The sequence below is a fragment of the Colletotrichum siamense genome (genome assembly GCF_013390195.1).
Source record: "Colletotrichum siamense strain Cg363 chromosome Unknown KSG_Cg363_contig03, whole genome shotgun sequence".
Classification (NCBI taxonomy): domain Eukaryota; kingdom Fungi; phylum Ascomycota; class Sordariomycetes; order Glomerellales; family Glomerellaceae; genus Colletotrichum; species Colletotrichum siamense.
The window spans coordinates 5,336,664-5,474,581 of NW_023501016.1; the positions used below are offsets into that span (position 1 = coordinate 5,336,664).

The 137,918-nt window shown below is 53.7% G+C and overlaps 25 protein-coding genes across 25 annotated transcripts; 10 read left to right on the forward strand and 15 right to left on the reverse strand.

Moving 5' to 3' along the window:
• Positions 1–513: 513 nt before the first annotated feature.
• On the reverse strand, positions 514–5,313 carry CGCS363_v005395 (Tuberous sclerosis 2 protein-like protein; the record flags this gene model as incomplete). The annotated part of the gene is made up of 1 exon (XM_036637244.1): positions 514–5,313. The coding sequence occupies one exon, from the start codon at positions 5,311–5,313 to the stop codon at positions 514–516; it is 4,800 nt and encodes a 1,599-aa protein (XP_036497823.1).
• Positions 5,314–7,597: 2,284 nt separating this feature from the next.
• Positions 7,598–10,657, forward strand: CSE1 (Importin alpha re-exporter; the record flags this gene model as incomplete). Its single annotated transcript, XM_036637245.1, has 4 exons — positions 7,598–7,667; positions 7,745–9,622; positions 9,673–9,976; positions 10,030–10,657. The coding sequence occupies 4 exons, from the start codon at positions 7,598–7,600 to the stop codon at positions 10,655–10,657; spliced, it is 2,880 nt and encodes a 959-aa protein (XP_036497826.1).
• Positions 10,658–13,048: 2,391 nt separating this feature from the next.
• CGCS363_v005397 (uncharacterized protein) lies at positions 13,049–15,024 on the reverse strand (the record flags this gene model as incomplete). The annotated part of the gene is made up of 3 exons (XM_036637246.1): positions 13,049–14,659; positions 14,717–14,881; positions 14,953–15,024. 3 exons carry the CDS (start codon positions 15,022–15,024, stop codon positions 13,049–13,051), a joined length of 1,848 nt encoding a protein of 615 aa, XP_036497825.1.
• Positions 15,025–26,152: 11,128 nt separating this feature from the next.
• CGCS363_v005398 (ADIPOR-like receptor) lies at positions 26,153–27,561 on the forward strand (the record flags this gene model as incomplete). Its single annotated transcript, XM_036637247.1, has 8 exons — positions 26,153–26,309; positions 26,364–26,376; positions 26,433–26,465; positions 26,524–26,585; positions 26,644–26,809; positions 26,897–27,293; positions 27,349–27,417; positions 27,481–27,561. The coding sequence occupies 8 exons, from the start codon at positions 26,153–26,155 to the stop codon at positions 27,559–27,561; spliced, it is 978 nt and encodes a 325-aa protein (XP_036497818.1).
• A 956-nt stretch (positions 27,562–28,517) lies between these two features.
• CGCS363_v005399 (Zinc-type alcohol dehydrogenase-like protein) lies at positions 28,518–29,633 on the reverse strand (the record flags this gene model as incomplete). The annotated part of the gene is made up of 1 exon (XM_036637248.1): positions 28,518–29,633. The coding sequence occupies one exon, from the start codon at positions 29,631–29,633 to the stop codon at positions 28,518–28,520; it is 1,116 nt and encodes a 371-aa protein (XP_036497817.1).
• A 706-nt stretch (positions 29,634–30,339) lies between these two features.
• On the reverse strand, positions 30,340–34,576 carry candA-C (Cullin-associated NEDD8-dissociated protein 1, C-terminal part; the record flags this gene model as incomplete). Its single annotated transcript, XM_036637249.1, has 4 exons — positions 30,340–30,804; positions 30,852–31,190; positions 31,239–34,266; positions 34,335–34,576. 4 exons carry the CDS (start codon positions 34,574–34,576, stop codon positions 30,340–30,342), a joined length of 4,074 nt encoding a protein of 1,357 aa, XP_036498813.1.
• A 992-nt stretch (positions 34,577–35,568) lies between these two features.
• Positions 35,569–36,257, forward strand: CGCS363_v005401 (uncharacterized protein; the record flags this gene model as incomplete). Its single annotated transcript, XM_036637250.1, has 2 exons — positions 35,569–35,714; positions 35,828–36,257. The coding sequence occupies 2 exons, from the start codon at positions 35,569–35,571 to the stop codon at positions 36,255–36,257; spliced, it is 576 nt and encodes a 191-aa protein (XP_036498812.1).
• A 484-nt stretch (positions 36,258–36,741) lies between these two features.
• DNF3-1 (putative phospholipid-transporting ATPase DNF3) lies at positions 36,742–41,551 on the reverse strand (the record flags this gene model as incomplete). The annotated part of the gene is made up of 2 exons (XM_036637251.1): positions 36,742–37,402; positions 37,452–41,551. The coding sequence occupies 2 exons, from the start codon at positions 41,549–41,551 to the stop codon at positions 36,742–36,744; spliced, it is 4,761 nt and encodes a 1,586-aa protein (XP_036498236.1).
• Positions 41,552–48,063: 6,512 nt separating this feature from the next.
• On the reverse strand, positions 48,064–50,024 carry HOY1 (Homeobox protein HOY1; the record flags this gene model as incomplete). The annotated part of the gene is made up of 3 exons (XM_036637252.1): positions 48,064–49,349; positions 49,401–49,612; positions 49,672–50,024. The coding sequence occupies 3 exons, from the start codon at positions 50,022–50,024 to the stop codon at positions 48,064–48,066; spliced, it is 1,851 nt and encodes a 616-aa protein (XP_036498815.1).
• A 12,037-nt stretch (positions 50,025–62,061) lies between these two features.
• Positions 62,062–63,369, reverse strand: CGCS363_v005404 (uncharacterized protein; the record flags this gene model as incomplete). Its single annotated transcript, XM_036637253.1, has 3 exons — positions 62,062–62,558; positions 62,632–63,147; positions 63,288–63,369. The coding sequence occupies 3 exons, from the start codon at positions 63,367–63,369 to the stop codon at positions 62,062–62,064; spliced, it is 1,095 nt and encodes a 364-aa protein (XP_036498817.1).
• A 589-nt stretch (positions 63,370–63,958) lies between these two features.
• Positions 63,959–65,233, reverse strand: CGCS363_v005405 (uncharacterized protein; the record flags this gene model as incomplete). The annotated part of the gene is made up of 1 exon (XM_036637254.1): positions 63,959–65,233. One exon carries the CDS (start codon positions 65,231–65,233, stop codon positions 63,959–63,961), a length of 1,275 nt encoding a protein of 424 aa, XP_036498237.1.
• A 6,045-nt stretch (positions 65,234–71,278) lies between these two features.
• Positions 71,279–76,826, reverse strand: YBT1-2 (ATP-dependent bile acid permease; the record flags this gene model as incomplete). Its single annotated transcript, XM_036637255.1, has 2 exons — positions 71,279–76,571; positions 76,756–76,826. 2 exons carry the CDS (start codon positions 76,824–76,826, stop codon positions 71,279–71,281), a joined length of 5,364 nt encoding a protein of 1,787 aa, XP_036498819.1.
• Positions 76,827–88,284: 11,458 nt separating this feature from the next.
• sec-61 (Protein transport protein SEC61 subunit alpha) lies at positions 88,285–89,960 on the reverse strand (the record flags this gene model as incomplete). Its single annotated transcript, XM_036637256.1, has 3 exons — positions 88,285–88,360; positions 88,417–89,761; positions 89,951–89,960. The coding sequence occupies 3 exons, from the start codon at positions 89,958–89,960 to the stop codon at positions 88,285–88,287; spliced, it is 1,431 nt and encodes a 476-aa protein (XP_036498818.1).
• Positions 89,961–90,735: 775 nt separating this feature from the next.
• tit1 (tRNA dimethylallyltransferase) lies at positions 90,736–92,264 on the forward strand (the record flags this gene model as incomplete). Its single annotated transcript, XM_036637257.1, has 2 exons — positions 90,736–90,807; positions 90,900–92,264. 2 exons carry the CDS (start codon positions 90,736–90,738, stop codon positions 92,262–92,264), a joined length of 1,437 nt encoding a protein of 478 aa, XP_036498239.1.
• Positions 92,265–93,895: 1,631 nt separating this feature from the next.
• CGCS363_v005409 (Homoaconitase) lies at positions 93,896–97,206 on the reverse strand (the record flags this gene model as incomplete). The annotated part of the gene is made up of 15 exons (XM_036637258.1): positions 93,896–93,945; positions 94,003–94,435; positions 94,492–94,913; positions 94,964–94,985; positions 95,235–95,613; positions 95,759–95,949; positions 96,005–96,085; positions 96,138–96,170; positions 96,236–96,362; positions 96,413–96,420; positions 96,478–96,522; positions 96,656–96,722; positions 96,775–96,798; positions 96,850–97,127; positions 97,195–97,206. The coding sequence occupies 15 exons, from the start codon at positions 97,204–97,206 to the stop codon at positions 93,896–93,898; spliced, it is 2,172 nt and encodes a 723-aa protein (XP_036498238.1).
• Positions 97,207–101,637: 4,431 nt separating this feature from the next.
• aurR2-1 (Aurofusarin cluster transcription factor aurR2) lies at positions 101,638–104,011 on the forward strand (the record flags this gene model as incomplete). The annotated part of the gene is made up of 4 exons (XM_036637259.1): positions 101,638–101,748; positions 101,803–102,177; positions 102,252–102,719; positions 102,770–104,011. The coding sequence occupies 4 exons, from the start codon at positions 101,638–101,640 to the stop codon at positions 104,009–104,011; spliced, it is 2,196 nt and encodes a 731-aa protein (XP_036497291.1).
• Positions 104,012–106,850: 2,839 nt separating this feature from the next.
• Positions 106,851–108,793, forward strand: aurT-0 (Rubrofusarin-specific efflux pump aurT; the record flags this gene model as incomplete). The annotated part of the gene is made up of 3 exons (XM_036637260.1): positions 106,851–107,087; positions 107,143–107,766; positions 107,822–108,793. The coding sequence occupies 3 exons, from the start codon at positions 106,851–106,853 to the stop codon at positions 108,791–108,793; spliced, it is 1,833 nt and encodes a 610-aa protein (XP_036497292.1).
• A 6,984-nt stretch (positions 108,794–115,777) lies between these two features.
• Positions 115,778–117,841, forward strand: CGCS363_v005412 (uncharacterized protein; the record flags this gene model as incomplete). Its single annotated transcript, XM_036637261.1, has 1 exon — positions 115,778–117,841. One exon carries the CDS (start codon positions 115,778–115,780, stop codon positions 117,839–117,841), a length of 2,064 nt encoding a protein of 687 aa, XP_036497289.1.
• Positions 117,842–117,969: 128 nt separating this feature from the next.
• Positions 117,970–118,930, reverse strand: ustYa-5 (Oxidase ustYa; the record flags this gene model as incomplete). The annotated part of the gene is made up of 4 exons (XM_036637262.1): positions 117,970–118,043; positions 118,097–118,289; positions 118,349–118,467; positions 118,525–118,930. The coding sequence occupies 4 exons, from the start codon at positions 118,928–118,930 to the stop codon at positions 117,970–117,972; spliced, it is 792 nt and encodes a 263-aa protein (XP_036497290.1).
• Positions 118,931–121,481: 2,551 nt separating this feature from the next.
• CGCS363_v005414 (uncharacterized protein) lies at positions 121,482–122,545 on the reverse strand (the record flags this gene model as incomplete). Its single annotated transcript, XM_036637263.1, has 2 exons — positions 121,482–122,033; positions 122,102–122,545. The coding sequence occupies 2 exons, from the start codon at positions 122,543–122,545 to the stop codon at positions 121,482–121,484; spliced, it is 996 nt and encodes a 331-aa protein (XP_036497287.1).
• A 2,561-nt stretch (positions 122,546–125,106) lies between these two features.
• Positions 125,107–126,193, forward strand: PDR16 (Phosphatidylinositol transfer protein PDR16; the record flags this gene model as incomplete). The annotated part of the gene is made up of 2 exons (XM_036637264.1): positions 125,107–125,812; positions 125,865–126,193. 2 exons carry the CDS (start codon positions 125,107–125,109, stop codon positions 126,191–126,193), a joined length of 1,035 nt encoding a protein of 344 aa, XP_036497288.1.
• A 518-nt stretch (positions 126,194–126,711) lies between these two features.
• Positions 126,712–127,449, forward strand: trs31 (Transport protein particle subunit trs31; the record flags this gene model as incomplete). The annotated part of the gene is made up of 2 exons (XM_036637265.1): positions 126,712–126,917; positions 127,005–127,449. 2 exons carry the CDS (start codon positions 126,712–126,714, stop codon positions 127,447–127,449), a joined length of 651 nt encoding a protein of 216 aa, XP_036497285.1.
• A 367-nt stretch (positions 127,450–127,816) lies between these two features.
• On the reverse strand, positions 127,817–129,944 carry apc13 (Anaphase-promoting complex subunit 13; the record flags this gene model as incomplete). Its single annotated transcript, XM_036637266.1, has 2 exons — positions 127,817–128,268; positions 129,119–129,944. The coding sequence occupies 2 exons, from the start codon at positions 129,942–129,944 to the stop codon at positions 127,817–127,819; spliced, it is 1,278 nt and encodes a 425-aa protein (XP_036497286.1).
• A 2,730-nt stretch (positions 129,945–132,674) lies between these two features.
• Positions 132,675–133,852, forward strand: CGCS363_v005418 (uncharacterized protein; the record flags this gene model as incomplete). The annotated part of the gene is made up of 2 exons (XM_036637267.1): positions 132,675–133,544; positions 133,625–133,852. 2 exons carry the CDS (start codon positions 132,675–132,677, stop codon positions 133,850–133,852), a joined length of 1,098 nt encoding a protein of 365 aa, XP_036497283.1.
• A 1,851-nt stretch (positions 133,853–135,703) lies between these two features.
• Positions 135,704–136,225, reverse strand: CGCS363_v005419 (uncharacterized protein; the record flags this gene model as incomplete). The annotated part of the gene is made up of 1 exon (XM_036637268.1): positions 135,704–136,225. The coding sequence occupies one exon, from the start codon at positions 136,223–136,225 to the stop codon at positions 135,704–135,706; it is 522 nt and encodes a 173-aa protein (XP_036497284.1).
• Between the last annotated feature and the right edge of the window lie 1,693 nt (positions 136,226–137,918).

Here is a 137,918-nt window from a genome sequence, read left to right on the forward strand (position 1 = left end):
GGGTGGCCTGTTGACTGTCGATATATACGTTCATTGAAGCATTTCTTGGACTCACAACGATGGAAGGACTTGGTTGAGAGTGCTTGTGATCAAAACTATCCAAATGTCCACCGAATTGACTGTCGAGCTCAGAAGGCGACGGTAACACGATTGCGACGTTGAAACGGTGGATAAAGATTGCAGAGGAGACAAATCAAGAACGTCTTGCGGAAGGGAGTCTTTTCGTCACGACCTATACAATGCAGATTGAGGCATCCATGTAAAAAACAAAGAACAGAAAACTTTTAGTGGTATTCATTCCGAAGAACCCGCCGCCTTCCCCCCATGGTTGCCCCTTTCATTCCCCGTCCAGAGAAAAGTGTCATTAAAAGATGCCATATGACGAGGAACTTAATACATCGTTTTGCGTCTTTTGTTCTTTCATTAGGTACCCAACACGCCCACGCCGAACTTTTGTTGTATGTCGCTTGCTACGTTGTGGAAAAAAGAGTGATGGTGTTTGCGATGTCGTATTTACGCCCATTTAGAAAAGTCTACCGACTCTACGAGAGAGTCCAGTCCGTTGGCTGTTACAATCTCGGTATCGTTGGTTGTGGTGGAGAGCATTGAGCTGCGGTGGCTCGTTTGTTCGCTCGTGCTCGTGAAGAAGGTGGCGACTGAGGATCGGCGGAGGCTGCTGAAGCTGTCGCGCACGCTGGCTGATTTGGCATCCGGTCCCAATGGATTGGGGCCGACGACAGCGCCGCCTAGTGAGGTGGGCGGTGGTGATGGTGTCAAGGCACTGTTGATGTGGTTGAGTGGAGCGTGTGTGTTTGGCGCATTCTTAGGGCCAAATTTCTCACGAAGGCGCTTGATCTCCCTGAGTCGGTTACGCCAAGAACTGATATGCTCGCCGACTTCGCGGTTTGCCCAAACCAGACAGAAAACGGACGCGTTGAGCGCTAGCAAGCGTATGAAACCTGGGAGCGCTCTCAAACTGACCATCTTCGTCTCAGACGCTGGTGAGATTTCAGGAAAACCAGGCTTGCTCATGACCTGCACCTTATAGAAAGGCGGGTGCTTTTCGCTTGGTGGGTTTTCTCGCATGGCGAGGAATCCTGCTCTCGATTCTGGAGTGATGACGATATTGACATAGTTGAATTCGCTAGGAAAAGTATCGAACTTGAAGGGCGTTCCGGAATCGTTGAAAATGATATTGACGAAGTCGTTGCCGATGTGTCGCTTTTTGTTGATACAGATTGGGTCTCGCTCAAGGTTCGTGGGCATTTGCGTAGTGACGTGGAAGACCATTTCTGTAACCTTGTCGCGCCAGCAAAATGTGTACTCGCCGTCAGTGTCGTATTCCCTATCCAGGCCCTGTGAATTGAACTTGGAACCCTTCAGTTTTGTGAGAGTGCCCAAGCCGTTGAGGAACGTCACGTAGTCGCTACTACCTGAGACGTTGGCAAGAATCTCGGCTTCTTGCGTTTGACCTTCGCCAATGTAAACGACTCCGACCTTGTGTCCGTCCACAGTCGAATTGCGGTCAAACACCCTCATGGCTCTCTGCACCGCTTCATCATCGGGAAGGGGAATTGGGCGAGCTCCGTCGGCGGTCTGCGGGGTTGAGGTCATCAACTGCACCATTAAGTGGCTAGGCAGGATGTTGTTGTTGGTCAATTGCCCGTCTCTCGAAACATCGGATATGTACTGTGCTTGGTGTGCCGGACGTGGTCGGAAGTTCTCGTGGACAATGTAAGATGACGTCCCAGAAGGTTGCCGCTTAGTGATCTGGGACCACCCAGTGGTCGTCGACTGTTCAATTGTCACGATGCTATTACCCATGAGCCATCTGCGCTTCAGGATCTCTCCAAATCTTTCTTTCGTAAAGAGTAAATCTTCCGAAGATTCATCGGCGTCGGCGAAAGCGACTCTTTGCATGAAGTCGAGCGTGACCAAAGCTTGTTCCTCAGGATTTTGTCCACCGTCGACATCCGTGAGCAAGTTCTTGGCAATCCATCCAACATGGTTAGCACGATCCGGGAGCTTCAGGGCCAAGAACCAGAAAGTAATGACATGGTATGCCAAAGCATACACATATTGAGGCAGGTCATCTGCCGCGTTTGGATGCAAAATATCTGGCGCTGAGGTCCCGGTTGGCGTTGCTGCTTCGCTGTGGAGGCTGCCTCGTTGGGTTTGTTTCTTGTCTCGTACGTACTGTAGGTATCTGACGCAAATACCAAATACGATGCGATACTCATCTTCCCTGAAGTTGACGTACAAATTTTGCATTCTGCTCAGACATGCAAGAAACTCCAGAATGTGCATAGCGACATGTGGTTGGGTAATGATTTGCGCCATCTTCTGCAACATTTGTACTAGAGTCTTGCTGGTGGACAGAGGTAATTCGTGGCAACAGATTGACAGAGCGTGGATGCAGTATTTGGCGCACCTTTCCCAAGTCGATATGCCCTTGACAAAGGCTTGCACAATCTCGTCCTCTTGGTCCTTGAGGAAGAACTCGTGATAGCTCAATATCATGGTCAGGCTGTGGAAAAGGCAGATGGCGACATCGGCGCGGCGCAGACTGGTACAATTGGGCGGCTCTTGAAAGTTGTTCGTCCGAATCTGTTCACACACCACGCGCCGAAGCTCTTTGATTTGCGGCACAGCTCCCCGGAAGATTGCATGGTTCGTGAGTTGTGAAGGCAAATGCACCAATACCATGCTGTAGACCTCCCAATCGCCTCCGTGCTCGACAATGTGAACAATCGCGTCAAGCCATACTTCCATGTTCAATGCAATTTGTTTCGTCTCCACGACAGTTGTCTCGCCTTCTTCAGTGACCGTCGTATCCAAATCTTCGATATGAGACACCAGTATAGGGCTTGCTATTGCAGATGGAGACTCAGGCAAAGCCTCGGGATCAGGCAGGACCCATAGCTGCTTGTAAGGATGCGTCTGTTTGGCGCCGCTGGCAGAGCGCATGGGAAAGCTCCTGTCTTGCGTTGACGAGCTGCTGAAGGAAATTCCTCTCGTAGTACGGGATACGGCGCCATGGTCTGCTCTCGTGTTTCTAGCAGGTTGAGCATCTTCACTTTTCTTTCGTCCTCGAAGCGAACCTGTGTGTTGCAATGTCGCCGCCAAGCCTTCTGACTCTGTATCCTGGATCAAGAATACCCTGTTGGCCCAATCGGCTCTCAGACGGAACAAAAGCTTCATCGCTACCAGTCGAGCATCCGTTTTGCCAGAGCTTGTTTTCGCGATATTGACAAGTGCGTCGTAAAGTTTGAGACTTTTGGCTCCGTCCAAGTTCATGCATCGCATGAAAAGCTTAACATAACCCCTTGTCACAACACCAGAAGCTGTATGGCTCTTGACAGGACCTGCATCAGCCATGACCGGGGTTGTTGGCCGCGATGTCGTTGACGACGGTATTGGCGACAAGAGCCGCTCGTTCATGACAATTGTTCTCAACGTGTCTGTGATATAGTCGAAAAGTTCACGATCCGAAGACACACAGACAGAAACCATAAATGAGACGACTGCCTCAAGAACCAGCAGGTTGGTCTCATCAGCTATGTCTCTCAGAAGGTCTTTAATCAGATTCGGAACGATGTCATCGCCTAAACCCTCTCCAATGAGGTCCATCATGTCGTAAGACTCGGTGACAGCCTGAAGGGCTAGAAGACGAGTCTGAGAAGTTCGGTTCCGATTGGCATAGAATTCCGACAGGACCAGAGATAAGTTTTCTTCCCACTGCAGATCCGAAGGAGAGCAGCATCGGAATTCCTGGAAGTATGTGAGAACAACCCGTGCCGCAGAATCTGGAAGTCGGGCATGAATGTTGGTGAAGAATCTGATGATTATCTGTCGCTGAACAAAATCGCCGGACTTGTTAGTGGCCAACTCTTCTAGACGCGCGATGAGCTTCAACAGCTCGAGGCCAATAGCTTCGTCTGGTCGGTCAGGTTCTGTCTCCGGGGCTATTAAACCGATACCGGTCACCATGTTTGGTGAGGCCTTTTTTGAACATTCCATGGCCACATCCAGTAATTTCGACCAGTCTTCCTCGATGATCAGATTATGAAGCTTTCCATCACCGTCGCGGAACAGGGAGTTGACGAGCTTCAGAATTGCGCAGTGAACTCGGCCTGAGTCCGTGCTGTGGACCGCAGCAACCAACCCATCGATGAGTAGGGCAAAGGGCACAGGCGGGTATCCCTTTTCAGTGCTTTTTGTGAGCAGTTTCTCCAAGACAGCGAGCACGCCGCGGATGTCCCTGGTGTCCTTTCCTTTGCTGGTGCCGTCCGGCGGGAGATGACGCAACAGGTCGACTAATACTCTCACTGCGGCGGGGCCATTGTGCGATTTCAGCAATATGGATATGGTGTGCCATGCGGTCTTGGATAGGCTTGGTACCAGGCAGAATATCGAGCCCAGCACAAGTACACACTCCTTGAAGCTTTCGACAGGCAAGGTGCCGAACGTCACAATAGTATCAATAACGCTGATTGAAGCCCGTAGGTCGTCTTCGATAGTTGTGCTGAGACAGATGCCGACCAGCGCCTTCATCAAACCGGACATTGCAGCCTCATCGGCTACGTTGGATCCAAACTTGATGACCTCGCTGATGAAAACGAATAGCTGATGCAGGTTCTTTTCCTCTCCAGCCACAGAGACCCTGGATTTGGTGTTTTTCTTCGCATCTCGACTAGCTTGTTTCCTTGCGGCTTTGACGGCCTTGTAGGCGTCGCAAAGCCAACTTCGTAGCAAAGGTATCACATCGTAATCGAAACCATTCAGCTGTCTTCCATGCTTGGTGAGGTCCACGACAGCAGCCAGTTGTAGGTGGAAATCGTCCGGGTTCGCGGGTGCAGTGAGAGTTTGGAAGTACTCTTTGCGATCGAGGTCCGAGGCCTCCTTGTGTTTGACGCATTCTGAAAGAAGCTCCCAACCAGCGAGACGTTCCGCATCTGTCTTTGTCGCATCGATCATGTCCTTCGCAGCGTACCAGATATCCTGGACAGGGTTCATGGGATATTCGGACACGGCATATCGAAGGGAGTTTGCGGCAGAAACGCGATCGGCGGCGGTGCCGTTCCCGCTCTTCAGCAACTCAAAGGACTCCATGTGGTTCGGCGACAGAGTCAGGGTAGTGCGGGTGGCATTCACGGTGTCGGCGATGGGAGAGAGGATCGACGAGGTAGATTTGAGGCTCGGCGGAGGAGATTTGGTCAACTTGGCACCCGTCAAGCCTTTGAAGACGCTCGCCAGGCCGCCAGGGCGACTCGAGTCTGGCGATGAAGGCGCATCTCCTGGCGAAGGGGACATGTGCTCGTCGGACTGGTCGGACTCGCTGGGGATGTTCTTGGAGGATACTATGCGACGGAGCATGTTAGCCGAGTTGTAGCACAGTGTGCTTCATATCGGCGTGGTAGTGGTCAAAGGTAGTTAAGAGAGCGAGGTGATGCTGTCATTCGAATCGCTAATGACGATGATGGCCTCATGGGGGTCCACAACTTTGGAGATGACGATGAAACTTAGTTTGCGGAGCAAGGTAGATGGATAGGTACGCAGGCTAGGACGTGTGGGCTGGAGAAGGGAAAAGGAAGCAAGAAGTAGGTATCTGCAGACGATACTTACGGCAAACTTGCTATCGGCTCAGCTGGGAAGGTCTGGAAAACCCCATCCACGGCGGCGAGGCGAGCTGCAGGCCAGATAGCCCCGAAGTGGGAGTCGGAGTGGGAGAGCAATAAGTTGGACAAAGTGGGAGGGGTGCCGCACGCACACCAAGCAACAAGGCCCCCGGCGCAACTGGAACCACCACCTCAGTCAGGCCAGGGGGGGGACTGAACGACCGTCGATGGGACGTGAGTTGAGAGGCGAGAGAGCCGGTGGTGTGGTGGTTTCAGTCCGGCGATTGTCTGTGGTTTGCGGTGCCAAGGATTCGGGAGGTGCTAATGCGCTCTCACAGCATAGTCTTGCGCATCGGACTGTTGAAGTTCTTTGGTGGTGCAACTAAGAGATCTGGAAGCAGCAGAAAAATGCGTCGAGGAAAATTGGACGCTGATCCCCTCTGTCGGTGCAGGGCGGGGCTGCTGCTGCTGTACCTTCACTGGTCAGGGGCGGTAGGGGTGGAGGTAGTGCAGGTTTTTTAGGGGGCAGGAAAGGCGACAAGTACCTGCAGCAAGAACCAACAGTTCGTGAGCTCCCTGATGCAGTGCGTGCGCAGGGCATCTCTTTTCCCGTTGCAGTTGCAGGTTTCCTGCCAAGTACCTACCTTACCAGCCTTACCTAAGCCAAAGAGTCCTACCGTAGACTCTCGTTCTACTCAGAATCCGCGCCCCCATAAAAGGCCTATTACACTGATATAATTGGCTATAGAGTCTCTGGCAAAGAGCAGCTAAGCTAGAACTAGACGTGTGTAGGGGTCTAAAAGAAGCTAAGCCGGGGCAAAGTACCGTATATACTCAAAAAATCGGTAATCCGCACCCTCCCCTGTCAAGCCAATCCAGTTTTCTGCTGCGGACCCTCTCGCTGTTTTAATGCTGACCTAACCAATTGATCCCCGGTCGACCGGGGGAGTGCGGATTACCGATTTTTTGAGTATATACGGTACACAGTATTCATGCCTGTAGCCAATCACTGACCCCTGCGGCAGCGGATTCTGAGTAGAACGAGAGTCTACGGTAGAGTGGTCAAATGCCCCCACTTGACATGGCCAGCTGATCCAGTCCCAGGTCCTGGCGGGCGCAGAGATTCATGCTCATCCAATGACACTCGTGGAATGGATGCTTCCTTCTTAATGGCCCTGGTCCACGGGGCACAGTGTCTTCGCACCAACATTATTCCGTCATCTGCCCTGTGAGGTGGCCGTGGCGTCATTCTCCGTGGCGGGCATCCACCCTTCCGAGAACGACCCGCTGTCGGCGCCGGCCCGGATCAAAACGTCACGGGGGGCTGATGGCCGGTACTTAGCCAGAGATCAATAGCTCTAGTAGATACATTCAGACGATAGTCATGGCAACATGAGATGACTGCACCAATTGGTTTGATATGCCTTATCTCTGTCTCACAGGATTGCAGTAGTAATTTCTGCAGGAGCATCCGTAATCTGATCTCCCTGTTACCCTAATTCCAAGACAGCCCACGCTCAACAAAGCCGCTCCCGCCTACGGCACCAACCAACCTTCGTGGACGACGTCAGAAGACCCTCCCTCATTCCAGGGAAGTTTCTTCAGCAATTCCTCTCTTTGTCTCTCTTGCAGCAAACCCTGAAAGTGGCTCCTATTCCTGTCTTGCACCAAGCACGGGCCAACCCCGCCCCGTCGCTGGCCGTGGTTTTTCCGACAACACAACCCGGCGTCTTCCCCCGGCCCAAGCGCCTCCTGCTACCTATGTAGCTGTTCTGGGTGCCTACCAGCAGGCTCCAACCAATGACAGTTGCCCCACAGCACCTTCCATCTGTTTTCCAAATGGCAGCCGTTAGCAGCCTCGCCCCCCACAGCAACACATCCCATCCCCAAAAAGTTCAGAACAGGCAGAGTCCACGACAGTCCGAAGTCCCAACACATCGTCATCCACACACCTTTTCGACGTTGCGAACTCTGTCAAGATGGCCTCCCAAATGGGCACCATCGCCCAGCTGCTGGACGCTACTTTAGACCCCAGCACTCATAAGAAAGGTACCTAAATATCCCCGTTGCTTCCTACCCCGCCAACTTTGTTTGCTTTGCATGCTAATAAACAAACGGAACAACAGCCGAGAATGCCCTCAAGGCCGAGCAAAGCAAGCCCCAATACTCGCTACAACTGCTCAACATCGTTGCTTCCGACCCTCTGCCCCTCAAGACTCGTCTGGCTGCTGCTTTGGCTTTCAAGAACTTCATCCGCTCCAACTACGTTGACGCCGACGGAAACTACAAGCTCCCCGCCGATGAGGTGCAAACCATCAAGTCTCAGCTTATTGGGCTGATGATTGCCTGCCCTCCCGCCATCCAAACACAGCTTGGCGATGCCATTAGCATCATCGCCGACTCCGACTTCTGGGAGCGGTGGCAATCTCTGACGCAGGAGCTCGTCGAGAAGTTTTCCCCCGTCGATCCCAAGATCAACATCGGTGTCCTCGAAGTCGCCCACTCTATCTTTGTCCGCTGGCGACCCCTCTTCAGAACCGACGAGCTGTACACGGAAATCAACCATGTCATTAGCACATTTGCCCAGCCCTTCGTGCGTCTCCTGGTTCAAACCGACGAGCAGATCACCAAGAACGCTCAGAACAAGGACGTTCTTAAGAACTGGTTCGATGCTCTGAGTCTCATGATCAAGATCTTCTACGATCTCTCGTCACACGACATGCCTCCCATCTTCGAAGAACATCTGGCGTCCATCTCCGAGCTCCTGCACAAGTACCTCACTTACGCGAACCCAATCCTCGAAACCGATGACGATACCGAGGTTAGTGTCGTCGATACCGTCAAGGCGGACATTTGCGAGGCTTTGGAGCTCTACACCCTCAAGTACGATGAGGACTTCAGCAAGTACACCGAGCCTTTCATCACAAATGCTTGGAACCTGCTTTCCAATGTCGGAGCCGAGACCAAGTACGACTTGCTAGTCAGCAAGGCCCTGCACTTCTTGACCGCTGTTGCAGGCACATCCCAGCATTCTGGTGTCTTTGCCAACGAGGAAGTTCTGGGCCAAGTGGTCGAGAAGGTCATTTTGCCCAACGTCGCCCTGCGCGAATCTGATTTGGAGCTTTTCGAGGATGAGCCCATCGAGTTTATCCGTCGCGATCTGGAGGGCTCCGACACCGATTCCAGACGCCGCTCTGCCACTGATTTCCTCCGGAGGCTTCAAGAGAAGTACGAGCAACTGGTCACTGGTGTTGTCTACAAGTACATCAACCATTACTTGGAGCAGGGCAAGACCGACTGGAAGGCAAAGGACACTGCTGTCTACCTGTTCATCTCGGTCGCCGCCAAGGGTTCCGTCACCTCTGCTCAGGGTGTTAAGACCGTCAACTCTCTGGTCAACGTTGTTGACTTCTTCGAGCAGCACATTGCGTCTGACCTGATGGCCAGCGCAGGCGTTGAGCCCATTTCCAAGGTTGACGCCATCAAATATCTGCATACCTTCCGTAGCCAGTTGACGAAGGAGCAATGGAAGCTGGCGTTCCCTCCTCTCATCCAGAACCTGGCCTCGGACAACTACGTTGTCTACTCTTACGCTGCAATTGCAGTGGAGCGCCTTCTCTTCTTGTCTGATGATTCTGGCAAGGCTATGTTCCCTCGCGAGGATATTCAGCCTTTCGCGAAGGACCTGCTCGACCACCTGTTCAAGTTGATTGAGAAGGAGAGAACCCCTGCGAAGTTGCAGGAGAATGAGTTCCTGATGAGATGCGTCATGAGAATCCTCATCGTCATTAAGGACGGTGCGGCCCCTCTCGTCGAGGGCATCCTCACGCACTTGATTGCTATCACCAACATGATCAAGCAGAACCCTAGCAACCCGCGCTTTTACTACTACCACTTTGAGGCACTGGGCGCGCTTGTCAGATACTGCTCTTCAACGAGCGCAGCACTCTTCAACCAGAAGTTGTGGGAGCCCTTCAACCAGATTCTGGTGGAAGATGTCTCAGGTAGGATATTCCCTATGATGCTTCTTAACGCCTTGCTAATTCTTTCGCAGAATTTCTGCAGTACATTTTCCAGATCCTGGCGCTGCTCCTGGAGTCCAGCCCTCGTGATGCTATTTCCGACAACTACAAGGCTTTCCTGGGCCCGTTGCTCGAGGCAGGCTTGTGGGACACCAAGGGTAACGTGCCTGCTTGCACACGACTTCTGTCAGCCGTCATTCCCGCCACTGCCAGTTACATCGTCTCGGAGAACAAGCTCGAGGCGATCCTTGGTATCTTCCAGCGCCTCCTCAACTTCAAGAAGTACCAGTTGTACGCCTTTGACATTCTGGAGGCTGTTGTGAAGTCATTCGAGCCGTAAGCGTTGGACCCTTCAAATCCATATGAATCACGCTAACTTCAAAATGCAGCGGCGTCCTCGACCAGTACTTTGGCACGATTTTAAATCTCACATTTGCCAAGTTGCAGGGTAACCCACCCGATTCGCTGAAGCTGCGTTTCGCTCGGTTCTTCCACCTCGTCTCGGCCCGCCTTGAGGCCGGGTACGGCGCCGACTACTTCATGCAGCACTCGGAGAAGATCCAAGAGGGCATCTTCACCAAGGTTTACCCGACTTTCGTTCTCGGTGAGACGGAAAAGCTGGCGCGCCCTGTCGACCGCAAACTTGCTGTGATCTCTCTCACCAAGGTTCTTTGCGACTCTCAGGCCTTTGCGCAAAAGTTCGCCAAGGGTTGGGCAAACACCTGCAAGATTCTTCTCGCACTGCTTGTGAACCCACCCGTGATGACTGCGGGTCTTGGCGACGAGATCATTGCTGAGGCCGACGTTGATGACATTGGCTTCGGACTATCGTACACCGCACTCAACACTTGCAAGCCGATTGTGCGTGACGATTATCCCGAGGTCACTGCCGTGGCGCCGTGGGTCAGCGCGTACATCAGCTCTGCCAACCAGCGCCACAACGGAGCCATTGTGAACTTCATAAGTACGCGTCTTACGCCGGAGCAGCAGCAGGCACTGCAGCAGTATCTGCAATAGGTGGCGTTACCCAGCGGTGGAATGGGCCTACCGGACAACGTTGTCTTCTCGATGGGCAGTTGGCATCCAATTCAGTAGGCTTGAGCGAACTTGACGAATACAATGTAGGGCGGGACAAAAGGCGCAGGATAGCGTCGTCGAACAGGAAAAAAGGGAGTTGAGTGGACAGGGAAGCTCGCTTAGGAAAGACGTAATGAGGCGTATGCGTTGGAGGAACATCAGAAGCTCGATCAGATAGATCGTCGGATGCAGGCCTAGAGACGACATATAATCGTCCAAAGCCAAATGCCCGAAAGCATTATCATCACAAGATAGTCTCATAGAGGCACGCACAGCTGACAAGTGTCATATGCTCGCAAGCTGTGAGAAGACAAAAGCAACATTTCATTTTGAGTCAACATGAGCGGCATCCCGATCCTCGATGCCCATGTCCATCATGCCATTGCATCTCTCACCGCTCATATCATACGGCCGGTCCATCATTACCCCAGAAACCCACACAGGCCAGCCAGCCATCCGAGGTCCCAGACAACGACACGAGATCCATGAATCCGTCATGCGCTGAACATGATCTATCCGCATCCCCCGGCCAGTCACGTAAACGCTCGCATCGTGGCATGAAGGGTGACATTCGGCCCCGGCCGCGGCCGTACCCGCTCGGCGCACCTATAGGCCGGGGCCGGGGGTGTTAATTCGCATGTACGGATTACGGTGGTGGTCCGTACGTCGGTCGGGTCTTCCAGAAAAACTCTCCCAACAAGTCTCTTTCTGCCTGGCTGGAGTCCCGTACTTTCTCTACACCGCTTCCGATCCATAAATCCATTAGATCCCGGGATACCCATCGTCCCGGGTGTCCCTTGCTTGCGAACGGGGAACCCGTCGTTCTAGAAGTTTTCTCCCGTGGCCTTGCGTTTATGAGTGTTTAAGGGGGGGGGCGGACCAGAAATGAATTGTGTAAAAATTCAAATTGATTATATTCGTTCCGTTTCACCCGTGTTTCCCGACCAAGGCGTCCGTCGATAAGGTAGTTTCAAACATTTTTTTGCATAAAAATGCTTTGGGGCTCAATTACGGCCCTCCGAGACCGGGTAAGGGAGTGCGAGCAGGTCTGCGGAAGAGGAGGCGCGTGCTTCTCTGCCATCACGCGAGTCGAAAAGCAGGCTGGCTGGCCAAGGGAAGAGTTTTCTTCCCACCGATATTAGACCGCGTGGCGAACGATGAGCGACAACGGTGTAGGGAGGGTGCTCCGTACTTCCGTACAAAGATTTTTTATAGGCTCCGCGTGATTGGATGGAGGGTTGGGGACGTGGACTCTCTCTCTCGCTCACCCTGGGAATGTAGTTGACGATTCGACCAGAACGTCTGGGCCCTCCTCCATCGTGAAAGAAACATGGGATGAACACCTACGTATCCGTACCCGCTGCTCATCACGCCCCTCCACCTCTCCCCTCGTCACCGGTATCTGCACTGGAATGACGAACTCCTGGGGTCTTTCTCGAACGAACAAAACGGACAAGGTCCGATGCCCTCCCTCCCCCGGGTGATGAGCAGGGCCACTGGGCCAGTGGGAACAGGAGCGGTCAAAGAGGGAAGTTGAGGTTGTCGATCTGCGGGAATCGAGACGGGAATTGGGGCTGCCGGTGATCTCAGGGCGCAGAGTGGGCGGCAGGCGAACAGTTTACCGAGAAAGAACTTGGAAGGGTCGAGAGGCGCGGAGGATGCCGTTGACCGCTCTGTAATGCCCGGGAACGCTGGTTGATGACAATTTCAGGGGACTTGAGTCGAGTAAAAGGGTGCGTGAAATGAAGGACACTTTGCTCCCGGTTGCCAAGGGAGATAATGACATGAGTGGGCGAGATCATTGTGTTTTTTGGTAAGAGCCATATTTCATTAGCTTTTCGTTCAAGTGTGTCGTTCACTTTGTACTACAACGTATCTATATGTTCATCCGAACGCGTAAATTACTTCAAGAAATATAAATCAGGCCTTCGTGATATGACGTCTCACAGACTTTTCGCATCATGACGATGCTGCCTCCTCCGCAAATGCCTCCACACCAGAAACAATGTACAAAGGCTGATTGCTCTCGCAATACAACGAATAAGAACGGATATCAAAAAAAAAAAAAAAAAACGCCAGGTCCTAGACTATGGAACCCAGATCATAAGTCGTTATGAGATGCAAATAAATGGTATCGTCTGATCGAAAATCGTACAACATGTACATCAACTATGTTGCGGCGTGAATGAGTCGGGCATAGAATCGATAGTTGGTGAGGGTGGCTTAGAAGAAGTCTGGGTCGAGTCCGATATCGCAGTAGTCGAACGGGAGTCGAAAGTAGTAAAAAAAACAAGATGACTGTGTCGATGGTCGGATTTACAGGGCAGCCGATCAGATCAAGCCACCCTCGGTGAACCCGACGCTGGTGCGCCATCCGCAGCGCCGTTCTTGCTCCTCCCTCTCGATATCACGGGGCCGCGGCGGAACGCCTCTAGCGTTCAAAGTACCTTTGGGTGCCTGTGAGGGACTTGGGTCGAATTCGCTGCTTCCGCAGCTGCTCCCGCCGCTCGTGTTGGTCTGGACGAGAAGTAAGCTGCTGGTGCTGGAGAGACGCTTGGTGAACTCGGTGAAGCTGAGTCGTTTGGCGCTGGAGCCGGACGTCCGCTTCTCCCCGTTGGCTCGGAAGATAGCTTCTTCGGATATCTTACCGGATGATGAGGTTGGAACGTCAAGCCTTTCTGGGCCCGTGGGCTGAGGTTGGCTGTATGCTCTGTGCGTCGTCATCGGCCGCATTCTGGAGTGCGCTGTGTGCGGGCGCGCAGGCGCCTGCAACGGAACGCTGAAGTTGGCTGGCGAGCTCCTCATCACTGGTGAGCGAGGTGACGTGATGTCGTCGGGCTGGGTGGATAGGAATGCAAGGGCGTGCGCCGCATTCGGGGGGATCAAGGTGTGTCGGTTGCCATTTACGTCTCCCTCGTGCGCATACTCGTCCTGAGATCCCTCGAGGTCATCTGAGTCCGAATCTTCCTCTTCTTCAGACGAATCCTCGTCCATATCGAAAGCGCTCTGCATGGCAGCCTTTTCCGCCTCAGCCTTCTTCACCTGCTCCCGTCTCTTCGAGTCCGCCTCCCTCATGAGAGCATCGAAGCGAGCCAAAGACGTGAGCTTCTCTTCACCGGGGATTTCTTGTTCAGATCCAGGGATGCATCTCAACTGGAATGCCCTGTCAAGGATAGTCTCCCGTGGTGCAGGCGGTGAACTAGAGTCAGCTCCAGGAAAGGGCTGTGGCCCGCCAGAGCTCACGCTGCCACGTCCGCGGATGGGAGAGCTAACGGTCGACGACCTTCCCTGGGCAGCTGTCCAACCCTCGATGAAGTCGCTCTGTTGGTAGTCGCTCATTGTGGTGATAGGAGATGGTATATCGGAGGGGAGTACAGTAGTGTACTTGTTAGGATCGGGCAGCGCAAACCCCATGTGAGCCGGGTGATGGGTGCTGGTTGGAGATGAAACGTCGCTGGCCTTTGAGCGAAGACTCGGTGAATCGGAGCTGAAGGTAACGGGACGGTCTCGGCTCGAGTAAGTCTGAGTCGAGGGCTTGTGTTGCAGAGTTGTACGAGGATTTGGGTTTCCGCTTGGTGGACGAGGGAAGTAATCGGAAGCATCTCTGGACCGCTGCTGGGGCGAAAATGGGTTCGTGAAAGAAGGGGATGCCGGGCTCTCCTCGGGGCTCATGGGCAGCTTTCTCGAGATGATGAAGCGGGCCCATTCGTGAAGGCTGATGTGATGGTCATCGGGAGGTGTCCGGAACCATAACGTGGTCGCTGAGGATTCTTTGCTGGACATCAGGCCGGCAGCTCTGCTGGAACGACGTTTCTTCTCCTTATCGTTGATTGTGATGACAAGGGTCGGCAAGACAGGACCCTGTTTGCGGTGGGCGAGCATTTGGACCTGGCAGTCGATGACAGAGCTGACGGGATACTGATAGGAAGGTTCCCAGTCGTCCTGCAAGTTCGGAAGGCTTAGGTTTTGGCCGGAGAACTCTGTCGTGTTGATTCTTACCTTTGACTTGAAGATGGTGATGTAGTAGTCGTCGATCGCGATCGGCCTCGGCGGGATCTTGGTAGGGGCGCCATTCATACGGCCGGTTGAGCCGCTTGGAGGGAACGTCGGGCTGGTTACGCCTTCTCTTGAAACATTGCGGCCCCCGACAACGACATATCGAGGCTGAGACGAGGGTGTTAGGCATGTTCAAATATGGGAAAAGAAAGCAAAGAGGATAGTGTGGGAAGACATACCTTCCAGATGGCGCGACCCAGTATTTGGCCTCGGTCAGGAGGAGTTAGAAGAAACCCCTCGCAGGTATCCATGGTGGAGGAACCTGTCGAGGTGAGGCGGGTGAGATGGTGAAGCGAGGTAGGAAGGGACACTGTCGCCCTGTAGAGAAAGAGAATTGGGTATCAAAATAAGTAGAGGATTAAAGAGGCATCCTGAGAGCAGGCTGTCGTGGTTGAATGGTTCAGAGGCCGACGAGCCTTGTGGGTGTCGAGTGTCTGACGAGAGGGTAGCGATGGCGCATGCAGTGAGGTACCTTGACAGGTGACAGAAGAAAGTGGTACTGCGTGTGTGACGGGGCCGAAGAAGTCGGCATGCAAAAGGGATTGTCGAAGTGTTTGGCTGTTTTTTTCTTCTTCGTCTTTTGTTTTTCGGATTCTGCACAAGGGACCAGTATCCGGATAGAACAGAGAAACGCTCCCAATATCTCCCCAGCGCCCCCGGCTTGCGCGTGGATGAACAACCTTCGCGTTGGAACAGAGAAACGGGTGACTTGGAGGAAGAAGAAACGAGATAGAAGATGGCGTAGGGCAGGTAGGTAAAGGATATGAAGGAGGGGGGCGGCGCCAACAATGGAGGGGTGGGTGGAAGGAATAAGTGAGGGTTACTAAGGCAGGCAAGGCGCGGTGCGGTGCGGTGCGGTGACTTGGTTCCTTTTTGGTGAGGGAGGAAGAGGAGGTGAGGTGAGGACAGGTGAAGCAGAGGCAGGAAGGACGGTCAGTGTGTCTCTGTCAGTCAGGTAACCTAAGTAATAAGGTACCGCTAGGTAGGTAGTGGTGGTATTATTATCGTCGTCACGGACGGCGGCGCCCTTGGGAGGGATTTGGTACGGATACCTTGCCTTGCGGTGGCCCTTTTTGGTTTGGCGGGAGGGTAAGGTGAAAGCGGCTTGTCGGTGAGAGAGCGAGAGCTTGCGCCTGAGCCTGAGCCTGAGCCTAGAGGCAGACAGAGTCTAGCTACGAATAGCACTGCATGGAGAGGCAGAGGCAGGGGAGGGGGGATCTTGTTGTTTGAAATTGACGTTAATAACGGCGAATGAAGTGGGTAGAGATCTGGGGGCGCGGTATGATTACGCTTCCAGGCAAAGGGACTGAAGACGGGAGGAGACAGTCCACACACAATCCGCAATGGCATGGACTCCATGGAGTCGCAGACGGTGGCAGGAGATAGACGTGAGCAGAAAAGAGGTACAAGGCCGTCGTCCTTGGTCCAGGAGCGGCGGTAGTATGCAGTAGGCGAAATTACCTCGAGCCAGACATGCTGCACCCAATGGAAGTAACAAGTCAAGTCCACCTGCGATGAAGTAGGCAAGTCTACGGATACTGCGTACCTACCTTACCTTAAGGTACTGACTCCTCGCATATGCACTGGGCTCGTCTCCTTTCCCTATCGGAGTGCTAAGGTACCTAATTTAGGACTTTACAGAAAACAGAGTAGCACCTGGGGAATTACAGATATGGAGGTCCTTGCACCCATTTGCAAACACAATCAATGGCTGCTGCAGTCCAGGTCCGGTCCTGGTGCAGGAACAGGCGCAGGTGCAGGCCGCAGTTGGGACCCCTGGCCGACCCCCCTCCGAGGTGCATTCGCCGCGCTCGACTCGGGATGCCATGAATGGCAGCAGGGGGCAGGGGGCAGGGGGCCAGGACGGGTCAGCAAGAAAGATGGAAGGGAAGGGGGGAAGGGGACGGGAAGAATTAAGAAAAAAAAAAAAAGGAAAGGAAAGGAAAAAACGTGCAAGGTAGGAAGGAACGAACGGTACCTGCGCCAAAGCTGCTACCATAGTACTTGCGACGGCAAGTGCAGCCCGCAAGTACCGGGTTCCCCCTGCGGCTCCTGCTTCCAGTGCCAGTGCCCGTTTTTTTTTTTTTTTTTTTCCTCCTCTTGTCCTGCATCTTGGGGCAGCCTCGACTGCCATTTCCTCTTGCCCAATGACGATGGATATCGGGGGTCTAGAATGGAGAAGGCCCAAGGAGACATCTCGACCCGTGTCCACTGCCACGGCTCAAACCTGTCTCTTCACTCTCGCTACCCTGTCACGGGCGGGCTTGTCAGTCTCCAGAAGCGAGGGCGAGGGCGACGAGGACGCGGCTTCATCAGTGACAACCTGGCTGCCGCTCCATCGCAAACCCATAATTCCACCTCGGAGGAACCACAAGGGCCGCATCGCGACGCTTCCACTGGAGGGGCGGAAACACTCGAAAACTTCCATCGCTAAAAGAGAAACATGCCAGGTACGCTAGCCTGCCCTTGGTCCTGTCCGCCCCCATGCAACGCCCTGGGCCCTTACCTCACCTTCTTGCGCCGGAGTGACAAGGCCCCCAGGGTCCCTGCCCAGGTACGGAGCCCCCACCCCCTACCCTCTCTCTGCCCTCCATCACCAGACACCGACCGACGACGAACTACTACCTACCTAACGTACGGTACTCATCACTAAACAGTCGCCACTGACCACACAGCAGCTTAGGTCCCGTCAAACTATCCCATCTCTTCTGCAAACAGCGCCAACCGTCCTTCAGACTGTCCGAAAACAGCACACAACCACCATCTTTCCACGATCCACCCGATGCAATGTCTCGCCGACCCGTCGCCGTCTTCTTTGAGCCTGCCAGTGTTCCTTTCATCCAACTGCGAGTCTTTTGTCTCCATTCCCAACGCCAAAGAAACGACGCCTTTTAAAACGTATGCGCCATTCACTTCTCCTTGTTGTCTCGGCAGGCCAAGACGGATACCACTCGTCCCATATGGCATCGTCCCAAACATCCGTCTCATGGCCCAACTGACGTATGTCTCTGCCTTCTTGAATTCCATCTTCCATCCAGGCACCGTCCGTCGTACAGTTTCAGGCTGCTTTCCCACGCCATGCCATGCTATGCAAGACAAGACAAGTGCATCTCGGGAAGCGGGACGCTGCCCGCGTCTTGGTTCTACAACACTGTCCCAGGAACCGCATCTGGAAAAGGAGTCTTGACACCCGCGCTGCCTTTCACTCCCCTCTTCTTCGCCCTCGACACCATCCATCAATCGCCGCCGGGCTGGTACCGAGGCGCCTTTGCACCACCGCGGGAAGGCCTGATACATGTGGAGTCGTACTCACCTTCGCCTCTCTGCTCCACGTTGGACCTCACCTCGACGAGGGCCATGTCCGTCAGTGTCAGGTACAGACACAGATAGACCTGAGATACGAATACTCCCTGCTCTCCAGAGGACGGAATCAACTGCTTCGCCCAACACATCATCCCAGCCCGCCCACCGCCATCCCAAGACCTCATCCCGTCTTTCAGGGCCTCCCGCGTTTCCAAAGAGCGGCACGGGCGACACTCCCACCATCCCGGGTAGCACGAGTCCAAATTCTGTTGTACGAAGTACCGGGTTTTCTTCCCTTCTTCTGTCCTAACCACAAAATGTTCCACTCTGGTTCGCGAATCGCATTGCATCAGCTAAGGGACGGCCAGCGCGGCTGCTGGCTTTTGCTACCTGATCTTACGTCCTCCTCTGCGCTAGTCCTTCGCCTACTGCGCAATACTGTATTAGTCTGCCTCATCCGAGTCCACGAGCCTCTGTCCGTTATGCAACACAATATCACTCGCGGATCGTTGTCCTGCGGACTCATCTGCCGGGAAGAAAGGGGGAAAGACGCAAACAACTGGGGCTCTCGGAGCCTTTTGCCAGTTGACACGATGAAAACCACCCGTCGTCGGAGAGACTGACATGCCTTCATATCGCCTGATGGGAAACCCCATACGTGCTCCCCCCCCCCCCACCGCTACTTGAGAGACATCACTATCGAACCATACTGGATCAGCTTGGCGTCGCCCCCTCGCTCGCACGCTCGCATTCCTTCTTCGTACCGCCGCAGAGAAAACGTCCTCCTAACGAACGTCGCGCTTCGCCTCGGCCGTGCCCAGTCAAGTTGAAATAGGTGCGGATAAGCCCTCCCTGCGGACCTTGCGGATCTCAGGGACCGAACCGTCCCTTCTGAATCCCCACCTGTCGTCCACACATTCCGCCGCTCCCCTCCAACATCAGTTCACCCCAGATGCAAACGCAGACGCAAACGCACTTCTCGCTGCAGGCAATGCGTGCAGCCTGCACTCTGCAGCGTACTGTATTTGGAGCTCCGGCCAAATTCCAACATCAGCTCCGGCCGGCACAATCACATATTCTCGGTTGACGCTGCAGTCGGGCGGGCGCCTCAAATATGCACCTCATGCAGACAATCGCATGGCATGGCATACATACCTAGCATGGCATTGCGTTGCATCGCATTATCCATCGACGCTAACCTCTACCCAAGCTAAAGCCCATGTGGCCTCTCTGACTTTCAGCCTGCACCGCACCGCACCGCGCCCGACCGGACTGACCAATTAGTCACCGTCATAGACTAAGGCCCTACTTTGTCGACGCCTGGTTGAAATTTGTACGTGGCCAGTCCAAACCGTTCCTGACTCCGCCGATTCGCCGGCTCCTTCGCCATGGTTCTGCACCATTGCGGAGATCGCAATGCATGCGGCGCACCAAGACCTCCGAGGCCCCATCAATGTGCCTTGCCCTGAAATCCGCACCTCCTGAGCTAGACCAGTCCACGCCGCTCGTCCCTGGCGTCCCTGGCAAAAGCTGGCCTGTCGGGCAAAAAATATCTGGTCATGTGCGGAACTGAGCAAGGGCTCTCAGCACTCAAACCTCAGAGATGGTGTCGACTTGTTTACTCTGCTGCAGAACTTCCGGCAATCACTTGCGGACCAATTCCTGCTTTGGACAAGCCGTTGCAGCCGACGTCGCCTTCAAATTGGAAATGCCCGCGGAAGACTAACCGAGTCGACTCCCAAAGGGAGCAAGTTTGGTCTTTCTTCCAAGGCACCCCTCTCCTTCGGCAGTAAGCCCGATTCCGATTAAAGTGCCTCCGTGCGAGGGGAGCACCCCGAGAGCCATCAAGCTGGTTGCTCCGGCCGTTTGGTTGCCATGCTCTCGCGTCATCTCGGTTTCCGTATCTGCTGCGATGAATACGTACGCCGCCTTTTGATAACGATTCTCGCCCCTCACCATCTGCCGTTGCCGTTTCTGCCAACGCCCAGAGTGATGGTGGCATTGCTCGCCCAAACATAACCCTCGTTGCGAATCAAAACGCACTATCATTGAATGTAATATTTCTGCTTCATCTAGCGTATGCGCCCCTGACCTATTGTCGCCAATCTTGCAGCGCAAACAACAGCAGCAACAGCTGGGATCAGGGTTGATAAGAGACGGGTTTAAGGAGCGGACAAAGCACCCCAATCCGGGGCCGAATGACGGCCTGGTGTCAACGGTATTCCTTCATGCTGACGCCAGACCAGGCTGCCCATTCCCATCAGTGGCGGTATCGTCATCGCCGATGGGTTTGCGCTGCTCCCAAGCGCAATCGCTTCCAGCTGCCTAAGCCTTTACGCCAGCCTCCCGCCTTTCCCAAAGGCACTTCCAATAATCACGAGAATATCACCCCTCGAATCTGGCATGTACCGCCGAGGTGTCAGCCTTCTCCGAACCCCGATTCAAGATGGAGTATCAGTCCGAACAAGCCTATCCAAACAATCATCTTCAGCCAACATTCACAGGTTTCAAGCCTGGGTGCATGCAGACGAAGCTTTCGACCCATGGTCTTGGGATCTTACCCATTGCACATCTTGTTCGGCGTCGGTGATGTGGCTTGCCAGCCGCCCTGAGACGGTTGAAGAACGGCGAAGGGGAGAGTTGCGGCTACCAGAAGTCTAGTCGTGCCTCGTTCACCCCCTGATCCGTCATACTGCGTGGAATCGGGGTCTCCACACTTTTAAGCTGTTCGCTTTCTTTTTCCTCTCGCGGCTAAGCAAACTGAATCTGCGTAGGAGACTTGTCAATCGCGTGGCGAAGCGTAAAGCACCTACAAGTCTCAATTTCGGACGAGACAAAAATCGACGGCCAGCTTACTACTACACGCTTGGACTGATCCGCGCAACCGCTGCGATGCCGCTTGTCCCGCCAACTTGTACACCAACATGGGCATTCTCGTGTGGCTGGCTTACATACATGCACCAATAGCTTCGGCCCAAGAACTCGACACGTTCCTGCTCCTTCCTGATGCAACACAGGCTTACCAGCCCGAGCACACGCAACCACCATTCTTGCATGAGAAGCCCACGCCGAGGCCGCAAGTCACGATGATCGACCAGCGACAGCACACCCTCTTTGGCCGCAAGCTATGCGTTGCTTTCCAGCATGGGATGATTCCGTCTTCAATCATCCGGATACAGCACCCGCCCAGCCGCGCGCAGTCTTCGTCCACCATTTCGTTAGTCTCGACAATGTCTCAGACACATCTACGAATGCGATTGCAACGCGTTCTAACGGTTCTTCGTCGCCGTCATCGTAGGAGTCACTTTCCCCTGCCGTTGAGCACAAACCTCTTTTCCTTAGCGTCAGACCAAACCACGGTAGCATTGGGGGCATCGTATTCCTTCCAATCGTGGAGAGGCGGGGGGTCTTGACTCGCGGCCCAGTACACCAGAAGATGGGCAAACTGTGGGCGCTCGCCTCTTTCCCATCATACCACCGGTTCATTTCCTACACTTGAGATTTCAGAAGACGGAAATCACCCAAACGGGCATTTCATCCTGGATGATTCCACAGCAGCTGGTCGCACTAGCAGCTGACATGTCTGAGACAGGAGCTGGGGGCGCGTTGCACATCATTGAGGAACCTTCACCAAACGCCATTCCAGGTATTCGGTCTGTGTCGCCCACGACAGCTCTAGAATGTCGGCCAAAGATTTCTCCTTCGACTCAACGGAACACAGCTTCAGCCGCGGAAGAATGGATCGGCAAGGTTCCGTTACGCAAAGTCCACCCCTCGCCTCGTGCCTGAAATTGATCCTCCCGCGAGAGAGGGTCTTGGGGGCATTTTTGCGGGTGGACAGTGACATCTCCAACCCCAACCGAAGGATGATCGCGAGGTTTGAGGTTACAGTCTCGTCTCCTTGGACGAGTTAATTACCTCCCCGCTCCACAGGCAACCTCTGCGCATGGAGCAACAAACCCTGCACGTAAGCAACCCTCTCTCGTCATTAATCAAAATCCCAGAAACCCGGTGTTGGCGTCCCCTCTCTGCTTCCGGCCTCTTGAGTCGCTCGCCAACTGGCCCGGCCCGATGGCGAGTCAGGCGGGCGACTTCGGCAGCGCTCGAATCCACAATACACGGTCTGAGCCCGGCCTGGGTCCCGTCGAGCCGATTCTCAGATGAAGAGGCGGTCGGCGGCCGCCTTGAGATCGGGGAAATGTCTTCAGGGCGTTGCTAGACCCGGGGCATCTTCCGAGTTGTTGATGGTCAGAGCCGGTCAGCGTTGCTCGAGATGATATAAGGATCTGATAAGAGTATTTCTTTGTCTCATCACGCATCCGGGCTGAGATCCCTTCGCGGCGGCCGACCCCTGCTTTGTGTCAGCGGGTGAGGTTTTCCCGCTCACGCTGCTGACCACCTTACAGGGCTGGACGTCGAAGTCGAGCGTTACAATGGCTTATGGTGCTGTTCCAGAAGTCTGGGAGCGTCGTCACTGCTCCGGTAATGCCGTTGGCCATGCGCCTAGGGGCGAGCTCTTCCATATCTGGCAAACGCCTGCGTTCAGAAGTCAAAAGTTGGTCCACGAGGTCGTCTTCTAGACTGTTGGCCAGCGGTCTCTGGCTGTTGGTGGCTTGACATATCTGATCTGCAACCGTTACAAGTTGCGTATCGCAGTCAAGCCTGAGCCTCTTACACGAGAGGCTTGCCAAGCCGAACGGAGGCGTCGATATCAAGATTCTGAACGTCTTTCAGGGCCCTACCGGAAGCAGAAGTGTACCACTGCCATGGAATCTCAACGGCGCGGCGTTCCCCTTGTTTGGATGTTTTCGTTGCCGTGGGCAAGCCCTGGTATTCCCGTTGCTTATGTCCAAGGGGCTGGCCGCTTTTGGTCACCTATCATTGTCTGTTGTCTCCCGCAAATGGGTTTTAGGGGGCACAGAAAAGGGGGCCGTACCCTGGTATTTGAAATGCTCAGCGCCTAGGTTACACAGAGAAGGATGCCTCTGAAACTAGACATCAAAGACCAGGCGAGTCTGGCCGGGACGTGATCGATATCCGCCTTTGGTTCGGAAGTATTGCCTGGTATTGTGGTCTCGTGGCGGACTAGATTATCACTGGAGTAGTGACGATGTCTTGGCATTAACCCAGATAGGTGATTGACACTGCATTCTACGTGCTTCTGATAGCTTGCTACATGACGATTATGACGTGTAAGCGCTGGCTTGGGGTGTGATGGGCATATCGCGCGATTACTGCAAATGCTCTAGGGTAATACTTTCTGGATGGCAGCGTAAGACAATAGAGAGTTGCACGGAGGGTGTCCGTGTGAATTGTGAGTCATATGATGTGAACTGTGAGTAATGTGATGGCAGCCTGAGTTTGCAGCAGAGGTTCGGGCCTCTGGACAACGAAATCTTACTGGGCGTGACTGTCTTTGGGCCTTGTGAATTGTAGTGGTTTTCTTGCTGTCAAGTAGTTCCCCTTTCAATTGCTTTTGTAGTAGTGCATAACTCAATCAGCGAGAAGCTGTTCGCTGTGTATTCATTGAGTATATGTGGTGGATGTAGGCGACTGAGAGGGATGAAGATTTGTTCGCATGAACTTCTTCTGGCCAGCCTTGTAAGGGGACACTTGATCTTGACTCTAAGATTCTTTTTTGAAGCTTAGCCACTAGCGACAGGCTGAAAGGATTGCTTGGGTCTGTTGAGACTGGCATGACACCTACATAGACCGATATACGTAAAACTACGTTGGTATTGTTGCTGTTCTTATTACAAGATGAAGGAGACCTTGGCTTGGCTACGGGTCTTGTATTGTCTAATTCTAAATAGGGCTTGGGATACCATGCGTGCTGGGTGCCTTTCTTTAGGAGCACAGAAAATCCAGCTTGACTTTTGGATATGCTTCTGCAAACACAGCATTTTGACCTTTGAGGCGTTGTTTGTGTCTGAGAAGAGCCCATAGCTACTGTTGTTATCAAGGGGCGTTCTCTCAGCTCTTTAAATATGTTACTGCATGGAATACTATAGAAGAGCGGGCAGCGGGTAAGGACAAGTCTCGCGAAGACCGCATTCTATGCTCTCTAAAGATGGCATGCTGTAGACTGCAATTACTTCTTGCCTGTAAGTCTTGTCAGCCGTCTCTGAGTTGTAATTCCAGGACACAGATCAACTGATCTCTTGCGGTGTCTCATTGCCTAGTATCGTATCCTAAAAGGTGCTTTTGTACAAGGGGTTGGGGGAAGAAGGAAGGGGGTTTGGCTACATCGTCACAACAACCAAGACCAATCTGTCTCGGTCAGCAAGATACTCAGCGCTTCCGCATGTCTCGTTCGGCATTAATGACACATTTACAAGGCTCTCGAAGAACGGTATTTGCCAGAAGAGGTCTTCATGTACCGATCATCAATGCCGGTTAAGTTGAGTCACAGAGGCAGCAGGGAACAGCAAAGGACAGACTCTTGGCCTCATCCTCAGGCGTCCCAAGCTGGTGTTCTATACGTCTTGAGTACTCTTTCATTTCAAAGTATAAGAAGCGACGAGGGATCTTTCAGCTCTTACATGGCTGAAGAAGTGTGCTCCCAAAGGGAATGGGCCTCGTAAGGACATCATGGAATAGTAGTCATTTGCTTTTGGATATTCTGATTAGGTGCGATGCCTTCCTTTCATGGAGTGTACATGGGAGACCAAATCTAGAGATCAACGAATGCGGGGTTTTTTTTTTTTTTTTCGTTATTTTCGCGCTGCTGCTCGTCTGAGGCATCATTCCATGGATGGTGGGAAATTCTACGCTCAGTTTCTTATAAAAGACCCGAGTTCACTTACTTCATCGCACATCGGCAAAGACAATGTGGCTTCAATAATCCTTATTCTCACTTTTTTTATTCTTGGATTTCTGAAATGTCCGTAAGCTCAAGCATTTCTCGTGTTCGAGACGAAGATTATCCTGAAGTAAGCCAGGGACTACCTGTCCGCATCAGTCATTTGTGGGAGTATTTTGAGGGTATTCTCGACTGATTAGACGACCATGTGGGATGACGAGGACAATTGCACCAGGCACCAAACACGAACGCCCTTCTGTCCCATGAGACCATGTCTACTATGCAGACTTGAGTCGTTCTTACGAGAAGAGAAGCATCACTCATTTGCCTCGTCTCATTGTGGTGAGCAGTTCTGCTCATGCTGGCCCAGCTTGGGCAATAACACTAGCCAGGAAGATGAATGCTCTCCAGCATTATTGGCTTCAGTAGCAGTTCCTCAAGGAAGAGCTGATGTGTCAATTGGTTTTCTGCTTTCCAAATGCTCTTCTCAATATTCCATGGTCTATTAGGCGGACCTCAAAAGTCATAACCCGGTAGGCGGATGACACACGCTATCGAGCAAACAACACATTCCCACAACCTGGAGACTTAGCATTACACACCGCAACTTTTCGACATCACCATGAACCTCAGAAACAACGGTCTCTCCAAAAACTCAGGGTCCCTCCCTGCAACGCATCACCCTCCCGTCAAGTGACCACCTGCTGGCCCCAACCCAACTCAACTAGCGCATTTTAGGCTCTGTCCAACCGACTTCTTCTGTTTGGTTTCTTTTCTTTAGCACGCTTGGTTCTGCCATGCGCATTATTCATGGGCCTGCATCAGCGTCGTCGCAATTTTTTAGCGGGTGGTCGGATGCGACGATGCTGCGGGACCACACACACACCGGATCGGCGCGCTTCCGGGGCGGGTTTCGTGTTGGTGGATTTGGTTCGGCGACTGCGGCGGCAGGGGGGACATGGAGGAAACAGCACGGGGATTGTTGGGTTTTGAGGTGAGGAGTAAATGTGACGAACGTCGTTCATGTCTAAGCTTTTCGTTTCTGGTTGCGCAGTATGTTTGTCGACGCGATAGTCATTTACGCTTGATGGATACAAGATATTTGCAAACAATTGAGCGCTTCGGATCCCGTTGATGACTTTTAGGTCGTCTGTCAGTTGCGGATCGATTACTTTGCGCAATTGCTGCGTTGCGTTCTCGTCGACAGGGTAAGGAACGATTGGAGGACGTTGACGTGGGCGACTTTGACGGGCAGAACTCTCTCTCAAACTGAAATGGCGGCCCTTCTTTCGACATCTGCCTTGAGACGGAGGCTGCAGAAGGCTTTTGGCGGAGAGAGCGCCGGCAGGCGGTTGCGGAGTTGGGGCGGCCAGGCTGAGGCACCGGAGAAGCAGACGAAAGTGAGCGCGCTGCTCAGATGGGAAGAGCTTCGTGAGTTTGTCGTTTGACGAAACTTGGGCGTATAGTTGCTGACAAGTTTTCTAGCGGAATGGCAGCAGTGAGTTCATGATGAGTTTGTTTCATTCCTTCAAGCGACAGCTAACGATGTATGAGATGTGGGAGTGAACACATCAAGACGGGTTATCGGTAAGTTGGCGTGTGTATCATGACCGGAACTTCGAGCGATACTAACCATCCACCATAGAACAGCATGCTTCTCAGTCTGGGAGTGCTTTCATAGCTGGACATATGTTCACAATGAAACGAGTGAGAAAACCCAGGGATCAACGACAAGTGACAACTTTGAGACTAAACCAACGGACAGTCAACATCTACTCACACATAATCGGGGCGATCCTCTTCATGTCCCTTCCATTCCTCATCTTCGGCAATCCCATTTCCCCGAGATGGACAACCGCCTCCACCTCAGATATCGTCGTCTGCAGTATCTACGCATCAGGTGTTACAGTCTGTTTCGTTCTCTCAACTGCGTACGTAAAAGCCTTCCAATGACTGACTCACATATCCACCTGACAGTTAAACTCACATCACTAACACGAACACATCTCCCCTTCAAGCTTCCATACCTTCATGTCTCACAGTGAACCCTACTACCTCGCCGGCATAAAAGCGGACTTTCACGGCGTGCTGGCTCTGATGTGGAGCTCGACGGCACCGCTGGCACACTACACCTTCCCCTGCTCGCCGCGCACCCGCGATGCCTACGTCCTGCTGACGGGCACGCTTGCCGCTCTGTGCGCCGCGGCGACGACGAGGCCGAACCTGGGCGCCGTGCATCTGGGTCACCACCGCGCCGCGCTGTTTGCCACGTTTGGCGCTGCGGCGTTTGTGTTGCCGATCGGGCATGGTGCTTTGGTGTTTGGGGCTGGTGAAGAGTGGGCGCGGGTCGGTGGCCCGTGGATACTGGCGACGGCTGGGTGTAATGCGTTGGCGGTCTTTGTATACTGGGCCAAGGTGAGATTTTGTTTCCTGCACCTGATAAAGTGAGCATGGTCGCTAATAAAGGCAGTTTCCCGAGTTGTGGTTCCCGAGGACGTTTGATCTGTTTGGGGCCAGTCATCAGATTATGCATATAATGGTAAGCCTTGGATGCGAAAGGAGTGTGTGCAAGTTGGAGGGGAAAGATGCTAATTACTTTCAGGTTCTTGCCGCAGCGCTCGCGTACGCGAAGGCTGTAGTCGTGGCTTTTGATTATAGACATAACCAGGGGCTGGTGTGTTGATGTCGATGCGGATCAGGACCTCTTTCGTCACCTCCGTGGACAGACGCTGGCAGAGGAAGATACACTCCGTTGCGTTGACAGCGTCCGCCCCCAAGTTTGACCCGGAAGGAAAATTTTCCGCTAGCTTAGAAACCCCTTAAAACCCCCTAAACTTCACGTTTTAATAACTCTATGCGTACGTAATGCGCGTAAATAAAAAATATATCAATCGATAGCCCTCGATTAGGTGATTATAATGATATCTTTTTTATTCTCGCGTATTACGTACGCATAGAGTTATCTAAGTGTGAAGTTTAGGGGGTTTTAAGGGGGTTTCTAGGTTAGCGGACACTTAACGCAACGCTAAAAAGAAAAAACGAAACCCCCGGCGCGTTGCGTTGAACTGTCCGCTTAAAAAACCCCTCAAAATTAGCTTTAACTTCACACTTAGATAACTCTATGCGTACGTAATGCGCGAGAATAAAAAAGATATTATTATAATTACCTAATCGAGGGCTATCGATTGATATATTTTTTATTTACGCGCATTGCGTACGCATAGAGGTATTAGTAGACGAAGTTTAGGGCGATTTGGTGGTTTTTCGGTAAAAAGCCCCTTTTTTTGCCTTTTTCGGGCTAAAAACTGCGGGGTGGACGCTGTCAACGCAACGGAGTGTAAGGTTAGAAACGGGGCCACGCGGGAAGGAAGCTGCTGAAACGGTTTAAACACGTTGGTTCACCAGTTTGAAGAGGACGAGGTAGGAATTTGAATCAGTTGTCGTTGATATTTCGTCATACGGTAGACATTGACAGGCTTCTTCGGAGTATCACCAAAGTTGGAGCGCGCGCAAGGAACAGGGGTAATGAAGTTGGTAGAGTAGTTCTCATTCAAGCTAAGAAGTTAACCAACTAATCAGAAATAAACAATGTGTAATAAGTCTAAACAATCATCGAACACATCCATCTATGACAACAGCTCACTCCTCTCCAACCTTGACAATAACCTTCCCCCTAGCCCTCCCGCTCTCGACAATATCATATCCCTCCACAACATTCTCCATCGCAACCTCCCTATCAAAAACAGCCTTCACCCTCCCATCCGCCAACATACCCACAACATCCTCCATCAACGTCCTCCCAGGGTCCATCATCGTCGTCCCCTTCCAAACCCTCCCCACGCCCCCAAGCCACTCCGCCAAAGGCCACACAGCATTCATCTGCATCGTCCACACAGCCTTGAAAAAGCTCCCCCACGTCTGCGCCGCCGGCTTGATCCCAACCGCCGCATACACGCCCCCGGGCACCACATACGCCGCGCAGGAAGCGTACACATCCTGCACCCCGATACAATCCACAACCCCGTCAAATCTCTTCTCCACGCCGAACCTCTCCCTCAACACATCAGAAACCCTGCCGGTAGCGGTGTAGTCCACAACCTCGTCCGCCCCCAACCCCCTGACCATCTCGGCATTCCTCCCCGAACACACTGCAACCACAACACCCTCCGGCCCGACGGCGTCTCTCGCCATCTGCACCGCCAAACTCCCAACCCCGCCGCTGGCCCCGTTGACCAGCACTCTGCCCCCCTTCTTCAGCCCCGCGGCCCGGACCGTGGTGAGCGCGGTGCACCCCGCCGTCAACACGCTCCCGGCGCCCTTCAGCCCCACCCCCCGCGGCACCGCGACGGCGTACTTGGCGGGCAGGACGACGTGCTCCGCCAGCGCGCCCGTCCCCGTGGCCCAGCCGAACGAGACGGGGATGAACGCAGCGACGCGGTCTCCCTTGCGAAATCTCGCTCCAGTCGCAGACGAAGAAGCAGAAGGGGTCCAGACATCAGCCACGACGCCGCTCAGGTCCATCTCCGGCACGGCGGTCTTCGCCCTCGCGGCCGCGGGGATCATGCTCACGTAAAAGTGCCCGCCTGGGTTGAGAGCCGCGTAGGCAACCTTGATCGAGAGCCACTCGCTGCTGTCTTTGGACTTTGAGACGACGGCGGCTGCGGGCGGAAGCGTGGGAACCGGGCGCGGTGTGAGGGAGAGGACGGAGCGGGGGGCGCCACGGGCTGTGAAAGTCCAGGCGCGGGAGGTTGCCATGGCTGATTTTTTGTTGGTTGTTGTGGTGTTGTGAAGGATGGTGATGGTGTAAGTTGAAGTTGTGTAATAATGATGATTGCCTTGGTGTCGTTCGTTCAGTAGTTCAGATTTGTTGTGTAAGGAGCTGCACTCAATTAAGGTAAAGAAAATACCGAGTTGAAATATCTTATTATTCTAAATCCAAACCATTTGTCTAGAAACATGTAGCTCATCTTATAAGTTTTCCATCCTGTGAGCACCATAACCCTTGCCCGTGAAGATGGACGTAAGCCGGCCCCAGCATAACGCTCAAGCATGACTTTCCGCCAAGCGCGTGGCTTACACCATCACCCAACAGGAATCGCGTACCCACGCCATCATTGAAGACAGTAAATCTGTCCCGATCAGCCTTACTTGTGTAATATGACGGTGCCCTGCGTGGGGCTAATCGGAATGTCGCGGATCACAGCTTGTTACGCTACACAGCATCTCGCCGATTTGTCTCGGTTATTATGTAGTGACTGACTTACGGACAGCGATGCAGCCTTACGTTACGGATGGGTTAGCGCGGATATCTTTTCAGTCGCTCATGGATTTCTCACGAAGCAGCACGAATAGTTCCCAGATAACTCGAGTCCCGATCATAGAGTAATGCTTTGTTCTAGTTCCTGCTACTCCATGTTCACTAACGCCAGAAGGTATTCAGCCCGGCCAAAAGATCCCCTGCTTACAATACGCGGGCTTCCTTGCTTTCCTCGCGCAGACTTCTAAGCGACGCTTGGAACTCCTTGTTCACCCACTCCCAGTAAGCATTCCACACCTGGCTTCCGCCTCCAGCGTTGGCGTTGGCCACAGCATTACCTGAGCCCGCCTTGTTCTTGTGCCTGTCTCCGAGCAGGAGGGTCACACGCAGGACGCTCTTGTTGGCCTCCTCTTGCTTCTCCACGTCCTGCTTGACAGCACCATCCTTCAACTTGGTCGACAGGATCGCTCGGTATGCCTCGGCGATCGTATCGAGGCGACGAGCCGTCTCATCAGGGTCAAGCACGATGAGCTTGGAAACCATCAGGTTGCACAGACTGCGAATGTCATTGTCGTCCTTAAGACCAGCGACAACACGGTCGTAGAAGTCAATGTTGTTGATCCGTGAGAATGCCGTCTCCATGAGGGCGTACAACGTCTCGTAGGCACTCTGCAAAGCGAGTTAGCGTAATCCCATGAGAAGCACGAAATACTTACCTTGCGGACTTCCAGGCCATCATCCACCATATGTTTGAAGGGACCCATCATCACCTCACGAATCAAGTGCGGCTTAATGACCGACTCGGACAACACATACGGCATCAGCTCGCCCAAGTGGGGCAGAATGAGATCGGGCTTGTTGTGGGCTGCCGAGTTCAACGTCGACATGGCCAAGCGACGGTTGTCCATCTCCGTATCTTGAAGCATGACGAGGAGCATGTCAACGAGGACGTTCTTGAGCATAGCATCGAAAGCGTCGTCACTGTCAGGCAGCGTATATCGAACAGCCTGCACGGCCATGCCACGGATGTCGGGGTTCTGATCTCTGAGGAGGGACTACAAGCTGTTAGCAGAATGCTTCAAGAGGTGACCTTGAGCACTTACCTGGAGCTGGGGCATGAATGTCTGGGTATCAATAATGGTCAAGCGACCAACACACTCCGCGCAGACGACGCGGTTGTCGGGGATAGTAGACGCCGAAAGCAGATGCTGCCAAATTGGCGCGGCGAACTTGGAAACCTCGGCGGACAGAACGGTGACTTGCTGCAAGATCTCCTTGATCGATTGAATCAGCAAGTACTGCGTGTTGCCACCCTTCTGCATGGTGTCCAAGATGACCGGGAGGTACTGGGACACATTGCCCGAACCAGCACGGCCAAGAGCTACCGCGGCGGAGATAGAGACCTTGTCGGGCTCTTCATGGAACTGCTTCAGGAACAGATCCGCCTTGAGAGGAGAGTTGGGTCCTAGTCGCAGACCGGCTTCACCAAGCACTGCCAAGGCAAGACTGATTCTAGCGTCATCCCTCTTCTGCGTGCTGCTCTGAAGCTCGGAGATGAAGCTATCAATCGTGACACCAGCCGAGCTTCCGCTGGCTACGAGAAGAGCACCAATGACCTTGCCAACAACGACCGGGTCTCCTTCGATACTAACTTCTTTGAGAATACCCTGCATGAGACCTTGGCCAGAGCCACTCTCACCAACCTTGGTGACGAGAATCAAGATTTGATCCAGAACGATGCTTGCGTAACTCGACTTGAGAAGAGTGCAGATAGTCGCGACCATGGATTGGTTCACAACAAGGCCTGCGTTCTCCTCGACCAGAGTTGCGAGAATAAGCAGTGCGGGGGCCAGTAGGTGGGTGTCGTGATTGCTGATTACAGGAACCAAAGCCGAGACCAGGCCCTGGATGGTGTTTGCATCAAGTTGACCCTTGGACGTGGGAGACACGATCAAGTGCTTCAGAGCCTGGATGCTAGAACCGCGCAAAGATCGGTTCGCCTTACGCAGTTGGCCGGCGAGCTCCAGAGCCACCTCACGAATCCAAGCCGTCTCGAGTTGCCCGCTGCTGGTGCTAAAGGCGGCGACGTTATCGACGGCTCTAACGGCGGCAAGTCGAGTGGTTTCGTTTTTGAGACGATCGAGCAGAGCGGCGAGGGCGGCTTGACGCTTGTCAGCAGCAATCAAGCCAGCACCATCCGCGCCAGACGTTCTCGACAACAGGACGCCCAAAGCGTGAATACCCCGTTGCTTGACCTCGGCATCGGCATCAGTTGCGGTGATGCGATCCATGATCGTGTCGAAAAGCTTTTGCAGCTCGCCCTTGAACTTCTGCGCCGTCATCTTGGAACGAGGAGGCGTAATAGCCTTGACCAGCTCTTCAATCGTGCCAATGGCTTCGCTGGAAATTTTGTAAAAGCGATCATTGGCGGCCGCCACCACACCAGCAACGATCTTGGTCAGGTAAGGCTGGAGTAGACTTGAAGAGTGAGTCTTGGCAATGTCACTGGTAAGCTTCAGGGCCGCAACACGTAGTGTGCTGGGAGTGGCAGACGCGTTACCACCAGAAGCGGCCAAGGAGGAAGCGAGAGCCGAGGCTCCAGTAGGCTTGATCGACTCGATGATGGGGCCAATGGCATCGTTGAAGTAGTCAGACAGACCTCCGCGCTGCACCGTAATTATGTCGTCAAGGAGGTTAATGATGGCCTGCTTAGTGGGAATAACCTTGCCCTTGAGCAACTTTGTGGACGCCTTTACAATCGTAGGGGTGAAGCGAGCCAAGTCGGCGCGAGGGCCGGTCGAAGGAATTCGCTCGAGAGTGGGTGATGTGAGACCAGTCGCAACATGAGCAGCCATGGAACCACCGCCGCTGCTCTGGCGCCTACGCTTCCGGCTGACAGGGATCAGGCTCGGGGCCTCTTGCTCTTGGTCGTCGAGTGACAAATCGGTGGGATAGATGCCCTCGCCGGTCTTGCGAACGAGGAGGGACAGACAGGAGATGACCTCCAGACGAACATTCTCTTCTCTCTCGTCGAATCTCTTGACAAGAGTAGGGCCGGCCTGGCTGTAAAGGACGCCATTTTCAAGCAAATCGCCGCTTCCGCGGGTCGAGATGAGAGTGTACAGAGCCTTCGCGGCGCAGCGACGGACCTTCCAGCTCGCGTCATCATCGTCATCGAAGCCGGCATCGTCATCAAACTCATCGTCGGCATCTTCCTCTTCCTCCTCCTCATCGACCTCCATATCCTCGTCGTCGTCCATCTGAGCGTTGTTGGGGTCGTACTTGAGGTATCGGAGACACGCCTTGATAGTGTCTTCGGTAAAGGGGCGCATTTCTGTTGGGCATGCTGCGAGGAAAGCCTCCAGTGCCACCAAAGCAGACTCGCGAACCTCGTTAAAGTCCAGACCGACGTCGTCTCCGTCGCTAATCTCCTCCAAGTGCTGCTCCAGCTCGCCTTCGCTAAGAGCTTGCATGATGAAAGGCACAAGGGTGCTCAGATATGTGCCGAATCGTGCGGGGATCGATCTCGCCATGGAGCCGGTAATGGAGATGTAGAGACGGCGCGTAACCGCGGGGATATCACGCTTGCCTAGGTTGTTAGCCATGCGCGTGACCATCTGGTTGAGCAGGTCGTCCGACAGGTGAACCGCCAGGATAGATATCGCCACGACGGCCCTCTTCTTAACGACGGAAGATGTCTTGTCGTTCTCCAGCAAGCTGATGACCGCGTCCTGCATCGCCTCAACCTCAAGCGGGGAGAGCATGACTCCAAAACACCTGACGACCTCGATGAGAATGTCAACTGATTCCGCGCTAAGGTTCTTGTCGACCTTCAACAGACCCGGCGGCACAGGTGGGAGCTGAATGTTGTTAGAGCCAGACTGCGCCTGAACCTTGCCTCCAGGACCCAGCAAACGCGGGATCAGCACCCGGCTCACGGCGACATAGGACTCCTGGACCTCTTTGGACGGGGGCAGGCCGGGTGTGGGCTTTGGCAGGGCCATGATGACGGCGCGCAGCGCGAGGGACGGAACGGCGTTGTCGACGGAGTTCTTAAGCTTTATCGCCGAAAGCTTCTCGATCATGGGCGCGATGATCGGGGTCGGTACTTTTGTGACGAGGGGGCCGAGGCTGTTGGTTACCCATCTGTTAGCGAGTGCTTCTTGCGGTTCAGAAGGGGGCAGGAGGGATTCACGCACCACTTGATGGCCAAGTTTTGCACCTCTCCATTCTGGTCGTCCAGGGTCTTGATGATACTGTCGACTGTGCGCGCGGCTACGTTATAGTCATGGTGGAGGAAGTCGGGCTTTCCGTTTGCGAGAACCTGGAGCAGATCGTTGAGGGACATGAAGCGGAAGTCCGGGTCAGCGTCGCCGAGCTTCTGGACGAGGCCAATCACGGTCTGAGGCGTCGGGTTCGCGGGCACGCTCGAGGAAGCCATCTTGACGGGTTGATTGATGCTTTGATCGGGGGGGGAATGGGTTAAGGAAGACGGAGAGGTTGAGAGGCGGCAGATGGCGTGTTAGCGGGAAGCGGTGGCTCTGACCATGCAGAGAGTAGGGAAAGAGTGACCGGCCCGCGTAGTCTGCAATAGGTTGGAAATAGACTAGAAGATGATGCCGTAGAGAGATTGGTTTGTTGTGTTTTATGATAAACGACAACAAGAGACCCTCGTGAAGAGAGGTAGGTTGTTGGTGGGGTTGGCAGCTCTAGGCAGGAAGGCGTTGTCGGGGACCTAAGAGGTGCTGCTCCCAGGACGTTCCAGGTCTTGCCCCGCGAAAGTGGACCCCCACCCTTTGTGACTGCCCGCAGTTGCCTCCACTCAGCGGCCGTGCGAGGGGATAGGTGCCTTCAATTCGAGATTCTCGGACTAAAGCTAAATCCATTGCCGAGATTACATAAGTCCAGACAGCCAGAACATCGCATTCCATCGGGAAACAGTCCGTGCAGGCCCAGCAATGTCGTCACCACAGAAGCTGTGGGGACTCGGGAGCCATTCACCCCGGCACGCTGGAACCATCCAGCTCTTTCGCCAGCCAATGGAGGGCCTTTGCTGCTACAGGCCCCCGTAGAAGCTCGTTCCCGGTTCCACCCCCAGCTGTTGGCGCCAGTGCTTTTGGCTGCTCTGCAGCTCGCAGCTCCGAGCTCTAAACTTCGGACGGCAGCCGGGCAGCCTGTGAAGTGGGAAACACTTCCGTTTGTAGCACAGCAGGTACCTTTGCCGAATCACCCCTTGGATTCTTTGGTGTTTCTTTTTTTCCTAAGCCACCCGAGATCCTTTTTTTTCCCTTCCCTCTCTCCGGTACTTCACGAAAAAGCCACGTCTGAAGAGAAAAAACGACTCAATTGGGTTGCCCAAAAGTCCCTCTGTACTATACTGTGTCTTTATATTAATTTTGTCATTCAATTACAAGAAAACAAAAAAAGCCAACAATGTCTTTCTCCAGAGTCGCTTCCCTCCGTTCCGCCCTCCGACTTTCGGCGCGCCGGACGATCCGTCCCCAGTTCCGCCCTCAGTTCGCGCAAAGGACCTACGCGAGCCAGCATGGCGCCGCGAAGCCCCAGAGCGAGCTCCCTCTGTAAGCATTTCCATTCTTCCATGCCCAATTGGAGTTCGGCCGGGCTCCCTACCGCTTGGCAACTCCAATGCTCATGCCTCTGGCCGAATAATTGCTGACAATGTCCCACCCAGCGCCCTCGGCTCGGCACTCATTACCGTCGCCGGTCTCGCCGTAATCCTCCCCTGGGGCGAGAAGAAGTCCGACGCTCACGGCCACGGCCACGAAGCCGCCCACGAGGAGAAGCACGAGGAGGCACCCGCCAAGGAGGAGGCCGAGGAGTCCAAGCCCGAGGAGAAGTCCGAGGAATCTAAGGAGGAGAAGACCGAGGACAAGCCCGAGGAGAAGAAGGACGAAAAGGCCGACGAGCAGCCTAAGCAGGAGTCCAAGTCCGAGGACAAGTCTGACGACAAGGCTGAGGACTCCAAGGACGAAAAGAAGGACGAGTCCAAGGAGGACAAGAAGTCTGAAGAGCCCAAGGATGAGAAGAAGGACGACGGAGACAAGAAGCAGGAGGAGAGCAAGTCTGAGGAGAAGTCTGAGGAGAAGAAGGAGGAAAACTAGATACTCCCCTTCCCTATTTGATATCCAACTGACGCCCCAACCTTGCGCCACCAGCACTCATGACTGACGAGGATCGGATTCATGAGCATGGCTGGGTACGGATGGAACTTCACACGAGACCCAGGATCATGTACATACTCTTTTCGTTATTGTCCTAATCCATAATTTACTGGGTAGCTCTACAAGCATTTCGTCAATTGTCACAAAATGGAGCATCCACAATGCTTGAATCAGTAGTGTTTCTACTGTTTATTGTATGCTTGGAAAATGATGCTCAAACGCCGTATGCTGACTTCTAGTCAACATGCTTGTGGTATCAAAATGTGAAAAGGACTGTTCCGGGATATTGGTGTTGGCTTTCCAAAGCCAAAGGCCCCTTCATCATATGCACCACCTGCTCCATGCCGGTAGCACTATTCTGTAACCTCATCCTTTTGTCATGAAAGACATAATGCCATTGTTGTTCTGAGCGCCCCTTCGTCTTTCATGCTTGCTTGTGCCCGGTTGACCGCAGCTCAATGGGGCTGGCAGAACGACCGCCTTTTGTGTTACCTAGCCACCTTGTCGCAACAGAGAGCACTGGTTTTTTCGACTGCCTAGATCCACTTGCCACCTGCTCCAAACTACCGCTGGTTTCTTCAATAGGGGGTGTGAAAGCCCGTGCTGCGGTCTCGTCTCTTGACTTGCGCGACATGCGGATCGTGTGATGTGATGGCCGGCCAGAATGGTGGCTCTTCCTGGGCACACCTTCTGTGTTGGTGTGGCCGCCCTGGCCATCGCCCAAGGCTTGCTTGTGCCCGATGGCTTCCAGAATTGTTGCTTCATCCTCTGTTTCCAACCCACCTTTCCCTTTCCTACCATCCCTCTCAAGGCGCTGCATGAAGTCCACATCTTGTGGAAAGTAGACGCGTCGTATAGCATTGAAAAGCAGTTCAAACACAATGACTGCTGAGAGGATGATGAAGAGCACCGCCCAGAAGTTGAGCGTATTGCCGAAGTTGTCGAGAAATTCTCTGTGCAAAAAGTAAATCCCAGTCCGACCTTTGTAGATAACGGACAGGAGGATACACCACAGAAACCAACCGCCAACCGAGAGCAGAAAGCCAGCTAGAATTATCAGGGTCTTGTTCTCCATTTCAAGGATCCTTTACTAATTAGCATGTGTACACCCCTGGAGATACGATCATTACTTACAACAGCTTGATGTTGATGAACACTACGCAGACGGTGAACGGTATAGTTCCCATGGCGTAGAGGCCGGTGTTCAGATCGAAAGGCAACTTTTCGTACACCGCAAACATCACCCAGTAGATGATTGCGGATTCAATCAAGCCCATGATCGTCCATCCGATGTAAAGCCTGACGTTGAAGGCGCTGTTTCTATGGCCGTAGGTGTAAAGCTCAGGATACTCCAGAAGCGTCTTCGCTTGCAAATCCTTTTCTAAACCACCCAGAAGGATGACTGCGAGGGAAGTAAAAAGCGTATTGAACACTGCCAAGCTCGTAGGTTCGTACAAAGAGGTTCCACTGTGTCCGTTGTAACGTTGGAAGTAGGCTTGTGGGAGGAAAAACACTATCTCCTTCCAAAAGGTGGCCAGTATGTATTTGCCAGTTCGCAGATAGTTCCAACGACCGTGGACGAAAAGAAGGCGTTGCAAGAAACGGAATTGAGCGATGGCGTAGTCTGAGATGCGGGCGGCCTGCAGACCCTCGCGGCCAGAAATACCGATGCCGACATGGGAGGCTTGGATCATACCGATGTCGTTTGCGCCGTCTCCAATAGCCAAGGTCAGAGAATGCGGTACTTGTCGGCGAATACGCTTGACAAGGGAAGCTTTCTGAGATGGGGAGGCACGGCAACAAATGACGGAATCAACTCTAACCGCTAGGTCGAAAAAGAGGAAACTCAGGTCCTCATCGTCCTCGATGGTGCCCAAGGTCTGACCGTCGACAACCACGACCGTGTGAGGAAGCATACCTCTAGAGACCTCACCGAGAGTGGATAGGATGGAGTCCTGGAGATTGTCCATTGAAGCGTCCAGGATGAAGACTTCTGAGAAGGGCTTGCAGAGACCGGCGGAGTGTCCGATGTTGATGGCGGTCTCTCGCTTGTCTCCAGTGAGCATCCAGACTTTGATCTCGGCTCGACGAAGCTTTTCTATGGTTTCGGGTACACCTTCTTGCAGGCGATCTTCGATGGCTGTTGCACCAGCGAGATCGAATTTGTCTTCAATCAGCTCACCAGCGGCTTCAATCTTCTCTTGCCTGTTGTCTAGGCTAGTTGTAGCATCCTGGTAGAGCTTCTTCCACGAGATATAATCATCTTCTGGAATGTAGCGGTAGCCGTAGAGCAGAGTTCGCAGACCATCCGATGCGAAGTCGTTCATATGTTGGAAACACCTCTCAAAGACTGCGCCCTCATTAAGCGCGACTGACTCATCAATGAACTCATCAATCTCGCTCTCGCTCATGGCCATGCTGGGCCGTGGAGAGGGCCAGATTTCCTGAGGACTCATTGGCGACAGGACGTCGTGTGAAACTCTTTGCGGAGACCACATTTCGGCGTCGTCAGTAACGGCGCTTCCTCGTCGGTGTAAATCTCCAGAGTTTCTCAGACTTTCACGCCTCATCGCCAAACTGCGACGGTCCGACACGGATGTTCGTGCAAGCATCATGCTGCTGCGAGGCGTACCGCCGTTGCTCATGCGCTGGTGAGCCTTTTCCCTCTCAACACTCCTTCGGATCGAGGCTCTTCGCTGGACAGCATCCGCCTTTTGACTGGCAAGCCCGCTCAGCTTTAGACGAGGCAAAATGACATTATCGGCGCCTTTGCAGAACACGCAGACTCTGCCATCTGGCATGCGGATGATGATTGACATCCTCTTTCGCTGACTGCTGAACTCAATCACGTCGAGAACCTGGTACGTCTCTTTGATAATCGACCCATTGGCACCTGGCAACTGGAGATGGATCGACTGCGCCGGCCGATCAATGACGATGTACCTCAGGTCGCGCGCAGCTTCTACAAGCGCGAGCTCGTCTGGAGAAGCAGCTTGGTACTCGATTTCGCCATTGTCCGAGGTCTCGGGGAGACAAGTGTGGCAGAGGGCGATGCAAAGAAGGAACTGCTTTGCCTTTTTCGAAAAAGCAGTGTCTGGCTTTCGTTGTAAGTACTCCAGCAGATCCTCAGTCTTGAGCTCAGGATCTGACTCTGGAGCCCTGCTGATAGATCTCCCGCGCGCAAATGAGCTGACGGAGGGCCGGCCTCTAGCTGATAAGGGCTGCGACGCGCCGTCGTCGGGTTGATCGGCGGCCTTCTTCCTGTCTTTGCCCTTGCCTTTTCGCTTCTTGCGAGCTGACTCGATCAACTTTTGCTTGGCCTGCTCGTCTCTCTCGATATCCATGTCGTGCAACCAGGCGGTGCCAGCGACACTCATTTTGCGGAAACGCATGATGTTTTCTGTCAAGGTACCGGTCTTGTCTGAGAAGACGTAATTTACTTGACCAAGATCCTCGAGAATCGTCGTCGTATTCGCAACCATTGGTGTGTTGGTAACGGGGTCGTACATCTCGACATCTCCCATCATGTAGAATTGGATGATCTTGATGATCTCCAAGCTGATGTAGAGTGATAGTGGAATCAGTGTGTTAAACATGAGAACATAGGCAATGAAGATCTTCCTAAGCGTCAACGTGTCTCCATGGAAATACCACGATTTCCTTTCCGTCGCGTCTTTCCAGAGGCTGTAGCCAAGAGTAAGACCGCTACTCAGGCAGAGAAGCACAAAAATGAGCCAAATCACGATTCTGTTCAGTACTCGCTGCATTGCTGGCGCCTTGGTTCGAACATGCTTGTGAGCGTTCATTCTGATTTTGCACTCTTCGCCGGAATTGATGACGAGCCCAATCGCCTCGGTCGTGTTACGCACAGTCGATCCACGGTAGATGACGTTGTCCAGCGACAGAGGCAGCGTCTCCTCTTTGACGGTCACGCGACCATCATATCTGTAAAGGTCGAGGTTGGGGTCCTCGGAAACAATCATGGCCTCACATGACTTGATCCCTTCCACAGTTGAACAGCTCTCTGCAAGAAGTGGAGACGCTCTTTTCGCCTTGAGATTTGTCTCTCCGTCCAAAGCCATCGTTTCGATGTATGCCGTGCTGTTGGGCCCGGACGCGCTCAACAGCACAACGTCAGCAGGAACATCATCGTCTCGTCCGAGCTTGATGACATCGCCGACCTTGAGATCCTGCCATTCGGTTTCAGTCCAACCATTATCCGAGTTCTTTTTGAGCGACGCCTCTGCATCCTCTGCCTTGCTGTGCCTCTTCATGCTGGCAGTTGCTTTCTTAGATCTTTCTCCCAGAACCAGCGTTCGACTCAAATTTTCAGTCTTTGCAAGCAGATATCGCCGGTAGTCGTCATAGCCCTCTTTCGCCATCGACAGGGAAACAAAGGCGAGAAGGGGCCCTATCGTTGTCCATCGTCCAGTGGTGCTCAAGCCGGGGATTGCTTGAATAATACCGACGACCAGGAAGTAAAAGTTGCCCATCTTGCTAAACTGTGAAAAAAGCTGCTTCGGCAAGAAGCTCAATATCGTGTAGCGACTGGATCGAATGAAGTTGCTGATGTACGGTTTCCTAGTGCGCTCATCGATGAGGGCCTCGTCTCGTTTTCTCGCCGTGTTCAGAGGAACATGCCTGCCATCAGCGCTCGGTGGAAGCGGCTTCTGGCGCAACAAGCCCTGCACGACATACACATTGTACGCCTTCTTCAGCTGCTCAGGCAGCGTCTCCTTCGCAACAAGCCACTTTGCGCGCTTCCCTGGCTCTGGTCGATAAATGGGGTACTTGAGCTCTTCTGAATGTTGCACAGAGCTCTGGTCACTGCTCGGGTGGGCGCGTGACGTCGACGGCTCTGGCAAGATGTGGCTTTCCAAGTCTCCTCTTGACGGGATCGTGTAAAGACCATGACGACTGCTTGGGTTGAGATGCGAGTCCGCCGGGTCGAAGCCACGCATGGATTCACGCGGCACATCATCCGAGAAGCGGACGTGGCCGCCGTCGAGGGTGCCCTTACTGCCCATGGGATCGGTGATGGCTCGTCTCGGCTGTATTCTCTGAGCAGCGCGAGTTGGCGCGGGACTCGCTGAGGGCGCCGGGATGTCATCAGCAGTGTCGAAGGTTGCTGCAGACGTTGCGGACGGCAGATGAGGACTCGAGGCGGGGTCGTCGGGGTCTTCATGCTGGGGAGCAGCAGAGGAAGAGGCGTCACCCGGGGCCCGGCTATCCATTCTTGAAGGGGCGAGGCTTGGTCGGTTTCTGTCTAGGCTGTGTTGGCCAGTCCAGGCCCAGATTTCTCCCCCAAAACCGCAGACGCTGCAGATGGAAAGTGCCTGGCGCAGACGGGGTTAGTCGCAGAGAGGCTAGCAAGAACAGCTAGCTTGACGACTAGACAGACGGCAGAATGACGCTTGTTCCAGACGGTTCCCCTTGCTGGCGGGCCGGATTCACCACAGTGGCTCGCGCGTGGTAGTCTTCATTGGTCTCGACCCAGGATTGTGGCGCGTTCCTTGCTAAATCTGGCGTGGCTTCGAACTGCGACGCGAGGGAACGCCAATGTCGTGGTCAGTGCAAGCAGCCGGGGATACGGATACAGATTGAAATGCTGGGTTCGCAGGGCTGAAAGCGTCGCGGTGGGCGTCAAAGAGATGTCAGATCAGCGATTTCGACGTCACGGGTGCTGGCGGAAGGAACTGAAGTTTTTCGGGCCAGCGATTAGGTGACGCCGGGGTTAACGATACAAGGCGAATAGTGAATGGAACACCCGTGGTAATGCTGGAATGAATACGTGAAAAACAAGTGCGAAAAGGAGATGAGAAAGGGAGAAGTCGAGAGAAAATTGGTCACAAGAAGTCGGGCGGCGTTGGATTCCCAAAAAGGACGGACGTCGAAGGAAGCGCCGGGCGGGAAAGAAGAGCGACTCCGCCAACCCGACAAATGGACAGAGCCTTGCGTCGATCTGATCTGGGCGGAAAGATGGCAGCAGAGAGTGAGATACGCGAGCAGATACAGACAAGACACACGGCAGCCATAAGACAGGCGAAACACACAAGTTGTTTCCTAAGAAGCGCAAAGAAGGTTGCCGCGTACAGCAGCTGCGCCGCCAGCAACGCGCAACAGCAGGAGCGGCGTTCGCTCTTGGAGTCGTCTTGGCGAAAAGTCACGACGGGGGCCAGTAAGTGGCCGTGGAGACCACTCGTGGATGGCGTCGGCATCGACCTGGAGGTGCCCCCCCAATCATGAGGTCAGGGAGAGAGCGTGTCTCTGGCGCGTCTTGGCACGTTTCTGCACTGCCACTGCCACCATTGCCCGACGGGAATACCAAGACATTGATTGCACTGCTGATGCTGATGGATGGACGAAGGAGGAGGATCTCTTCGATGATGGATTGGTTGGTCGGTCTGAAGTCCCACGGAAGGAAGCCTTACTGCGGTAGGGTGGAAGCAAGCAGGAGAGAGACACACCGGGGAAAGACCCAACCACAGGAAGGGGGTGAGCCTTGCCTTTTTTCGAGCTGGTGGCAGCACACTTTCTTCGGTCTGCCCCCGCAAAATCAGAGGACCCGACGTCATTGGTGAAGGAAAAGGGCAAGTGCCAACTGCAAACTGCCTGCAGAAAGAGAACAAGACGCCCGAAAAAAAAAAAAACCGCAGGTGCCACGACGCGGTACTTGAACGCCCGCGGCACCCGTCCAATGTCCCAGCTGTCAATGGCATTGTACCCTTGGACTCGCCCCCAAGAAGAACACCATCGAACCCACCAACATCACCCACCCATTCATTAGACGCACATTGTCTTGGCTCAGCACACTTTCTTGGGTCATGTTTCGACCCGCCATTGAAACGCCAGCAAACACGGCATCTTGTCTCTTTGAGCATTGACTCCATCGAGGTCGCAGGAAGACTTATTTCGAGGATACAGACCGCCTCATTGGAAAAGGCGCCAAACCGTCCTGCATCCCGCCCGCTAGAAGACGACAGCCCATCTGTGGGCGCGTGCTCTAAGTATTTAATCAATTATTATGGGCGCACTCTCCTTGGGACGAACGTGGCCAGCCTCCATTCTCACAGGGCATTCCCTAACGTCCCACACCTACTTCCAGACCACCCCCACATCCAGACCACCCCAAAATGCCTTATCGAAAATACATACTACTACTTCTAAACTTAAATAACTTCACTATTTTTAACTTAATTATTACTAAACTTTCTATAAAGTATAATAACTATATAATAGTTAATTATATTAAAGATAAAATTTCCTAAGTATTTAAAACTATTATAACTAATACTAGCTTATAAAAAGCTTTATTATAGTATAATATACTAAAAACTATTTTACTATATTAAATTTAAAAAGCTTAGCTATAAGATATTACTTTTTTTAATCTATAAAAGCTTTCTCTAACCTAAGAAAGCTATCTAGCTAAATAAGTTTAAATTTAAACTACTTTAAGCTTATCTCTAACTTATTAATAACTTAAGGATTTTACTAAATATATCTTATAAATCTATAGAAACTCCTAGCTTCTTAGAAAGAACTAAATATAAACTTTTATTAAGAGAAACTTATTTATAAAAATCTAAAAAAGTGAAGTAATTAATTCTTAGTATATTAATAAAACTTTAACTAATATAATTAAGTAATAGTTTAAATACCTTATTATACCTAAGATTATAGCTATTAAAGCTTCTAATTAATATAATATAAATAAAATTAATATTTTAAAAAGTAGAAAATTAAATAAGCTTATTTTTAGATTATTAGAAACTTATTCTATTTATAAAAAATAGCTTAAATTATATATTTAAATATTTTTAATTAAATATATCTCTATAACTAGTAAGATATTACTTCTACTTATTATATATAAGAGTAAGAATATTTAGTAGTAATAGTTCTCTCTAGATTTAATACTATATAAATCTTAGAAGTTTATAGCTATAGAAAATAGGTAAACTTTAAATTTTATAGCTATTAAGTAGTTAATAGAGGTTTTTATCCCTTTAACTTAGCTAGAGGACCTCTTAGAAGTTAGATTATTAATTTTAGATAGTTATAGAAACTATAAAACTACTACTTTTATATATATATACTTTAAGAATAAAATATACTTATTATTCTTATTAGTATATATATTATATATCCTTTAGCTACTTAATTAATTAGTTTTTAAGCTTTTTAAAGTAGTATATAAAAAAGAGCTTAAATTACTAGCTAAATAGGATATTAATATAGTTATAAATAAAAGAAATTTTATTATATATTATAGTAAAGCGTATAAAGTAACCTTAATAAATAAGAATATTATTAGTAGCTAAAAATAGACTAATTTATAGCTTATTAGTATAGCTAAACCCTTTATAAACCCTCTACTACTTAAGAATACTTTAACTCCTACTAAACTAATTAATTAAGTTTATAAAAAGCTCTTTAATAGTAAGAAAAGTAAAAAATAAGTAGTAGATATATTAGTAGTTCCTTAGTTAACTTCTAAGAAGAGGGATAAGTTTTAGGATTAGTTTAACCTATTTAGTAAGCTAGATAATAATAAATATATATAGTATTTACTTTTTTAGAAGGTTTAAAAAGGCTTTAATAAAAAAGTATACTAATTAGTAGTAGCTTAATAAAAAATTAAAATACTATAAATAGAGGTTAATATTAGTAAAGCTAGGAAATAGAAGAAAGTTAAAATAAGCTTAAATTTAAAGTTTACTAATATTAAAGCTATTTAGAAAGCTTAAATTAAAGTAAGTAAACTTAAAAGTAGTATAGATAAATTTAATAAGTCTAAAAACCCTAGTAATAGCAAAAGTTATATTATTATAATATTATAATATATATAAATATTAGTTGAAGTTAATATATATAAATATAAGGGTATCAAAAATAGGTAGTCTGGATATAGGGGTGGTCCGGAAGTAGGTGTGGGACGTTACCACACGCAAAAAGATGGGATGGCCCAAACTCTAATACCAAAAAGAAAGACGGCGAGGGAAACTTCGCCCGCGCCCACCAAGAGGACGGGATCCATCCGCATTGCACATTGCACACATCCGCGTTCCGTCTCATTTCCAGATCATCTTCTTCAGGCGAGTACGGAGTACGTTTTCTCTTTTTAACAGACGCACTCTGGACGGCATGCAAGGAAAAGGCACACGACACGACTCACAACTCCCGTACGTTCCGGTTCCCAAGTGTGGGCACGGCACGGAGAATTGGCCTATCTGCCGTCCTCACCGCACAATGCCGTCTTCAGTTCCGCACCTCGGACTTTGATCCCACTCCCAACATATGCCCAGTAACATACGAACACCCCTACGCCTAGAAACCCAGTCATCATCGGCCCCCAACAAATCCCCTTGGAACAAAATACACAAACACACCCTGTGATTGAGTAAGGTCGAAAGAGAGCGCCCTCAGACCTCGTGTTAGTGGGCCACCACCCATCGCCACCTCGCGCCCCCTTCCCCCGTTTCCCCGGCTCGGCCCCCCGCGGCTTTGACACCGTCTCGAGCTTGTCCAACGCCACACACTTTTAGGACGTCGACTTCGACATCGAGAACTTCATGCTAGACACATCAGACATGAAGGGGGCCGCAGGATGGCACGACAGTAGATGCTTTTTACCCCTTTTAGCGTTTGCTTAATGCAACGCCGACAGCAAGTCGGATTCGAATTTCCCGAGCCATAGATTCCTCCTCCGGATACAATAGGCATCTTCACTCATCCAACCTAACCTTACCTGCGTAGGTCTGTGAGGGATTACTTGATACTACCACTTCCTAACTTAGGTAGGCAGACGTATTCTGACACGGTAACTCAAGCAAAGCCGGCGGTAATGCTCGAGGCGAAATGCCAACAGATGCATCAGCAGCACAGAGATTCTCAGTAGCCAGCTTACACGCAGGTAGCATTGCCCGTCAGCACTTGCGCGGCTGCGCCCCGTCCCTCGTGTCTCTCGTGTAACATGTAACGTCCACTATCACCCACCACCACAGAGTCATCAGCAGTTATCCGTACCTCCTTATCCAAGTTCAGCCTCGTCACAAAAACGAGGAGTACATAGCGTTCACATCTCCAAATACTCAGTGATCCCACACGTAATCCTACCCGGCCCCCATGCATGTTCCACGTGGCTCTCATCAAAGAGCCGTCTAAAAACAGAAAGTCTCATATCCGTCTGCCATCACTCACTCACCCGGCCGGTACAGAATCCAAGAAACCAACAAGTCTGGTTCTCTATCCGTACTCGTGGCCCAGCCTGGTCTAGCCTACCTACCTTAGCCTACCTAGCCCCGTCCACTGCCCAAAAGCGCCCACAGCAAGACCCCAGAAGTGGCAAAGCCTCGCCTCGCCTCGCCCACCGGCTCACGATCCGACTCTGCAATCTCGCATCACGACGCCGTTTCGCCCAAAAAGCAAACGCAGTACCCATCCGATACATAATCCCTCCCAGCAGATCCCCCAGAGCAGCCAGCAGATACCCAGAAAAAAAGAGGAAACGACGCTTCGGTAGGCGCCGGTAACATCATTTTCCAGAAAACATCGGGATCGCCTTCTCACCATGCACGTTACATCGGTTCAGCCTCCACCCCATGACGATGAGGCGGCGCAGGCAAGCAACCTGGCCGCCGGCCGTGGAGACGTCAAAATCGCTAGTTTTGCAAATCACCCAACTTTACAGATACAGTGTCACAGTCTAGACCGAATGGGAACTTGCAAGTCTTGTAATAGTGGGAAAACAGGGATTTGACGCCCTCTCTCTTTGTCTCTCTCAACTCTCGACTCTCTATGTCATTTACCTACAAGGCCGAACCGCCTCTTTCGAGCAACGGCCGGCCCCAGCCTCTCGCTGCCGAAGCCATACAGCGCGGCGCGGTTTCTTTCCCATTAAACCGCCCCCAAACGTTGTACCCCGGCATCCAACGCACAAAAGCCACCAAGATTTCCCCTGCTCCCCCACGATTCCCATCAAACCAATAAAAAATACCCACAAGAGGAGGTAGACCAAAAAAGTTGTTGTGTGTCGGAGTTGTGTATATCTTTGCGCAAGAAAATTTCGGTTTGTGACTGATTAAGAACCAGGAAAAATCCCAAGCCACCTGGGCTTTTCCCCCATTTTCATCTCCAGACCTGCGGCCAAGACATCTTTGACTCATGAACGATGACAGAAGAAATCGAGTTAAAATAAACAAAATGTGCAGCGCAAGCCAACCAAAGATTTGAAGGGGAAAGGATTATTAGGTGCCATATCGTCGGGTCTCTGCGCGGACCGATACGGCGAAGCACGGTTGTGATGACGAGGTAGGAAAATCGGAAGATTACCCCCTTCGCAACAAAAAAATGAGTTTGTTCGCGACAATAAATGACTCGAAAAATGGTAGAAGTAGATTTCCAAGAAAGTGCAAGTGTACGATCGCTTGTGCCGGACACGCATGATCGAGATACGAATGGAGGTATCGTCATGCAGATTCGTCGTGGCCGATGGATGAAAGTAGAGCAAGAACTGAATCAAGCATCGTAGTCATCGGTGTGTCGAAAGTAGACCAAGCGCAACCCATCTGGTATATATCGAGCGCCTCAACGCCAGCTGTGAATAATCAAAGCAAAGCAACTCCGCTCTCCTCCCAAAGGTTTTCGAAGCACGCCGGAGCCTGTATTATGTACGCCATGTCCTGTCCGGAATAATCCCAAACGCCAATTGACTTCAGGCACTGCAGGCCTGAGTCAAAGGCGCTCATTGATGAGGCACATGGGACATGGACTCGGGTGACAATGAGCTGGGGTCAACGTTGTCGAATTGCACCAGCTGGTTCATGTCGAGATCGGCCTGGCCTTGTTCGACAAACGCAGGAGAATGAGGGTGCATCGGCAAATTGATGGTGTGCTTCGAGTACATCTCGTTCAGGCCGGTGCCGTCGTCAGAAACGGCGCAGGACCCGCTGTCGCCCTGGGTGTAGATGTCGGCTGAGGCGGGTCTGCCGAGCATGGACAAAGGAGGCGATTGCTCAACAATGGAGGGCTCGTGGTGGCTGCCGAATGACAGAGGGGAGACGGAAGGCGGGATCATGTTGTTTGACGGGTTGGCCATCGGCGACAGGAACGCACTTCCGTAGGGAGTGTTGTAGCTGGAGGTCGGGAGGGGGCTCGGCTCAGGGGGCTGAGAGAAGAACGCAGGGCTCGTGGGGAACTCGGACGGAGAAGCGGTCGTGGCCGACATGGGGTACTGACGCATATCCAGTCCGAAGCCGGCTTGGGTGTCGATTCTCAGGTTGGGGCCGAGGCCACCAGGCTGCTGAGGAACAGGAGCGTGGAGGTAAGGGCCGGGAGTCTGAGGAGCCTGCATCTCGCCAGGTTGCTGGATGTAGAAGGAGGGCATGGGCGTCTGGAGCATGGAGAAGTCGACGGCCATGGGCACGGAACGACTACGCTGTCTCTTGTGGCCAGGACCACGCATGCCAGGGTGCATGTTGTTGATGCCCCAGGTCTCCTGGAACATACCGATGTGAGGCTGAGCAAAGTTGGGCTGCGAAGAAGGGCGACCGGTGGGCGACACGGGGGCGGACACGGAAAGAGCGTGCTGCTGGTCAATGAAGGGGTGAGGATTGTTGCGGTTCATGAATGCCTCCAGGGAGACGAGCTTCGCCAGCTGACCGCTCAGGACCTTGGGGTTGCCGCCAAGGTGGTGAACAAGGCACTGGGATGCCTGCTGGTCCTCAGTGAAGTCGCCGCACTGGAAGAAGCCGCTCGTCTGGGGAGAAGAGTCCATGAAGAAGTTGGGAGGGCGGTTAAGCTCGATGACAATGCCGCCGGGCTTGTTCGGGTCGCCCTCCTGGTTCTCGAGGAAGATGTTCTTGATGTAGGCGAAGGGGTACTCGATCTTGTAACCAGCCTGCTCATTGTTGATGTAGTAGGTCATGGTGCACTTGTCAGGGGAGTAGAAGATGATGAGATCCATCGTGTTCTGTCCAACGCGAGTCCACTTGCCGATGCTGAGAGAACGACAGGTCAAGTGATGGATCACTGAAGCTAGTTAGTTTAGTTAAGCTTGACTTACGTTTCGGAAGTACTTACAAACTTTGCCCTGGCCGCTCTGGTCGCCACCGAGGAGCATGCTGTTGTGTCCATAGGGCAAGAGTCCGGTGCGGCCGAGGAAAGGACCGCCCAGTCCCTTGCCGGATTCCATCGCCTGCATGGCGAGGTAGGCACGCATGGATTCGGGAATGGAGTCGATGTCTTCACCAGTCTCGAGACTCTTCTTGGCCAAAAGCTTGATCTTGGCACGTCTTTCCAGGGGTCAGCTACGATTTCAAGGGACGCGACTTCAGGGGTCGGAATTTCTCACCTGTTCTGGAACCAGATCTGAACAGACCTTTCGGTCATGTTGATTTCCTCCGCTATGCGCTCACGGACGGTGGCCGTGGGAGTCGGGTTCTTGTTGAATTCCAGCTCGAGGGTTGTGAGTTGATCTTGGGTAGCACGCTGTCTCTTCTGGTTCTTCTGCTGCTGGGTGAGGGTGCTCTTGCGAGGCGGGCGCCTTGATTGCGAAGAGGGCGCCTGGCCATTGGCGGAGGTCGGGGAGGGGGTTGAGTTCCTGTTGGCGGAACCGGGAGTCTGAATAGACTCATGGGCGGTGGTCGAGCCGGGCGTCGCGGCGCTGGGGGCAAGAGCCACCGGGTTTTCCACCTCAGTAGCCATGGCTTTCTTTGTTTTCTAATCGGTGATATCGATCGGTATAAAGGAGCAAAGGCGAGGTAGTATCGCTGTGGTGTGGTGCGATTGTGATCAAGGGACGGAAGCTCGAGGGTCAAGAGATCTCGGTGTAAGTCGCGTCCACGGAGTGATCGGGGTGTATGGTGTCGTGTAGACGGATTCCTCTTTGATGGTAGGTAATAGGTATGAAGGATGTTTGCTGTGAGGCTAGGGAAGGTAAAGAAGGAGCTTTAAGGCAAGGTTGCTAAGGAGCGTGGTCCAGAATCCAGCAGGGGGATCAGGAGATTTGGGATGTGTGAATAGTGTCGGTTCGGTACGAACGAATGTCGAAATTCAACCAGACTTAAGGAACGTAATGGAATACCCGGAAAGGAGTGACGGGATTCAGAGAAGTAGTTTATGGTTGAATTATTCAAGAGAGTGACTGTGAAAAGGAAAAAGGAGTGGGGGAATAAGAGGAAGAGAGGAAGGGATTGTCGTGAACGACGAGGATGACGATGAGGAGATGATGAGAAGAAGGAGGGATGGGGGCAAGAGAGGAGAAAAAGGAAAAGACATGGACGGGCGAGGCGGCGGGCCCAGAAAAAAAAGGGAACAGACGAACGAGCGAACGAACGAACGAATGAACCGGTGGCAGCCCACCCTGTCGAGAGGCCAGAGGCTCCTCTCTGGGCTAGGAGGGAGTCGAGAGAGAGCGCGCAGAGAGGTCTCCTCAGTCAGGCACAGGCGCAGGCGCCGGTTCACAGAGAGGCCAGTCCAGTCCAGTCCCGTCCACGTCCCAGGGCCTGGGGCCAGGGCTACTCAGGAGCGAGCCAGTCCAACGAGAGCGGGCGGGCGAAAGAGGAGGCCAGCCAGGAGCCCCAGGAAGAGGAGTGAGGCGTGTGCGTGAGTGGTGTGGACGAGGGTCGAGGGGGGCGTGTGAGAGAGTGTGTGAGTGTGGAGTTCACACAGTTGGGAAGACACTGGAGGTAAGGTCGTGGACGACCTCGACGGGGATGGGCCCGACTGGGACGGGGGAGATGCGATACCCTTGTCTGCACTGCGTACTGCGTACACTACTTGTGCCTGTGCCTCTGTGCCTGTGCCTGGTGAGCGAGGGATGGGGAGGGATGGATGGGATGGATGGGATGGGATGGATTGGATGCACTGTGGGTGGATGGGACGGACGAGTTGTGCAGCGGCGGCTCAGCAGTGGCCAGTGGAACATGCAGCCATGGCATGTACACGTAAGTACTTTATCCTGCTCTGCCGCCCTGTTCAGCCCCGAGAGCCAGGGCCAGGTACTTGGAGGCGCATCGTGGGCTGGAGGTGTGGGATGGGACGTGGAGGGGACAGCACGAGAGGGGAGGAGGGATGGGGCAGGTACTCTAAGAAGAGCCACGACGCGGACTGGCTGGAGCTTCCACAGGTTGACGGGGGTCACGTCAGGTACGCGCCGTTTCTCATTGGCCAAGCAAAAGCCACTTGTACCGTCCGCACCTGACCTGCGGCCGATGGACGAACGATACGCAGTACGTATACGTATCCGTTAACCTAGCCCAGCCCTGCTCTAGTGGCATCCCTGGTCGCTGTTAGTTTCTGGTGCCTTTTTTCCCTCGCAGCCTCACACTGTGGCTCCGAATCTTGAAACTGGCCTCTCTCTCGCTCTTTTTTTCTGCCCGCGCCGCATCAGCACCCCAATTGAGAAGTCAAAAGTGCCACTCGCACACACCCACACACCGCTGTTGGTCCTCGGTCGACAGAAACTGATAGGAGATAGATATGCCAGCCAACCAAGAGCCCTGCTGCAGATGCAGATGCAGAGGATGACCGATGCTGATGCCGGGCTATTCCTGGTGTCCAGCGGCCATCCTCCAAAGAAAAGGTGGGGGAAGCAGAAACATCGGCGGCAGTGGAAAGTCAGCGACGCGGAGGAAAGCATATCCTTGCACCTCGAGACTCATGGAAAGGGGAGACTCCCGTCCGTACCTGGCGACATGAGCCGGAGCTTGAGAGACTAACGTACTGTGTACTGCATAGCACCTTATGCTGGACTGTCGGCTTAGCATGAGCATGAAAAAGAGGCGTCGGTCTGGTATTCTGAGCAACGCGCGCCCTCGCACCTGCTCCGTACATCAACGGCGCGCCTCGGCTTTTGCCCTATCCTTATTGCCCTGCCTGTCCTGCCTGCCCTGTCCAGTCTTCACCGTCTCTTCAGGTATTCGGACGCAGGCACGAGAGCGGTGGCTAGTGGACAGGCATAGGCACAGGCACTGGTGGCAGGGTCGCGTTTGGTAGGTATCCGCAAAAAGGTTCGTACACTTTCTCGAATACCCCATTCTTTTTGGGGGCGGCCGAGCAGCGACGCGACACTGGCCTCGTGGAGGCGTCGGCAGCGGAGGGGTGATGGACCTCTTCAAAGTTCAAGGGCTCCAGTCATCCGCTGCTCGCAGTCGGACGCGACAGGAACGGCATTGGATCGCAGAGACTGACACTGACGCTGCCGCTGCCACTGACACATGGGGCATCGCGCGGCTGCCAAAGAGACAGCCCGCTTGCTTTCGTGCGTCAGTGAGCGAAAAAGAGCCCACGGTGGAACGATGGACGAAAGGTCCAGCGCGACTTGTGAAAGCGACTGGGGGTTCTGCCTGCGGTTGGTGGGTGGGCTGCATGGACCTTTGGATTGATGCTGGGACCCGTGGGTTCCTGTCAGGCACACAGGGATGATGGGTGGTGGATGACTTTGAACAGACTCTGGGAGGAGGGAGGGGACACTGGAGGGGGGCGATGGGTACGGAATACCCTGCGTCGTCTCCAGAACAGGTCACGTTGAAGACGGCAAGGGGAACAGGAGAGGGCTGACGTTTTCTGAAATTCTGAATACCAGGCGGATACCTCTTGAATCGAGGGTGCCGGGGTCTTTGTCATGCACAAAAGCCGCGGCCGTCTTGTCGGAGCCGTTTGAGCAGGGGCTTGTTTCTACAGGTCCCATCCAAGTACCTTATCCCGTACCAACGGAGTGTCATGTCAGCAGTGGAAAGGGAAAGGGCTTTCTGTCCCGTCATCCCATCCGTCCACCGTCCACCGTCAGTTCCACGTTGCTGTCGTCCCAAGTTTGAAAGTCTGCCAATCCCCCCCTCCTCCCCCCATCCCATCCCATCCCATCCCATCCCAAGTTCCAAATCCCGACCGTTATCTCGTCCCGACTTAAGACGCAAGGTCTGTGAGAGACGGGAAGGTAAGGTGCGGCGTGCCTTACTTGGAGGGAAGGCTGTGACGCGCTGCTGCTCCATCTTAGAAGATCTTATCCGGCCAATCCATCGTCCCTCCTTCCAGGTTCTGACTCCATTCCATCCCGCGCCTTCCAATGACCATCCCATCTTACCATCCAGCCGTGCGGTGTTAACGTGCCTGCCTGCCTTCCTCTGCCTTCCTGTGCCTTCCTGGGCTGGTCCTCCTTCCGTCTCCGTCTCGCTTAGGCAAGGGCAAGGCACGCCTTACTGATGTCGTTGCTGCTGCTGCTACTCTGCCATATGCCTGCCATTTGCACCTCCCGTCCGTCCTTCGCACCTGCACATCAGCAGATCAGCCGGAGAGGAACGACCAGAACTCGTCATGCGCGGCCAACGGAACCATTGATCGGCTGTCAACGGAGCGCGTTCCATCCACCGTGCCACCTCACCCACCTCGGCGGAAAGAGCGACACGACCGACCGAAAACGACGACGACGACTGGGACCTGCGGAGCTCCAACACTAAACAGCTGTGAGTGAACACTGTGAACGATCCGTTGCACGCACACCAAAGAAGACTGCCGCAGCGATGCTCTGACTGACTGGGTGGGGTCTAGAGAAAACTGTCGGACCCTGGCCCTTGCTCGTTCGTCCAGTCTTCCGTCCGCCTCCAAAGGTAAACTACCCATCCGTACCTTACATAGTACAGGTACCTACGTCGCGTCGTCCAGTCGCGCCTCCCTCCCCGCCAACTCCAACTCGCAAGTGCCTGCCTGCATTGCATTTGCATTGCAGCACCCCTCAACTTCACAAAAAAAAAAAAAGTGTGGAAGCTGCACTTGCGCCTGCAGCGGCCACACATCGGCGCAAGCCTCGCTGCTCGCACTGTCTCGGCTCCGTCTACTCTCTGAAGGCACAATGTCTCTTGTTCCTGGCGATCCATGCCGCCCTTCTGACCTCTCCGCCCCTCCCTCTCACCGGCGACGGCTCACTCACTCGCCGCTCCAACAAAAGTCTAAACAAAGCTCTGTACCCCCGAGACGCGTTTCCTGCTCAAATAGAACGGCGTCATGTACACTGCCGATACGCCAGATCGAGACGACACCGGACTGTCATGTTGTGCTTCGGCAAACCTGGAAACTCAAACAAAGCTACGTAACCCTCTCAACGCTGGCTCAGAGTCTGGGGTCTCGCGATGCACCTCTCGCTTGGTCTTGAACCATTGAACAGCCATTATCCCGGAAACCCACGACAGACGTCGCCTGGTATAGTTACTGTCGTGGACCGTTGCGCCGGCTGATCCTGATCCTGATCCCCCCTTACACGGTACCACACCTCCGTCTGCTGTGTTCGTACCTCTCATACCAATAGTTGGATACGCCACCCACCAACAGCGGCCTTCCTTCCAACGTCGATTTCCCCAACTTGGATCTGCATGTTTCCGTCCTCGCCGTCCTGGTCTTGGAAAGGGGGTTCGATGGTGGCAAGTCGTCTCTCTGCTGGTTCGTCGATGCCCGCGCGGCAAACAATCCTCTGTGCCTTGTACAGCAGCTCGGCATCGGTCAAGCCTCTGCTTTCGTTGCACGTTGCCAGCAGTCAGGCGCCCGCTCTGATGCCGCCGTCCTGCCTTCTTGAGCCTCCACGTTGCGACGGTTCTTCGGATTCGGGACTAGCCTCTGGCCCTGCTCAAGAGGCCAGCCTCGCACTAGCCCTCATGATGAGAGAACCCAGCATCACCAAAACCACCATCTCAGTCGTAAAGCGAAAGGTGCAGAACGCGGCCCACCACTGGTTTGGACGACAGGGGTCTGTCAACATATCGACTGCCCGGCACACAGCATCTCCGTCGACCGGCTCAACGGCTTGATGCCCGTCTAGTGATTGAGGTGGTCATGACGGCGGTTTGCGCGCCATGCAGACAAGCTATCCAGCCCATGCAGATGCAGCCCATTCACAGCTCTGGGATTCGCTCAACTGTCCGCCACCCACTTGGGCCACGGGCAGGCCTCGGCGCCCATGCCCGCCCCGACCTCTGGCCTCGCTCGGCGTTTTTTGACTGAATGATTGATGGCTCCTTGACTTTGTCAATGCCATGGGGAAATTTCCTGTCATGGCGAACATGCTCGATCAACGCCAAAAAAGCAGGCATTTAATATCTTCCGGAAAGATGCCGAATTCTCAGGCCATCACGTCCCTTTCTCACTCTCTTGGCCGCACTCCAACAATGAGTGCCGGCAATGAAGACCTCAGCAAGTCTATTTGGAAGGGTTCCAAGCTGTTGGCGCGTTCCGGAACCAATGGGCAGGACTCAACTTCCACGAATGGCATGTCGGGGAAAAGGGGTCACGCCAAGCCGACCTATCCCGCCCTAAGCGGACTTGCCCACGCTGACCTCACGTCCGACCCGTCCACGCCATCGAACTGCGAAAACATTGCAGCCAACCATCCCTCTCAAGGGATGGGCTGTGATGCGATGCAATGTGATGGGGTCGCTGGGCATCCTCACATACAAACTAGAGACCAACTGTTTCCGCTTCATTACGTATAAACTGCATGCGAATGCTCATCGGCTCCCTTGGACGCCCAATCTACATCTTGTGTACGGAGTCCTTTGCTGGGATCCGAATAACAACGCGCGAAACAGATCGTCTGGCCATTCCTCCCGGGCAATCGACAACGAAAGGGATGTCTCAGACAAGGCCCTGTTGGGCGTTACAAAGACTGCTTTACACGCTCGAAGACCTCGCACACACGTCGAGGCGTTCCAACAAAAATCCCAGGCCCAATCCTATCGAGCATCGCGCCCACGGCGTGTTGAACAGCAGCATCTGGAAAGAACTTTACGGCTGGCTCAGGAATTTTGACCTTTTCTCCCTCCGATGCTCCCGCGTCCTCCGTCAACGGCCGAGGCTTCAGGTTGCATGTATCGTCATTCAAGCAAGCTTGCATCTCCGGCCTTGGTCAATGGTGCTGCTGTTGCAGCACTTCTTGCCTCGTACCTGCAGAAGCGTCATGCAACCTAGGACACCGCCAGTGTCCCACATGCGCCAGAGACACTGTGACACGACGCTAACCATCTTTGACCGTTTAACCGGCTCCATTCAAAACATCTTACCAAGTCCCATTCGAGACAGGTGGGCCAGTCCCGTTGGTCCTCAGTAGCAGCACCTACAGGAAGACGGTCCAAAATCTCTCAAGGCCAAAACGAACGGACTGGCATCGCATTGCACGGCACAGTCGATGGTTCTTGTCAGTGTTAGTCAAGCCTGGCATCGCGAGAAGCTTGGGCTTTCACAATGTATTCGGTCTGACCACAGCGAGTGATGTCAAATGCGCTGAACTAGTTCCAACTGAAGTCAAGATCGGACGAACTTTTCATTTGCTAAGCAACCCGTCGAAGCCCATAGCCGCCGGCCCCTCTTCGACTGCGTCCGTACTTGCAGGCGGAACATTCCTTTCGCGCACGCCTCCTTGCGCCGCTAACTTTGAGCTGGTTGCTCTAGGCGGTCGCAAGGTGCTTCACGATGCCCGAAATAGTAACATGAGTTTCGAGATGGCGGACAATCATCGCATCACAGCCGCAGGTGCCCGCTTGTTTTGACTTAGCCACCGGTCTTCTTAAGCTGCGCAGCCCCGGTCAACTCAGCTGCATGACCTTCACCTAAACTTCACGTTCTTTCACCGGGCAACGAACATCTTGCTTGCCAGCATGCGAGACTCGCAGAGAAGTCAATTTTCGAGTTTCTGGTCACAGCCAGGCAACGCCTCGCCTTCATCGACGCCACACCGACAATACCAAGGTTCCGGAGCAGGCTCCTTCTCGAGGCAAGAGAATACGCATCGGGCACTGTGTCCGTCGCGCATGACGGATCGGCTCCGTTTTCCACAATAAGTCTCGCGGATCTGCATAACGCGCGACAGCCAACACAGTGTTGGAGGAATGTTGAAAACTGTCTCGAAGTCAGTCAGCGTCAGGGTTCCAGGTTGTCTTCAACAAGGCCCGCTTTTACCCCTGAACGTTGGCGTCGGTACCTTGCAGCTTTGCAGGGCGTTGCGGCTAACCCAGCCAGTCTCGCGTCGCTTGCAAGGATCTTCACAAAACGAAGCCCATCATTGGACAATCCCGCTCGAGCTTGGCTGAAATAGGGATAGCCAAAGATCGCCGATGCAATGCCTCGTCGGGTTAGTGAGGGGGGCCACTACCGCAGTCAGGAACCTCAGGCAAAGGGAACTTTCAGATACGGAGGGGTGGTGCTCAAACTTCGTTGAGCCTCCCCCCTGTCTTCCACGCTTCCCACGCCTCTGTCTCCCACTCAAAATCCACTTGGTCAGGCTCCGGCGTGCTTCTTTCATCTGATCTTTTCTCTTCCCGCTTCTGGCTCTCGACTCCAGTTGTACCTAGTTCCGGTCCGCGTCCGGCCCCATTTAACAACTGTCAAACTAGACAGCGACTGGGCTTCCTCCGCAGAGAATCAGCCAAGCACCCTGGGGAAAGACGGGATACGGCGGCTAGCGCTCAAACAGGACTGCGGCGCCGCATAAAGGAGAAGGGCAAACAGCAACACAATGGGAAGAGGCATTCAGAGTACCGTGCGTTGTTGGTGGGAGATCGTCGTTTTGCAGCCCGCTGGCCTCGGGGCCAAACAATTCAAACATTTCTGCTACTGACTCAGCCACAAGCTCCGACGACGGTCAGTCATCGCATATGAATCCGACCGACCGGCTTTCCTAGCAGCATCCACCACCGCCTACCTGGCCTGTCGACCCGCCGCCCGTCGTGATTGAAATTCGTAAAACCGCTACGGGACGCTTCAAAGAAGGTGTCCGGGGTCCGTTGCCTCCGTCGCCAGCATCACCGGACCAAACCTCTCGTAGCCTGTCCGGTGAAATGTTCCAGAAAAATCATCGAACATTGCGAACCTGAGGTCCCTGGCCGCCTGCCCTAGTGTGCCCCTCCCCCTATCTGAGGGCCCTGCTGGGCGACACCTCGCTAGCCAGGAGCCCTTGAAAGGTCGGCTCGTCTGTCTGGACCCTTCATGGATAACACGCAAGATTGCCGCACGAGGTAGACGAGACGATGGATAGGCGAGATGTGTCTCTAGCATCATGTGTCGCAGCATCTGTGGCACAACTATCCGTCACGTCAGACACTGTGAGGGTCGACCGTTGAGAGCTTGTCATCATGAATGTTCAACTTTAGGGTGTCTGCCTTGCCTCTCGTTTGGCACTACAGCTGACATCCAGAAACGTGAATCAGCACCACTTCTCGGCCGATAGCGAATCCCTTGACACAGCAACGCAGGCAACTACGAAGTAACACTGACAACACAATCGAGCATGAAGTACTCTGTAGACAAACCGCGAATATCGATTGCAAGGCCAAGAAAACATGGCGTCCCAACTGTCATGCAGTCCGCTCCCCTACCCCCGGGCTGCATGACCACGGACCACACTTGATCCAATGAGCAAGTTACTGAAGCCCGGCCACTCGTGGAGGCATGAATGATCATCGCAGCCCTCCGACACTTCCATCAACAGACGCGTGTGGACGCGTTTCTATGTTTTCTCTCCGCACGAAAAAGCGGTTGCAGCAGAAACATCTATGTAAACAGGCACATGTATCCGATTTCTTCGTGACGAGATGCATCTTCTCGTCGTTCCGAAGACATTAGACAACGAAACTCGCCGCCCTGGTCGATCTGAGGCATCGTGCGTATGGTCAGTGTGCCGTTCTGGGGTCGCTCGGTTCTCGACCCCGAGAAAACTGGCGAAGCCTCATGCGCAATCTACGGGCAATCGACGTGGCAGCATGGCAGCATCTCAGTCGCGCACGGAATCCTCAGCGTCAAGAAATCGAACAGGGCCACCTAAACTGCCGTGACACCGGGCCAAGCATTCCCAATTGAGTTTGCTGAAACTGCTCCGGGTCTTCGCTTCTTTGACAAGCATTGCAGGCATCGCGGAGAAATTTCCGAGCGAGCCCAGCACCCCGCTGCGAGAGAGAAATCAGTGAGGAAAGACGCACCAGTCATGCGTCGACACCGCTCCGCCGCATTGTCTTTTGCGATTCGTGGCGGCAGAACACTTCACGACTCCTCTGCCGTGCTTGGGCCTCCAGCATGACAAAGAGAGGGAGGAACCACACATCGGCATTGCGGCGGTGGGCCCCTCAGCAAAGGCTATGCCGGAACCCTCCCTGCTCGCTTTCTGTCTGCGACGTCGTGCACCATTCCATCCGTACGAGATCGCACAAGGGGTTGCCAAAGATCGGCGCTAGCGTTCGTCTGATGTTCCCGGGCCTCACCGAGACGGGGCCCCTGGCCGGTCTACCGATGACAGCTTTACCGGGACGGAGCCTGTTCGCCGAAGGGAGAGGGCCTTTCGGTCTGGATTTTTCCTTCCGGGCTAACCCAGCTTGACCGACTCGAATCGTCCGAACACGCTCCTGGCACTGACTCGGCGCCACTCCTTCATATACACTTGGACAGGTCCCAACCAAAGAGACGTGACGATGACTGACCCGGCCGTCAGGTTACATGATGCACCCGGCTTCCCGACACACGGTCCGCCGAACTCTCAGATATATCAAGTAGTGGATCACCCTACATATTGAGGTCAACAAGGACAACCGTAACTTTGCCTCTTTACAATCCGGGTCTTTTGAGGGTCTGTTGCGCTGCCCCCAACACGATGAGATCGTCCGAACTCCAACAAAATATATGACTGATTGGCATTTACATTAAGCCCTATAGTGGATGGGGCTGGCCTAAGGGAGTCTGAGATGCTCGGAACCTACCGAGCCATTGGTGCTTGTGGGCACGTTGATTGCGGCCTGGCATAAGGTTGTGTATTAAGGGTATCGTTCTCGACCTTTTTAGGAGGCAATGCGAGACTTTCGGGCTTTTGGCTTTCGGCACTGTCGACGTCTTCCAAGGGGGCGGGCGGGCGGGCAAAGAGGCGCGGATGCCACGTCGGCATCTACGCGGATAGCTCCTTTTTGTGAACCATGGGCAGTGTCAATACGAATGGAACTCACAAAGTTTACTTGTGAAACGCCCAGATGGTAAGTTCAGTATGGCCTGGGGTAGGTTGATTCCGCATCACAACATTGATTCTTTCTACTCGTGAGCATGAAGAGGAGCGGCAGATGAGTCTCATGAGTATGTGTGCGCTGTGGACTACAGACGTAAGGGCAAGTTTGACATCCAGCGGAGCGTGCCAACTCTACAGCCCTAGCCTGCGGTTGAGTTGAATTGCGTTTGTGAGCCTTGGAACCTCGTCCTTCTATGTCGGCGCAAACGTCAGATATGTCAAAAATACCAGCAGCTCATCTTTCCTTCAAATCATTATGAAGTTCCAGAAGGATTGATGTGTGAAATAAGTTATGATAATAAGTTCTTCGCACTTGATGCCATGCCACATAAACCTGCCTACTAAACAATGTGAAAAGGACGTTGTTTGCAATTGGGCCTGGCCTTCTCAAAATTACCTTTGTCCAACTATCTCATTGCGATAACTGGCTCATCTAGCAACCATTCTTTGCCCTGAGGGTTCCAGCTCAGGTGGTCTCGTGCGGTATGAGCTGGATTGAATCTTGCCAGCAAGGACCTAGTCTTCCGGTTGTCTTATGAGAGAGGTAGTCCTCGATATCGGCGGCGGCGGCTTCACTGGATACGGTGCTTTTTTGCTGTCGAAAATGGTGTGTAATGTGACTTAAACGAGTTCACATGAGCACGCATACTTGTCATGGTCAGAACTGGCTCTTCTCTTAGTCAACGGGAGACAGGTCTTGAGATGTTTGGACTGCGTCGTAAAGGGGTGGGCGTTGGGATGTCTGGTATTTAAACAGCCTAGCCTGACCTTTTAGTTACTGCGAAGTCACAATCTCGGTGATTAGGTGTACCTAGGGTACTTGCGAATGAGCTTTGCAACTTTGACATCAGTTGTCGACAAATTCCTCAGCCTCCTCGCAATAATGATGATTTCACTCCTGTCCGGGTTTGATCGTCGTCACCTCGCGGCTCCGACGTCTCGGAGGTATTCACTGCGTGTGGTTTGGGTAGGGATCTGAATACGCGCGGGTTGTCTTGATCTTGATCTTTCTGAGAATCTTGGCGCCTTCAAAACTTGTTCCTTATTGTGCACGTCTTGAAATATTTCAGTTCACGCCAGGGCAATCGATCACTTCAAGACGCCCGAGAGCCATCCGATTTCCTGGCCTCTCAAAAGCTCTTTGTAATGGGGTCTGTGAACTATTTTATACTCTCTTGGCGGGTCAAGAAGCATCTCGTCCATGGTGTATCTATTTTATCATCTGGAAAGTCTCACATGGGGAGAGTGTGATAAATGTAGGGAACAACTTTGGTGAATGGGGTGTTGAAGAGTCTCCAGCTTTCTCAGAGATAGTTACTAAACTTGATTAACGCCTAAACTAGTTGAAATCCTGAGGGATCAAATCTCAGAGACAGAACTGGACAGGAACAAGCAAGACATGCTGTGTTGACGTAGCACTGAAAGTATTGTCTGTAGATGAAAGAGACAGTCAACGACGATGAATAAGCTTGTCGAAGGATTCGTCAATAAGTTGACGCTGCGGGAGGCTCCATACATTGACGTGTTACGGTCAGATTCTTACCTGTTGAGCGAAGGATGGCATAAATTTCATATCACAGCTGTGCCATCGCCAACGCTCTTTTGCCATTTTCTTCATGCTACTTTCTTTCCATGTATGATTGTTCTCTATCATGGTCAGAGCAAACCATGTGTTCCTCACTACGACTTGCCGCGCCCCCTCCACATCACCAACCACAATCACAACTCCTTCATCACCTCACTCACAGCCTTCTTTGCCATCTTCCTCTTCTGCTCCTCAGGCAACCCCGCGCTCATATCCCTGACAGCCTGCAACTTGCGCATCATCCCCTCCAGCTTCTCAATTTCCTCGGCATCAAGCTGCTCCTCCTCGTCGTCCGCCTCCTTTTTCGTCGCATTATTTGCACCATCGCTATCCTTCTTCCTGTCACCATCCTTGCCCTCACCCTCGTCATCGGCTTGTTGCTGCTCCAGCTCCAGATTCCAGATTGCCTTCTTCAGCCCCTCAAAATCAGCCCTGTCGAACCCGAAATCGAGACTCTCCGGGTCGAAGTCGAACTCGTCGTCGTCCCCGTCAGCGAGTGGTCTGGGTTTGCGCGGCAGGCCCGCCATCTCCGCCTCGACGTCCTCAAGGTCCGAGTCGACGTCCGGCCCGGCGTCAGCGGCCCAGTCGTTTGACTCCAGCGCCTCGAGAACTCGTGGGATGCCCATTTTTTCTAGGGATTTTGGTTAGTCTTTGGCTTTCTGACCTTGATGGAGGATAGGTGGCAAGGAAAGGACAAAACAAACCTCCAAACTCGTTCCGCCCGTCATCCTTCTTGCCCCCGCGCACCTGCACAAACTCCAGCCCCCACTCGGCGCACAGCTCCTCCCACTCCTCCGCATCGCCCTCGCCGACGCCGATGCCCAGCCCGACGCCGTCCCACGCCCACCCGCCAAGCCCCTCGCGCACGACCTTGCCGACTTCCGATATGAGCGCGCGGGTTTCGTCCGCGGTGGGCGGCGGCGCGGGAGCTGCTGCTGCGGCTGCGGCTGGTGGCGGTGATGATGATGATGGTGCTGCTGCTGTTGTCGTGGAAGAAGAAGAAGGCGGCGGCAGGGCGAAGATGACTGCCAGACCTCCCAACACGGAAAGGACCTCCTTCGCCTCGGGAGACAGGAAGGAGGCGGACCACTCGGCGGGCGAGGTGATCAGGTCCAGCCAGATGGGCACCTGGGCGGTGTAGTAGCTCGTCTTGATGTCGAGGAGATGCGTCGTGCCGGCCAGGGATGTTGAGGCTGGTTCCGGTACGGCGCCGGTGAGGTCTGCGATGTGTATCAGCCATTATGCCTCATAGCCAACCATCTGACAGTGTGTCTCGTGAAGCTCAGATGTGCCAGCTCTCTCTTTCACTTGAGCCATGGCGGGGTGATAAGATAAGCTGTTTTCGGACGAGGTTGCGCACCTTTGATTACTCTGCTGAGATGCTGCGTCGACTCGGCCAGCGAGACGGCCAGCAATCGGCGCGGATTCGAGACTTCCGCCATGCTTGTGTGTATATTTCTATGAGCTTGGTGAACTGACGTGGACTGGAATGCAGCATTGAGAGGTTGGATGTGACAGTTTGGGGCCCAAAGTATCGGGACGGGGTCACAGCTTACCTAAACGCCGGAGGGCGGGACCTGCGCTAAGCGGGTGCGGGGCGCCGAGCGGATGCTACGGACCCTGAAAACGCTCCAGTGTGTAAGACCACCAGGGACGGGCATCGTTTCTTTCAGCATCTCACACATTGGACATCTTCTCTGCACTTGACACGTTGCACTCGTACTACACAAGTGAGAAATGGTATCAATTTTTGTATTGAAGAGGTGAGGTGCGTGCGAACACTCTGCTAACAACTGTTTTTTATAGCCTCGCTACCCATGCAGAACGGGGTATTCTGAAGAAAGAGTCGGAAACGATCATGATAACGTGCAGTCTGGGAATCGTCATAATGCAAAAATGAAACGCCCTCCGAACCAGCCGACCATGAACGCATCAGAGAAAAGGGAAATAAGCCAAGCCAAGCGAAACCAATCCAAGCTGAGATGAGAAGACCCGGAACCCAAAAAGAAATGCAGTACACAGTAAAAACGCCTAGCAATCACCGCCCCAGCCAAAGTGACGGTTCACGACGTTCATCGCGCTCACGCCAGCCCTGACGATGCCCCTGGTTCTCTCGTCGTCCATGCCCGCGAGGACATCCTCGAAGCTGGTATCCTGGCGGCCCTCGGCATCCCTGAGGTCCCGCTGGTCCAGCTCGCCCTGGCGGCGCTCCATCACGGCGCGGTGGATGGCCCTGGCCCACATGTTGTACCACTGGTCCTCAGACACAGTGACGTACTCCCTCCCGACGACGCGGCCGGTCTGCGGGTCCCGCTTGCGCCGAGAGAAGGGCCACTCCGCCTCGACGACCTCGAAGCGCTTGGTGCGGAAGAAGAGGTACGGCCAGGCAAAGACCCACAGGAAGGTGAGGTAGAAGAGCCAGCGCACCCAGCTGGAGAAGCGCCAGCGGTTGACGCGGCAGGTGTTGTAGACGTCGACGCGCTCGTCGCGGACGGGGAAGCTCACGTCGATGCGGCCGCGGTAGTGGGTGGAGCGGACGAGGTCCTCGAGGCGGCCCTTGAGGCGCTCGTCATCGTCGAAGCCGGTGACGGTTCGGGAGAGGGTGAAGGTCTTCAGACCGGCGTGGGAGGCGCAGTAGCGATGGCACCACTCGCGCAGGGTTGGGGGCTTGCTGCCCTCGACGACGCCGCCGGCGGAGGAGGAGCCGCCGAAGCCCGGGGCGCGGGTGGGAAAGACGGTGCCGCGGCGGACCTTTGAGAAGTTGTCTGCGGTGCGCAGGTCGCGCCAAGACTGGCGGGCGGAAATATCGCGGTAGAGGAAGGGGGTCAGGTCGAGGCTGACGTCGAAGTCGACGACGGTCTTGGACTCGGTCTTGTTCTCCGACTTGTGGACGGTGCTGGAGTGGGTGCCGCGGACGCGGACGTACGGGCGTGGAGGGAGCTGCGCGAGGGAGGTGATGAAGGATTCGAGGTAGGCGGGGTCTGTGTCGAGGCGGTTGGAGATGTGGATCTCGTTGCCGGTTGCGGGATCTCTGCGGAAGAGATTCGGGGCGGCGTGTTCGTCTGCGAGCAGGAGAGAGGGATTCGGGGGCTCGGCGGCAGGGTCGTCTGTATAGGAGGGCGGCAGGTCTAGGGCGGCGCTTGAAGAAGCGGCGGCCGGGTTGTCGAAGTAGGGGTCGTTTGTGTGGAGGGAATATGCGTCGTTGGGCTGGTCGAGGCGGAGGGGTGGCGGGTTGTTGGACTTGGCGTCCTCGGGGGCTGCTTTGGAAGGGGGCAGCTCCGGGGAGAAGGCGCCTGGCATCGACATTTTGGAAATGTTGGTGTTGTTGCGGGTAGAGTGGCTGGCCGACTGCAGGGTGCGGAGAAGAGATCGGTGAGTGGAGGTGAGGATTAAGGACGTGGAGAACACTGAATATTCCCTGTCGCTATCTTGGAGGGTGGAGGGAGAGGAGGACTCGATCCCGCAAAGATGGAAGTCGACGGCGGTAGAGAGAACCGACGAGGAATCAACGCGAAGACAAAAAAAAAAGATTAAACGAAGGACGGTGCTGAGTGAGGGGATGAAGGAGAGGGATGGATGGGGTGATGCCGCAGGCAGCGAAAGGAAAGGTAAGGAAGACAAGGTATGGTCTTTCCGGGTCGCTATTTTGGCTTTGCCGTCGCTCTGGAGTCTGGGCAAGGTTCCAGGCCCGGAATCTGCATCCACGTCTTGGCCACCAGACCCTGAAGTGACCAACGAAAACAACAACACCTCACACTCAAGCTACCTTACTACGCTGCATCCAGGTACCCTTACTGCCATACACGAATCAACGGCCAACAGTTTCGTCTTGCGGCGCAGCAGCACCCACCTGGTGTTGCGGAGGACCCTAACAACCTCACGGCCAGCTCACACGCACACACATAATTGTTTTTCTTCCCTTTGCTCCTTCTGGTACCTGAAGGTAAAGTACGCAGTAGACAGGGCCAGAGAGACAATAAAAAAAATATTTGGTGCGGAGAGACGATTGAGCGCCACAGATTGGCCACTGGCCACTCACCACGGGCCTCTCCTCTCTTCTCCTCCTCTGCGAGGCGACGTGGACGCCAAGTTCTGGCCAGTCAGGTGTCGGATGGCGGTCATTCTGCATTGTCACTGGCGGCGCCCCCGCCATCTCCACACGGAACATCCAACCGGGCGCTGGCCACTCAGCCACTCGTTGCAGGACCTCGTCCCACTGTTGAGACGTCGCTCGTGCCACCTGCTCAATGCGATGAACCTGGCAACATACTGGCACGTGTACCTACATATATCTGCCTGTCCCTTTCCCCCCCTTCCGTGCCAGGTCATCTATTTTCAAAGACGCGGTGAAGAGTCTTCCTTCGGCTTGATCCGAAGGAAGGAAGCATGTTGCAGCGCTGAACGTCCCTCCCGGCCCGAAATTATGTTGTGATGCGAGACTGCTGCGGCTGAAGGGGCTTCGTCAGCGATACCGCGCCCCCTTTCTTAGCTGGCTGAATGAGCGGCGCCATCTGGGTGTGGCGCTTTTCGTTTGCTTAGTTGACTTTTGATTGTTTCTTCATGCTGAAAAAGTCTATTCACAGCCAAGACTGACATGACATGGTGTTCTGATGACCGTTCCTGCCGTAATGATCTCAACTGTCGAGAACTTGGGTCACCATCCACCAAGGCGCTCAAGATCAATCTTGTTGATGCCAACCTTTACGTCTAGAAATATCTGGGATTGGATGTGAGGGTGAGAACAAGCTTCACTGTTGCCTGCTTCCGGCTGGCAAGGCTTACTTATGAGATGAGTAGGTGTAAGGCCCGGTCGGCGAACACGTTTTGTCAATTGGCGGGCATGACCGCGCCAAGATCTCCCAATGAAACTAGGGACAGAGCAATCTGAAGCCAACTTTCTTGTTCGGCGGACATGACGAGAGGCACAAACCCGTCTGTATCGTTCTTGACATTCACTGAATAGAATTGTTACGAGCTAAATCTACTATCTCTAATTCGACCCTCATGACGACACCAATCCAGAGAAATCGTACGCATATATTTCGTCAGCTATCTTGAGTTTGTGATTGTTCTTTACAAATCTTGCCTCATATTTCCTTAGTCTTTGACCCGTATAGGAAGCTGGTGTCATCACGCGGTGTTCAAACCACGATTGGAACTCAAAACCGTCGCCGTCAGCTCACTGGATGATGGTCCAGGGCCAATATAGTCTCTTCAAGTCCGGGATGTGTTTGCTGGCTGTACGTGCCATCGAACGGTAGGGACATCATTACACTTCCCGACTCCATATGCGAGGCCAATAGTGTCGTCGTCCGCTCAATGGCAGCTGGATCCGACCACAATCAAATCCAGTATTATTCGCGAATACGCCTCGTACCATAGAGGCCGTGGACGAAGGAAGAGAACGTGTTTAGTGTTGGAGTTGCGGGAACAGCTTAGTGCTGTGGACTTTTACCACCGATACGAAGGTCATTTTCTCTGCCAAGATGGAGACGGACTTCGAAAAAGACATGGTATCTCTCCTGTTGAGAGTAAACTGACCAGGTAGTCTTGGATCATTAAGTATGATTGCAAAATGTCTTGCTTGAGGTCTCGCTATCAATATCTCAGCGGGGTCGCTGAGAGAGCGAGGCGTCAATGAGAAGGTGTATATTTAAACACAACGGAAGAGTTCGAATCTTATGCAACACAACAACAAATATATGGAGCCTGTCGATTCTTTTGGTGCGCTGGTGACCACGGTACTAGAATAAACCTGATTGCACCGCTTGATCTTATCTCGTTCATTACCTCCTCGAAGTGTGTGTCTCCCCGTCTACCATTCGTACCCATGTATTGGGCATGTAACACGACCAGCATCGCCGTTCAGGACGAGTGGCAGTCATATTGCCATTCTGATCGCTACTTATCAGCGCGGCCACGAATATTAGGCTGCAAACTCTTGTTGGGTTACCATAGCCTTTGGTTGAGCGACATTGGCTCCGGAAGTATGTGCCAATGCACAACAATGCCACTTGAAAATCCTTCGCTATGCTGCTTGAATCTGGTCATCCGCCGAGTATAAATGAGTCTCATATCTAAGATGAAGGGCTGGTCTTCTTTCCAGGCCAATGGGGCGTTTCATCAGGCGGTCATTTGTCAATCTTGATGAAGGTTCATGAAATGATCACGAGTATTTTATAGACTAAACGATCAGGGAATCTTCAGCATCCAGTCTTCGGTCAGGTTGCCGAGATGTAGTAATACGTGGGAACCCCATGGAAAAGATGAAGGAACACGATGTCTATGGGGCCAGGCAAAAGCACATAATGAGGCTCAGCGTGACCAGACAAGATGTCTAATTTTTTAGACGGTACGTCAACTGTCCAGTGACAGGCCTAATGCGCCAAAATGCGAAGTATGCCACATCATTGCCTTCGTCGTGACGGACACACATGGTGCATACTATAGTCTTTATAGGAACATTCCATCATCACCAGAACGATAGACCATACCTTGTCTCATTTGTTCCGGTTTACGGGCCTCCTCTGACCGCTCTTTGGTTGCTGCACCTTTAAACCCTCCAAAAGAGCAGTTATATTAGAGCCAACTGAGAGCGCCAGCAACGAAACCCCTTCAGGAAGAAACACGATAAGTTCCCTTCTTGAACTGTCTTCTATTGGTGAAAATAATCGAAGCTGCAGGAAGCTCCAGTGTCCTAATCAGAAGTTAGACACAGGTAGTGCTAATATCCACAGCGTTTCTGATTCCTTGTCTTATTTTCATTGCTCTTCACTCTTTCCAGAGTATTTCCAAAGATGCATGGCTTGTATGAAGTAAACATCGTAACCCAAGTGGCGGTAGTGTATCTGCAGTGAGACGGAGAGAAGCCTCGCTCGCAACTGTCCATGGCACGATTAAGTCGACCCCGGTCGGCATTGTGTGCTCTGTCAGCCCATGTTTTCGGCGGAGAGACCTCTTCTTTATATGCGTGGTTAGTGATAGAAGTTTGAAAATGAACAGAGACAGCGCAGAATGTAGTGCATGTAGTATTGAGTAGAGGCTGCCGGCTACCTTGTCGCTATTAATGAACACCATACTTGGCCAAGGGATAGGACGGCAGGGTAGACCATTGATACATAAAGGGAAAGTAGCGGGTTCGGGGAAGTTTCTTCGCGCGACAGGAATGGGGTCTGATGAAGGGTGCCGGTGTGTCGCTTCTCTGGAAGCCAAAGAGTTCAAAGCTCCTCCAGTCCGCTACTACCTGCCAAATCCCTAGCAAAACCAGATTCAATTGTCTTCGTCCAATCTCTTCCTCTCTTGTTTATGTGCCCGTATGAGTTGAAGTCCAGAACATCGTAATTCTAGTAGCAAACTTGTTGATGGAGATCCGAAGCGGAGTGCTGTACTTGTCACACAGTCTGGTCGAAAGGCGTCAAAGTTCTCAATTGTAAGATTAATTTGCCGAGGGGACAGATCAGATCAGTGAGATAATGTCCTTGAAATAGTAGGAGAAGTATCAGATCTTGCTCGTTACAGCCACGAAGTGAGGCGTCGCACTCGTACACATAACATCGTGGTAAGGAGTAGTTGTTTATGATCCTTCGCTTGCGCCGGCTGTTGAGGATAGTAGCCGTATTAAAGCTAGACGATCCATACTTCGACATTCTCTCTTGTAACCAAAACAATGTAATAGTACGCCGAGTTGATTGGGTATGGCTATTGCAGATGACCAAATGCTTTTTCCTAGGCCGTTCAGGACCGCGTTATCTGCCGTTCCATGTGGTGGGCATAGACCGCGGCGGAATGAGATGATGAAACGTATGAATACGGGAAGAAAAGAGGTGGAGATCAACAAGAGAACCAACATTGCACGTCATATTGGTGCGTGATGTACTGATGTTGGAATCGCAGACGTGAATTTTGGGAGACCCTTAGGCGATGGAAAGCTTGCCAGGCGGGTCAGGTTCCTCTGGAAGTTGATACCGAGGCAATGCATAATTGGTGTGTCAAACCTTTGAAAAGTGAATACCAAGTTCTATTTATACCTGGGTGGAACTTCTTCCATTGATCATAGGATGCAAAGCTCTTGCATATAACTCAAGCTCAACAACTACCAGACACTTTCGCCAGCCGAGAAAACAGCCACGATAAAAGAGCTATGAAAAATCGTAGACCGTATGTGTTTGGCCCAAGGTTACTTCGGAGCATGACTCTGGGTAAAATGCGAGGGTAGATGCGGTCTAGCTGGTGGGCATATTGCACATCCAGCCAATCTACTTCACGCGGCCTTGCTCACTGAGGTCGAAAGAACATAGCGCGTACGACCACTGTGTCTCGCCTTTCACCCTCCATTTCGATAGTTGTGTATTCCTGAATTAAATAAAACAAGAGAAAGACCGTTCAAAAAACAGAGCCATAACTCAAGGGATCAATCAGGTAGACATGAACATCGCAAGCACTCGCCCAAAGACCATAGTCCGTCCACCTTCGAAGGCATTTGAAAACCGTTACTGCAGTGGCCACATTGATGATTAGAAGAATCAGATATCTCTTCTCTTAATAACTCAGCATAGAAATACTTCTGCCCGTCAGCCAGTGATCCGGAGGCAGGCTGCCGCGTATCATGCACTACTCTCTCTGTTTCCAAAACCTGGAGCCCACACAGCGCAGGGTATAATAAGCTCTAGAATGCTGGTCTTAGTGGGATGAAACCAGACAGGAATTGAAAGTCTTGTATGATTTGTCCGTAAGTTTAATAGAGCTAACGATTAACTACGATCCAAGGTGAAGTCCTCAACCTCACGACACCATCCATCTCACATTTCCACAACCGCCATGCCTCCGTCGCCCACCCTCGGAAGATTATTCATTGGTATACTTCCAATCCAGAGCCCCGCAATCATCTACGAGATTGCTCATACAGACAAAGCCTCGACCACGACTAAGCAACGGGACAAGCATTCGCTCGCACTGGACTTTGTACCACTCTTGCTGTCATCGGTCACATTGGCTGGTCCTGCCTGGTGAGGGGAAAGCAGCTTCTCGTATACTCGCGATAGGCCAGCTAGACGTGTGTGCCTAGACTGGGAAAGGTTCAACGAGGCCAATGGAAAACTTGGACTTGCTGGATCACAACACATCTAACACGGCAGTAGCGTCGCCGGGTCGAATATTCGTAAACGTGATTTCAAGTCACCAGACGTAACAATAAGACGGTAGATGAATGAACAAAGAGAATATTCCTGTATCTACCGAACCTAAACTATCCTTTACCTTATTAAAACACAACGCTGGCGATAGCTGAGAATACCAACCCCCGGCTCAACGCTAAGACATAATACACAAGGCCAAGTCGTCCAGGTCAGGCTCCTATCCTCCGCCAGCCTTCCTGGCCTCCTCGTCGGCCTTTGCCTTTTCCTCAGCTTTTCGCTTGTCCTCTTCCTCGGACGTCTTTGCTTCCTCGTCAGACGCCTTCTTGGCGTCCTCGTCCGCTTTTCTCTTCGCCTCCTCATCCGCCTCTTGTGCCTTCTTGGCATCTTGCTCCGCTCTCTCTCTGGCCTGGGCTTCAGCCTCAGCCTTCTTCTTGGCCTCTTCCTCGGCCTTTTGCTTAGCCTCCTCATCAGCCTTGGCCTTGGCCTCTTCGGTGATCTTCTGGGCTTCATCCTCGACGGCTGTCGCCTGGCTGTCACCGATTTCCTCGTCGTCAATGTCGACTAGCCTTCCGGAATCCCACTTCTTCTTGGCGGCCTTGATCAGGATAGATAGCTCTCCACTCATATCGCACATGCCCCGGAAGCTGCCGTTCTCCTTGCGAATCAACTCGTATGGGTGGCCGTATTCGACAACGGCTCCCTTATCCAGAACGAGCACCTTGTCGTAGTCCACGATTGTCTGCAGACGGTGAGCAATGGTGATGATGGTGCTGGTCAGTTCGCGAATCGTCTCCTGAATCTTGGTGTCGGTGGCGTAGTCAATGGAGGCCGTTGCCTCGTCCATGACCAGCACATTCGGGCGCTTCAAGAGCGCTCGGGCGAGGCACAGCAGTTGACGCTGGCCTTGAGACAAGTTGGAGCCGGACTCCGAGACGGTCGACGATAGGTTGAGGAAGACGTTCTTGTTCGTAGGTGCAATGGAAGAAGCAGGGCTCGAGTTTGTCTCGCCCTGAATGAGGCCGAGGTTGGGCGTGGCTGGCAACATCGAAGAGGCAGAGGGTGTCGTAGGTCTAGTCGTCGACTCGTTAGGTCCGATGAGCTGAACCTTGCGGAGGGCCTCGAAAATTTGCTCATCCGTGTACGCGTCGAAGGGGTCGAGATTGCTGCGGATGGTGCCCATGAAGAGCGTAGGATCCTGGGGGACGATCGTAATTGACTCTCTCAAGTCGCGAAGTCCAATCAGTCCGATGTCAATGTCGTCGATCAAGATCTTGCCCTCGTCGGCCTCCAAAGCTCTGAAGATGGCCAGGGCTAGCGAACTCTTGCCAGCTCCAGTTCTACCAACAATGCCGACCTTCTCCTTGGGGTTGATCTTGAAGCTGAGGTTTCTCAGGACAGGGTCAAGATCCTGGCGGTAACGCGTAGAGTAGTTGATGAATTCGACAGATCCCTGGCTGGGCCAGTTCTCAGGGGGGCGGTTCTTCTCCACAATGGGCTCAGCCTCTTGCTCAACATCCAGGTACTCCTTGATACGCTCCACTGAGTTCATGTTCTGTTCATTGATGGCATAAAGGCGAATGAGCCACAGGACGTTCTCCGTGAATCCAATGGCGTAGCTGAGAGAAATACCGGCAAGTCCAGGCTCGATGGTGCCAAGGCTGAAAATGATGAAGACTCCAGCAAAGAAAGACACCATGTCTCCAAGAACATCAGTTCTGAAAGCAAGCCATCGGTTAGCAGCCCAAAGATAGATGAAAGGACGCGCCTGCACATTGATCTTTGTCAGGTTCTCGCGGATGAAACGGCGCTCATCGCCATAGGCACGAATAGTGGTCATTCCCGACAAGGTCTCGCCAAATTGCTGGAATAGAGGGCTTCGCTGGACGGATTCCAGACGCTTCAAGTCTCTAGAAGCTCGGAGATAGAACGAGCCAACAAACCAATAAGCAGCGGTGATGAAGACACCGGCGATGAGGAAGCCAGGGGTGATGACAGTGATCAGGACGACAGTGACTAGAATTCCAAGAGCACATCCGAAGACGCCAATAGCGATCGGAGCGACTTCTTGGTCGACTGCCTCAAGGTCCTTGCTGAAACGATTCATGAGCTGGCCCAAGGGAGTAACGTCGAAGAACTTGAACTTGGCCCTTGAGACGCGGGAGATAAGATCGTTGTGAATCTTCTTAGAGGCCGTCAAAGAACCGTAGAAGACCCAGATATCTCTGATGAAGGCTGTGGCCGAGCCTGCAACCCCGATAATGGCAAGAATGGTCAGATAGTAAGTAACGTTGACGTCGGAGTTATCGGTGGTGGAGAACGACGAGCTGATTCTCTCCCCAATATTGGCGATGGAGGCGAAGTAGGTGGGAGATAACGACTGAGAACTGTAGCTGTGAGATGACGTTGAGAATGTCATGGACTGCTCTTCTGTCTGAAGATACTGCTTGGCCCATTCCCGCACCCACCAACTAGTTGCAACACCTGAAAGCTGCTGAAGACCAAAGACGCTGAGGGCAACGATCCAGAACCACCAAGGGCCCATGGATGACAAGTACAACTGGATGACAGGCCACTTGACAGAGCCCTCCGCCTTGTGTTCCTCCATAGCATCCTTCGTCTCCTTCTTCTTCTTGTCGTTCTTCTTGGATCGGGCATCGGTGGTGTTCTCGTCGCCTGGGTTGACGACGGTTTCGGAACCATCCTCCCCGACGCTAGATGGTACACGGGACGGAATGCGGGAGACAGTGGCGGAGTTGATGGCGGCCTTCTGGATCTCCTCTCCGAGCTTACCGGAGGCGATGAGTTCGCCCGATGGACCTTGGGCACCAATTCTGCCATTTTCGAGAGTGACGATGTAGTGGGATGAGGGAGCGCACAATGTAAGGTTGTGCGTGACGAGAATGCAGGTTCGGTTGGCCATGAGAGGACCTTTGATAGCATTGTTGAAGATCCATTGCGCGGTATGGGAATCCACGGCGCTGAGGCAATCGTCCAGAAGAATGTGCCGAGAGTTGGAGTAGATGGCGCGGGCAAGAGAGATGCGCTGCTTCTGGCCACCAGAAAGAGTGATGCCCTTCTCACCGACCAGAGTCTCATCGCCGTTATCGAGAATCTCCAGATCACGCTCCAAGGCGCAAGCGACAATGACGTCTCGGTATCTCTTCTCATCGTAAGGTGCAGCGAAAAGAATATTCTCCTTGATGTTGGCGTTCACAAGCCAAGCAGCTTGGGCGACATAAGCAATCGTATCCGCCAAGTGGGTTTCGGGGTCAGCGCGGACTTCCTCACGGCTGCGACCACCAGGGCAGTACACCTTGCCATCCACCAGAGTCATTTCTCCCAGCAAAGCCATGAGCATTGATGTCTTTCCAGAACCTGTAGGTCCAGCAATGATGTTGAGCTTTCCGATGCGGAAGTCAACGTCCATATCCATGAGACGGAAAGCCAGGGATCCATCGTCCGCGACAACGTCCTTGCCACCCCAGATGAAAGTTGCCTTGCGGAAGCCGATAACCTTGTTGCCGTTCTCGTCCACATTGTCCTCGCCAAGTTGCTCGTATTTCTCCGTCTCCTCCTCGGTGAGGAACTCCTCAACACGGTCCAAAGAGACCTTGGTTTCCTGAACGTGAGCAAACATGTCTCCCATTTGATCGAGAGGAACACGCAGAAGCATGAAAAGCGAGATGGCAGTGAAGGCCACGGAGGGGTAAAGGGGCTTCTTCTCGACGAGAGTGTACATCAGGAAAGAGAAGAAGGTGATGAGAACAGGCACGGAGTTCCAAACGGCAACCGCGAAAGACCAGATGATGTAGCGGGATCGGAGAGCCTTCAACTCCGCAGCACGCTTCTCGTCCACGATTCGGCCAAACTTAGCCTCCCATGCGAAGTACTTGATAATGCGGATGTTTTGCAGGACTTCGTTAGTCACATTGATTCTCTTGTCGGTAGCCCCCAAGATCTTCTTCGACGTGTTGGCAAAGCCTCGGGCGAAGCTGTAGTTGATGGGCAAGAGCAAAGCCATGACAACGAGACCGGGGATGGCGCTGAGACCCATAACTTGCCACAGCAGAACAATTGCAATGACCAGCTGAGTCGGAGCGGATGCGCAGATGAAGTGGAGGTAAGCGGTGACTTCAGAGATCTTGAAGCTATCCACGGACATCAGGTTGATGATGGTGCCCAGGTTAGCCTGCTCGTCGTCCTTCTTCTCAGCGTCCTTTGCGGCACCGTTGGCGGACTCGGCGTCGCTGGCCTTCTTGAAACCCAACTTGGACTTGACCTTTGCGAAGAAGCCCTTCTTCTCGGAACCAGAAGGCTTCTTCATGCCGAGTTCTTTATCTTTGCCTGCGGCGGCCTTGCGACGAAGGGCCTTGGCATAGATTTCACCAACCATGATGGCACGAATGCGAATGCAAATCTTGCGACCAATCCATAGAGCCATGCCGTCGGCGAACGATCTCACGATGTCGAGAACGGGCAGCAGGATCACGTACAGCCACAGGACGTTGATCGGAGCTCCTTCGGGGCGCTCCACATACTCTAGGATGGCCTTGAGCAACATCGTTGGGGCGAAAGTGAAGATACCAGCCAGGACTGCCAAGGCGAATTGGCTTAGAAGCTCGGCCTTAAAGTACTTGATCAAGTGCCATGACAGGGCCCCGGTCCTCTTGAGTGTTCTGTAGTCCGCCAATACGGCCGCAGCCTTCTCCTTGGGAATGAGGTTCCAGACACTCTTCATCTCAAGAGTCTCCTTGTATCCGCGCAGGATCAAGGGGTCGAACCAGGAGAAGGTAGCCAAGGAGAAGAGGGAGGCCAAAGGCTCGCGAGAGGGCTCAATTCCATCTTCCCATTCCAACAGCACCGTCTTGTTGCCCTTCCTTGTCGTGACAGCAAGGCCAAACAGCAGGGTGGTCAACGCAAACTCGAGAATGACGAGGATCTGCGCGAGCTGAGGAGGCGGGTGGACAATGACGGAGCGGAAGATTGCAACGGTAAACAGCCACTGGAAGAGGTAGATGAAGGCCGTGTGGTTCCAGATGCGAGGCACGCGCCACTTTGTGTTTCCCAAGAAGAGGCGCAGTGTGACAAGGATAGCAACGTAAACCCAGTTGACGAGGCCGACGATGGTGACGATCAAGCCGTGGCCGCCGGCAACAGAGCCAGTCACCAAAGAAATAATGTGAATGGCAATCAGACCAGCAATCGCAAGCTCCTCCACGACGATGGACAGGTTCTGACCGTGAGGACTGTCGGCCTGGACAATGGATCCCTTGGTGGTGGTCTTGACCAGAGCCAAGCGGCCGCCACCGTTCATGGTGAGTGCCTCGTCGTCGTCCTCATCGTCGTCGGCGGTCTCGTCGGGAGGAAGCTCGGTATGCGAGTGGTGATGTTCGTCAGAAACCTGTTCGTATCCATGTTTGCGATTCTTGGAGATGCTTCGAAGAGTCTGCACGGCGAGGTGGAGGAATGAAAATCCTATTATAATCAGAGGGAAGAGAATCTTCAGATAGCTGCAACGAGAAGAATGATTAGTTTTCGCATTCTATCCGGCGCAAAAATTGTCGGCGCAAGGGTACCGTAGGCACAGCTGTAGAAGGATGTGGTGCGGTGGTGCATGCGCTTTGATGCGATGCGCTCGCGGTGCGACTGAGAAGGATGCGACGGAGCACAAGACAGGGCGGGATCATGACTTACTCCTGCTGGAAACACGGCGTGAGATCATCGATCTGCCATATTGGCCAGCTACACTGAGCAAAGTTGCTCATGTTTGCTGCTGCTGCTGCTAGTACCCCACTCCCGTATGGCGGGGAGAAACGCCCAAAAGAAAGCGATCAATGGTCGAGCTCCGACAGCTTGTGGTGTTGGGGTAAGATAAGCTGAATGGATGGAAGTGTAACGGCGTCTCGGATCGGTTCGCAGCGGTCCAGTCGAGGGAGCGGTGGCGGGAGCCGACGTCGGACTTTGTTGTTGGAGAGGGAGGAGAAGGCGAGGTAGGGCGGGTGTCTGTATGTACGTCACCTCATCCGAGAGAGAGAGGATCAAAACCTAGGCGTTGCAGAGGGAGTTTCCGTCGGGTGCACGCTGCTGGGAGGCAGGTGATGTCGGGGGAAGAAGCAAAACAAAAAAAGAAAAAAAGGAAAGAGAGGGATGGAAGGAGGAAGAGGATGGCACGCCTTTGCTGCAGAATCCAGAATGAGTTTTGGGGGTGGGGGGAAGGTGTAAAGGTAGCTAACTTCTGGTCCCGTCTGGTCTGGTCTGGCGTCTGGTTAACAACACTCCATGGCACTGACTGACTGACACGGGGAACTGACGACGGTGCCCTGGCCTGTCTATCCTCCTTCTTCGTCGCTATTTTTTTTTTTTTTTTTTTTTTTTTTTTGGGACCCGGTCCTTGCGGAGCACTCGGGGGCCGAATGCCTACACATACACACACTGGACACATACAAAATACGAAGCACACAGTCGCCGGAGCAGCAGCATAATGATCCGCGGCAAGCAGCTCACAGACCTGAGGTGGGAAACAACAACGGCGAGGTTTCCACCGCCTCATCCACACTACCTGAAGGACGCAGTCTCCACGGATCTTGGCCAGAGCGGAGCCTCCATCCCTCCAAAGTACCCAGAATGGCGACCCCGGAACCCAGCTTCGGGCGTTGTTCCTCACTGTGAGCTAGACTGGGAGCCGAAGCCATGCCTCTGGAGTCTGGAGTGCTGGACGACGCAGTCGGAATACACGACACAGGCGCAGGCTCCGTCCGGCAAGGTCAGATGCAGTCCGGAGGTCCAGGGTGTACCAAGGCGGCCAGGGTCGTGCCCCGCCAGCTGCACCACGATAGCAGCAAGCCGTCCAGTGGGAAGCTTCAATTGCAACAAGCATGTGCTCGCTAGCAACGCTCTCCAGAAGCCTCCTTTTCGCCCTGCTTCAGCGTGCAGCTTTCTGCTCCACCAAGCGTGCTCCGTAAGGGCGCAAAAGGACTGAAGGTACGGTTTTATGTTGACCTACCTTACCTCCCCGCCGGAAGATAACGCGTGCGCAACTAATTGCTTGCTGTTGCTGCTGCTTGCCATGAGGATACAGATCAATGGATGAGCGATGTGGGTAAATAGCCATGTGAAGTAGCTACCTCAAAACCATCGAGTCACCTGCCGGCCAGCTTCATTTCTCCCAGAAATGAGATGTCGCTGGAGCGTCTTGCGCAAGGCCTCTCTCATTCCACCAACCCAATGATGTAAGGCTCCCCAATCTAAACATCAAGAAAAACCCACCAGCTCCAGCTCCTTTCGGCCCAGAACGCTCAACGCCCATGACGACCGAGCACCTTGTCGTCGGCGAGCTCGGTTTCCTCTTCCCCACTGCGGCAGGTCTCGGTACGTACCCGATGAGCAACTGAGAGCTCGATCTCTGAGGGAAGGAGAAAGAAAAAATAGATGATGAAAAATTCCTGAGCAAGAGAAACAAGAGGTACGTATCTATCTTTTCGCAGGGCTAGACGCCATACCACGCTAGAAATGGCAAGGGCGAAAAGGCGCAACGAGCAAGCGCAAGTACAACTGAAAGTACAAGTGCAAGTGCAATTGCAGTTTGTAGCTCCTGCTTGGGTTCAAAATCGCAGGCAGGTGCCGGAAGTGAAGGCGCAACGCAACTGCTCTGGCTCTGCTTGCACATGGATGGATTCTGGAAAGCGCGTCTGCAGGGATCGTGAGCCCACAGCAGCAGCACCTCACTCTGTCGCTCTCTCTTTCACCCGCCAACCACACCTCTGCCAACCCACCTTCCACCCGGATCAATGCATCCTTGAAGCGTTGCTCCCGAGAACCTGGCCCTCTCGCAAGCAAATGCCTGCTTCTCGCCGTCCGACTCACCTCACCGTGTTTTCATGGGCATTGGTAATGGCAGCCCGCAGTGTTTATTGTTGCAGGAAACAGCGGCATAGGCAACACCCGTTCCATCGGCAGCGTCCCTCCTTGTTTTTGCCTTTGATGAAGAACAGATGGCTTGCCAGCAACATGCGACACACTTTCCCATGAGATCAGAATGATGTCTCAAGCCAAGCACTGCTCCCAGATGCCTGGGAAGTACACGGCCAAACCTTGCCTCGTCAATCTGACTTCCTGCAAATCTGTCCTTCAACGAACGTCCTTTGGGTGTTTGGCAAGAGGGACCTGCGCCGTCTCCTAACCGCCGACTAGCCTACACACTTGGAGCTCAAGCTGCTTTGCTAGGCTTTGACCATCAACAATGTCTTACCGTCGAACAATGCTTTGAGCTGACGCTCCCTCGTCCCTACAAGACTCAAAGGCGTCCACTCAAGGCATCCCACAAGCACCAGCTCGCTAGCCTCTGGATCCAAGAGCTGCCACGAGGCTCAAGGTTTCCCAACGTTCAGGAACATCCGCACCCCTCCGCCTTTTGGTGCGCTGTCAGAAGCCAATCTTCGACTCCCAACCACCACATTCCCATCGTGTACAACGCGCACGGCTCACTCTTCGACGTCGTCGACATTGAACCAATTGCATTGCGTCTGACACAGCAACTGCTTGAGTCGTACGCCAACGTTTTTCTCAGGTCGTACGTAACGATCGACTGCAAGACGGGACTCTGAGTATCCCGCCCGTCCTCACGTACGGCGCCGCACCTGCAAAGCGGCGATAACGAATAAGAGAACTGATCCTGGATGCGACTTCCTCCCCCACCCAATTCAAGCACTTCTGCTGCAGGCCGATAGGCGTTCGACTGTCGGCATGAGGGAGATTGCTTTCTTGCCTTGGGCCATCCACACCCCTCGCTCTCCTGGAACACCAAGGTAAACCTGAATCGCACGCCATACGCTCCATTGCGTGCTCTATTCGTACCTCTCCTGCATGCGCGTGTGGCATGGATGGAAGCTGGCTTACATAGACGCACTCCAGATACCACTGATGGGTGACAAACATGAAGCCTCATGACCTCCAGGACACGCCCAATTGTGTCAATTGATTCGCCCGTCCCTCCATCACGCGGTTGATCAACGCAGAACCCCTCATTTTCAATATTCTGGAGGTCGCTCAGCTCTCCTCAGAACCGAATCACAAACGAAGTCCTCGGCTGGACTTTACTGGACTGGACCCTCAAACGTCGAATCCGCACCACCATTGCTGCTAATCATCGACCTTCCCGTTGGGGCAAGACACTGCTCGGGAATCAGATCCATCTGTTTGAGCCCCCGTTCATGGTCCATCCCATCTCCCCAAAGCGGGATTCGGCCAACAATGCCATTGCCATCGGCCAATGACTCACCTTCACCGCCATTCGAAGACACTACACCTTCAGTAAACCACAGATACTGCATGACATCTTAGGCTGACCAAACCCTGGCGCGTGGCCGCACCGGCGGCAGGAAGTTGCTATCCGACTGCTGCAGCCGTTGAAAAAGCCCGCAGCATTGCAAGAGGTATCTTGGCCTTGCCCTGTGCGTGCATGCAGCCGGCGAGAGGCACACGATGGCTTGCGGGGTTCCAAGTGCTGCAAACCGATCATCATCACCATCCCCAGAAACTATTGGCTGGCCCCGCTGCGGTTCGATAAGGACAGGCATCGCGTAATCCATATCCTACGGCCTGCAGCACGCAAATCGGCACGAACAGGTGATGCCGGAGTCGGGGCGGCTCGGGGCATTGCAAGAGTGAAAGACTCCACGCACGCACCACGGTCACTTCCAAAGCCCATGCAACGTGCGCCGGGGAGCTGTCCCCTCCCTGCAACTACGGATATGGATACAGGACTGGCCCTCTCTTTCGGTCTCCCAATCGACGTTGCAGCGCAGGTGCAGCCTGAAAGCCTGGCCAATGTCTGGGGAACTCTAAACCACCTCATGGCATGCCATTTACCACCTGTTCTCGAGCTCTTCAAAAGTCGAGTGTCGATCATGGCGCCTAGATGCTCAATTGCATTTTGAAGTTCACTCGTTCCATAAAATCAACCACAGCCTGACCCATCACCGTCTCTGAAGGATTCTGCCGTCATCTCGTTAACCCACAGGTGACCAAAGATTCTGTCATTTTGATACTCTGTCAGTGCCACCCTGGATCCTGAGCTTCTTGTTGGACCATTTTCTTGCCAGGGGAACCGTTATCAATCAGATAATCTCCCCTCCAAGGGCTCACCTTATGGACACATCTCATGTTGTCCTGCTTGCCAAGAAAGCCGTTGGCAGGCATCACGTGTGTATGAGCGCCATTCACTTGCTTCTTTTCCAGGGTCGGATCTCGATCATCCAAGAGTCAGTCCTAGTTCAGGAACGAGACGAGGGAGTCAGATTGACCGCGTCCTGCCATTCAATGAGCGTGTTCTCAAGGGATCGTAAAACTCTACAATGTGATGCTAGATTCGAATTCTGGATGCCTCAATTGGAATCTGAGACAGGAATGCTCATATCTCCCACGACTCGTCTCCAGGACATCATCATTCAACCAAGACAAGCGCCGCGCGTCGGTAGTCGGCAACCCCCTTGCTTGGCTTCCAAATGTCACCAGCGTTCTATTTCCGTGGGGAAGCCGGACACGATGCCGGTACCGTGGAACCTTTCTTTCTATCCTGATAAGGGCGGGACTCTCGTGCGCATGCACCGACACAACTGCGAAATCCCAACCGACCGTATCCCGTGATTGAGGTCAACAACACGCTTGTCAAATCAAGGCGGGAAATTTTAATATCGGAATGGTCTCCGGCGAAGATAATAGCCCGGAAGTGGTACCCGGGTGGTCCGGCGGTATCGACTCCGCCAATGGCACTGCAACTTGACTTACATTCAGAAAATGGACATCCTGGGCTGCGTCCAGCCGATCAGGGCCTTGTTGTTTGAATGGACACGTGCGATACTGACTGAATTTCCGCAGAAACACTACGAGATTTTTGTGGGATGCTATTCTTTTGTGGTTCCCGATTCCTTCCTAACTACTCTATCTCAATATTCGTGGGATGCTATTCATCCTGCGCTTGTCCAGTCTTCCCGCGTCCGGCATCCCACATCGGCCCCCTCCCTACACTCAACCTGCAGCAGGATTTCAAGCTACTATGACCCCGGACCACACTAGAGGCAACATCATCAGAACGGTCAGCGACCCTAAATAGATGTCCGCTTGAAGCGGTCCGGTCAAGAACGATTTTGAAGCTCGTAAGCGCTCCACCCCCAAAGGCAAGTGACGTGAGCAACCCTTACCCAGCATCCCTCCACCCTCATTGGACGTCGGTGTACCGCGTAGTCCTCTAGCCTACTGGAGAAGAGGCAGTATCTCCGCGTTTTCTCTTGAGAGACAACATGCAGGCTCCCCGGAGGTTTTGCTCATAACGGTCAGCGCGCATGCGAGAGACCCTTTCGCGAGCCTCCTTCACCGTTTGTTTGGGTGTCTGGGGGGTAAGCAAACATGGACGACATGGGTGAGGGAACACCGCCAGCGGCGGTTGAGAAAATGGCCTGCCGCTGCTGCCGCCTCTCATGTGATTGAAATGCTCGCGTGTTTGAGGTGAAGGTGTACTATGCGACTGCAAGTTTTCTGGTAGCCGAATACCCTATGAAATATGTTGGTCTTCATCCACATACAGTTTGCTGTGTGGCTGAGAGGGCCACTTGAACCGCCACAGACTCAAGCTTCCTGTGGACGGTACAGAGGTCCATAAAAGCCACTGGCATCGAGAACTTGGATAGAACCTGATAACCGAATCGGAGGTGACAACATTGGCTTTCATCGTGCGTCAAGAGCCAGATTGAAGATCATGTGCTTATCTTTCAACCCCGTAGTTGCTTTTGGTGAGTACCAAGTTACTCTGGACCACGAATACACGACAAACACAGACGATAGGCAGAGACGGCTATTGCTCTTGTTCCATTGCGTGAAAGCTGGCTGTATGGGAGCTACTCATGTTCGGCAGTCTCGATGCTCACAGGAGCACATGGTATTCACGAACACGAGCCGTCGGAATATTGGTTGGCGTATAAACCGATAACCCTCATCGTAGCTCTTATTTATATGTGCCTTGGTCCTCTCCTGTCATTGGTCTGAGGAGCGATTCCGGTCCCGGCGCGCTTGGGATTTCCGTGGGAAGCGGTGTTGTTTGCATGAGAACTGACACTATAGTCTTTGATTTTCGATCAGTCGTGTCTGAGATAGGTGGGCGTGGAAGCCTTCAAGTATAAAGTCACGGTAAGTTGAGCTTGAAGGCAAAGTTTTAAACCGACAAATCGTACGCCTGACTGAGCAGCGTCCAGACTGCGCTTGGGCTTCTGCGTTGAAGCTGAGCAGACGACACCTTTGGAGATGGTGAAGTATGGACTCCTACGGCTCCTATTGTCACTTTTTGATCAACATTTGCCGTCACCTCTGGTCTGCAATTATTCATGTTGTATAAGATTGACCCTTACGATTGGCACCTGCGACGAGAGTATTGCCACATCGACGATGCGGATGTTGGGGGAGTGTACAAATGAGCTTGGATCGTTCGAGACAGCTGGAATACTTTCGTCGCTTTTTAGCAGATTTCGTTCCGTGAACCAGAGTGTCGGAAGTGGAACAGCTGGCTGGCTTTTTATTCTTCCACGGAAAATGGGTAGTCCGTCGCGGGTCATGAGTTGCTGAAAGCTGAACACAGCACCCGATGACTGGTGATTTCTCATTTGGGTCCGTGTAAACTCGGCTGGGTAACGGCGAACCTATTGGTAGCAGGTCTAAACTGCTTGCTTCAATCTTCGTTCGCAGTCTTGTGTTACATACCTGATTTGGCCAGTGGCTTCATCAGGCGGCTGCGTCGGATGCCAGAGGCAATTTAAAAAGAGCTTGAGCTTAGCTCGTGGCTGGAACGGACATACCCATTTCCAATGGCTTTGACGTATACTCAGCTGAAGAGCGTGATGACGAAGGACGAGACGTGCGTGATCTCGTGCCTACGTATGAATGGCTGAATGTAAGTTCAGGCACAGAGACAGCCTGAATACATGGGTGGGAACTGAACATGAGGAGCTCCTCAAAATGCTACTGCTTTTCGGAGATGAATGATGGGCTTCCGAGGACATATATAGATTATCCATTGGCATATGGCACAGCGGACTCACACGTCGTATTGCGCACCCAGGACGCTGACAGGTGTGGTCCAGGCTTTTTTCTGCGGCTTGCTTCAGGTCAATTGGTTTCGGTGCTTGGTTCTGCGTGCCGCATTGAGGCAACTCCTATATATAGCGCGGTCTTGTCAGATCATCTCGGACAGAAATTACAGGGGAAATGGATATGCTTCGCCAGGTGATGATATTCATCGTGGCGCTCTAAGTCAGAAGGCTGAATGCGTACAACCTTACAGCATCTCGGATACACACGAATTTATGGCCCACAAGCTATGCAATCGAAATCTTACGAACAGAATACGCAGTTAATTTGAGGCCTCATGCAGCATGGGTGACAAGGACGCTGAAAGACGAGGGTACTAAAGGCTGGACGGAAACCAGGCACCGTGATGGGAACTTATGGCCGAGGAGGGTCTTCACATACGGGCTTAAAAGCTTCTGGCGATCACGTTGGTGTATTGTCTGATGTAGCCAGTATTTAGCTTGAAATGCTGTCTCTATACGGTACTTGAGGTAGAGGCTCATAGACCGACCACACGGAAGGAGATGGTTTGGGTATGCTGGAAATTTGACTCCCATTTAATGCTTGAATGTGGTCCTAGAAGTTCTCATACTTGCCCAAATGGAACTTGTCTTATCCTCTGTTTTAGGAAGGATTACTTCAATGGTCTTTACCGCCGTTCGTGGAAATGAACAGTGTTTCCCCTACAGACGTCTCCTGTTCGACTACATAAGGTATCTTAGGAATACTTCGGGTCGAATATCAATAAACGCAGGATACGACTGATAACAAATGGTACTGGTCGATGGCAGTAAGGAGGTGAGCTTCTGAACAACATTTGAATCTCGCTCGAAGCGGCAGGGAATAGTTTACGGCTCAAAGTTCATCGTCAGTAGCTCTAAAGACAAATCGACGCATTGCTGTCGGAACACAGACCACTTCATTCTTTACGGTCTTGTATGTTGTTCAGTACCTAAAGTTGCTGCATAGCTTCAACTTATGCGTCATAAACTTCAGAGTGGAATCAGCTTGGAGGAAAACTTGCTTTAAAGAGCGGGACCAAGACTATTTTACCATGACCACGACACAGACGGATCACTCGTGGCCCTTTTGAATGGATAAAACTCACTCGACCTCGCCATTGATGTATCCAAGATTGGCGAGGGATGTTTCTTGTACAATGCTCCGGAGGTGCCCAGGTTTGTCACGTTCTGCAGACAATGCCGACGAAGTTCAAGTTGTTAACTCTCAAACCAGGCACTGAGCTTTCAGCTGGTAGCATGAAAACATCTAAATACTCTGACGCAGTCTACTGCTCTCTCCCATTTCTTCCCCACAATGCTGGAGATCTCGAGGCATTGTGGGCTTATGCATTTGAGGGCATCACTATCGGTTGATGTAAAGTTAAAGCATCGATCGGTCCACAATCACCCCGGAATGCGCCGTAAGCTCGAGTTCTGGTCATCGCACTTCTTTTCATTTCCTCTCTTCGTGTATACAAAGTCAGGGAAGTATGTATACACGGGTTGGCGTACGTTCACGAAGCACGGCAGCGGAGCCTTGACGGTTCTTCCCCGCAGACACGACCGAATTTCTTGGTGCAGAAAGTCGATCATGCTCGCACTCGAGGCCATCTAATGGTTCGTAATCTAATATATGCTTCAATACTCTTGTTGCCGATGACGCGATGCGTCCGGGTAGAGGCGCAATCTGACAGGCGGCTTCACATTGCAGCTGGGGTATGGCGAGAACAACGTGCTACGAGAAAAGGCAGAGACTTCCGTCAGTGACTGAGGCTAGTAGACTTCTATGAGAACGAGCATTCGCAGGTTTTGGGTGTACATGAGCTCTTTGAAACGACGGCCTTCAAGCTATGTCAGAAAACTCTTCATGAGAATGGCTATTGGGTGATGTAGAATCAAGACACCCAAAAGATGAAATAGTCGCAGTCTTTGTTCCTGGTTGATGTAATGATATTGCTGCTGATAGGGGATGGGCAACTGACATAGTTCATCTCGGAATGCTGTAGTTGCTACATCCACCGAAACAACACTGAACTGAGGACTGAGGCAGCCATTACAGTATCTAGAATCACGACCAAGAATATACGAAGAAAAAAGGTGACCCAGGGAGACGGGTACGGACGAAGGCTTGCGCATCATCAAGAGCCGTCGCAAGCCACCTGGTGACCTGGTGACGCTCAGAAACCCTGGTCAGAAGCCAGCCTTGTTCAAACTCCTGACACCTTCTCGCCGACATTGTGTGCTGTAACGTAGTATAGAAGCATTGCAGACTTTATTTATAGTAAGCTAGATACTCCCAAGTTGCTCAAATGGCTGGTCAGTCGTTTTCTAGGATGCTCTGGTAGATGGTCCGGCAAGCTGCTAGAACTATATTCAAGCTAGATGCTAAGATATATATAGCCTTCACAAAACCACACACGCCAAATGAACCGAGCGAATTAGATCGTCTTTCCAAAAGCGCAAACAGACCTCATCTCTAAGGTGATTCGATTGGTTAATGCTAAACTCACACGGAAAGAATCAAGCTGTGAAGACATTAGCCAGACATTATTCCTAGCCGTATCGTCAACGAGCAGAGACAAGGATGGGCAAAGACGAACCCATGAGATGCCCCTGTCTCTCATGTAAGATATGACATTCGTTACATGACTGCCTTGTGCTTGGGCTTTGTCTTCTTGCAAGTCATGAGATTGTGCAACCCGTACATCTGTGACACGAAATCTAGCACCGACGAGGCATAACCTGCGTTTATGTATCCTCAACTCGGCGGTCCTAAGATTGGCTATTGAGTTATCGCTGATTGACTGATGACGGCACCCGACTTCTTGGGCAACTGATTACACTTTGAGGGCAACGATCAGAGAGCCGTTGAAAGGACGGACTAAAGGTGCAGGGGCTTTCATCGGCATGTTGTTGGCCCATGAGACAGAAATATTAGTGCCATTGAATGAATGCCGCGACACCCCTCAAATACGTCAAGCAGTGTGAATACAACTGTTCCTCTTCAGGTACACACACCAAGTAAGGACGACAAAAGCAAACCAGTCAGACGGTAGTGTCGAACTCCTGTGAAGTGGGACGATGAGAAGAAATCTCGAACAGCAGCGATGAAGTCGGCATCGTGCAACGGCACTCAAATTGTGCCGCGCCATCATGATCTCCAAACCCGTCTAATTTATACTGGCAGATAGGTAATGTATATTACGGCGATTAGCACCTGATTCGGGACGTGGTCCTCGAAGTTTCATCACACCTACCACGCACGGCCACGGTGAGCCGCTTAAATATGGGATACAATGTCACATACGGACCACAGCAAATGTGAACGACGCACTCATACCTGGGTATCGGCCTGGTTTCCCTTGGTAGCCAGGACAGCGTGGTACTGTGCGAGAAGGACGTCCGTGGAAGCTGATGGACATGACGTGCAAGGAGCATTGTCGAGACTTATTCTTGTGTATATGCGCAAATCGAGGACGAAGACCGGCGAATGCGCTGATCAAGGGATCTGATGACCCGCAACAAGCAACCGGCGCTAGGCAGTTGCGCAAGGTAGGCAATAGGAGAACCCCATGATCGACAAGACTCCCTGAGAAGCAGTCTCTTTATCGTGGGAGATAAGAACGGCTTCAGCGTTCATCATCCGGAACATATACGCCTTGATCTTTTGCTGACGCAAGTCTCCAACATAGTCGTGTGTATATTGGAGACGGGGCCTCCAAGCCATCGAATGGAACGCAACGAAAGGGCGCGTGAAATGGATTTGTTCGCATACATGGTCTTAAATACAACACCCTGCTAGAGTTCTCGACGGCCATGGCAAGACTACCTGACCCGATGTTTCCACCAAGGGCCAACCCTCCCGCCTGAACCCCGCGTGGGGATGACAATCCCCTGTCCCAATGCAACCTAACCCATCACCATGGAAATCCATTGCTTTTGTTCTTCACGAGGGACACTAAAGACCTCGTCATGACTTTTTAAAAATGTATGCCGTGATATTACACAGAGAGCCACCGTATAGCGGCTGCTGGAAGCCTCGCATGAACAAATGAAGAAGCTTCGTTATATCTGAACAGGGGTATGTCGTTCTCGTTGACTGGTAACATTATCCCATAATCATGCCCTTCATACCGGCCAGGTCACCCTCCTTAGCAGCAATCTCGAAGTAGCCGTAAATAATGCTGGCGAGATGTTAGCTGAAGTTCCAAATGGTATCCATTGCAGGGTAAAAACTTACGTGACAGCCAGAAGGGTACCGGTGCCGGAGCCGAGGGCACCCATGAGGTCGCTGGCAACGGAGAGAGCACCGATGCAAGCACCACCGAAAGCGGCGGCAGTGGGGATGATACGCTTGAGCTCCTTGTACATGGACTGGTCACGGTGACCGGCCATGACGAGACCCTGGTCCTTGAGCTGCTTGGCGACATCGCGGGGGCTGGAGCCGGAAACCTCAATCCAGGTCTTGGAGAAGATGGCGCAGGCACCGAGCATGTAGACGATGTAGACGACAGTGTGGATGGGATCGAGGAGAGCGTCCTTGAAGTTCAAGGGAGGAGACATGTAGTAGGCCAGACCGGAGATGGCGGAAAGCTGGGCGGAGCCGTCCTTGGCCTCCCAGACACCGAAGAGGCGGACGAGGAGGTTGTCGGAGAAGCGGGAGTACAGCATCTGGCTGATGAGGAAGATGTTGGAGGACAGAGCGGACTGCAGCATGATGGGCATGTTGGAGGTGTAGAACAGGCGGACGGGGTACGAGCCGCGGGCACCACGCTGGCGGGAGGACTTGACGGGGATCTCGACGCGGAAACCCTGGAGGTAGATGACGGCGGCGAAGACGGCAATGGTGGCCAGCAGGTTCATGATGTTGGGGAGGTTCTGGCGGTAGAAGGCCTCCTGGAGAGCGCGCTGCTTGTTGGGCCAGGTGAGGAGAAGGTGGAAGAGGGCAATGACGGCACCCTCGAACTCAGGGCCACGACCGGTGTTGATGGTGGTGGGGGAGAAGGCCTTCCACATGATGGACTCGCAGATGTTGGTGGCGATGAACAGAGAGATACCAGAGCCGAGGCCGTATCCCTTCTGCAGAAGCTCGTCGAGGAGAATGACGATCATGCCAGCAACAAAGAGCTGGAGGATGAGCAGGAAGACGATGCCGGCGCCGAGGTCAGAGGGGCGGCCGTAGAGACCGGTGAAGACGTAGACAGTGGCGGTACCGGCAGAGAGGATGAAGGCGAAGAGCTTCTGGGCGGTCTGGTAGAGCTCGCGGTCGCTCTTGAGGTCGAGGTTGACGTCGATCATGTGGGTGCCGGCAAGGAGCTGGAAGACCATGCCGGAGGAGATGATGGGAGTGATACCCAGCTCCATCAGGGTTCCACGGTTACTCGCCATGACCATACGCAGCCAGTATAGGGGATCCGAGTTGTCGGAGGAGACAATGCCGTACAAGGGCATCTGGCTCATGACCAGGAAGATGAGGAGGGTGAGGGCCGTCCACATCAGCTTCTGGTTGAAGGGGACCTTGGTCTCCGGCTGCTGAACCTCGGGGAGGAACGGCACGAACGGCTTGACCAGGTCGAGGAACCGTACTGCGGGAGAGAAGCGCGAATGTTAGCCATTGTGGTTCTCCTGATGCGAATTGGTAAGGCAGAGTCGGGTATCGCGACCGGGGTCGTAAATATCGCGCGCGTGTCCTCTCGGGAGGTTTGCGACAGGGCGGCAAAGCACGCGATTCTGGGGGCTGGTCGAGGTGGTCTTTTTGGGGATCAGGTACTTACGAGAACTCATGATGGGCTGTTACACTGGGGGGGACACGGGAAGGAACAAAAAACCAAAGGATCTAAATCATCCAGATGAAGGGGACAAGAAGGAAGAGGTAGAGAGCGACAATGGCTCCAAGTGTGGCGAAGGGGAAGGTGATGGTGTTGGGAGAAGGGAGGTTATTAAGGAGAGGAGGAGGAGGACCTAAGAGCTCGGGGCAAAAAAGAGGGTCGGCTGCGATCTGGCTTCAAAAACGCCAAATTGTCGATGTGTCCAAAAATTGGTGGAGCTTGGGGACACACGTGACCGTCACATAAGCTGCAATTTTACTGGGTAAGGAGCTGGGGTCTACTGAAGGCGCTGCTGGGTATGGCAATGCTACGCTACCTTAATCCTCCAGCGCCCTTTTTTAAGCGTGCTTCAGTGCTTTTCGCCTCAGGGGTCCAGACGCGGGGCCTGGAAGGGAAGCTGACGGGACCCGACAGCACAGGGCAGGGAAGCGGGTGGCTGCCCCCAGGCCTTCTGGCGCGTTCCGATGCCTTCTGATGCCACATTCCCATTTGGAGAAGCCTGGAACCACCAAAAATCCGCAACAACACCAACCACGGCGACCGACGCCAGCCCCGCGATCCGGACACACCACACGCACCGGGAAAAACCTGTCATTGCACGACGCAAGACCCAGCCTCTGACGGCCACGATGCTGTGATCCTTCTGAGTCATTGCTAGGCAGGACATTCTTTCTGGTATGATCTTTCGGTCAACACTTGGCCGAAGGTTCTTACACAATGTTGCTGGCAAGATGACAGCTCGACATGCGCCCACGGACCCTTTGGTGGTCATCCTGGGCTCGACCGGCACAGGAAAATCAGAAGTGAGCACCATCACCCCTCTCGCGGCGCATGCTGCCTCGATGCGACCGGGCGATGCCCCGCGCACTTGCGACCCAGGCTGACGTCCTCAAAGCTTGCTGTAGAGCTTGCGACTCGCTTCAAAGGCGAAATTATCAACGCGGATGCGATGCAGATGTACAAGGGCCTGCCCATTATCACGAATAAGATAACCGACGAAGAGCGCCGCGGCGTGCCCCACCATCTACTCGACCACATCGGCCTTGATCAACCCACTTGGATTATCGAGGACTTCAAGCGCGAGGCGAACAGAGTCATCAGCGAGATCCGGAGCAGGGGCAACTTGCCCATCGTCGTCGGCGGGACGCACTACTACACGAATGCGCTTCTGTTCGCAAACTCCCTCGTCGGTGGGGAGGGCGATAAGCCCAAGGATGCCGAAGTCAGTGACGAGCAGGCCGGCAAGTCGTTCCCGATCCTCAACGAGCCGACTGAGGTGATACTGGCGAAGCTGAGGGAGGTCGACCCCGTCATGGCCGACCGCTGGCACCCCAACGACCGGCGCAAGATCCAGCGCTCGCTGCAGATCTACCTTCAGAACGGGCGCCCTGCATCCGAAATCTACGCCGAACAGAGCCAGCGCAAGCTGGCCGAGACCAAGGCGTCCGGTGCTGGTGCGTGGCAGACGCTACTCTTCTGGGTATACTCGGATCCCGAGGTGCTGAAAGAGCGCCTCGACAAGCGGGTGGACAAAATGCTCACAGCCGGTCTGAACGACGAGACCCAGTCGATGTATGAGTATGTCCAGGAAAAGCAGGCCGCTGGCGAGGAGGTGGACTACACTCGTGGCATCTGGCAGTCAATCGGCTTTAAGGAGTTTGAGCCTTACCTCAAAGCACTCAACAACCCAGACCAGACCACCGAGCCCGCCGCTCTCGAGTCTCTGAAAGGGACATGCCTCGAGGACATGAAGGCCTCGACGCGCCAGTACGCCAAGTACCAAACCCGCTGGATCCGTACAAAGACCGTCCCACCGCTCCAAGAACAGCCTGGCGCAATGGACCACCTCTTCGTCATGGACAGCACCGACATCTCCCAGTGGTCGTCCAACGTAATCGATCCAGCTGTCGACATTGCGCGGAGCTTTCTCGACGGCGACGGTCTGCCCGAGCCGGCGAGCACGTCGGAAAGAGCAGGCGCGGTGCTGCGGGAGGTCGCGTCGCAAAAGACAGTCACGCAGCGGCGTCAGACCTGCGATATCTGCCAGACGACCTGCGTGACGGAGCAGGACTGGATGAAGCACATTAAGAGTAGGCGCCACAATGTGCTTGTCAGGAAGAAGAAGGCGAGAGCTCTCGTAGCCACCGAGAGGCCCATGGCTGTCGTGCCAGTCGAAGCTGAAGCTGTCGGCGCCGAACCCGTAGAAAAACCCTCAAGTCCAGAGGCAGGTGTCCTAGACATGTTCAAGGAGCCGTCATAAAACCGTTAAATCAAAGAAAAGAAACTTTGCTCATCTCCTGCCGCGCCGCATCGGAGTTCATCTGACATGTCTCACATCCTCCCCTCATATCGGCTCATCCTGTCGCCGGCACAAATGCATCACCTGACAACAACAAAGGCCGCGTATAACTGCGCCCTTATCACAAGCCCATTTAACCCATCTTTATACAACATAATTCTAGACTTTCGTCGGATCTACATTCATAGGTATCACAACCCGCGTATTTGCCCCCATTACTCGCGCGCGTATTCGCAAACGATAGCCTTTGTTGGAGAAGAAGGTGTAAGTTCAGGCTGCTCGTTCCTCGCATTGCTCGCTTCTCGCTTTCGTGTTCCCAAACCGAGCTGAACGAGCTGTGGAGACCTACCAACACAACCATTAGTACTGTTCTCGAACAGGGCAGGACGACGATCCGGACGGGATTCAGGAATCGGGATTCAGAAGTCTTTTGTCGGATCTTTTTTGTTTTTCACGTGGGATGTATTTACGGGCCGTGCTTGTGGTGGGTTGACGGGTCTTGGGATGTTTGGTGATACAGGTTGAGCGGGTGGATTTCTACAGGCTCTTGTGACGTATGATCTTGACGTCTTCTGGGATAAGATACATGAGCTGTTGACACAAGTCTGCCTTTCGGCTGCGATCCGACTCCGGGCATCGAGTTGACTGATGCTGTTGACAATGTGCATGGTGCGAGTCGGATTAGGCGCCATCAGCTTCATACTCAGTTGTTCTGCTCCCGCACGAGACTTGCAGGTTGCCGCGGTACACTGCGTGTCACTCACACGCAGAGCAGATGTGTTGCGAAGCCCTTAGTCTTACTTCGCGTGCTTCGCATACCACTTTCACTGCGTTTTTAACCCCTCCCGAGCGACTGCCACCCACACAAGCCTGCCGAGAGATGCCAAGTCTTTCAAGCGTCACAACGCGTTAAGCTTATCACAAGGCTGAGCAACACCCAGCTCACCCGTGATTCCAAGCCATCTCCAAATGTAATCATCCGACCTATCGTCCCTTACGCCTAAGATATATTGCCATGGCCCGATTTACGGATCGACAGACAGGGTAGGGTAGAGTCTTTCTCGGCCTCGTTCTCGTCATCGGCTCGTTCTCGGTAACGGTAGCAGATGACGCCAACTAACCACCAATTTAGCCTGTTACTACAGACCATAGTATATCATGGGATGGGATGAATGGCATGATCTCTGCCCTGGGCAAGGGTTGCGGACTTTGGAATCAAGGACCGTTCCGCTGAACGGTTCGGGTGGGCGTGGTGGCGGAACGGATGGTCGTGAATGAATTGAGTTTCAACACCGTCCCCCGTCCTGAACCGGCGGAGAGGTGGGGCAGCTGTAGGTAGTCCGTGCTTTTTGGGGAAACGACGACCGAAGTCTTGAAGCAGATTGACGTGCCTAAGTATGACCATAACCACACGATTTGCGGAATGTGAAGCCAAGGGACATCAAGAAACATAAAATTTGGCCTACCGTGTACTTTTTCAGAACCCATATCTACAAAAAAGAAGTCCCCGTCCATGATCCAGTATCGTACTCAAAACAAGTTTTATGGTGCCGTAACCCGCCCCCTTTTTGGTATGTAGTGATGGGAATCTTTCAAATCTGACTCTTCACCCACTTCTCAAGACCACCCTTGGCGATGATTTCTGTGAGTTGTTAGTACTAATTCCGCAAAAAAGGCTGCGGGGTTGATTGCTCCATACCTTGTACGTTGGGCGGCAGCTCGCCCACCTTGACGCTCCAGCTCGCGCCGTCCTTCTCTGTGACAACAACCTTGCTCCTCTTGACGTCCCAAAGAACCTTCCATCCCGTGCGACGAGTAAGAACCTTCTCCTTCTCACCCTTGAAAGCTTCGCGCAGACGCTCGACCAGCTTCGGGACCTCGAGTGCCATCAGCGCGTTATTGACGCTGTTACGACTAAAGATGTTGCTAAAGCTGCCGGCGATGACCATGGGAATGCCCTTAGCGAGAATGGCGGTCGCGGCCTGCTCTCTCGAGGAGCCGGTACCAAAATTGTATGAAGAAACAAGGACGTCTCCTGCCTTGGCAATATGACGGAACTCTGTGTCGTAGTTCTCCATGCAGACTTCCGCCATCTTCTCGGTTGTGACGTCGTCTTGGTACGTGTATTTTCCCTGCAGCACGGGTTAGGCCTATTCGATGCCAACAAGCGGGTCAGAGGGAGGCATACGGGGTAGATTCCATCAGTGTTGAGGTTGTCTGCATCGCAAAAAACGATCTCGCCCTCAATCTTCTCAGGAAATCCGGGGAGAACATCGGTCAGCGTCTCCTCGCCATCAGCGGCAGCAGCCTCGCCTTCAGGGGAGCCTGTCAAGCCCTTCTCGGACTCAGCAATAAGGTCGTCGGCTTGAGAGATCAGCTTCTCAAGAGCATCCTCGATGCTGCTAGAGATGTCGGCGGTGATGTCACCAACACCCTCGCCGATGATGACCTTGTCGACGCCCTCCGGCTTCTGGTACCAGCCCGGCCCGGCGATCTTACCCTGCAATGCACTGGCTGCGACGACTTCGGGGCTGGCCAAGTAGGCCTTAGCGTCAGTCGAACCCATGCGGCCTTTGAAGTTGCGGTTAGAGGCTGAGATTCCGACTTCGCCTGGGGAGGTGTCAGTACATCGTCAAATGAACGTTTACGTCCGAACATACCTGGCTCAAGCAGACCGGTGCCCTATAAGAAGAAGTTAGTAAATATTCTCTACTCAGGGGAAAAGAATTCACTTTCCAGCCCTATACACTGCGCACAGCCTGGGGACATTAGGTGGGCTCCAGCATCGGCTATAAACGCATCAGAATGGCGCTCGTCTAGTTTCTGAAGGAAGGGGGACATACCGAGGACCTGCCAGTCTCCGGAAGCTTCCGCAGCTGCTTGCTCTGCGCGAGAGGCAGCAGCCAAGTAGAAATTCACACCAGAAGCTACTTTAGCCGGTGAGCCCTTCTCCGAAGCCTCACGGAAAACGCGAGCTGCAGCTGCGATGTCCGAGGCACGAGAGTTCGTGCATGAAACCAAGTATGCCCTGTCGACCTTGATATCTTGAGCTTCAAGTTCATGCAAAGGCGTTGCAACCTTGACAGAATTGGGCCCAGCAACGAAGGGGCAGAGGGTGTCGAGGTTCAGGTACAGTTCCTTGGCGTAGACCGCGCCTGGGTCGGCTCTCACGGGGTTCTCGAAGAGTTTCTCGATACGCTCGTGAGTGAAGTTTGTCTTGGCGGGCCCCTCCACGTTGAGCATAGCGTTCGTAGTAGCCTTGGCTGTCATCCAGGCCTTCAAGACCGAGTCCATGGGAAAGATTCCGGCACTGCAAATGAGTTAGTCAAGTTGACGACTTCGTGATAATTGTGCAGGATGTTGGCTTGTGCACAATTGATTGGCTGAGATAAGTGGGTCCCACTCGGTCAACCAAAACCACCGCCGGACGGCAAAACTCTTGTTTGAAGACTTACGCAGCGCCGTGTTCGGTGGTCATGTTCGAAACAGTCAATCGGTCGTCAATTGGGATGCTTCGCATGGTCTCTTCGCTTCCGACGAATTCAACGCTGTGGTTCAGAACTTCGTCCTTGTTGAACAGACCGCAGAGTGCCACGATAATATCCTTGCCAGTAGTTCCTGGGCGCAGAGTTCCAGTGAGAGTGATCTATGCACGCGATCAGTATCTCCATAGATTTTCTTAACATAATTCGTCTGCCCACCTTGGCGATCGGGGGCACCTGCCACCAAGTCTTTCCAGTAGCCCAGACGGCTGCAGCATCAGTTCGTACGAGCGCAGTTCCCTGTCGAAATTAGCACCCACAGATACAATGGGAGCATCAGCTGAGAACTCACCAAAGCGCCGACTCCACCGTACATGTTGCTGTGCTATAATAGTCAAGAGTTAGAAATAACATCCACATTCTAGACATAAGAAAAACTAAAAGACGAACGCTGTCCGAAGCCACGGTCACTGTGCCAGGCCAGGCGAATCCATTCTCAATCATGATTTGATGGCCAATGCCATCTCCGGCTCCGGAAAAGAATGTCCCTTGCTTCTTTCCGAATTCCTCGATGAGTCTGTATTGTATGAGAAGGAGTCATGACTGTAGATGAGATCGCGAGTTTACCTGTATTTCTGCATTGTTGGAGTACGTGTTAGAAGGGTTACACTCAAGAATGGTGAAGAACTAACCTTCAAATTGGCCTCGCTCTTATTCTGAACATCATGATCCAAAGTCTGTAAAGTGGAGTCAGCCTAAGTCTTCTCAAAAACATCTCATTTTGAACTGCCCGATGGTTGGACTTGGTGTTGTTGTTGCCTGTTTGGTGGGAGAAGAAGAGGGTGAGAGGGTGGGTGGTGTTGGTCGTACCAAGATGACTTGATCCTTGTCATGCAACTTCGTAGCACCCAGGCCCATAAACTTGAGAGCGACCGGCCTTTTCTCTGTCAGAAAGAACGTAAAATTTGGGCTTATAGGCTTCCATGTACCAACTGTTGTCGTGGGTCATTATCCTGGCATGATGTTAGTCGTAGTAAACATTGACAGGCTCCCAGACGACGCACTTGTGCGGTTGCAAGGTGACATAGTCACCCGTGCGAACCTTCTTTCCAGGAGCAAGACCGACAGAGTAGTTCTGTACGATCTTTTCCGTCATAGTCTGGGGGTTCTGGATGACGCTAGGCCCCGCGGCGGCGTGGCTCTCGAGCTGGGAGTGGAAGGCATTCTGTCGCAAACGGGCAGAAGTCGTGTACAGGCTCGATCGGATCGGTCGCGGAGCGGCAACGTGTCGGGGGAGGAACTGGCGGCAGGTTCTCGCGGCGTGGAAGGCCACGGCTCGTCTCTGAGCAGGGGTTGCAGGTTAGCGATGAAGTCGCAGCAGCGAGGTCGGAGACGGCAGAGTGACATACAATGGGAAGCATTGTGTGCTGCTATTTCGAGGCCAATGGCCGTTCGGATCGATTCGTAACGTGTTGCAGTCCCTTCGGCCGGCCGTCTGCAACTCGGGATACGGTGGTGGTGGAGGTTTGCGGCGATTTGAGGTTGCTCGTCACTGTTTTTTCGGCGTCGGTCGCGATGTCGGCAGTGGTGGTTGTGACTCCGGCCAAAAATTTGGAGCATGTGGGGAAGGAATTGCGCTGACGTGGGGTTCCCGCAAACTGATTGGCCTGTTGGGGAAATCAGCATTAGGGTGTTGGTGATTGGCTGAAGCCATCTAACAGCCAACGGCACGCTGCGCTGTGAAGCCCACTCTGAGTCGTTTCAAGCGACATGATTGGCTATAGATCGTGCGCAGCTCCGAAGACTTGAAGTCGTGATGAATGTCATTGAATGATTACCATTGACTGGGCGCTTGTTTCGTCGTCTAATTGCAGTTGCTGTATATTCGTGAGGTGAAATCATAAACAGCTGCTATCCCAACTTCCTACGCGATCTGATAACGTAGAAGTTGCCGCTTGGGGTTGACAGGAACAGGTGGGATGCTGCCCCCATCCCCAATTCCTCGACTTGCAGCAGAATGACGGCCGACCAGGGCAGAAAAAAGGAACGAGCCGAATACGACGGAAGACGGCGGGATGAGTGGCCGGCCATCGGGACACGGAGGTAAGGACGGGCTCAGGTTACCACCGGCTGGGCGGAGCAACAGCCCCTTCCAGCGGAGCTCTGCAGAACTTCAGACGTCGAATTGTGGATTCGTGAACGCTGTTGAGTTGAGTCATCAGTCCGCTCCTCCATCTGCCGACCGGCATGGCCCCACGCGCGTGGAACAGGTGGAGGGCCCGTCAGAGGAGAGTGTGGTCACGATGCCGCTGAGGAGGCCGTGGGATGTCATAAGGTTTGTATAAGTTGCATAATATGAGATCGGGAACATCTATCCGTGCACAAGTCTATGAGCCGCACGCAACCACCGCCGCAGCTAGCCTTTTGCACAAGATGCAGCCGTCGTAAAACCTGAGAAAGCAACCCATTTGCACGCTAATCGTCTCGCACTTCGGCATCTTGGCAGGCATGCGTTTTAGTGCAAGATACGTAAGGGTCGGCCCTGTTATCCCCCGACCTCGCCCACCACAAGTCGGTCTTGGTAAGGCACCCTGTGTCTATCTGGCGGATCTGCTCCACGTGTCCAACTTGGTACGGAGTACGGGACAGAGTAGAAACAACTGTATGCAAGTACGGACATTCAGTTGAGAGAGTTGTGCGCGCGCGCAGTTTCCTGGTTACGGCAGAGTGCCACCGGTTGGGTGCATTATGCCAGCATTAGACTAGGTTGGCGTTGTACAATGCCTTGACGCAATGTCACTGATCCGATGAGTACGAGGGGAACGAGGGATGGCGGGGACTTTCATGAGTGTCTCCTGCGCTTTAACAGCGCCTAGGAAGTGCTAAGATGATGTGCACGCGCGGTTAATAAATCCCACCTGCTGATGCTGATGCTGATGCTGGTGCTGGTGCTGATGCTGATGTGAGGGATGAGTTGGGGTTGGGGTCGGGGAAGTGACAGTCTGTCTCCTCCTACCTGTTTCCCCTTGCTGCAGCAGCATAGGCTCATTTGCGCTTCCAGCTGGCTCATTGTGGCTCATACCTGCCTGCCGCTGAGGAGTTCCATTAGAGCCTGATGAGTGAGGTACCTTCACTTTACCGAGACTCTGCGTTGCCCGGACCTCTTTTCACCCCTTCTCATCTCCATCTCCATCTTCCATCCCCCTCCATCCAATTCTCGCACATCGTTTTTACGGCTACACACTGGTGGCTGCTGCAGTGTTTCTTCCCCGCCTTGCTGCACTTGCGCAAGGACGTTGACGTGAATTCTGAATTCTGTCAGGAACTCTCAACCGTCACCCCGCCGTCCGCCCGCCGTCCCTGCTCTGCCCACCCACCCTCTTCCAACATCTCATCCCCTCCTCTACCTACCTTACCTTGCACCACCACCTCCAACTTGTCTTCCACTTGTTCCCGAACTCCTTCGGTACCGTCCTTTCCCGTTGCGCTCTCTGCCGCTTCCCTGTCCATCAACCAACTAACTACCCTACCTTACCTACTCCCGTCCATCCCTGCTCTACATACCTTCCGCAGTAGGTACATGGCCTTGCCTTGCCTTGCCCTGCATGGCCGCTGCCGCTGCCGTACCCTGCCTTCCTGACCTCACATCGCGTTGAACCCTGGAGTTGATCGCACTTATTTGTTGCCTGTTCTCTCTTCTCGACCGCACATCCATCCCTTAGCATCCGCTTAGTCCTTACTTAGTACGACCAGACGTGGCTGCCCATTGTAGGCTCTTCCGAACCTCGGCGGACTTTGGCATCGAGGTTCAGCCCAGATTTACGACGGTGGAAACGTCCAAAGTATATCCGCACTGCTGCCACTGCTACGCGGTACAAGACATACACCAAACTCCGTCCCAGGGCCAGGGTTCTGTTACCTTGCATCCCGTCGCCGCAGAGGAGCTCGAGGCTAGACCGCGCACATGCACCCAGTTGGCCAGCATCCTGTCGTCATTCGTCCGCCCGACGTCCGTTTCGTCCGTTCCCTCCGGCGACCTCACCCCCTCTTGACTTGAGTCTCTGAGTCCCGTCTTGCTTGGATTGATCGACCTGCTGCCCTATCTCTTCTCTGTTCCCTTCCACGTTCTAGCTTTCTGTCAACTGCCCGCCTTTTCTGCCTCCTGTCGCCGCAGTTGCTGCCTATTAATAATTGCGACGTACCACCACCTGGGTACTCCAACTCTGCTCCAACTGAACCGGACGGCAACCTGCGACACAAACGTCGTCCCTGTTTGAATTGCGACGGAATCTCTCGGGCGTCAAAAAGACATCCGCAGCCTTGGAGGGGTACAGTAACCACTTTATCCTATCCTCCTCCACTTCCCTAGCCACTCGTCTCCATTCCTCTACCTAGTCACCTAGTGTAGGGAGGGAGCACTGGACAACTGGAGTCTCGAGTTCACACACACCCGACTTTACCTTAGACATATATTGGGCCCCAGAAGATCAGCTAGGCGCAAGCGGGAGAAACCCAGTGAGACGCACACGACACGTCCCGCAGCACCGGTCAGTCCTTTTGTGCTCTTGGCTGGGTAGTGCTGCATCGGAATTCCTGGAATCCCGACGAGTCAGGCCGAGTAAACTGTGACCCGCGCCCGCATTCGATTGATTCTTCATACTTCTTCTGGACCGCCGCCTCCGCCGCCGCCGAACGCCTCATCAGCACTGCAGTAGCAGCAAGCAGTTCGAGACCAGCCAGTCCAGTCCAGTCCAGTCCAGTCAGCAGAAACCACTCAGTCTCACACTCACTGACTGCCGTTTGCCTGCCTGCCCGGTAGCTGTTTGTCCTCCTCTCTTGCATTTGCATTTGCTGCTTTCCCACATTCTCCGCCGCTGCGCCTCCTCTTTCCCATCCTCGTCCTCCACGTTCTCTCTCTTTCTCACACACACAAACACACATACACACACACATCTGGACACCCACCCACACCCATCGCGCAACTCCAACCTCCGCCTCCTGGTACCTATCTCTCCCTCCAGCCAATCCTTCCATCCCGCCCACCGTATCCCGCACAACAAAGATACGGCGTCTGCGGTTCGGCAACGCAGCAGCACAGGCCTGAGGATTCACATCGCACATATCAATCCCAGGCACCCGTCACCCGTCTGCTCACCATCATTACCGCACGCGCGTCTTCAAACAAGGCGCCCCGGCTCGCAGCTTCAGCCAACTCGAACCCTGGCTACTTAGGCCAGGCCTCCCGTCCGCTCGTCCCGGACCAGCCCACGATCAACCCTCGACCAAAGCCGTATTGCCTCCGCCAACTCCCTCTCTACCGCCCTCGCCCACCATCTTCATCCGCCGCCGCACTGAGGTGCACAACTGGGGAAGCATAACGATCCAAAGCCGTTCTCTCGCGCTAACCCCCGCTTTGGTTGGTCATCGACGCCGCCTCGAACCAAACGCAACCCAGGATCCCATTTTCTGCCAATTTCTAAGCCAAAAACTTTACTTTGCGCTGCGCCAAAGTGCGCGACCACCTGCGATCCTCGTCAAAGGGGGGGCTCTTTATTCCCACTAGGGTCGCGTCAATCAATCCTCGTCTTCATTTATTACCTCTCAGGTCTCAGATCTTGGGCTCGCCACACCTTTTCCTCCACTTCCCTTTTGCTAAACCAGAACCCCTGCAACTCCTCTGTCGTCGTCGTCGGACTGCTCCCGTGAGGGACTGATCATAAGGGCCGCGCGCCCACGCGTTCCGAGTCTGCGGGTTTGATACCCCAATACATGGACGAGTTCGTCCTGTTTCAAAATCCTTCTGTGGCGACTATCGCATCCCCATAGGCCCCTCAGCCTCAGCCCTACCAATGATGAGCACCACCTCGAGCCAGCACAAGAGCCCGCGGGTTCTGGCTTGCGTGCTCTGCCAACATCGCAAGATCAAATGCGACCGCAATACCCCATGCTCCAACTGTATCAAGGTGCGCTGCCGAGACCGTGAAGTTATCTAGTATTCTGGCCGCTGACTCGCATAGGCCAATGTCACATGCACTCCCTCCACACCAGCTCCTGCGCGCAAGAGACGGAGGCCAAATCAGGACTTGCAGGAGAGGTTGGCCAGGTGTGAAGCACTGTTGAAGCAGTATGCTACGACCGGTTCCACGACGCCTCCCGCCGGCCCTCCCACCGTCTCGAGCATTCTTTCTCCGTCAACCCAACCCACCCCCTCTTCAACAGCAGGTCCGTCCCCAAGTATAACGCAGCTTCCATTGCCCACAGGCACAGCCTCGATTCTCGACGACATTGGCTCGCCTGCGACCTCACAATGGAAGCCAGCCGGCAAGGTAGTTGTAGAAGATGGCAGCGTCAGGTTTATGGACAGCTATCTGTGGGCTACCGTTCATGATCAGGTGCGTAGCGTCTCGCCGTTTGGGCAGCTCATGGCCTGCTCTTCTGCTCAAAACAGAATCCTGACCCCTCGCAGTTGACAGCTATGCGACAAATCATTGAAGCAGAAGAGGAGGAGCAGAGTGTTCTAGGTTCCGATGCCGTTACCCCCGACGACAACGTGGATCTCTTGCTCAACGACTTCGCTGCCATCGACCTCGAGGACGTCACTCCGTCGCCTGTTCAGATCTTCAGACTTTGGCAGGTCTTTTTGGAGCGGGTCAACCCAATCACCAAGCTCATTCACGTCCCCAGTCTGCAGCCTTTAGTAGTCGAAGCTGCAGCAAACCACTCTAATGTCGCCAACAACGCTCAGGCACTGTTATTCTCCATCTACCTCGTTGCGACTCTTACCATGACGGAAGCCGAAGCTAGGCAGATGCTCGACTCTTCCAAGGAGGATGCGCTGAAGAAGTTCACCGCGGGTGTCAAGGCAGCGCTGACCAAGGTCAACTTCCTCAAGAACCACGACATGATGACCCTGCAGTCTCTTATCCTCTACCTGGTCTGTTCTGACTGTATTGCCAAAAGGGTAAACTTGCTAACATCGTGTAGGTCTCTCTCCAAGGCCGCTACAACCGTCATGCCGCCTGGGTGCTGAGCGGTGTATTAATAAGAATTGCGCAAAAGATGGGTCTGCACCGTGATGGAGACTCGCTCAACCTGACCCCGTACGAAACCGAAATGCGACGAAGGCTTTGGTGGCAGATTATCATGCTGGACACCAAGTATGCGATGGTTTCTGGATTCTGCGACACGCTTCTGCCATGGAACTGGGACACGAAAACGCCGCAAAACGTGAACGACGCCGATCTCTTCCCCGGCTCGACGGAGCCCGTCCAGCCCCGAGAGGGCCCGACTGAGATGGCCTTCTGCTTGCTCCTGTACGAGGTTGGCCGATTCATCGTCGAGAACCGAATTCCCGACTTCGAGGCAGTTGTGCTAGGCGCCATGGAGAACGAGTCCCCCGAGTCTCAGGCGACCAACCTTGCGACGTTGGCCAAGTACCGCACACTTGTCGACAATCTCGATTCGAAGCTCATTGCCCTCGAGAAGAAGTACTGCGATCCTTTGGCAGGCAACATTCACATCGTGGCAACCAAGATCCGGTCTATGATCATTGACAAGATGCGAACGATGATGATTCCGATGCGCGAACTACCGGAATGGGGCACCGAGATCTTCAATGTGCAAGATAACATGTTCAGGATATCCCTGATGCACCACGAGCACAACGTCGAGCTATACGAGTTTATGGAGAATACTGGGTTCGTGTGGTTTTTCAAGCTGCACTTCCAGATCGACGTGTTCATCGTCATGGCCGGACAGCTCTACAAGCGACCTACGGGCAGGCTTGCAGACCGCGCTTGGAAGGTTATTGACAGGGTATACCAGTTCCACGAGGAGCTGTGGGACATGTCAAGGAAGGAGAACGTGCAATTGGGCATTTACATGCTCAAGGCGTGGAGAGCCCGAGAGAGATCCTTGGTACAGCTTGGTATGCCCTACGAGACACCCTTGGCAGTACCCCGACTGCAGGACATCGTACCGCAGTCGAACTCGGAGGTATCATCAGCCGGGCCCTCCCCCGCCCAGCCGATGAAGATGGAGGTTCCTCCACGACAAGACCAGCCCATGGACCAATATCTGGGCAACTTCCTCGATACGACAAATTTCTACGATCTAGACATGTGGGCGGACCTGGGTGTTCCCAACGGCAACATGAACCAGCAGTCCGCAGCGAACATGTTTGGGACATTTGGCAACTTTGGTGCACCACCGACGGGTAGATGGTAACGTCACGGATTGCATCGTCCGGTGCATGGGACTGGAAAAAGGGGGAAGGAATCGCAAAGACAGGGACCGTCTTCGGCTGTTTAGAGGGGCGCGGGGCATTTCTCGGATGGGTATTGGATTTTCTCACACCGGTTGTAAAGTGACAACTCTCCCAACATCTGTAACGATACTGTCATGAGATGACGAAACCTACCTAATGGTAAATAGAAAGGGATTTCATGAATCAGTCTTAGGAATCGTGCATGCAACCTACATGGGGCGCTGGCTAAAGACAGATTTAGGAATCTGCTTGGCGGCCTGTCATAGCATACAGGCAACACACGTCCGCATGATTGCCTAGAGGTTACGACGCGGGAGGCATCCTGTGCTGACGACGCGGGGGGCGCCAGAGGTGACTCGTCATTTAGGCGACCCTGGTCAATACGAAAGTCGCATGACGGAGATTGAGATGACATGCTTCAATCAGATAAAGCCATGTGTTCTATCCTCGCGAACCTGTAGATCTGTCTTGCGCAACCTGGCAGTCGGTATGAAGACCAAAAGTGACGTGATAGGTGCTCGTTCTACCGGGAGCCGCCGAGGATACCACCGGCGTCGACGGACCCCGACCCCCGACCCCGACCTGTTTTCGCGGGAAACCGGGATGCAAGAGGTGGGCAAGCAAGATTTAGTTCGGCCGAGTATATGTAGGACTCGTACAATTTTGTTTCTTGATTTTGGGGAGGGGGTGGTCCGGAGAGTTGGTAATTACGGGGAGGGGGGGAAACCGGGCTCGGGCTCGGGGTCTACCTTTTCTACTCTATTAGGAGGAGAAAGAAAGGGGGTGGTTCGATGGCGGCACGGGCAGCCAATTGGGTGAGGTAGGCGGACGGGTTCGGGTGTATCGGGGAGTTTTGCGTTCGGGGATGAGATGGCCGAGGACGGGGGGTTTGGTGTGGAGTCCGTGTATTTCGGGACCGAGGGGAACGGGGGTGGTGATGATGATTGGGGGGTTTTGGTGGTTGGTGATTTTTGTCTAGATAGGTTACGTTTCCCTGAATTTTTGAGGTGTTTGGGCAAGTTTGTTTGCGTCGAGTGATGCTGGATGAGATGCGAGTTGTCAGCGGAAGCGAGCGCTCCGTGGCTGCTCTCAAATTTCGTGAAGCACTCGCGATGTTATGAATAGCTCGTATACCGAGTATGTCACCGCAGGTCTTTCGGCACTTATCGAAGGGAGAATCATTCTAGCCTGGAAATGCTAGCTGCCAGGTCTATCTGAGGGAGCGGAGCTGCTGGACGACCTCGCTTTTTGCGATCTTGTTATGCGACGTCAGAGAGGTGGAGCGTCGGGCGGAAAGATTCGAGATGTGATGATATAGCGGAATTCTTAGGGGTCCAGTATTGCAAAGATAGTGGCAGAAATCCAGAAGTCCAGCTCGGGTGTAGGTCGAGTCCAGGAGATGACGGTGTCATCCGATGAATGTTATTGCTAGTTGGTTTCAACAAGCTTTTTGGAGGTCGATCCAGTGAAGAATGTATCCATTCTCATGTATCTCCTCTGTCTAGGTTGTTTGATAAAAAATCCAGATATACTGCACGGAGTGGATGTCATGAACTAGCAGGTGATGTGGGAAGACCAGAAGACAGCTTTCAGGTAATTGGGAAGGCTAGGTCTAATCGTGGATTGACGTTCGAGTTTGAGCTTGCCTCGAGGCTGTAGGGCTGAGGGAATGAAACCCTCTCGACTGGTGATGACCAATATCAGTGGATCGCAATACCAAAGTACCATTTCACCGTTCACTCGCCCTGTTCTATTCAGAGAGAGGCAACGCTGGCTGTGCTGTAAGCTGTCGATCTCGGCGAGATCTTTCTGGCCTGGTAAGTAAGCACGCAAGCCTCGGTACTCCACATCTTCCTCGTTCTCATGTTCGGTTTGGTGTAGAAAAGGGACTTTGGCTGATATAAGGAATATCTGTCCGGGTCTGAGTGCAGACTGAGCCTCTGTCAAAGTGGCTGTCCATCTGAGAATTGCATCACCCGGGCAGGCTCATCCCGCTTTGCAGGGCCAAGCCGCCTTGCAGATGGAACCCGCGACCTTTCCTAATACGCTCGCCGAGATGGCATCTGCAACCATCTGCACCAGACGGTTAATCTCAGGCACGCTCGAATTTGCAATGTCTCAGCGCAACACACGGAAATGACCCGGGGAAATAAAAACAGCAAGTGGAAGACAGCCTAGCAGCCAGGTTCGGCCGCCCAGGTCCCGTCCCTTCTTTCTTTGGACGAGTTGGACGATTTCCCTTTTCAGCTCGCCGAAGGTGCTGCAAATGCGCATTGGCCAATGGAAAGCCTCTGAAGGACGGGTATGAGTGGGGTAAACAGGGTAGGACCGTGGCAAGACCCCGGCAACGCAGCAGCGGCGAGTGAGTCGGTCGGTGCCTTCCTTCCTTCTGAAGGGACTTTGGTTGTGATTGGCGTTGGTGTCGTGCAGCGGGAGCCAAGTTTGGAGGCTCTGTTTTTTTTTGTCTTGGGTCCAGGGAGGCGAAATTCGTCTGTGTGCGTTTTCAATATTCCCTTGTTTGGGTTTCACGACGGAGGGATCGAAGGATATAACAGGGCAGGGACGGCTCGTCTCTGCGGATTGTTTCCTGGAGCAGCGTGTCCATCACCGACTACAGTTCCTTTGGGTTCCTGCCAATGTTGAGAGCGAACCTTGTTATTGAAGCACCGAGTCACCTGGGACATCCCTAGGCCGGACATTGATATACGAACGACGGCAGAATAATCAACAAAACGAGCACTCGGCGGACTCGATCTGCCATCATCAAACGAAACTTATAAGACGAAGGCACGCGCCGCAATGTTGTTCAAGAAGCGCCGCAAAGAAGAGGTCGCCGTCGGCTCTCCGCCGGTCGACCAGCCCGCCTCTGAATCGCGAACGAGCAACACCAACGATGACCTCAAAAAGGAAGCGCAGCAGGAGCCGACCAAGGATGCCGCCGCAAAGCCCGCGGCGCCGGAGGTGCAGTATCCCATGGGCGTCAAGCTGTTCCTCATCATGTTCTCGCTCCTGGTGTCCATGTTCCTCGTTGCAATGGTAAGGAAACCCTCAGACAGTCACAAGCACTCAATACTGACAGAAGACACCTTAGGACCGCCTCATCATCGCCACCGCGATACCCCAAATCACCGACGACTTCCACTCCGTCACCGACATTGGCTGGTACGGTTCCGCTTACCTCCTAACCTCGTGCGCCTTCCAGCTGCTCTTCGGCAAGCTCTATGCCTTCTTCGACATCAAGACCGTCTTCACCATCACCGTCGTCATCTTCGAGGTCGGCTCCGCCATCTGCGGCTCGGCCCCCAACTCCGTCGCCTTCATCTTCGGCCGCGCCATCGCCGGCGTAGGCGGCGCGGGAATCGGCTCCGGCGCCACCATGGTCATGGTCCACTCCGTCCCGCTGCACCGCCGCCCCAAGTACCAGGGCCTCTTCGGCGCCGTGTTTGGCGTCGCCTCTATTGCGGGCCCGCTGCTCGGCGGCGCGTTCACGTCGTCCAGCGCGACCTGGAGGTGGTGCTTCTGGATCAATCTGCCGCTCGGCGTGGCGGCGCTGTTTGTCATCTTCTTCATTTTGAAGGCGCCCGGACGCGGCCCGGCGGGCGGGTTGCCGTTGAAGGCTAAGCTGAAGCAGCTGGACTTTGCGGGCACGGCGATCGTTGTGCCTGGGACGGTGTGCTTGCTGCTTGCGCTGCAGTGGGGTGGCGTCGAGTACGATGTAAGTCATGAACCCTCCCCCGTGTTGAGAGACATGCCAGCTAATAATATCACAGTGGAACAGCGCTCGCATCATCGCACTCCTCGTCCTCGCCGGCGTCTTCCTCATCACCTTCATCGCGATCCAGATCCTCTTCCCCAAGACCGCCACCGTGCCCCCGCGCATCATCACCCAGCGCTCCATCGGCTTCGCGGCCTTCGCCGCCCTCACCCTCGGCGCGCAGGCCATGATGTTCACCTACTACATCCCCATCTGGTTCCAGGCCATCAAGGGCTACTCGGCCGTCGACTCCGGCATCCGCACGCTGCCGCTCGTGCTCACGATGATGGTCTTCTCCGTCATCACCGGCGGCATCATTACGCGCATCGGCTACTACAGCCCCGTCATGATCGCCGGCAACGTCCTCATGTGCATCGGCGCGGGCCTCCTGACCACTTTACGAGTGAACTCGGGCGCGGCGGCGTGGGCGGGGTACCAGGTCATCTACGGCGTCGGGATGGGGCTGATCTTCCCGACGGTGAACATCGTCGCGCAGACGGTGCTCGAGCTCAAGGACATCTCGATCGGGATCAGCATCATGATGTTCATGCAGACCCTCGGCGGCGCGGTGAGCAACTCCATCGGGCAGAGCATCCTCAGCAACGAGCTCGTGAGCAGGCTGAGGGGCGTGCCTGGGCTCGAGGGCGTGGATCTGAGGGGGGATGGCGCGACGACTGTGGTTAATCTCCCGGACGACGTCAGGGGGGCCGCGCTGGAGGCGTATAACGAGTCGTTGAGGACGGTGTTTATTGCTGGTGTGAGTTTGTGCTGTGCGGTGATTATCGGGACGGCGGGCGTGGAGTGGAAGAGTGTGAAGAAGGAGGAGCAGGCGAGGAAGAAGGCGAAGGAGGATGCGGAGGCGGCGAAGGCTGCGGCTGGGGATGTTGTTCCGGCTGCGGCGCCGGCGCCTGCTGTTGAGGAGAAGGTTGAGGGGGAGAAGGAGGTGAGGAAAGACGGGGTGAGGGAAGGCGAAGAAGGGCAACGGTGAAGGGTAACTAGAATGTGTTGAAATGGCGTTTTGATACTTGTCAGGCTCTGGTACAATTTAATGATCACGTATGGCTTGGTTCCTTGAAGTGCGCGCTGGCCTGTTCGCGATATTCAGACTTGCGACTACGAGAGAATCCCACTTTTCGGCCTCATCCAGCCACTTTGGAGGCGTAGTAGCAGATCATAATTCGCACCCTTTTCTGCGTATACTGAATGTCTGGTTGCTCTACTTATTCCCTTGAGAGGGGTTAAAATTGCAGTGAATCGTCGCCTGGAGGTGGCTGTGCAATGTCAGTTCCACCATGTAATGCACGTCAGAATTACAATACCATATCCATTGGCTCAGATACTCTGCACATTTGCTTGGTAGCAAAGTCGTCTGCAGTGCCACCATCTTCGAGATGCTCATAGGTTCTGCCATATTATCGAGGCAAAAGTGCATTACTTTGGGCGGAGTCGATTTTGGCCTCGGCGAGGAGGAGATGCTCCGTCCGCCCTGCTGATGTGGTGGTTCAACTGGGGTCGATCTCTAGTACTTGGTTCTTCGTCATTAGAGGAGTTGGTAATTTTGGTTAAGCCTCTGTAGCTATGTTGTTAGATGCTCTCAGTCTGATGATACTTTCCCAAGGGATTAAGATGATAGTGCGCAGGTAGGCATTAGTGTGTTGACCTCGTTGATGATATCAACATCCCACCTTAATGATCGTAAGGCAGCAACAACCAGCTTTTCTGTAAACCATGAGGCTTAACATTCATTTTCTGTAAATCGCCAGCCGTTAATTCACTTCTTCAAGTCTGACCCATAGTCTCGAGAAGTAACCCGTTGGCTCGAAGGAGAATGAAATTGCAGTGCAATGCAGGTAAGATTGCCGCATGTCTGCGCCTCAACGTGTGAGGTCTGGATAGCTGCAGCCGTTCATGGTTGCCCTCATGGGCGAATTGAGTTACAAAGTACTGCAATATCACAGCCATTAGCTCGGACACTCTTGCCCAATTGTTAGCCAGTGGTGCCGCTGAAATCATGATTCTCATAGCTTCTACCACCTCCCCAAGGCACAAGTGTGTACCATGTGCGAGGTTGATTGTGACTTCGAAAACCAGAGAAGCGGGTCATCCGTCCGCTATGTTGATATAGTGAAAATACAGAGGAAGAGGTCTGGAACTGGGACATCGCGGTTGTTGTGGTTGACTTGAAAGGATGTATTTACATCATGGTAAACCGGATGGTCCAGGAGTACGCTTCTGGCGGCGCGTATTCAACAGGTGTCAACTGGAAAAGCAGGCTTGTTCTGAAAACGGTCGCCTCGGCTTTGCATAGGATTGGCTGCGTCACAATCTCTGTTTGTGTCGTTGACGGTATACCTAGCGTGGGCCTCATGGAAAAGTTATCTCTGGTCAACCAGAAACGGACTACGAGACTATATTTTTCTGTTCTTCTGAAGTCTTCGGGATTGCCTTAGCAATAACATTTCCCCAAGTCACCCCTTTCATCCAGAGAACCACTTCATTATCTCGAGAGGGGTCAAGATTGCAGTGAACACGTACATATGCAAACCCGGATACATGATGCAGAACCTGGGACCGTGCAGCATGCATGGTTGCCCAACAGCAACGAGCATGCGGGACGACGCTGGGCGTCAGCTGTCTTGACCCTTGCCTGCCTCCCACAGTGGAACACTCCGGGATCCATCAACGCTGGAAAACCTACCGCATCTATGGCCGAAACCACAGGTTTAGAGAAAGTCACCTTCTACGGCTACCGGACAAGGTCGAAGTCTTGCTGGCGTTGCAGATGAAGTCGCTTCAAAATGGTACGTCAATTTCCTGTCGACTATCAGTAAGCCCTATCCGTGCCCCCCAACATGTTTAATAGATTTGCTCTCTGTGTTTACTTCCCTGGGAAGGGCTTTAAATGCAGCGAAGGACGCAAGAAGAGTGAGACGGCCTGCAGGAGCGGGTGCAGTGCTGTTAGACCCTCGATTCTTATGGGCCTTACTATCAATTTGATAATTAAGGCAAAAGAGCACAAGCATGTGTAGGGTTAGTTATAGGTTTGAGAATATAATAGCAGACTGTTTATTGGCACTATTGATAAGTATAGGGATTAGATCGAAAAATAGGTTTAAAATAGAGAAGACAATGGCGTTTTGTTCCGTTATTGCAAGTGTGGTTGCGTTCTCGAAAAGCAGAACATGCTATCACAGCTTGCACTGCAATGAACGGCAGAATGCTACTCTTGTTCTTGGTTGACGACTGAGTCATTTCCTGGAACTTCGCCCGCTGCTGCTGCCGTTGCTCCCTTGGGGTGGGTTCAGAATGCAGTGAAGAAAAAAAAAAGGTGGCGGGCTGAAAAAAGGCGGACTAAAAGTGAAGCGGACTGAGTCGGTCGAGCGGGTGAGCTCCCCCCGAGCCACAGGAGTTTTCACAATCACGACGAGATCGCTATGAATTACCCCGACTGTCAGTGGTCAATCTTTGAAGGCATATATATACCTGCAAATTCGCTGGACCAGTTTATTAACTTTAAAAGGGCCAACATTGCAGCGCGATTATTGCTCAACTATCGTCGGTGACAATAAAGGGAGTATCTGCCACACAACTTGTGTAGATACTACGATCGGAAGTCTTGCTCGGTAGTCGTTAAGCGTTTCTGGCTGAGGGGGTATTTGGGGTTCTGCGAAGATATCCACGAGGGAGTAAGAAACACAGTGAAGTCTTCGTATTGAAGTTGCATAACCGAAACGCTTATTTGACAGCGGTAATCTTAGACAGATGCCCGGATACCAGAATCTCGATAACCTTACAACAGCTTCGAGAGTACTTTGTAGCGCAAGCATGCTAATGTTGTAATTGTATTTTATAACAGCAGTAGCTTGATGAGTATGGCATCTTACACCTAATTACTCATTCACTGGAGCTTAGCAATCCCGAAGCCGGTCAGTTCTGTAGTCCACCAGTGTACGTGAAGGTAGGCTTGGGAGCTTGATCTACTTTTTATCTAAACAAACTATACGAATTCAAACTTTCCCGCTTCATGCAGACCTTAGACGTCTCATAATCAAATAAGTGAAGCCTACCAAATCTTACGAAGCCCTGTTTCTTTTGGTCCCTCATACCTTCTACCTGCTTATCCTACGTACAGTCCCTTGGGGGGCGTTAAGAGTGCAGTGAAATGAACGGGTGGCAGTCGTTTGACTTTGGTTCTTGCCTCATTTTCATTCATTGGCTCAGATGGTTTTGTGCAACTGCTTGGCCAGCAGTAGCATCTGCAGTGCCACCGGACTCTGAATTTTCATAGGCTCTTCTATATTTCTAAGGCGAAAGTGCATAACCAAGTGCAGGATCGATTACAACCTTATCTAACGAAGCAGATTATTCATCTGCCTTATCAATGTGGTGATTAGACCGAGGAAGGGGTCGAAGACTGAAAGAATGATAGTAGCTTAGCTAATTGCTAGCGTTGTCCTCGCTTCAACGTAGAGTGGGATATGTCATCGCCTGCTTTGCATTGTAAACGTATAACAGAGAGCCATGCTGATTTTCGGACCGTGAGGACCAAGATCGCCAAGTGCAACGGCAGGTTGCAGCTGTTTGGTTACGAAGCTTCTATTCTAATGTCCTTTTGTTCAACAATCACTATTTGTGAACCGTATGTTAGTTTCACAGGCCGATTCCATAGAACAACAACCTCGACGGCATGAGAATTATGACGAAAGTCCATGAAAATACACGGACCTGTGTTCTGCCCAAGACTTCCAAGTTACAAGTAGGGAAAGGCCGGTGGCTGTGAAGGGACACGTAAACCTCGCTCAAGGGGAGACACCTTGTTTGCATGTTGAAGTCGCAACATCATCGTGTATTTATTTTTCGTTGTTTACAAACTAGATCCTTTTTGTGATTTATCGTGGACCGTGAATTATCGCAGAGAAGTCACGGAGACTCTGTGTTTCTGTTTCTGACAACGACATTTCCTTAATTCTGGGCTACTGTTTACGGGACCTGCCCATCCTCTCGAGGGGGGTTAAGATTGCAGTGAACTCGCCTCATCTGATCAAGCCTACAAATTGCCTATCTGGGACATAAGCCATGCAGGTTGACGTGGCGCGTCAGCTGCAGACATATGTTTTCCGGGGCGGACCAAATTGCAGCGAATCCTCGGAGCCTTGCAATCCCCGCACAGATATGCAGTTTTCTCAGCGAAGCCACCGAGTGAGTGTCTCACTCTTGGATATTGCTTTTGTCCATTCAGATAACCGGGATCCGCAGCCCTGCCTCATACGTTGAAGTTGTCTGGCACAAGCCGATTCTGGACGAAAGAATCTTTCGCTCTATGACTAACCCAAAGACTTAGGTGGAATGGCAATATCTTTGGTCCACTGGACAAGTCATATTCTTGCTGCTAGATCAACGTGAAGGGAGTGTTGAGACAAGCCTATGGTCGTCACGTACTTGAGTGTTGAACATTAAGACAGAAGTTGGTCGGGATACAAGGCGTGGAGAGCGCAGCGAAGAATATTCCAGTTCTGCAGAGGATCTCTGAAGGTGGTGTGGTAGTCATCAGCTTCGCCCTCTTGTAGTCACTCCCTTGTGGGTTGATGAAATTGCAGTGCAGTTGGGGTATCTGTCGACGAAAGCTGCAAGGGTGAGAGTAAAAGTTGGGGTTAGCCGTTCTGCTGCATCGCATTGCTACTCACCTAGGACGCAGGGAACATCTGCTGGTAGGCTGTCACAAGGAGACTGTCGCCAGCACCTCACTGCGGCGGCGGCGTCCATAGAAGGAGTCAGGAAGGGGGATAAGGAAGACCTGCTCAGAGTCCATGGCTTGCCTGCTTCCCTGACAAAACGGAAGAATGATAAGTTAGTTCCAAAGAAAAACAAATGCCCAGAAGACGTGAATGCTTGAGTATAAGTCCACGACACCACACGTCCGGTGTTAAGTTGGGGTCTGAATGCTTTCGTTGCTGGTGTAGGGTCAAGTGGGCAACTGTGAAGGGATAGGCAGGCTTCCTGACAGCAATGGAAACGTCAACTTTCTGAAAGTGCCGACTCCTCTGCTGCTGGCTTTATCGCGTAAACCTTCGGAGAGAAGACATATCTAGTGTCCTGAAAAATACTTGTACTATCCTCTCATGCATGAATACTTTGCTTTTGCCTCCACGATGACACTTCGGCACGAGTAAGACACGCATCTCAGGACCAGATCATGGAAACGACAGGGCTCGACCGTGTAATGCACACATAATCTTGACCAACAGTGACGCATACTCGCAGCCGCCTGCATGGATAGCAAGGGGCAGGCTTCACGCAGAACGACGTCGGGCGTCAACTGCAGCCGTCCATGTGCCCTCGGGGGCGGTTCAGATTGCAGTGAAGGGTCGCCCAACAGTTTTCTGAGGGCGCTGAACCAACGAAAAAAATCTCACTGAGTCGCCTTAAGGACTTGCCATATTGCTTTCAACGTTGAGTTCCTTTACAAACCTTTGATCATGCAACCAAAACGGAATATAAAGGAGAATTCAGTATCCTGTGGCTGCTGGAAGACGTCGCAGTCTTGCTACCAGGTTGGATTCAGAGGGGAAACTGGGCGTCTCCTTGTCTGTTGCAGGTCGCTTAGATGAAATGAAACTGCCCTCCTCATTTAATAGGATGAAAAGAAAAGCATGCGCTTTGGGTGAGTATCGCGGTCGAAAACCAGACTGGCTCGCTGCCAGGCGGTTGTGGCCCGTTTGGAATGTTCGTCATTGAGAAGATGTCCTTCAGGGGGGTTTTTAACTGCAGTGAACTCGCTATTTGTTCCGTAAAATAATTTGTTCCGCTTGAGAACTTGGCACCGGGCTGCAGCTCCGTCATTGTCAAATCTACTATATACACTGAGGGCGCAATAGCCAGTAAGGTAGGGATTATGTTGCACATCTGATGTAATGAATTAGAGGACGTATTGATTCGTGCACCATGCTATTTGATTTGATATGCGGGACATTGTAGTATTTGAGTCCAAGTTCAATAAGTGAACCCTACTTCAAGCCTACTATGTATGTCATAGGATGTCAATAAGTTCGTGCAAATACTAGTCTCTTTCTGAGCCATCCATGCTATGTAACTAGGAAACTAGGAACATATTCCATAGACGAAAGACCACTAGCCAACACCAAAAGTCTCAAAAACACAAAAAGAACCAGGGACGAAGTACCCGTCCGCTAGAAGCTGTTGAGTTGCCTCGTGGGCGAATCGAACGCCCGATCTCCTCATTACTAGTGAGGCGCTTTACCACTGAGCCAACAAGGCCTTGATTGATGACTAACCACGATGACGAGAAGCTCATTACGTTGCGGTGGAGATGTTGTGGAGTTGAGAGTCTGGGGTTTAGGTGTTGGGTGGGGTTGGGTTGGCGACGATGATCGTGTAAGTCGACTGGTTGTGACTTCACAACGTCACGTTTGAATCTCCGAAAAGATTTTTGGCTGGGAGGAGCGGGAACCGAAACTTTGTTCAGCTGAGACAAAGAGTGCCGACAAGGTTTGAGCAGCGTTAGTGTTGTTGTTATACAACTCCTTTGATCAACTTTCTGCATTGTGAAATCGGGTCTTCAACCTGGTTCTAGAATGGAGCTTTGAAACCATGCCCTTGTGTGAACAGAGGATGTTGGCAGTAGCGTGGGAAGTACCTGTCTGATAGCTTCACTGTTGTTCAATGAACTGTATCGCATCACATAAGTATCCGAAGCACTTGATAATGCTCGTCGCTGCTCCTAGTTTTGCTTGAGTCGTCATATCTGATTTCAATCACTTCAACTCAAAATTCCCTCCGCCATTCTGATATCTCCACGTCGAATAATATCGTCAACCGGCCCCTTGTCTCAAAACCCTTACCACGCCTTCGGGTCCTGCTCACAGCAGAAGCTGGACGACTCATCTCCTTCTGCGGCGACTCTCTCCCAGTTCGTCCCCGAGACGATTTTCTCTTCAAAACCTGCACAATCGCCATGACAACCCCTTCCCCCGACGACCTCCTCTCCCAGCTCCTCGCCCAGCCCTCCATAGCCTCAGCCCGCACACTCTCCAAAACATCCCCACCCCTATCCCAAGCCTTCAAGGACAACCTGCTAACCATCCTCAAGCACCACATCGCCCCCTCCGCCTGGCCCATCGCCCTCTCCTGCGTCGACCGCCGCCTCCTCTCGAAAAAGCACCGCGCCGCCTTCGACGCCGACTTCGCAGCCGACGCCGTCGCCGACCCCCGCAACGCAGCCCACTGGGACCTCCACGACCTCTGTGCTCTCGTGGGAATCATAGATGGCCTGCTCTTCCACATCGGCGACGTCGGCCATGGGGAGAACCCCGGGGTGTACTATGACAGCATCGCCGACTGGGAGGACGGCTGGCGCGACGGGCGCTCGTTCCGGTGGAGGGGGCAGCCTGAGAGGCATCCCCTGGGTGAGAGGAGGGGTTTGGAGAGGGACCAGGGCGGGGAGGATCCCGAGAACTTTAGGTGGGCGTTCCAGCGGCTTGCGGGGCTGAGAGAGGGACCGCTGCTGTTTGAAGGTGTCGATGTGGATGTCGACGAGGACGGGGAGGCGCTCGACACCCGCCCGCGGCTCCAGCGCGCCTTCTTCCGGCTTGAGTTTCTGCGCAGGGCGTACTACGCCCGTCCGCTCTTCCCACGAGGGGCACGGTGGCAGACGCGCGAGGCGACGTTTGTGAACGGCGCGCCGACGGGAGTCGCCGGCGAGACGTACGCGACGCGGCTGGCGCGGGCGGAGGTGGTGTTCCGCGGGTGGACGAAGAGCGACTTCGCCGAGGTGATTTGCGCGTTCAAGGCGACGCTGAATCACTACGCCGTCGAGGTGGACGCGATGCTGCGCGACTTCGGGGACGCGCTGGAGAGGGAGCACATACCCTGTGCGGACGTGTACTGGACGACGAAGGTGAACAATGCGTGGAAGAAGGGGATCGAGGAGGACGCGGCGGCGGTGGGGTTGCAGTATGAGCGCAATGTCTTCTGGGACGACGAGGAGCGGGAGAAGGTGCTGTTTGGGGAGGAGGTGGACGACGAGTTTTACGAGATGAGGCAGCGGTTGTGGGATGAGCGGTTGATGCAGGAGGACCATGAGAGGAGGATGCTGCTGCCGTTGTCGCACGCCGAGTTTGATGATATGGGGTGCACGATTTTCAGGTCGTCGGTCGTGCAGAGGGCGTGGTATCCCTACGGCGTGCGTTATGAAGACAAGCCTATTCTTCCGGAGGCGGCGCCGGATGAGGAGATGGCGCGGTATTTTCATGTGCTGTGCAGCCTCCCGCTCAAGTTTCTGGATCAGTTTATAAAGATGGACCGGGAGGAGAAGCGGCGGTTTCTGAAGACGATGTACCATGCCATCTCGCGGATGAAGGCGTCGCACACGCCGCTATTCTTCTCGGGGGAGGTGCGCGCGTGGTCGAGCAAGCCGGCGGACGCATCGGACGCGCGGCACTGGGACTACACGAGGGAGCCGCGGCTGTTCCCCGAGCTGGCGGTGCGCTGCGTCACGCTGTCGTGCTTGTTCAAGACGTACGAGATGTCCTGCGACCCCTGGTACCACGGGTGGCGGCTCTGGCAGGATACAAACCTGCAGAACCAGAACAGCTGGAAGTGGGACAAGTGGGCGCTGACGCCGTTCGCGTGGAAGCGGTTCCGGGAGCAGGAGCTGCGGTACGATTTCTTCGACATCAATCCGGTCCTGCGCACGAAAGGCGAGAGCTGGGCGGTTTTGTGGCGGTCGCCGAGGCGGTATCTGCGGCTGATCTGGACGGGGCCGGAGGCGGATAGGCCGCGGTGGGAGGGGTATTTGCATCCCGGTCGGCTTGATCCGAACGAGTGCTACTGCCATGTCGGGGAAGGATGTGCGATGTGTACGCCGTTGCCGTTGCCCAAGGATCTGCAGCTCGAGTGGGAGTTATTCACGCCTGAAGAGATGGAGGCGGAGCTGGAGTTTGAGAGAAAGCTGCGTGAGCCTGCCGAGATGTATGATGAGCTTCTCAAGAAGTATGCAACGGAAGACTGGAATGCTTGAAAGGTAAGTCTGGTAGGTTTTATTTGTATGGTATGTCTGTGAAATTAGATGCTTGAATATGCCCTCAAAGGTTGAAAATAATTGGCCCAATATGTCTCTTTTTTGATATGAAAATGCCTAGTGCTGGCTTAAAAGATTTCTCTATCGTCGTACGCCCTGACGCTCTCCAGGTAAGTCTTGACCGCATTATAATCCTTGCACACTGTGAGGGCATCGTCAGTATTGGAAGGTCTCGATGGCGTAACGCAGACTTACCGTGCTTCGAGTCCCAACCGTCGGAGCCACCGTTGTGGTCGGGGAAGGTGGTCTCGAGACCCTCCAGCGCCATGTCGGCGCTGCACATGATGGTTTCTCTGAGGTACGAGAAGCAGTGGATCATGTGCCAGTGGTGGTCGTCGGGGATCTCGTGGCCGGACTTGAGACCGGAGTAGGTCTGGACGACGGCGAACTAGATGGTTGTTAGCCTGGCTTTGATGCAATCATGAGTCCAGGTGAGTGAGATCTTACCAGGCAGTGAAGCTGGTGGGTAATGGAGGTGGTGAAGACGGTCTTCTCGGGCCAGACGATGGGGGTGGGCAGGTCGTGGTACTTGTGCGTGTCGTTGACCCATTGGAAACCCATGCCAACTGTTCCCTTTGTTAGTGTTCTCCTCTCATCCCCTTTTGAGGAAGTTTCCAACTTACTCGGCATAAGCTCGTTCCAGTTGTTGAGCACCTCGTCGGTAAAGAACTTTGACGTGTCGTTGGGCGCGTACTTGCCCTCGTAGTCCATCTCGAACTTCTTGATCTGCTGGGGAAAGTGGCCGCTGACGCCCGTCAGGTCGCCGCCAAAGTCCCAGGGGTTGACGGGGGGCTTGTCCATCCTCTCACGGACGAGCAGGCCGAGGATGACGAGAAGCAGTATCGTGTCGACGAACCACCGCGACGAGTTGAGCATGCTGAGACAGCGGTTCCTCCTCTTCTGCGGCCTCGCGAAGTCGCGGGTGTACTTGTCGTCGCCGCCGCCGATGAGCGACTCCTCGACCTCGGTGCTGCTGCGGTCGTCGTCCTCGAGGTGGAGGTTGGCGTACTTTGCCTCTGACATGTCCATCTTTGCTGCTGCTTGGGGCTTGGTAAGGCGGATCTACCGCTTTGGAGAAATGAATGTAGATACTTATGATGTTATTAAAAAAAAAGAGGGTCACGATGCCAGACTTGACCGAACAATGAGTGAGGACCAACGAGCAAATGCGCCAGCGCCAAGGAGAGAAAGAGAAGGAAGAGGCGAAGAGAGAGAAAGGTACGGCGAAGGGGAAACACCGCCTGGCTCTGTGGTGCTTTTGTTCAGTCGGCCGTGGCCATGGTGGCGTCCCATCTCGCCAGTCCTTTTCGTTACCACATCGTCCCCGTCCCGTCTCGAACGAGAGTCTGAGGCTGAAGTTTCAGGACAGGGGATGTCGCTGTTGGAGTCTGGGGGAGGATGGAGGTGGGAGGCTCTGCAGTGGCTGGAACTGTGTGGTAAGGAATATTTAGCGACCTGGGGAGGTCACATCAGGACGTTTCACCCACCCCGAAAGCGCCAAGCGGCCCCCGCAAGCCACCGCCAGCGACGTTGCAGCTCCTGGTCGAGTGTTTCCAGTCGCGTTTTCAATCCGTCCGAAGGTGGCCGCTTCGGGACCTCTGAGGCGCCCTATTCGTCGATCCCCTCGTCTCTACTTGCCGCCCTTCCGCCCTACCGCTCCTCTTTCAGACCAAAGACCAAAAAGTGACACACGCATGCTGGGATGAAATGTTCCGATTTTGCCGTGCTGCGATTCGTTGCGCATGGTTTTTAATTAATTACCTTACCAATGGCAGTGTCCTCGGGGGATAAAATAGATTGTAAGCTTGCTTTTGCTCCCCCCACGCGCAGCGGCAACTTTGGGTACACCCACAAATTAATCTCGAATAAGCTCCTTAGCTGCCCCCATCCCGCCCTTTCACCTCGATCGTGCATGAACCCATCTTATCTTTATGAAGACGTCTAGCGAGCTGAAGAGGGCGAGGCTTGACTCTAAATTCATTTAAGCATTCTCGGCCGGATGCATGGTGACGACAAGTTGTGGAATTGTCGAAAAAAGGGCCGTCGTGCGAGGAGAAAAGGGATTGGTGTGACGTCGTTTCATTGTCTCGAAAAAGTCAATGGGATGATGCGCGACCCCCCATCGATCTTGGTCAGTGCCAAGGCGCACATCATCTCAAGATGCGCAAGTTGAAGCGACGGGTTGTGGCTGACAGCTTTGATGGCTCAAACCCCCGGTCGGTCTGGAGAAATGCATTATCCAATAGACAAGGCTGGTCTAGAGGCAGTGGACAGTATCGATTGATGCTGTGGTCGACATCAAGCATGGCGACACATGGCAAGTGATGTCGAAAACTAATTCTGAGTCCATTGACTCTCTCAATTCAAGTTCATGACCCTTGAATTTAATCAGGATCGGTGGCAGTTCTCGAAAGCCTTCTCTGTGCAAATCATACGGAACCACTGCTGCCTGGTGGAAGTAGAGAAAGAAACGGCTGTTGTTTTCTTGGGTCGATTCAATCTTAGGATGCGAGCCCTTTGCCGTCCTGTTCCTTGATGCAGCGTCTCTTCTCCCCTTCCCGGAAAAGGCCGGCTGTCAGCAGCACGACATTCGCGGCATTGCATAACCATTATCTGATCATCTCCTTGCGTGGCATTCTCAGACTGATACGACTAATCTCAGCGAAAACACCACTTGAACCATATCCGGGCGAAGGCCAACAAGCTCACTGCGTTTCTCAACTCCATCAGTGACCCATGATCCTTCACCTTCGACATCCTCATCCTGGCGGCAGTCGTGAGTGTCAGACATCAACAGAAACTGTGGAAGTCTTCAACCTGCCGGATTTGGAAGAGTTGATTCTCGTTATTCGGGAACTTGGGTCCCATCTTCTAAGCCAGTCCGACGCCTTGCAATCACCAATAGCCTGCCTGCTTCGTTAATAGAACCCCCCCAATGCCGCTTACACGTGAATACACACCTCTCGTGAGGTACGGCACGAGTCCATACCATGTAAACCTCATATTGCCCGCAAGAGGCCTCAAAGCACGTGAGTCCAGGTTTGAAAGTTGGGAGTGACACGATGGGCCAAAGATACCGCCTCAACCGGCCGAGGTCATCTCCTTCGAACGGCTTGGTGCCAGGTCTTGTGGCGGTAGGTCACAAGCGGGCATGACATCTGCGTAAATGTCAGCCACATTCACAGGCGATAGCCCTCTCCTACTTGATCAGATTTCGAATGTCACATATTAGGTATTTGGGCGGTGTCTCCTGAAAAACAAGCGAGAAGACAAGCTTGCCTCGGTTGTGTAAGTCACCACAGCCTTCCAAGTTAATTCTCACAAATTCAAGAGACCTTTGTGGAGAGAAATAGCAAGACCATCAGGCCTGCATTCATGTATTACGTTCCATGGGAGCAGCTGCAGCGCGCAGTCCCAGCTCCCTATATGTGTAGGTATGAATATATACGGGGTCATATCCATCATGAGCTCATAAAAGGTCCGGGCCACTCCGTCTTTCGACTCTCAGGTCGGCCCAACACAAAACTCCGAAAAAGAACAGGCAGAAAAAAAAAACATTAAACATTGCAGTGAGGGGGTATCAAGTGGTCTTAACCGGGTTGTATCCTCTAAACATATCGCACGGGAGGTAGTTGTTCTCGATGAACGGCGTCGCGACCTGGAAGCCGGCCACATCCCCAAACGCCGCGTCGGCGGGGAAGGGCCCCAGGCTGGAGCGGACGGAGCCGCGCACGGGGACGGGCGCGAAGGCGCCCTGGGACAGGGAGGTGTTGAAGAGTCGGATCTGTTGATCGCAGGCGGTGCCGTTGGCGAAGATGGGCTGGTTGATGATGCTGTCGAACATGGACAGCGTGTACGGGATCTGGTCGGCGGCGCGGCGCATGGTGAGGGAGATGCGCTTGTCCCCGACGGCGGAGGAGCCGTTGAAGTAGGTGCTGCCGGTGCAAGTCGAGAGGGCGCTGTAGGCGTTGCAGTCCGGGGCGAAGGTCGCGGCGTGGACGGTGGTGCCGTAGGCCTGGGAGCCGGTGACGGCGGCGGGGTTGGTTTCCGAGATGAGCTGCTCCGGGGCCCAGCGGAAGTTGGACGTGCCGTCGCCGAGGAGGTCCAGGAAGGGGAACTCGTATCCAGCTTTCTGTGCGCCAAAGTGTGTCAGTGAGTGGCTTTACAGAAGAATGTCTCGGGGGCCAGGCAAGGTCTTACACTGAAGTCAGGAATGCCAAAGTCCTGGAAGCGGATGTCGTGGTCGTGTCCGGCCTGGACGACGACAGGGTACATGCCGGCGGGGAAGTCTGGCATCACGGCGCGGAGGTTGTTTTCCAAGATGGCGAAGGGGACCATCTGGCGCGCGGCGGCCATGGGGATCGGGAAGATGGCCATGGTGACGTTGAGCACGCCGGTAGCGTTGTTCGGGTGCTGGGCCCAGAGGGGGTTCGGCTGGTCGACGTTTGTGCAGGTCGGCGGCGTTACCTGGGCGGCGGTGGTCTGCATGTGGACGCCGAGGACGACGAGCAGGGCCGCGACGGAGGCCTGGACGAGGTAGGTAGAGAACGGCATGTTGAACCACGAAGACAGGCTCTCGGGGGCGTGGAGAGAGACTTTCTTGAGATCTGGGCATGGCCAGAGGGAGGGGAGGAGGGTGACCATAGTTGCTTTAAGAAGCTCTCAGTCTCTGAGTCTCTCTCTCGGTGCGACTTGGAGCTGACGGGCGAAGGAGGTATGATTGGGGCGGTGAAACATCCGGATGCAAAAAGAGGTTGAATCCTGGCGGTCGATCCGGGAAATATACTCTGCGGCGAGGTTACGGTACCGGTTCTTTTCAAGACCGGGAGCCGCGTCGATCAGTGATGGACATTCAAATTCCCGAAGGGGCTACAACGGCTGAAAAGGACTCGTTCGTCGGCGGGGAGGGACATGTGAGGAAGGGGGCGGGTTGATGTGACGACGATCCGTCCATGAGCCGACAAGAGGTAGACAGGGCTCTCCCGAGATGTCTTTCTTAAGAACGGATGCGACTACGATGAAGGGTGGAACGGAAAGGGCGGTTGCCAGTCACAGGAGGAGTGGTCTCTGGGATCCAAAGTTTCTGGCATTGTGGGACGACGGCGCGTGCCCGCACGGATGGGATGAGTTCATGGTTTGTGTGTAGGATGCATATTTGGGCGGGAGGGTGATTGGGCTAGACGACGCTTGTTGTTGCTTGGTGTATCCGTTGTCGTCGTGTACATAGCAGGTGGAAGTCGTTATGGTGGTGGTGTGTCTGATGTGGTGTGGAAGCTTGGAGGGATGGCCCATGGTTCGGAAACGAAGAACCGAGTTCAGGCTTTCCACCGTTCGGGAAGGGAGGGACGGACGGTAGTGGGGACACCTCTGCTGCTGGAGGCAAGGCAAGGCAGGCGGTTGACACTACGTGACAAGGGCCGCATGCGCTGGTGTTCGGGAGGGAGAGAAGCCAGACGCTCGGCTGCAGCCACAGGCTCGGATGGTTGGCGTTCCGGGCAGTTGGGAAGGGCCAGCGTGATCAATCGCCCAGCCACGGACACGGAAGCCCGAGGGACCGGCCGACCCAATGGTACGTCTGTTTCTTGCGGCTTCCACCTTTTCATCGAGATGGATTATTCTTGACTTGAAACCACGCGAGGGCAAGCCGGCCAGCGGGGAGGCGGACGATCGTTGGGCTTTTGGTTGCGGGTTGCGGAAGCGGCAGAGAACGCCTGCTGGACCCAAGCAAGTGGTCGGTGGCTTGTGCTTGTTGATGTTTTTGGTGGTGATGTCTTACTGCGTGGCATGTACAGCGAGGATGTAGTGTATGCCGTGTCGTTATGGCCATCATATCGGACATGGGTGGTGATATGGTAGTGGTGGATGTGCCATCATGGTGGTGGTGGTGATGGTGGGTAGGTTCGTCTCTGCATGTGCCGTACGTAGTGACAGACGGTGCTGGCCTTGGATGTCCTTGGTTTGGGTGCTGTTGACATTGACAGGCTGCGAGAAGATGGCAGCTGCAATGACTCAATGAGAGACAGGAAGGGCACTCGTCCGTCGTCGGAAGGCCTGCGGGTGACGGGCTGTCTTGAAGGTTGATGAAGATCCGAGGTTTCAAGTCGCGACCACTCCGCAAAACTCGCCGCCGGCGTCATTGGCTGGATCTTTGGTCAAGTACGTACCGAATCACCACTCTATCTTCAGTTCAGGAAGGAAGGACTCTATCTCATTCAGCAGACTCCTTCCAGCAGCAACATTGTAACCGGTGCCCTCTTTATCCGGTCTAGCGCGGGGTTTGCCGAGAAGCTGCAGCTGCAGCAGGCGACAACAGGGTCCTGCACCTCCCAGAAATCAGATTTCAACGGTTTTTTGGTCCCTGAGCTGGTGCTTGGCGGCCGCATCTGCAGAGCACAGCAGAGGCTGCACCTTAGAGAACACAAGTCCATCCATCTGCACCATTGGAAGGATCATCTTAGTCAGAGCACACGAGGTTGCAGTGTTTCTTCCCCAGATGCACCCAATCCATCATGCATCAATAATTCCCTCTGAGATACCCAAGTCCCGTTTTCCAGTGACGATCCTCAGCACGTCAAGGTCACAGTATCACTCTTTAAAGAGGAACTTTGGGCAACGCAAGGCACGGCAGCGGGACCCTTGGGCTCTTGGTGCGGACACTATCGCCCGGAACTGAGCTTCCCGGCATGGGCTCACCTCATTTCATCTCAACACACCGGAAATCACTACCGAGTCAGCACAAAATCCATCTAGAATTGAATTCTGGCGGTGTGAGAAGCGCCCAAAAAGTATCTCACTCAGTCAGAGTCAACGCCCAACCTCTTTCTCTCTGTTCCTCTTCCTCCCGAGTTCTGAGACCTGCTAAAGACCTCAAGGATTGACAAAGTTCAAAAGTACCTACCCAAGTACACAAGTCCCTTAGTCCCATTCGGTCCGCGCCCCCCTTTCCCATCAACGTAGCGACATTTAGCAACTCACCCACCACACGACACGACACGAACCGCAACGTGCCATTCTGCAAACTCAACACGCCCCCCTCCCCTCCCCGCAGATCCCTTTCACACAGACAAAGTCAGGTCAAAGTCGGGTCAAACACGTCCGATCACACCCTTCCCTTGAGGTACCCCCTTGCGGCACAGAGCAACTACCGCCCCCAACCCGCAACAACCGCAACACCCCCCGAGCACTCATCCCCCCTTTCGCCGCAAATGGCCGCCGTCGCCGATCAACCACCCCCGGCCTACCCCGGCACCGAGGAGAAATCCTCCGCGCCCGTCGCCGGCCCGCGCAAGACGCCCCTCGCCGCCCCCGTCCCGGCCTCCTCCACCGCGGCCCTCACGCCCCTGACCCCCGACCAGCAGTCCAAGTACGACGCCCTCCTCGCCCAGGCCCGCGCCTGGTCCGAGGTCAAGTGCCCGACCGCCGCCCACGCCGACAAGTCCGGGCCCCTCACCGACTCGGAGCGCCAGTGGCTCACCCGCGAGTGCCTCCTCCGCTACCTGCGCGCGACCAAGTGGGTGACCAAGGACGCCGAGAAGCGCCTGCTCGAGACGCTCGCCTGGCGCCGCGAGTACGGCGTCGAGGCGCTGACCCCGGAGCACATCTCGCCCGAGAACGAGACGGGCAAGCAGATCATCCTCGGCTTCGACAAGGAGCGCCGGCCCTGCCACTACCTCAACCCGGGCCGCCAGAACACGGACCCCTCGCCGCGCCAGGTCCAGCACCTCGTCTTCATGCTCGAGCGCGTCATCGAGGTCATGCCCGCCGGCCAGGAGAAGCTCGCCCTGCTCATCAACTTCAAGACCTCCAAGAGCCGCGGCAACACCGCCCCCGGCATCGGCCTCGCGCGCGAGGTGCTGCACATCCTGCAGACGCACTACCCCGAGCGTCTCGGCAAGGCCCTCATCATCAACGGTATGTTCAGTCATTTCTTATCTTGTATGGTGTACCTGACGAGAAACAACAGTCCCATGGGTTGTCAATGGCTTCTTCCGCCTCATCACGCCCTTCATTGACCCCATGACGCGCGACAAGCTCAAGTTCAACGAGGACATGAAGCAGTACGTCCCCGAGGAGCAGCTGTGGACCGAATTCAGCGACGGCAAGCTCGAGTTCGAGTACGACCACGACGTCTACTGGCCCGCCCTCAACGCCATGTGCAAGGAGAAGCGCGAAGCCAGGACGGCGCGCTGGGTCTCTGGCGGCAAGCTGATTGGCGAGTCGGAGGACTACCTCGGAGGTGCTGCCGAGAAGGGCGTGGGTGCTGAGGCGGCGGAGACGAAGGCTGCTGCTTGATTTTCTTCAATATTTCAAAAGGACGGACAGAACTTCTTTCAGTCATATATTTGGTAGTATTCAGTATCTATAGACAGGGCGATAAACGCCTGGGGTAATGCGTAGAGGGAAATCAAAAGAACCGTTTCAAAGTTTCTTGAAAGATACAGCCAGCTTGCGCTAACTTGCGAAATGTTATAACCCATGAAATAGCGGTGTCACCGACTAATGTCCGTCTTAATCGTTCGAATGGACTGTCACCATTCAACGTGAGACGTTGAAACCCCAGCTCTTATCTAATCGCCGATAAGGCTGTATCAACCGCCCCAAATTCCCCAGCGCGCCCGACCGCCACGACACAAGCTACCCCAAAAACCCTTGCAGCCTTCCAACGTCACTCCTAGCGCGAGCGCACTGCCGAAGTCCAGATTTCCGGACAGCTCGCATCAAGCAATAAACCTCCACGATACGACACGACACGCCCAATGCCACCTCCATAACAGCAATCGTCCACGAAACAACAACCCAGATAAAACACAATGGCAAACATCCAAACAACAAAGAGCGTACCTGGCAAGGAGACGCCGGGCCTGCGGTACCCCTCCAACGGCAAGACAATCTACCACCGCCCCCTCAACCGCACGAAAACCGCGGAGCTCAGCCAGGCCAGCTTCGCCTACCTCTTCAGCGAGATGGTCTCGTACGCCCAGCGCAACGTCAAGGACATTTCCGAGCTCGAGCAACGGTACGCCCTGCCTCCCCTTCCTGTCTCCTCGTCCCCATCCCCATCGCCTCCTCCATCGCAGCACAGCTAACACCCCCATCCCCCCAGCCTCAACGTCCAAGGCCACTCAATAGGCCTCAAACTCCTCGACCTCCTCCTCTTCCGCGAAGCGCCCCGCACGCAGCTGCGGCCCCTCACAATCATCAACCTGCTGCACTTCATCAAGCAGTCCGCCTGGCAGCACCTCTTCGGCCGCCAGGCCGACCGCCTCGAGAAGAGCGCCGACCCCGCCAAGCCCGACGAGTACATGATCATCGACAACGAGCCCCTCGTCAACGCCTACGTCAGCGTCCCCCGCGAGCTGTCCCAGCTCAACTGCGCCGCCTTCATGGCCGGCATCGTCGAGGGCCTCTGCGACGGCGCCGGCTTCCCCGCGCGCGTGAGCGCGCATAACCTCAAGGACGACAAGGAGATGTGGCTCGGTATGACCGTGTTCCTGGTCAAGTTCCGCCCCGAGGTGTTGGAGAGGGAGGGATATTTGGGCAAGAGCTAGATCGGCCGGGTGGTGCTTGGGGGAGGAAGAGAAGTATGGTTGTTTTGACGGCGTTCATGGGGCATGGGCGGCGTTTGAGGCGATGGGTTTCGCGTTGTTATTTCACTTGTGCAGATGGCCACATCATCACTGGGGTTATTTGAATCGTACGGTCGCGAGTAGCATATTCTCTGCGTTGATGAATAAAACTGTTCAATCTCTAACTCTGCCCGTGGCAGCGTAATCTGCCCTCTTGAAAGCCACTGCACAGGGAGTTCTGCCATCATACCTCCATCCTCTATCCGTGACCCTCAAAAACAATGCCCGGGTATACCATAACGCCATCCCACCACCCGCCCCATCATCTCGCCATCATAGCACTACCCCCTCATCGCGGCATCCGACTACCTCCCGCAGCACCCTTGCCCTTCACGATCGGCGGCCCGCGGTTCATCAAGCCCGACAGCCCGAGATCCTTCCACGCGGCCTCCTTCTGCCGCTGCGTCGCCTTGGTGATGCCAAACGCCGCGTGCTGGTCCGGCACCACGTCGTCCTCGTCCTCCGGGTTGATCGGCTGGTGCTGCGGCGGCACGTACACCTCGTCGTCCGGCAGCCTGTCCTTGCAAAAGTCCTCAAACAGGTCGGCGTCGCGCGCGCGGTGCATGTGCACGTACGTATGGCTTGCGTCCTTGTTCTGGTTGGGAGAGGGCGAACGGGTTAGTCTTTCGGCAAGGGGGTCTGCAGAGTTTGGGGGAAGTTCGACGAACCATTGCAGGTTGATCTTATAGACTGGGCTATTTTTGCGGATTTTCAAAGCACATGTGTGTTTGCTCGCGAGGACTAGGAGTTGGTTAGGTTGAAATTGGTGTTGATGTTGACGCCGGACCTCAGCTCCATATGGACCCACCCTTCGGCAGATCCCGAGCAGGGGTGCCTGCAGCCGCAAGCTCAGCGATCCAGACGTCACCTGCAACAACAGTTCAAGGTTTCTTTTTGGAAGAAGGAGCATCATTCAGACATTTTGGGTCACCATGGTTTCGAGGATTGGAAATGATGATTGCATTAATAATTACGGGTTTCCTAGGTCATGAGCGCATCGTCTCTCCATAATGTCCCTGCTGATACTCGAGCAATCACCCTCGCAACATCCAACCGCCAAATCAAGGCCTGCGTACGCAAGGACATCCCCATTCCTCGCAAACCCAAAAACTCTTGGCGAGACATTTCGACCAGAAGCAGAGCCGAGGTCGATATTCTCCAGGAGAGCACGGTTTTTCAACGTGAAAAGGATTGAGGCTGCCGAAAAGGCCGTTGGTGATCATCTCTTGGGAGGCTTTGGTGGAACTGCCTGTGTCGATCTCAGCCATGCCTCCGGGAGCGCTTCCGTCCTCTATTACGCAAGCGCAAGACCAACGCATGCAATGCCCGCGCCAATCAAATTGTACGCACCACAGTCCCTTATGCGCACAGGAGTGATGCAGCTTCCTTCCTGGTGGGCATTTGTCCACCTAGGATGAAGAGTGGGCTTCCGTTGCAGCGATCTCATCTGTGCGGGTGTTGCTGTCGACAAGGCCTCTATTCTGCTTCACGCAGTGGCAAGACCACTTTACGCACCGCCCTCGCGTATCCCAGCCGAGACACCGCCTTCCCTCTGACGCGCAGGAGTCATGCAGCTTGTGCCCGGGCGCACATTCCTCCACCAAGGATGAAGAGGTGGCTTCCGTTGCGGTGAATTCAACTTCGCGGGTGTCGTTGTTGTCGTTGGAGTCTGCAAAGGACTTCTCCATGACGCCCTCAGGGATGGCTTCGTTGAACGCCTGTGCCAAGTCGATCCCGAAGTTGCTTGCGATCATTTGTTTGATCAATTCCGTGGCCCTGTTGAATGTTTCGGACGGTGGGGCTTGGGTGGAATCGTGTTCGGTAGAAGTCTTTTCAATTTCAAAGAATTTGGCGATGTATTCTTGGATGTCAGAGATGATGCCGAGGAGTCCTTGAGGAAGGTCCAAGAATTGAAGCCAATCCACGGCTGAGAGTAGATCATCGATGAAGTCGATGGGGTTTTCAGATAACTGGTCGATTTCCCAGTTGATTTGATCATGGGTGACGCCGATGTAGTGTGAAGCGGTGGACCTGATGATCGCTTTCTTGTCAGGACTGTTATCAGTGCGGCTGTCGGGTGACTTCAAGTCTCTGATCCCAGAGTCAGCCGTTTCGTTCGCATGGTCACTGTTGTCGATGTCATCTTGGTTGACGGCGACGTTCAAGTCGTCGAGGGTGGTGTAGACGAGGTCGGTGATTTCTTGAGGGAACGAGTCGATGGCCTTGCTGGTGCGACCAGAGACAAACATGATGCCTTCTGAAATCGTGGACTTGATACGCTCTTTCTTCTCGGAAAGGCTCTCAGCGTGGCTGTCTGGTGACCTCAAGTCTCTGCCGTCTGGGGAACTCTGGACGGGACTTGTTACAGCGACGGCTGCAAGCGAGAGCAAGGGCATCCACAGAGCGAGCTTGACCATGGTGGGCGTTGTGTGGGTGATGCTTGAAGAGCCGTGCTGCCGTCTGTGGAGCTTGGAAGCAGACGTTGGGCAAAAGAGGGTTGGAAGATGAGGCCTCGGCTGATGCGGGCCGGCAGACGAAGTTTGGAAGACGAAGCTGCTGTGATAGAAGATTTGTTGAGTGGTTGATGCTGCAAAAAGGTATGATGGTTGGGGATGTGAGAGATGAAGTTGAAGAGATCTGGGCACTGGCGGGGTCGAAGGCGGTTATTTATAATCCATCACCTTGCCGTCGAGGGGGCTCGCGGTTGCCTGTTGCAGACGATCGGCGAGACTTCCTGCGGTAGGAAGCCTGACGCTGCCTTCCATGAGTGGTGTCGAGAGGCTTCCAGGAAGGCATCATGACGTTGGAAGAGGCAGAGAAACCGCCGACAGCAAGGTACGAGGATCACCAGTGGAGAGATGATCGGCCGAGAGACTTGTGATCACGGGGTTGAAGGAAAGAGCCACTCTACGGAAAAGGGGGAGGAGGGCATCGACCAGAGCAACTGCGTTGGCGATACTGGCCATGGCAAGGCAAGAAGCGACTGCCGTGAGGAGTGAAGCGATAGGAACCTGTCAAGGTGGGAAGGCACCCGAGTCTCATGGGGTATATGTCGTTGCATCGTCTCGGTCCCATGGGAAAGTGGAAGTTGGAAACAGTGACCCATCGTGGAAGGTGGACGTATCTCTTAGGAGGGCAGTCATGGGTGAGCCTAAGAAACACTTTCCAAGTGCCTTACCTTCTTGATGCCAAAGGCAGGAGGGTTCTCGGTAACTACCAGAATAGCCATCTGAGAGTCCCTCTAGCCACTGCGCCTAAGGTACTCTGCGTTCTCCTGCATCGCGAGACCTCCTGCTTGGAATCCGCTCCTGGGGCGGTGTCCTTGCTGCGCTCAGCCCTTCCGCCTTCTTCCACACATCCAGCTTGCCTCCTTGACATTGGGCTGGCCCAGTCCAGTCCAGTCCAGCCCAGCCCAGCCCAGTTGATCCGAGAAGGCATTCCAGATGATACCTGCTATGTTGGAAAGGAGAAGAGTCAAATCCCGTTTCGGCAATTTGGACCTGCCATTCATGTTGCACGGCCGTGGTATGTGAACCATGGTCGGGGATCGCCACGGAAATCATGGGCCATGTCGAGAAACGTCAAGCTCCAGTGAGAAAGACAGTGAGACACATGCGCGTGAATTATCGCTATCGAGTTGACATTGCAGAACTCCTCGGTGCAGTGTGATAGTGGCTTCCAGTTCACGGATGCAGCCCAACCCTACTCGCCAAAGTGGCTTACTTGAGGTCCCTCGGCCGCTGTCTCGGACATCACAGAGACTCTTTCAGTTATTTTGAAGACATGCCCATATGCAAGCCCACGGCCTCGCGCGTGCCTTTCAAAAGATCTTGTAGACAATGTTACCCCTAGCGGCGTTTCCCAGTACCCAAGCCAACCCCCCCTCGGGAACAATTCCTGGAAAGCAATGATGGCATCAAGACAAGTCCATCGAATGGAAGACAATATACGTGTAGATGTGCGAAAACATACTATGATTGCAGAATTTTACAAACCAAGATTCTACGTGTCGTGACTGGCGGCAGCAGGGCTCTTCAGCTGCTCCTCAGATACCCATATTGAAGGCACTCTCAAGGTCTAGACTCGATCTCCTCCCGGACCTCCTTCGGAAGGCGCGCGTCTTCCCGCCAGACAAATAGTATCGCCGCAGCACCACCGATGACGACCATGACAGCAACGCTAACGATGGCAACGACGGCACGAGTATGAGTCTCCATGATGATTGTTTGACTCACCTGATATAAAAATGATGATTTGGTTTATTTCGTGGAGGCGCTGGGTTTATCGGGTTTGCCCCTGAATCTGGCGATGTTGGTGATAGTGGATCGTGAGTGGTTTATCGCAGAATACTGAAGTCGAATAACTTGTCGAATACCTGCGTATACCAGATTCTCAAAATCCTTGTTTGTTGTTTTTCGTCTGGTACCAAGTTTGCCTCATTCCTCTCCTCCCAGTCACCCAAACCATCAGCTCATCTAAATACCACCCACAAACAAAGCACCCTCATCCCAAACACCACCCCAGATCCCACACAAACCACCCACAAAGACCCCTACTCAAAATTCTTTCTTCCCCTTCAATATCTTCACAAAGCCAGCCCGCCCGCCTAGTCACAGGCCATCTGTGAAGAACCAGACCGCGCTGGGACCCAGCTCGGTTGTTCACCACCAGCCTCGCTCCCGCACTTTCCCACCCATAACAAAGCTATTGTCCCACCTGCATCTCACCTCTTCTCGAACTTGTGAACAGACTCACAGTTGTTCAGTCCTCGACCCTCGAAGACCTGCTCTAGGCCTTCTGTGAGTAGTGACAAAAAGAAAAGCGCATATATCCATCCGCGCGCAAACGCCAGCGCTCAAAAGGAAGACTTCTCCTTTCCCTCCTCCTATCCCACACGAAAATCAACAATCACAAAATCGGCGACGCAATCTAAGAAGTAAGTGACTTTTTTATCTTATCTCCCAAACTAACGTGGTTTCTCACTTGAGAAAAACAGACGCAGCGCTTTCAGACCAGGATAGTGGTTCACCTGAACAACAGACCGAGGACGCGCGCGCCTCGTTTGCTCACAAAACCAACCCAATCTGGCGATACCCTCACCACACACCACACCAAACCAACCTCACTCGAGGCGAACTCCCATCACAATGTCCGACTTCAGGTACCTCCCCTTCCCGCTTCCCGCTGATGCGACCCTCACACTCACCACCACAATCACCAGAGACCCCTCCACCCCCATTCCAACAACCAGCACACCTCCCTCGATCACAACCGCCTCCCTCCAAGACCCCTCCCGGACCCTCTCCATCACCACAATCACACTCCGCGTCACAGACACCCCGTCCAACTCTAGCAGCATCGTCCTCAGTACCATCGCAGCATCCCCCTCCTCTCTGATTCCCACCCCTACCCCCTCGAGACCAGCCCACAAGCCCGCAGTCCGAGGCGACATCACTCCCACATTTTACATCCTCGCCCTTGTCCCCATCCTAGTGATGATCCTATGCGCCTACGAATCCTACACCCACCGCAAGATCGACGCCAAGCAGAAGAACATCACCACCACCAGGGCCGCCGCCCCTCGCAACCACCCCAATGGCGACATCGAGCTCCAGGATCTCTCCACCGCCCCCGCGGCCCCCCTGCGCCAGTACTGGTGGTTCGAGGACGACACCGTCACAAACCAGGTAAGCACCGACACCGACGACCGCGGCGCGCCCTACAACTCCCTCTGCCACCCGCGCCCCCCTATCCCCCTTCCCTCCCTCTGGACAGCCTCCTGGTGGCCGTACAGCCGCGGCAGCGGCCAAGGCCGTCCCCACGGGACGCTCCCGGGCTGGGGCAGGCGGCACACCTTCTCCGAGTGCGGCTCGTATCCCTCCACCTTCGACCCGTCCCGGCCTCGCCTCGGGCTCAAGTTCGAGCCTCTCACACAAGAGGTCAGGAGACGGGGGCGGAACGGAGGAGGAGGGGAGGTCTACTCGCGCCGCCTGATCGTGGGCCGTGACGCCGACGGCGTGATCCAAATCGTCATCCACCCCCGCCCCCCAGCCAAACCCCAAGACGATTCCCAACTAACTCTTGTCCCTCCTCCCAGGCCACCGACACCGCCCCCGCAGCCGCCGAGACCGACCTCGTGCCCTCCCGGCCTTCCACCCCCGACTGGGCCGCCGGAATCCCCTCGTACTACAACAATGGCCGCTCCCCGACCCTCAACTACTCGTCCTCCGTCTCCTCCTGCAGTTCTACCTCCGTCGCCGACGTGGATATGATCCCGCCTGGCATGAGCGCCAAAGCCGCCGGCAAGCTGCCCGCCAAGCCCTAGAAGGGCAAGGCTAAGGCCAGCAGCAGTGGCAACAGTAACAGAAACGAGGCTACCACAGCCGCGGCCGCCACCGGCACCGGCCAGCCCACCACCACCACCACGGCTGCGACGTCTCGGCGCCCGAGAAACGTCGCCGCCGGCGAGGGCTCATCCTCGTCGACCGACGCATCCCAGTCCGCGGACGCGCCGAAGAACCTCCCGCCCCGGTGCGACACCTGCAAGGCGTGGCCGCTCATCGAGTGGCCCCGTCTCTGCACCTCCTGCGGACGGGTCGTCTAAAGGCCAAGCCCACAGACACAAGAAACCGGCAGAACGAGGGAAGAGGAGCAACAAACCGCCATCCCTACCCCTGTCATGCGTGTGCGAGAAAGAGAGCCGCATCTCGAAATCTCTCCGTCCGTCTTGGCTCGTTCCATCTGCATTTTGTCCAAGGTGGGCAGGAGCACCGACCAGGCGCATCTACCATGCTTACCGCTTTTGTCGCAGATGGGGGAGAAACCCAAACTATACCGCAGATGGAAGAACGATGCGTCCTCGTACTTTGGATGAGCGAGGGAGACAGGGGTGAGAGAGAGAGAGAGAGCATCTGTAGGCTACACTGTACAACTTTGGACGGGGATAAGCAAGATAGCAAAGAGCAAAGAGAATCAAGATCCAGGCAAACACCCCGCGGAAGCCAGCCAGCGTGAGAACCATCGGGTACGAACCGCGGATCCTCTAACACTCGTCGTTATACTTCTCTCCCTTCCCTTTCCGAGATCTTGGATGAAGGAAAGAGATCCCGTAAACTCTGAGACGGGAAGGTAAGGGGAAGGGAAGACTCGAACTCAAAATCTTGTCTTGGAAGGACGGAAAGACGGTTGGGATGCCGTCCGCTGGGTGCGTCCCAGAAGATCAAAGCATGAATGGGCGAGTGCCGAGGTGGAGTGGCCTATCAACTGTCAGCTATTGTTTTGTGGAAAAGGGTCTACCCCAATAAACGTGCGTTGTTTCAAGTCAATCACTTTGGCCAAAACACATCAGAGGAGGGATGACCCTGACGACAAACATCGGGAGTGGTGTGCAGCGTGAGGAAAAGTGTGTGTTAACCAAGAAATGGGAACAGCCCGTCGGCCAGAGCGCTTCTCGACCGCGGGCTGCCCTCTGAAACTCTTTGATTGCTCTTCTCTGATACCCTAATGCAATAGAGCGGCCGTCTAATAGTAGCCGGACAATAAGATCCCATTCCGCAATAATCCCATTTTTCTCACAAACCGCAGTTGTCGCAAACTGCATGCTTCCTTCCCAAAAAACGCTGTTGTAGAAGCGCCCCAATACCCTTGTACAAAAAGTGCTGGTGCTGTTCTCCCCTGCTGAGAATTGAAGTAGGAAAGCCCTTGCTCCTGCTCCTGCGAACGCGGACACGAGGTGGTGTCTCGCGCCCAGTTGCCCCAATAGCCCATCCCATGGTCGCGCGTATCACGGCTACGAGAAGGGTGGGTTGCTCCCTTATTGTAGGATACTGAATCGAAAAGTGCCGCTGCTCGCTCGCTAGTTGGTTGTCCATGCAATTGACTCCGAAAACGCCTGTTCATTATGGTTGGTCCGTTACCGCCCGTTCTTTGGTGACTGGGCTCGACAATAGAAGAATGAAAACAGAAAGCCCCCGATGTGGCCGTCGGGGCCTGGTGAAAGTGTAGAAGTCGTTGTATATAATACAAGCTGAAGGGAAGGCGACTCGAATGTACGGCGTCGGATTTTGACTGGGTATTATCCGAGTATGTTCGGCTTGATCCGTGGGTTGGTTAGATGATGATCCGCACCCCGTGGGCATTCCGTGGGCAAGGTTTGTTGCTGTTGCAAGTGCCTCGCTTATCTGTTGCTGCTGGTATCGCCCCAGATGGGTGCGCCGAGGGGCTTGCTGACACCAAAGCCAACACCGACGCCAACACCGATGACGAGGAGGCCGAGAGCGATCTTGGTGATGATGCGGTTCTTCTTGCTCATTTTCGCCATGCAGGCGCAGGAGCTGCGATCTCTCTGACGCTTGGCAGCCTTCGCCCTAGCCTTCCAGTCCTGCTTCCCCGGCCATATCGTGGGGCAGTCTGCCTTGGTAGTGGTGATGGTCTTCATGGCGTAGGGGTCGGAAGAGGAGGTGGCCGTGATCATGGCCTCGATATCGGTGTCAAAAGGGTTCTCATTGCGGTAGGATCGTGGGGTGGAGAGGTTGCTGTCGCGGTGGAGGTCGAGACTCTTCTCGGGGGTCGTCGTGGGAACGGGCGTCAAGTTGGCAGAAGGGATACCCTCGGTAGTGGTGGTGAAGGCCGCCTTCTCGGGGACGGAGATGCTTGCGACAGTCGGGTCGACCGTCGTCTTTTCGACGGTGGCAGCCATTGCGAATTGCTCGGGGGAGAAGCTGGCGAGCCTGCTAAGAATACGATACTCGGTGGTGCTGTGCTTGTGTAGAGGTGTTCGACAGAAGGATTCAAGCACCCCAAGATGTCTGTCCCGTTGTTGAAGAAAAGGAGACTAGACAATTGCCAAGAAAACGCTGCTGGGCAGACTGGGAGGCGGGTTAGTCAGGGCATGGCGAGGTTAAAGTATGAATCAGCGGCGGAAAGGTTGGGTTGCACAACAGGATAAGGGTGAGGCGTTTTCTTGGGGAGGCAGGTTATGCAAGGCAGGAATTGAGATCAACGCAGACCCAATTAGGAGAGAGGATTGGGTGACGTACAGTAGTAGACACGGCAGGTACTCTGCAACAGCTCGAGGAACACGGAGTGGTTGTTTTCTGGTGGCAGGAGAGGCAGACGGTGCTCAAGCAGCGCAAGTCCAGCGGCGATGGCCTGATATCAACCCACTCGAATGGTCCCAGCCAGAAGGTGAGGAGACGGCGCGGTTGCAGTCGCAGAGGCAGATGACGGCCGGGGGCGAGGAGCCAAGGCGAATTGTCTTTCCAATGACGGGTGTTTCTCTCCAAGTCAAGGCCTACGGAAGGGGCCTTGTGATGTCAACCGGGGGCTGGTTGGCACGCTGGAAGGGAGGATGCGAGACAAGCACCCAAGAGAGAGAATAAAGGGAGGAAGATGTCGAGGGGAGAGAGGTCGATAAGGCGGCTGAGGATGGAGGGAAAGAGGTGTTGAAGAAGGTCGAGGACGAGAGCAAGACCGACGACGAGCACAAGCAGGAAGAGCTGCCTTGTTGAAGGGTGTGCCTGTACGAATAAGGGACTGTGTGCAAGCACGACCCAGATGGCGGTTGATGTGGATGGAGGACTGGGGGGCGTTGAAACCAGACTGCAAGGCCGTTCAGCAGTGCAGGGCAGTTGGGACGGGACGACCTTCAACGAGAACTTGGCGGATTCGAAGAGACGACGCGACGGGAAGAGGGAGGGAACAATAGGAAAGCAAACGTGCACGGAGGGGAGGGTGTCACGATGGTTTTATTGGGGATGTGAATGTGGATGAGGAAGGCATAGCATAGTGAAGTGCATGGTAGGTACATTGGGAGTGAGTGGATTAGTGCCAGTCGCATGGCGGCAGCAGGTACACGAATACAAGCTCCAGTGCGATGGATATGGCTGTTTGGCTGTTGGGGACGCCTGTAAGAGGCAGAGACACTGCGAGTACGGGATAGAGCGACTGACTACTGAAACCTGGGAAGGCAGACAACCAGAAACGGGTGTGAGAGAGAACGAGCGAGAGAGAGTGCGCCGAGCAGAGAGAGAGAGTGAGGGTGAGGGCCGTGGAGTGACAGACATGGGATGGAGAGCAAGAGAGAGAGAGATTGTGGATGCACCATACCCTGTCGGGTACGTACCTGCCTAGGTGGTCCCTCTCTCTGTGGCCCTTGGATCAGTGGATGGACCACGACCCAGACCGGGGACAGCGGTGGCCCCGCTGTTCGCTTGGGGTGGCAGCCGGGGGCTTGCTGGGGGCGTCTCAATGGGAGTGGGAAGATGTGAATGGAGCCAAGATTGCATCTGCAGGGGACTCCTCTCTCTGTCAGTCGCTCGCCCTCTCTCTCTTTTTTTTTTTTTTTTTTTTTTTTTTTTTTTTTTTTTTTTTTTTTTTTTTTTGTCTTTTTT